At 59.4% G+C, this 139,850-nt stretch overlaps 3 protein-coding genes across 3 annotated transcripts in view; 1 reads left to right on the forward strand and 2 right to left on the reverse strand.

Annotated features, from left to right (window-relative positions):
- The first annotated feature begins 7,092 nt into the window (after positions 1-7,092).
- LOC149853139 (uncharacterized) lies at positions 7,093-13,330 on the forward strand. Its single transcript, XM_090027292.1, has 3 exons — positions 7,093-8,141; positions 10,057-10,273; positions 11,612-13,330. Exons 1-3 carry the CDS (start codon positions 8,076-8,078, stop codon positions 11,734-11,736), a joined length of 408 nt encoding a protein of 135 aa, XP_089883418.1. The 5' UTR covers positions 7,093-8,075; the 3' UTR covers positions 11,737-13,330.
- Positions 13,331-13,485: 155 nt separating this feature from the next.
- On the reverse strand, positions 13,486-106,546 carry EFNA2 (ephrin A2). Its single transcript, XM_090027290.1, has 4 exons — positions 105,893-106,546; positions 33,519-33,811; positions 20,794-20,859; positions 13,486-16,649 (listed from the first exon to the last, which is right to left on the reverse strand). Exons 1-4 carry the CDS (start codon positions 106,012-106,014, stop codon positions 16,528-16,530), a joined length of 603 nt encoding a protein of 200 aa, XP_089883416.1. The 5' UTR covers positions 106,015-106,546; the 3' UTR covers positions 13,486-16,527.
- Positions 106,547-137,873: 31,327 nt separating this feature from the next.
- The window catches only part of FAM174C (family with sequence similarity 174 member C), a 7,111-nt gene continuing 5,134 nt past the window's right edge, over positions 137,874-139,850 (reverse strand). The window contains exon 3 of the mRNA XM_090027641.1: positions 137,874-139,850. This exon is cut by the window's right edge and continues 443 nt beyond it. The gene's annotated coding sequence lies outside the window, so the exon portion shown is untranslated.

Raw genomic sequence — 139,850 nt, forward strand, 5'->3', positions numbered from 1 at the left:
GGACACAGGCTGGTTCAGTGCAGGGCATGGGCCCTGCTCACTGCCTTTGCGCACAGACCATGTCTCCCGGGCGAGAAGGGAGCATGCACTGCAAGCAACAGCAGAGGAGCTGATCCAGGTTACCGTATGGGAATGCGGATAAATAGATATGCGCGAGGATGGATGGATAGCTGATAAAGGAAGTCAACGCCTAGGCAGTGCCATGTTCTTCGGAGGGGCTTGCAGCAACACGCCGGCGGTGCCAAGCTGCTGCCAGGCCAGGTGCCGTGCAGCAAGGAGGTCGGGCAGCAGATCCTCGCCACTCTGCACCCCCCCGACACACCGGCATAGCAAGTGGGTTTCAAAGCGCAGGAGCATCAGGATTTCCAGCAGCCTGGATAAAAAGGTTATTTTTAGCATGGACCAAACCCGGCAGGTTCTTAGGTGAGCTCCCGCCCAGATCCAGACACAAATCCGGGCTGCTCCCTTTCGGGGCTGTTGCATAAGGAGCTGAGTGGCCCGTCAGGGGGGAATATAGGTCTGGAGGGGCTTCCCCGTGGCAAGCATTGGTTTCAGTGGGTGCTTGGCTCTGCAGCTCAGTGGAGGCCGTCTTTAAAGACCAGCTGGAAAGGGAAACCCGAGGCTCAGCAGCAGCTAAGGGCAAAGGGCTGGGAGCCAGGTGTGTCCTGGCTTCTGCTCCCAGCTGTGGCAGAGGGTAGAGGTGTCTAGTGGATAGAGCAGAGGATACTGGGAGTCTGGGCAGCTGTGCTCTGGCCATCAGGCCATGATAGGAGTGGGAGCGGATGGCTACAGAGAGGAGGCGGAGAAGCCGGACCCCTGGGATCTGTCTCCACCTTTGCTGCTGGGGAGATGCTCCAGCTCCCCTCTGCTCTGGGAGGAAGGGGGAAGCCGGTGTTTGCAAAGCCACCGCACGAGGGTGAGCCGGCCTTTGCATGTGCTGCAGAGCTGGGAGCGTGTCTGCTACACAACTCACCGGGCCTTGGCCACCCTGCTTGTGGCTGCAACGTGACCCCAAGTCGTATCCTCGCTATCTCAGCATGGAAACCACACGGATGTGTCTCATTTTCTTTATGAGGACGAGCATCGTTTAAAGCAGCAGCTGGGGCAAAGGGGTTAACATAGCTGCCGAAAGCGCCGAGGAGGAGAACAGGCACGGCGTGGCGCGGCGCGGGGCAGAACCTGTTCCCATCCTCCCCCGGGCACGCACCCCAGCTAACACGGCTGCAGCCAATGACACAGCAGCCTCCGAAACACGCTCAGGATCCGGCTCCACGGGCTGTGCGCCGCTATAATTCAAACACACCTTCCTGGCATGCCAGGCAGGATCTTCCCCAGGCCAGTGGAGCACAATGTGCTTAGTGCCTTCAAGGGATTAGACGGGGGCGAAAAATGAACTCCGCGATGCTCCGTGCGGCTCAGGCAGCGTGCAATGGGCTTTGTGGCGTTATCAATTAATTAATGCATCGTTAAAAGTGACGGATGGTGATTATTTATGTAACAATAGTGCCTACCAACCCCGACTAGCATCACGGGCCCACGGCTGTAGCCGCCGCGCCACCCCCAAGACTTCGCAGTCTAGACAGACGGGCAAGCAGGGGGGTGCAGAGCCAAGGTGTGACCCGGGAAAGGACGGGGGATGGGATACTGCTGTCCAGTCTTCCAAGTCAGGACTCTAACCACTGTCCCCTGCTCCCTCCCCCCTGCCAAAGCTGTCCTCAACTATCTTTGAGGTAGCTAGTCCAGTTTGTGCCAGCTGAATTGCGTCACTGGTGTGTGTTTGGGGGTGGATTTGCACACATGCACCTGCATGTGGGTATACCTGGGCGGGCACATGCTGTAAGAGGCATGCAGAGGTACGTGTGTGCAGTACAAGAACGGCATTTCCTTGGCATCAACGTGCAGCCTCCTTACGGGTGGAAAACAGCAGCTTAGGTCAAGAGGGAGAAGTGACCACGGTCAGATCCCCAGCAGGGAAGAAGGAGCAGAGCTCTGCCGGCTGCATCGGCGTTGGCGTGTCCGCCGCGCTCTCAGCCCGCAGCCCTCGGGCACTGCCTGCCTGGGGTGGCTGCGATCCCATGCTGAAATATGTGCTGCTGTCCCTGGCAGTTTCCAGCCGTGGCTAATAGGCCTGGCTGACTGCGGCGCAGCAGCCAGACTTACGGCTCACATGGGAAGGGCCGTCAATTAGAGCAAGACAGAGAGCCTGGCGGCTGTGGGACACCCCAGGCATGGGGGAGAGCCAGGGCGGGTTCGCTGCAGGGGAGAGGGTCCCTGTTGCCTGTTGGAGGAGGATTTATGGGGCACGGAGGGAGCAGAGGTCTCGGGGTCTCCACCGGCGCTGTTTCCAGAAGCCCGAGAGACTTGGGTCTCGTTCCACCCGGGACCTGAACATCTGGAAGCACAGCAGCGGGCGTGCGGGTCACGTACGGCCTCGCAAGTGAGCCCAGCCGCCCGGCATGATTAACTGGCGCGGCCGCGCTCCCGGCGTAAATCAGCCTTTCTGGCGGCCGGAGGAAATGAGGGCCACATCTCCATCAACCTTGAGATCTGCCCCGGGTGGCCCACGGGGGGCTGTAAAGCTGCACGGCTGAGGCTGCCAGCGCAGCTGGAAGATCGTGGCACAGGTTTGTCCAGCAAGCAGAGCCGGGCAGGTTCTGCTTTTGGCACCGGGCGTATTTCCCACCGTCGCTGCAGAGCAGATTAATGGGCAGGGGTCCCCAGGGGCCCAGCAGCCTGGCAGAGACACAAGGAAGGGAAGGGAGATGTCGAGCTCAGTAGCAATCCCTGAAGCTAGTCTGTGCTTGGACTGTAGAGCTGGAAAGAGTCTTTCAAGGGAGAGCGGATGCCCCTTGGTTAGAAAAGCTAGTCCTCCCCTGGAAATAAAGCCCATCCAATGCAGCCCCCTCTCTGATGCAGGCCAGTGCAGCCGGCGCTGGCTGCAGGGCTTTCATTGCAGCGCCGGGGTCCTCCCGTGGCCTCGCTCTGCACCTTTGCACGAGTTGCTCCCCTCGGCTGGGCCTCACCTGCGAGGCAGGGATGAACAATGCTGCCCTGTGTGCGACGGGCCGTGAGCACCGGAGAAGGCGGCACACATCTGCCGGGAGCTTCCCCGGGGCTCCTGCTGCCCTTCAGCGCAGCGTGGGGCTGCCGGCTCCCAGCGAGGGGTGCAAGCGGGCCTGGCTTTGAGGGGTCAGAGGCCGAGGGCAAAACGGCACGCAGGCCTGGCGTCCCCTGCGGCTCACCAGCAAGCGGCGGTCAAATGGCACAGCCCCATGTTCCCGAGCCGGGTTCAAACCGCTGCCCCCCTCGCTCGCTCCTGCGTGCACCGCTCGGGTCTGAGCTCTGTCTGTTTGGTGGCTCTCGGCACCCGGGCCAGGTCTCATCCACACTCCTGAGACTCCCAGCCCATGCTTCTCTTCCCGCTGCCGCTCTGTAGAAGGAGGTGCTCCCAGCCCCACTGTCCAGATGGGGAAACTGAGGCACGGGTTAGCTCGGTGCTGTGCCCAGTCACATAGGGCCTGTGGCAGAGGGAACTGAACCCAGGTGTCCCGGTCTGCTAAGCACTGGATTCAGCCAGGCACGCTGCACTGTCCTTTAGAGCAAGCGGGAGAGAGCGCTCTTGGGCCCAGCCAACCCGATCCACCTCCACGGGCCGCTCACTCCCCTTCCCCTTCCCCTTCCCCCCACCAAAGGGCCAAAGTCTCAGCCTTCGCCCCATGGTCCCAGAGCCCGGACCTGAGGGGCTGAAGAGACCCACTACGTTGGATCACCAGGAATGAAGCTCCCCCAAGCACCGGTAGATCCCAGACCCCTCCACCCCCAGGATCTACCCATGGCCTCTTGCTTGGTGAGCGAAAGCCTCCAGGCAGGATCTCGGCCCAGCTGGTGCAAATCAACTGAGCAGAGAGAGTTTTTATTGAAAGAGGCACGGACCTTCGGGGCAGACAGGACCATGTGATCATCCCGTCTGCCCCGCTCCATAATGCCCCCGCCACCAGCCGGATAACTCGTGCGCCAGGAGCTGGGGGCTCGCAAAGCCAGCGCCAGCCTCTCCTTGCAGGCAGGGCCTGGGGATGACCTTAGCTCTGGCCGTGGCGGGCGGTCTCGGCTAACGCACAGCTCCCCCCGCAAGCAGGAAACAACTTTCTTCTTCTCTTCAAGACTCTTCTCTAAATTGTACAAAAGAGCAACGTGATAAATAAAGAACTAATTAAAGGGGAAAGTTTCTTCTCTTCTTCCCCCTCCCCACCCGGTCTCCCCAGCAGTATTTAATCACAACTTCAAAGTTTCATTGCACTTTTCATCCGTCCCAGCAGAAAATATCTGTAATAAGATCAGACAGGTCCAAAGATTCATTGTTTTTTAGGGCCCCCCCCCCCTTTTTTTCTCCCCCCTCTTTCTCTCTCGGCATGTCCTTGCGGGGAGGCTGCCCTCACATCTGGAAGTCGTTACGAAGAGAGAAGCAAAGTTGACGTCTCCCTGCCGCTGGTCGTTAGCATTCAAGCAGGGGTCCCCCCAGGACCACCCCCGGCACCCCTGCCTTCCCCCTTTCTCATTCCCCCCACCCGCTTTTTTTCTCCTGCCCCTGACTGACAGGCCTGACCACCGCCGCTGGAATACAAGCCGGATCGCGTCCCGTGGTAATGATGTCCAGGGGGTCCTTTTGATCCCGCGGCTGGGGTTGAACATCCGCTGAGAAACACTGGATGAAAGCTCGTAATGGCATTGAAAGGGCTGTCGGAGGCGTTTCGGATCAGACATGCCTCAACAGAAGCTGTCGCCCCCTGTTAACCCAGGATTGGGGTTGGGTTTTTTCGGTTTTTAAGGGGGAAGTTGGGTAATTTCCCCCCCCCCGCCGCCCTTTTAAAATCATTGTAATTCCTGAATTCCTCTTCTCCGAGGAGCAGATCTGTGTCTGCGTGTGCGTGCATGTGTGTGCGCGTGCAAGCGTGTGCGCGGTAGAGAGCGAGAGAGAGACGGAGGGAGAGCGAGCACAAGTACTTTCATAGCTACCGGCGCTTTGCTAGACACAGCTCCTGTCTGCCCCGTTAATAGCTTACAAGCCAGCTTCTGCCCTAGGTTATGCAGATGCAAATCCTTGTTAAGTCACTGGGTCAAATCCACTTGCTCCTGTCAGGTAAAGCTGTCATTCAAGTCGAGAGCTGGGGGCTCTTATTGTTATCATACGCCACGGGCCTCACTCCATTTGTACTCTGAAGGCAAAGCTCTCCCCGGGGAGCCGTCCTCCCAGGAGCGGGTGAGCGGCTCCTCCGGCGATGGCTTGCTGGCTGGCAGACGGACGGCTGTGTGACCCAGGGCTGGGTTTTGCTGCTGCTGGGAGCACATCGCTGATGCTGTCTTGCACCCCAGCTTAGCGCCTGGTTGTGACATCGCACAGGAGCTTTGTCCCTTTGCATCGGCCCACCTCGTGGGAAGGGTGCCCAGTGGCACCTCCACCCAAGCCGGGGTGACTGCAGCCATGGGGAAGGGGACCCTCCGCTCTGCGGGGCCCATCGTTTCAATGCAGCCCCCTGCACCTCAGAAACGTGCATTCAGAAAAAGAAAAAAGAGAGTCCTGGGTCAGGGTATCCTCAAGCACATGCTTATCTTTGAGTACCGGGCTGGAGAGGAACAGGATTACTCATGTGCTTGAGGGAAAGTACCCCCTCAAGTGCTCTCCTGAATCAAGGCTCGCCGAACACAGAGCTGAAGAGCTGGGCCCCGCTCCTAAGAGAAGAAAGAAATTTAAGATGTGTTTCATTTCTCCGGGTCACGCTGGAGAGGAACGCTTTGTTTCCCAAGCAGCGCCAGCCCCGCCGGAGCGAGGGAGGGGAGACATGAAAAGAGGGCCTCTTTCTCCAGCGTCCGTCTGCTTCGGCTGTTTATTCCCCGCCTGGAGCCCTAACAACCCCGCGCTTCGTCCGGCAGCGATCGCTGTCCCGGTGAGGCGGGGGGAGTCCCGGGGCAAATGCTCCACACGCCGAACGAGAGGCGCTTGTACACGTGACGAAAGGCCAGCTTTCCCCTTAGCGCCCGCGGGCAGATCCAGGGACGAGACTCGACTCCGCGTGGTTTTGTAAGGGCTGGATTCTGCCCACAGACTTGTGTGACTCGGGAGCGACTCCGGATCATTCATGTACACCCAGAAAAAGCGGTGCCACTTCCTGGTGCCCGAGGAACGAGGAGCACTCGCTTCTGGGCCTGGTCCCGGGAAGGTCAATGGGGAGGATGTGGGGAAGGGGCTACTCGGGGTAGAGTCCGGCCCTTGGGTTTTGGCCATCAGATGCCCAAGGGGCCCAAGCCTGGGCTCTGCTCCAAGAGTTGCCCCCCATTTCCACTTTCCTCCCTTGCAAACCATTGCCTCATCGAGGCCTGCATCCGCCCGGAGTCAGGGCAGGCAGGTGGCACCAAAACAGCACCCGCCGTGCTCGGGAGCGCCCCAGAGGGTGCTGCCCAGACACCACGGCAATGGGCACCTTGGAAGCACCTGGGATGAACCCCGAACCACTCCTGTGACACCATCAGGGAGAGCCGGAGGGACCAGAGGACCTAGCATGGAGCCCAAGCTCCACGCCCCGAGCAGTGGTGCTCGTCTCTGCGCCCCCGTGCAACGGCCCCCAACGCCCCAGGGCTAAGGAAGGCCTCGGCGGTGGGACTGAGGCCGTGCCAAAGGCCCCAGCAAAGCCAGGACGCTTCAGGCGTCCTAGGGCCCAGGAGAGGCTAAAAGCCACAGGCTCAGAGCCCTGCACCTCGGAGAAGGTTCCCGTTGTGAGCCCGAAATGCCGCCTGCCCCCGGGATGCCTTCTCCCCCTGCCCCCCCCGGAGCCGCTCAGCCAGGCGCCGGGCGCTGCAGGCTCGAAGCCGCCTTCGCCGCCACACCTGCAGCTGTGACCTCCGTCTTCACAACATCACAGGTACGGCGCGTTGCCTTGGCAATGGCTGGGAACCGGCTGGGGATAAACAACAGGAGCCGGCGAGCTCTTTCCAGACAAGCAGCCTGGTGCCGCAGGCAGGAAGGCGGTGGGGGGGCAGCTGCCCCCTGCACACGGGGGGAAGGACACGGGCAGATGCCCAAAGGGGGATCTTGTCCTAGATGAGGCCGAAAGGGGAAATCCCTCCGCCCCGGTGCCCTTGGCTGCTGCCAGCGGTGGAGGCTGGAGGATGGGGCCTCTCCATGCACACTGCCATGGGCTGGGGGGAGATGAGGGTCTAAGTCTGGCTCTGCCACTGATCTCCTGCATGACCTTGGCCACATCCCTTCTCCACCTCTCCTGGGGTTTCTCCTGGTCCTGCCGTCTGTCCCCACTGAGACCAGCCCAGCTCCATCCTCTTTGCAGCCCCCCTGCAGGGAGGTGAAGGCTGCTATCAAATCCCTCTCCCTCTTCTCTTCTCCAGACTAAACATGAGCAGTTCCAGCACCCAGGCATTTTTGTTGCCCTCAGATGGACTCTCTCCAATGTGTCCACATCCTTTCTGTAGCGGGGGCCACAGCTGGACACAGGATCCAGATGTGGCCTTACCATTGCCAAATAGAGAGAAATAATTACTTCCCTCCATCTGCCAGCAACGCTGCTACCAATGCAGTGCAGGATGCCAGTAGCCTTCTTGGCACCAAGGGCACATGGCTGGCTCCTGTCCAGCTTCTTGTCCACGGTCACCCCCAGGTCTTTTCTGCAGAGCTGCTGCCCAGCCTGCCCCGGAGCAGAGGGTTGCTCCATCCGAAGTGCAGGACTTTGCGCTTGTCCTTGTTGAACCTCATGGCTCCCAGCTCTCGCCTTGCTCCTGAGAGCAACCGAGTCTGGATCCTGGCCCGCAGCAGCGACCTGCATCTCCCTAAGACCCTTCCTGAGCCTGTCTCTAGCACCCTCAAGCCCACATTGCAAGCGCCGCCTTTGTCCCTCTCCTGCTGACACTGGGGACTCGGTGCAAAGCAGGTGCGTCAGGGCCTCTGCTTCGGGTCGCCGGATCTCCAACCGATGAGGAACGGCAGTGCAAGAGGGAAGATAACACGCCGTGGGGAGCTAGGAGCACCAGCGAAGCCCCTGGCCCGCAGCCAGCCTCCACACGCGTGCTAAATGGAGCGCCTGCCTTCCCGGAGAGGAAAATCCGTGACGCCTAAATGTTGTGGCCCTCGCCGTGAGGTAAGCCGCCTCGGAAATGCGGCACTGCAAGGGATGCGCAATTTTCTCCTCCTGTTCCACTCTCGGCCAATGCAAAACAGCTCCAAACCCTGTCGGGGCGGCACCCCCTCCGCCCCCTAAGCACCCGCAGGTCAGCCAGCACCCCGGGGTGAGGTCGCTCTAAGCCTCCCCGTTGCGTACGGGAAGCTGGTTGCAGTCAAGGGGCAGTTTGCTGCTGCCTTGAGGGCACCGGCAGCCAGGCCAAAGGGGCAATCCATGTTTCCACGGGCCAGCCAAAGCCACCGAGGGCGGGCAGCGGCCCTGAATGCCACTCAGCCGCCTTCGCCGTGCCCGTTCCTCCCCGCCGCAGCTGCTCTGCCAGCGCGCGCCAGCCCGGGAGCCGCGGCGGGAGTGCGGGAGGCTGCAGATGGTGCCGGCCCGGCCGGTAATTGAATGCTTCAGCTCATCAAAGAGCAGATCAGGCGGGCTGTTGTTGCGACAGCAGCGCGCCGTCAGCCAGGGCAGCGAGAGTTAAACGGTTCAAAAGAATTCCCCCCTCTGCTGAAAGAGCCGCTTTTAATTAAACATTTATCAGCTTAATTTTTCATCAACATGACAAGAGCTGATTATTCACCTACAACACCCCCCCCACAATCACCATCACCACCTCCACGCCGCCCCGTGGCTCTCCCTGCCACTCACAGCCCATTGCGGGTTGCTTTCCTCAAGGCCTTGCTCCATCCCCCCGCCTGGGTGCCGAAAGCCCTCGGACGTCGCGGGGTGGCTGAGTTACTGGGGTGGTGAAAGGCTGTGTTTCTGGTCGAGGGGTAGTTTTTTGGAGGGAGAAGCAGCCGGGCAGCGAAGCAGGACGCCTGGGTTGCCCCATCTGATCTGGGAGGGAGCGCAGCCTGATGGTTAGAGCAGGGACACGCTGGGCAGCCAGGACTCCTGGGTCTTATTGCCGGCATCAGACAGAGCCTGGTCTGGAGGGGAGAGCGGGCCAACCTGGACGAGAGGACGAAACACTTGGCAAAGCCCCTGGGGCCCACCTGCATCTCCCACCCCGAGCGGCTCCGCAGCGGGCGTTCGCAGGGCGGACGCGGACCCCCCCTCCAGCCCTGGCACTTTGTGCCGCCTCCGCTGGCTTGACGAGCTGTCCCCGGCGCAGTTAAACCCCCAGCGGCCTAATCCCGCCTTTGTTTGCCCACTAATCCCGAGCGTTTGGAAAGCGATCCCGGCCCCCGCGGCACCTCCGCCAGCGGAAGCAGATTTGCCAGGTGCCGGCTCTGCGGGACCCCCCGATTGTCTCCAGGACGAGCCTTTCAGGCCGACTCCGTGGCCGGAGCAATGCCTCAGCCCGGGGTCACCTGCGCATCTCTCTCCCAGGCCAGGAGCTGCGCTGGCCAAAAGGCATTTCCAGCCTCTCCGTCCCGTAGCGGCCCCCAGACCCAGCCCAGCGCCCAGCGGAAACCACGTGGCTGGGCCAGGCCCTGCCACGGGTGTAGAAGCGGGGCCGGCTACCTCAATCTGGTGCAAAGGACCCACTGCCCGGGGTCCCAGCACGTCCAGGCCGGGTCTGACTTGTTGCTGCCCCGGGCGGGTGCCAGCCTGTGTCCGGGGGGCCGGCTAGAAGGGGCATGTCCAGCCGCTGGGCGGCTCTGGTGTGGCCAGATGCAGAGAGGTGCAAGGAAGGAGCTTGAGGGTTAGGGTGAGGGCGAGGGGGTCAAACAAGTGGGGCTGAGAGGAAGGTGGAGCGGAGGCTTGATGTGGGGCAGGAGCTGCATTTATGCCCCAATGGCGTCTATGCTAGAGGCACAGCCTGGCCCCAAGCAAGGGGGCTCGGGATTCAGGACTCCCGGGTCCCCTTCTCAACTGGGGGGAGCATTGCGGGTTCGTGGGGGCCCGCACCAGGAGACTCTGCCCCTCTTTCCCACAGGCGGCCTTGCCTAGCGGTTGCAGAAGGTGCCTGGCCGGCAGGATGCTGCAGTTTTGTGGGCTGGCGACCCCCCGCCATGCACGGCATCGCCGACAGACGCGGCACAAGGGAGAGGGGTGCACAGGACGTTGGGGGCGGGGGTCTCCATCTCGAATCCAGGGCTTGCAGAACGCCCCGGGCGGACGCCAGGCTCCGCAGCGCCGGGCTCTGCAGAGAGGTGAGTGGCGATGGCGGCACCGGCCCCTCCTCGGGCCTTTGGGATCTATGGCTTCATGAATTAATGAACAACACCCATCCGTCTCTGTCCCACTCCCTGTCACCCGCCTATTTTTAGCCCCCTATTTCCAACCCCGAGTATTAAAAGAAACATGAGTCAGGCCGGGAACGGGCACCGAGCTCGGCCGGTCTTATTTTAAAGAGCCGAGGTCGTGCGGGGCTCTCTGCGCTGCCCGCCAGTCGTGGCCCCAAGCTCGTCTCAGTAACCTGGGACTCCGGGAGCTGAGGCCTTGCAGGAAAGCGGCAGGTATCGTGAGGGTTGGGGCACATCAGGGAGTCAATCACATGCGTGACCCATGGCAGAGCAGGGCAGGACCCGGGAACACAGCAGCAGATAGGGCAGGGAGCAGGAAACAGAGCAGGGATCGGGCAGGGAGCAAAAAGCAGAGCAGCAGATTGGGCACGGGAAAGGGACTGGAGATGGGACTATTGGCCCCATTTCACAGCGGGCATGCGGTGCCATCTCAGCCCTAGCACGACCCTGGCAGCCAAATCTGGGCATAAAGGGGAGTAAGGACTCCAAGGAGGGCAGAAAGGGAGCTCGGCTTTCGGGCAGAGCAGCCGGAAGGAGAACGGCCAAGCCGCAGTGCCCGCCGCGCGGGGGGGCTGCGGTGGCTTCCCGACCTCGCTCCTCCAGGTATTGCTGCTATGACTCCCCACTCGCGGCACACAGATGGCCCTCATTAAAAAGCAAAATTAGTCTTTCCCCCTCTTGTGGCAAACTTCAGAGCCACGGATCAGCTGTATTAGGCTGAATTAATTAACAGCGGATTGTTCCTATTCTGCTAATTATGCTGAAATATGCATTAAATGCTGGAAATGAATAGGGCCCGCGCAGAAAAAAAAATGATGTAGCGCTTTAAAGTGGAGCCCGTTCCCCTGCCCGCTTCGGCAGGAGGGAATTGGCTGCGACGTGGGTCCCGGCACGAAGCCTGTCACAGCCGGTGACTGCTCCCGACAGCCCCTGGCCCCAGCTCCCCCGCGCCGCGCCGCACCGCGCCGCGCCCTGGCAGGCTTCCTCTGCGGCTCTTGAATTCCTCCAGACAGAAATGGGGGGAAAGCAGTGTTTTGTTAAATAACAGAGCAACATGAGCAGGGTTTTCCCCCCCTCCATTGGGTTCGTGTCATCTCCCAGGCCCTGGCACGTGCACATATCTGCAGCCAGCGTCAACCCACGAGGGCCTGGCCCTTGCGCGAAGATTTGCACGTGTGCAAGGGGCTGTGGAGCAGTGGGGCGAGTTGGTGCCTCAGTTTCTCCCCCTTTGCCTCATCTCTCCAGGGCCTTCTCTGCATTTCCCCCATCTGCTGCCCCCCGCGCCCGTGCGCCCTGCACCCATGACGCCAGCGGGTGACGGGGTCACTGCCGAAGCGGCTGCTGGTGCCCTGTGCCCGGCTCAGCTCTGACGGCTCACGGCTGCAAGGGGGTCACCAGGACCTGACTGCCGACTCCCCGCGGACCATCCCGAGGGATGCAAGGGCAAGCGGGCGACCCCGCTCCATAAGGCTGTGGGGAACGGTAACGAGCCCCTTCGACCCCGCTGGGGCCGGTCACCCAGCAGCCAGGACAGCCCAGAGCTCCCGACTCCCAGGCGGCACACGGCCCGCCAGGCCACACCGCCTCCATCATGAAACCCGGTCAATAATCCTATTCCAGCAACGCGGCCAAGCCTTAAATCGATGGCAACGAATCCTCTAGTCCGATAATAATGAAGTCCAGGCAACAATTACAAGTGTTGCCCTGCAGCAGGGTGGGCCACGGCTCTGCACCCGGGGTGGACGCGTGACCCCTGGCATGGGGTGACGATGGCTGGTGTGCATGGAGCTTGCCCAGCCCGCACCCGGTGACTCCAGGTAATGAGGGGACACGGAGACACCCCTGCGGGGATCGCACCCCCCTCAGTCCACCGCTGCCCTTCGGATGTGGTGCTGGGGGCAGGTGCCCGGGCAGAGGCGTGCAAGCACCTTTGGGAGAACAACCTCCTCTCCAGCCCCTGAGGATTTGAGCCGGGTCACTGGGAAAATCCAGAGGGCTCTGGCCCCCGAGCTGCTGGGTGCAGGGGCTGGCGGGGCGCGAAACATTTCACCACGTAACAAGCACGCGCGGTGCATTTCTTGGAGGCTTCTTCCAGGGCCTGATGGAGCCGGATAGTGCCAATGACAGCAATGACTTCTGCAGGGCTACTGCTGATTGACCCCAGCTGGGGTGATTTACACCGGCTGCAGCAGCGAACCCCTTCGCCACCCCCCAGCGAGCGTCTCGGGACCCCGATGGGGTGCGGCGGCAGGCGGCGAGGGAAGGGCAGGGGCCGCGTTCTGCCTTTGTGAAAAGCCTGCCGAGTGTGTATCATTTAATTAGGCCTAATCAGCGCGGAATGCAGGTTAATGAAGCGTCATCGACTAGGAAATGCGGGGAAGTGACGGGCAGCGGTGGGAGGAGGGGACGGCGCGCACCCTACGCCCGCGGGAGCGGAGCCAGGGGCCTGGGCTCCCTGTCCATGGGCCCCGCCGCGCAGCCGGGCTCCCGAGGGATGGGGAGAAGGAAACCTCCCCCCCCAGGAACTGGAGATGCCGGCTCTGAAACAGGGGCTCGCGATTGCTGTCGGTGCTCTGTGCGACGCCACGGCCCCGCGTGCCTGGAGCATGCCAGCCTAGGCGGGAGCATGATCCCAGGACCCGGTGGAGAGGCCATTTTAGCAGCCGGGAAGCCTGTCCCCGGAGCAGCTTTCTGCTCTGTGGATCAGCGATGCTCACTGCATCACCCCGGGCAGGGGCCTTGAGACCCTTTTGGGGTGACGTGGGCAACAAGATAGACCGGATAAACCCCGGGATGTCAAATAGGAATCCAGATGTTAAAAGCACTTGACCCTGCTGCAGTCTGAGCTCTTCCACCAGAATTGCTCGTTTTTTTATTTGTGGCCCCAAAACAACTCCAAGCAAAGAGCCTGGCATCTAACGGGGGATGTCTTGATTGCTAAAAAGTGGAGAACCGCTGCCCTACAGGGGGGAAAAGGCCGTTGCTGGTACCCACGAGCAAACTCCGCTGAGGTCTTGGGGCCAGTGAGTCCCAAGCGGGGAAGAAACACTCCTCGTGGTATCATCAAAGCAGGCGAATCGGCCCTGAAGCGAAGGCAGGAGCTCTCCAAAACACCGGACTCGCACGACATTGATTTTTATTTTATTATAAAAAAATACAGAATCCAAATGGGGCGGGGGCCGGGCACCATCGGCACGACGCGGAGAACGAAAGCTGCATGTCTACAGACCAAGCTAGGCGGAGTCGAGACCAACAAGCAGAGACAGTTCCCGGGGCGGGGCAGGGGGCGGGGGGCTGACCCCCGAAGGTCAACCCCACCAAATAAAAGGATTAAAAAAAAGAACAACCCCCCAAACCCAAAGACCCAATCCCAAACCCTGTTGTGTTTAATTATAGCTTCGTTTGAACATTGCTTCCTCGGTTGCTTTTGTCTTTTAATTCTCTCACAATCGCTGTACACAATATATATATTTATATATATATAATATATATATATAAAACACAGACTGGAAGCCAGGTTTTGCCACCGTCCCCAGGGTGCGTGCGCCCAGGACAGGCGGCACCCGTGGGTGGTCCAGGCCTGACAGCCGGCTCTGCGTGGGCTCGAGCATCCGTCCGCCGAGGAGCAGGACGGATGCAGGCAGTATTATGGCCCCAGAGGTGCAAGCTGGGGCTTTTAAAGGTGCAACCATGAGCCGAGGACATTTGGGAAGCCCTGGCAGACTCGGCCAGAGGCTTCAGCAGGCGCCTTGCACGACTGGCTCCCCTGACCTCCGGGGTGACCCGGGGGCTTCGTGCCAGGCGTGTGCGGAAGCAGCTCGCTGCCCAAGCCCCTTGCCCAAAGTCACATCCAGAGCCAGAGTCGGGGCCAGGGCCCCTTCGCCATGAACTGGCTGCGAGCAAGGGTGGCAAAATCTGGCTTCCCATGGAAGGGGGGGGGAAGGGGAGAAAGATGGCATCTGTCGAAATGGGGGGGTCCCGTGCCCCGGTCTGGGACGTAGGGCGCGGCAGGGGCGGGAGAGGGGATGAGAGGGGCCGAGATGAACTTATTGCGCGGCTTCGAGCTTCCTAGTCTAAAAAATCAAAAGCGAAATCAACCCTTTCCAGAAAATCCATTCTCAACAATACATTAAAAAAAAACATATGACAAAGGCTCACAGTCCAACGCCTGCCGGCTGTATGTACAAGGCCGAAAGGGGCAGGGGGCTCGGTTAGCATCGCCGGCCTTTCACGGGTTTCCGCTTCCCCGGTGCTGGCGGGATGTGCTGGGCGCTCGGGGCATCCCTGGATCGTACCCTCCTCCCCCCAGCCTGAGACCCGCCAGGCTCCAACCTCCCTTCCCCGCCTCTTGCTCCTGGGCTCCTCTCCCACGGGACATGCCGAGACCCCGATAGCCCCTTGCCCCTCTCCCTCGCCGCCGTGGCTTGTCCCCTCCTTCTTTAACTTCAGGCCCTGAAATGCAGCTTGTCCCAGCAGAAGGGGCAGAGAGGAGGGAGCGGGGCATGCGTGGGTAGCTTGGGGCCAGTTTAACAGCAAAGAAATGGGGAGGAAAAAAAGCGGAGCCAGCTGCTTTTCCCCGGGGCAGCACAGCGGTGGGGGGCAGGATTGAAAGCCGCTGGTGAGAGGGAAGGCGAAGGGCGTGGATGGCTCCAGAGACCCACGCCGCGGCCCGATGAGCAGCTCGCTCGTGGGTCCAACGGGGCTGGGGACCACCCGGGCGCTGGTCGGATGCTGACGCCTCTCCCAGTCCCTCGGAGGGGGAAAGCAGCAGCCCCAGCGTGAAGCGAAGGGGTCTCGCGAATGGGGGTGGTGCGAGGGAAAGGCCTGCAGCCAGATCCCCGGGGCGGCGAGCCGAAGGGACTTAGCCGAGCTGCACCCATTGCCCGCCCAGCAGCGGGACTCTCCCCACCCTGGCACAGCTCAATCGATGGCACAGAGGAGCCTGGCATCACGGCTCCCCTCAAAGACCCCTCAGCATCCTTGGCCCCCTTGATTGCTCTCACCATCCCCAGAGCCCTTCTCACTTCCAGGCCTGCCCCTGGCCTCTTGCTGCAGACGCTTTCCAACAAGCCGGCTCCGCTGCCCACCTCTGGCTGCCCCTTCCCCCACGTGGATTTGGGAGCCCGCTCCTGCCGAAACCCCTGGCTTCACCTGCCCCTTCCCCTCCCGCAGCTGGCCCATGAACCCTTTGCAGGCACGACCCATTGCTGCTCCGAAGACGTCCGCCTGCTGCTGGGCCGGCTGCACGTGGCCACTCAGCCCTCCCCTTGCAAACCCCGATGGCAACACCACATTACACAGGTCCGTGCACAAGCCAGAGTCATCCTGCCAGGTCCCGGCCCTGCCTGGCTGGCTCCGAAGGTCCTGGATTGCCTGTTTCCATCGGGCCCCTCTGTGGAGACCCCTCCGCAGGGAGCCCCGGGGTCCTGGCACCGCTCCGTCCGGGCGAAAGCGAACCTGGCTGCAGAAGGACCGTGGCAAAAGCCCAGGCTGGCCTGGGAAGGGCTCCGTCGGCTGTGGGCACCACTATGTCCCAGAGCCGTGTCCGCTTCCCGACGGCTGCCCCGGGCCAGGGATCGGGTCCGTCCGAGCGCCGGGGGAACCGAGAGAGGGGAAATCCTCCGGCCTTCCTGCGGCACCTGGGAAAGGAGCGTGGCTGCGGTGCGGGGGGGCGGGCAGGGCTCTCGGGTTGCACGGGGAACAGGGCTGAAGCCCCCAGGCCCCGGGAATGACATAAAAAACCCAAAAGGACTTGAATATTTGGTCTAGAAATTTAAAAAGCAAACGCCTGTGGGGGAGGCCGAGCCGCGGGTCCGTCCAGAGCCAGTGCTGCGTCCGCCCTGCCGCAGTCCCGCCTGGGGTTAGCGGCTCCCAAAGAGGGACGCCAGGGCAGGGGGGATCTTGGCAGTCTTCTCCCCAAATCAGTCCCGGCCAGGGGCAGGGGTCCCCTCTTCCCCCAGCATCCGAGCAGCTGGAGCCCCTGGTCCAAGGTCACTGCCAAAGGAAAACTTGGAAAGCAAAAGCCAAAGGCTGGACTGAGAGGGACCTTGCCCCCCAGCCCCGGCCCCAGCACGTCGCCTCTTCCCCATGTCCGTCCGTCTCCTCCTTTCCCGGCTGTGCTGCGAGGCTGCTCCCCTCCCTCGGTTTGGCTCCGCGTGGGGCTAGGAGGTGAGGATAGTCCAGAACACCGGCACCACCACCAGGATGGCGTGCGGGACCCTGAGGCTGCAGCAGGAGTTATTGCTTGTGAAGATGGGCTCCGGGGACTCGTACAGGGAATCGTCTGCAAAGGGAGAGGAGAAGAGACCCACGTCAGAGCCAAGCTACCGGCCACCGGGCCCCGCTCAGCTCCCCGCTGCGGTGCGCCATGAGGGGCGTCTGCAGGGACCCTCCTCTACCCCCGCCGCCCCGAGCCGGACCATGCCTCACCCCCCAAAAACTGCAGGAAATTGCAAGCTCTTTAACTGCACGCCGGGTGCTTTTCTAAGGCTGTCTGGGCTGCTGCTGTCGAGGAGGTCAGGGTCCCAAACCACGGCCCCCCGGCCCCGGCGTGGCGAGGGAGGCTGAGGTTCCTGCATCGTCCCCTGGCTCCGGCGCGGGCTGTAAGGGCCGCCGCAGGGACGACTGCATGAGCGCAGCGCCACGTGCAAGCTCCCTGGGGCTGAGCGCGGCGGAGTCAAAGCATCACTTGTCTGACGAGCAGCATCAAACCTGGGGTCCGCCCTCGCGCCCGTCTCCTCTGTCCCCTCCACCCCCCGCTGACGGTCTCGTCCTGGCCTCCGGTGCCGGCTCAAGCCCCTTCCAGCCTGCTTCCTGCTGCTCGTGATGATAAAAGGGCACGAGAGAACCCAAGAACAAGTTAGTCTCCAAGGTGCGGCACCGCCTGACTTCAATCTACCTCTCCGGCTGCCCATGTTTGCGGGGCCGGCCAGCTGCAGCACGCTCTAGCTCCTGCTACTTCCCTCCCTGGGAACTTCAAAATACACTTTCTTTCCCAACCAATTTTGCTGCATTCAAGGCATCCAGAGAACCAGCCTCCTGGCTCCCATCCAAGCTGGAAAGCCACATTAACTGTTAAAAGGAGGAGAGAACAGGCAACCACTTAAGAGCTGCCTAAAAACTTTGATACTTTCTTCCCTCCTGCCTCCCCCACTCCCGGCTTTCATTTCCAATGGAGCCGCATTCAGCTGCCACTTTCTGCTGATTTCCTTTGTTATCTTGTTATTGCTCTTTCTTTCGCTCGATTCATTATATTCGGAGAAATACACACAAAAGGGAGCGGGAACGTGCAAGCAGCATGGGGGGAGCGATTATGCTGGCGATCAACAGGCTGCCAAAAGCCGGCACGCAGAAATCTCACAACTACCTTCAAGTCTTGGGATTTCAATAGCGGGAACGATGGCCGTTCTGTCATTTGCCTTCGGCAGCCGCCGGAGCTAGGAAGCGACATGGCTCCTAGGATTTTTAATCATGGAAGTGGAGACGATGCCTTACACGGGTGGGCCCAGGCGCTGGGGCGCGCTGAGCATTACAGGGGCTGGGGTCAGGTCTGGCAAGCTCCATCAGTGAATTATAGAAAATGAGGGTTGAAGGGAGCTCAGGAGGTTGCAGCTAGTGCAACCCCCTCCTCCAAGCAGGACCAGCCCAACTACATCATCCCGGCCGAGGCTTTGTCTAGCTGGGCCTTAAACACCTCCAAGGATGGAGACGCCACCACCCCTCTGGGTGACCTGTTCCAGTGCTTCACCGCCCTCCGCGTGAGACAGCTTTTCCTAATATCCAACTTCAGCCTCCCTTGCTGCAGACAGAAAGGCAACTCCACAGCTGGAGCAAGGGCCACACAAGACAGGCTGCACCTGCTGCTTCAAGCAATGCAGGTATTCGTGCCCGTGAAAGGGAAGAAATACGGCTCGTAGAGACTGGAAATCCAGAGCATGATGGCCAACCGCTGGCAAATGCTTGAGCACACGAGTAAAGCAGAGAGGCAGCTCTCCATCCATGCAGGAAAAGCCCCATCCCAGGGCCGACCGTGACTGGGAGCTGCCAAGCCGAACTGCCGGAGGAAAGGGGGGAAACTGAGGCTGGCAGCTGATGGCACGTAGCAGCTAAGACCGAGGACTGGGGTGAGCAATGCAAGATGAAAAGCCGGCTGGGTGAGCCCCCGGTTTCCTGGTGGAGGTGAAGGAGGGTCTTCGTGAAGCGGGCTTGTTGGGACGGGGGCGGCCAGGGGCAGCCGGCCGCGCTTCGGCATCTCAGTCCGGTGCCTTGAGAAAAAGCCACGGAGCTGAGCAAAACCAACCTGTCTCCCTATCACGACGTGTAATTGAGTCACCGCACGCGCTGTCACAAATCAGTGATCTGGGGCCCTCGAAATGCAGCCACACAAACACAAGATTGCAAAGCAGCGACCTTGAAAAATGTCACCCCCCCGGCAGCCGCGAGAAGACTCGGAGGGAGGACAGGAGCGCGCTCAGCCGCTGCCGCGGTGCAGACTACAAACAACAACTGGAACGATGCCCAGAGGCGACTCGGGAACTTTGCCGGGTCTTTCGAGGGACGAGGGGAGGGAGGAACGCGCGTGTCCGGAGCGACCCATCTCCGGGGCACTGGGCCGTCCCTCTCTGTCCCTGCCTGCCTCCCGTGGGTTGCATTTTAGGTGCAAACAGAAGCTGGAACAACCGGAAATCAGGAGCAAAGTCCTGAGGGCCGAAGCCCGGGACACTCCCGCGCTTGTCCCTCATTCCCGGCTGCCGAGTGCGGCGGGAGGGGTGCTGGGAGCTGCCCCCGCGGGAAGGTGGCTGCCCTTTAAATGGGATTAGGAGCATTTCCTCATGCTCCCGGCCTAAGCCCCTGGCTGACAGTATGCCAAGCACGAGGGTGGTATTGTGTGAGATGCACAGGAGCCGACGGCTGCTGCCGGCTCCCGAGGAGCCTGGGGAAGTCCCGGGCCTGCAGATCTGGCCAGAGCTGGAGTCGGACCAACCTCCTGGCGGTCAAAGAGCAATTGCTTAATAACAATCCAATAATCCAGCAGCCGAAGCCCTAATCAGGTAGCAAAGCAAAGTGCATTCAAGGGAACAAGTTAAATTATAACTAAAGCTGTTAACGCAGCCCCTGAGCTCCGGTCCCTCTTGTTTATTACTGGATTAAGGATTGTAAGAGACCCGAAGCCAGGAAAAGCACAGCCTCCACCAGCCTGCCCATGCCACTCATTTTCTCTCCCTCCTCACTCTCCTCTTCTCGTTCCTCTCGCCTCCTTGTCTTCCTCTCCTCCAGTTTCCCACCAGCCCCTTTTAACAGATGATTGTTCAGGTGACAATCCATCCCCGTGCACACTGGGGGCATTGCTGTATGGTCGGGGCGGCCCCTGCCTTGGGCTGAACTGTGGGCATCTGGACGTGGCAGAGGTGCCCAACGGGGAAGATACCGAGACATCTCCTACTGCAGGCCAGCTCATTTTGAGGGTGCCCAAACCTGTGTGGCTGGCAAAACACCCCAGTGCCACCTGACTCGAGCTCGGGTTGCTCAGCACCGAGTGTTTCCGAGGCCTCCGTGTCATGCAATCCCAAGACTGGTCAAAACACCAAAAACAGTGGAGATTTCTTTCCACCAAGCAAAAGAGTTGCTAATGACATGGACTTCCTTGCTGATCATTTCATTCTCTGGACTTTCATTTTAAAGCCACACAAACCAACCCCCCCGACCCGATCAACGCCGTCCATTTAAACAGTGACATTTTGCAGCCCCTCGCTCCCTTCCCCTGGGACAGCAGCTGCCATGCACTAATTACACGTTAATGGGAGAAGAAAATAATTAATTGGCTGCTTTCTGTGGCCAAGGTAGTTGACTGCAGAGTTGCTGCTGGGTGGGGACAAGGATTTTTCTCTCCTCTTTCCAATGCAGCAGCAAGGGTGAAGAGGCTGGCAGGGAGGCTGGTACCTCGCCAGCTCCCAGGGGCCTTGGCTGGGTGGGACGGCATCATGCACAGGAGACCTGGCATGAGAAGCATCAGAGCACCCTCAAGGCCAGCACGGGAAGGATCCTAGCTGGCTTCTGCCCATGCAAGCGACTCACGGGCATGACACCGGGGATCTGTGGCTGGCTCTGGAGATGGTTCGATGTCCACCTGCCTCTAGCATGTTTTGTCAAAGCGTCTCTCCTGAAAATCCACCACCCCTGGGCTCTGTGCTGGACCAGTGACGAAGACCCGGGACTGGCAGATCCCCGCTGGCCTCACATCGTGCTGCGCATCGTGGATAAGCTCACAGCAGTGCGGACGGGCCCTCTGCCCCTGGGGTGAAAGGGGATGCTCGGAGGGTGCCATGTCTGGCTCCGGATCGGGGAGCCTGAGGGCCTAAGCCACATATCAGCGTGCCCTCCCCTCCCACGCACGGAGCCCGTCGCCGGCTCGGAAGTGGGCTACTTACTTGTCGGTCGAACATAAACCTTCAGCTTTAAGCAGGGCCTGTCAACCAGGTTAGGGGGGGTGGCAGCTGGAAGAGATACAAGGGAGAAAGAGAGAAATGCAGTGGGTTAGCAAAGGAGCAGGACACCCCGGTGTGCGTACCACCATGCGTCGGCAAAGGCGGTGCTGTGCTAAATGCAAAGCCACCGCCGCCCCCGGCACCAGGGTCTTCCCCCCCTTCGGGATCGCTGTAACTGGCCACGGTCTGGCTCGTGAGCTTGGAAACTATCACAGCTCAAGGGGAAGCCCCTGCAAATCAGCCTGATGCCAGGCGAGGCCAGAGGGGACATAACTGGCTGCCCTCCCCTTCCTGCTGCGTGTCCGGGGGGGTTCAGCCTCCTGCAGAGGGTGCTGGCTGCAGCCCAGGCTGGGGATGGTGCTGGGCTGTGCCAGTGCTCCTGCTGGGACTTCAAGCCAGAGGGGTCTTGCCCTAAGGGGTCTTGCCCCTCCACTTAGGGTCGGACCAATGCTGTATTTGGGGTCAGGAAGGATTTTTACCCCACGGGGGGGGCTGCCCTCTACCTGGGATCTCATAACCTTTTACAGAAGCCGGACGCTGGCTGCTGGGCCCCCCTCCTTTCCCTGCGGCAGGTCCGAGTGTGATGTCCGGTGCTGTGTCAGGGTTGATTCATGAAGAGCTTAGGTTATGGATTTGTATCGCATGGTTTGGACAGGGCTGATCCTGTCTCAGGACTAGATGCGAGATCTGGAGCTCCCTGCCAGCCCTGCTTCTCTGTGATTCTCCATGATCCTAAGTCCCTTGGGCATCCCTGCGCCCAGCTGGGCCTGGCACCAACACTCCCAAGGGCTCACGCGCTACGCAGGGCAGGGTGTGAGCCAGAGGGAAGCAGACAAACCAACACCATCATCGATGGGGGAGTATCTGTCCTTTGCAAATACGATTATAATGTGCAAAAGAGGTGCCGCCTCCACCCCACAAGCTCCTGTTAGTGGGTTGATTTCTTCAAGGTGGGTCTGCAAAACCATGCCGTGCTGCTCCTGGATGCCCCCTCTGCCCCGAGATTTACCCCAGTTTCTGCCGTCAACCTGGCCCAGCCTGCCTCGGCAGGCCACAGACATCTGACACCAACGGCACGCACGTTCAAGCCGGGCCTCGGCGCCAAGGAGCCAAGCGCGCCGCTCTGGGGCAGGCTCGAGCACTGAGCATTATGCCGAGACCTGCCCAAACTCATGTCACTCAAGGCACTGGGCAGGCGGCCTGTGGACCAGGCTTGAGCCCTAGACCAGCCGAGAGCCCCCCCGCGAGACCCTCTCCCAGGCAGAGGGCAGACACCGGTCCTTCCCTTCCCAGACTCTCTCTCCGTGGGCGCCGACTCTTCCCCTCTAGTTGCCTGGCACCCGATCTCACTTGGGTCATCCCTGCAGCATCCGAAACAGCGGCTACCACCGGGGACACGACCAGACGACAGAGCCGCCGGAGCCCCGATCCCAGCATCAAATCCCCCTCCCGATGTCCTTAACTTTCCAGATCAATGACCCCGAAGCAGACGGCCGCAAGGACCCCTGCCCTGCTCCTCCTCTGCAACCCACGTGCAGCGGCAGGCGTGTGAAACGCCTTTCCCTGGGTCAAGCCCCTTCCCATCAGCAAAGGAGTGGGCCCAGGATGTAACCCCCAGAAAGGGGAAGATTTGGTGTGTATTGTCCATGCCGTCATCGGCCAGTGGGACTCACGGCCACAGGACGGGGCTGGCACAACCCCCACTGCAAGGTGACAAACACCCACCCTTATTTTGGGCATTGCCAAGCCCGGGTTCAAGCACTGAGGTCAGAAGAGAAGTCCTGCAGGGGCTGGTTATCCCGGGATGGGATCTCTTGCCCCTTGTTCGGAGCCACCCATCCTAGGCAGGATAAAGGGCCCGAGGGGAGCGATGCAGGCAATCCCGCGGCCCCGGTACACACGGCTACCTCTGCGCGACCTTCTGCCTCGACCCCTTTCAGCCACGGGGACATCACAGCCGCGACCCCGGGAAGGGTTGCATCGACCACCCCAGGGGCCAAGTCCAGCAACGAGTGGCTCAGAGAAGGGGACCAGCGACTCAGCCCCCATGCGGGGTAGCATCGGTGGCCACCAAAAGCCAGGCGGGTCCGGGAGAGCGAACATCCCCCCCCGCATGACTGCCCCTTGACCTCCAGCTGTTCCCGGCTCCTGTTAAGGAGCTTAAAAGTTTGAAGCATCCCTTGCATGATTGAGGTGACTCCTGCCACAAACGGCAGCTTTGATCAACGCTTAGCCAGTGTCAAAAGTTGCCCGACCCCGGGCTGCGCCTCTCCGCCGGATTGTCCCTGGATACATGTTCTGGGGGCTAAAAAATGTCTGCCAAGCCAGATTTCATGCTTATTAGAGGCTCCCTCCAGACCAAGGCAGGGAAAGGAGGACAGGGGCCAGGCATGAAACGCCGAGAGAGAATTACAGACACGGCGAATGCAGGGGGTGCCCCGGAGGGGCGCTGGAGTCGAGCGGCTATTGAAGGGGAACAGTTTGCAATTAAAACAGTGCGATGTGCAAAGTGAGAAAGGGAGGAGATGGGACTGAATAAGCTGGCGCGGGGGGGAGCGGGGAGGCCTCAGGAGCGTGCATGCCGGACGGAGCCGGACAAGGTGAGGTGGGTTTTAATTCGCCCTGAGGCTGATCGGCTCTGACAGCCCCGGCCCCAAGCTGTGTGGGGGACATCCGGTGCGGAGAAAAGCCTGGTGTTTTCTGCCTTTTCGGGGTCATCTCGAATAAGTGTTAAAGCAGCTTGAAACGCTGATTGTTCGGCTGTTTCGCCGGGGAGGTGGGGCCGGGGATGGTAGCCAGGTCCCCATGCCGGGCGAGCCAGGGAGACAGTCGCTTACGCCGCGTTAGGAACCGGGCGGCCGCGGAGGGGGACAGACAGCGCTGGCACCGGATCAAGGGGAGGACAAAGGCCCAGCAGACGCATCCGAGCTGGGAATGACATGGTTTCCTGCTGTTCGAGGCCCTGGAGCAGCCTTCCCAGAGGAGCAGGAAGGGCCAGGAACGCGCGGCTGCTACAGCTGGATGCGTTTATGAGCAGGAGGACATGACCGGACACCTGGCAATAGCAGGGGTGGAGCTGGGGCCCCTCTCCCTTCATACGAAGGGAAGCCAAGGCGGTCTGGCCCAGGTGGAGTGACATGGCCAAGGCCGCATGGGGAGTTGGTGGCAGAGGCTGGTGCCTGACTGCCCATGTCCCAACCCCATGTCCAGCAACCTCACACCTAACTCACTGCCCACTCCCCCCTCACGTGTTGCTGACTCCCTGTGTCTCGTCCCTGGATGTGTTTTCCCAGCTCCATCAACAGCCTAGCTCCCCCATTTTGCTCCTGATCTCTCCACATCCCTTGGGCATGTCCCTGTCCTGGGGTTTCCCAGTGGGGCTGGCTGCTCCCCTCCCTGAGGTCCCGAATGGGGAAGTATGAGAGAGCCAGTGCCACAAGGCCAGGCACCGAGACCCGCACGGCTCCTCCCCTGAGCAGCCCCCAGCAAAGGGGAAGGGCTTTGCAATGCTGCTGCCATCGGCTTGCAATACTGACGGCCCCCGCAGCCTGCACCCAGAGGGCTCGCAGGCTGCAAGTGCCCTGTACAAGCCGGCTGTCATCTGAGGCTCTCCCCTTTGGCCTTGGGGCAATGCAGGAAAAGTCCCAGGTACTCTCCGGCTGGAGGCAAGAGATCAGGTTGAAGAGACCCTGAGAGCTGACAGAAGCCAGGCCCCGGGATCCATTGCTAATCCTGGCGTAAGTCCTGCACCCACATCGTGCCTCAGTTTCCCCTTTGGCCCTCCTTCTATGAGGAGCCGTGCAGCAACCGGAGATGTACAGCAAGGGATGGGACACCACAGCTCCTGGCGCGACCACTCATTGCTTCCACCCAGCCCAGACGTGAACAGGGACAGGAGCCTCTGTGCATGCCCAGCCCGCAACCATCCTGGCCTGAAGCAAAGGGGCTCACAGCAGTGCAAGGTCCCCCCCCCATCTCAGCCCTGAGTCGGGGAGCTCCAGCGAGCTGGGCTAGAGAGAGCGAGCGTGTATGTGTACACGTGTGTGCAAAGTGCTCCCATAAGGATATACAGGGGGCGGGGGGATAATTAACGTGCCCAGAAGCAAGAAGGAAATCAAACATTTGCCAGCCCATTTGCTCAGCCTGCAAGCCCCATCCAGCCAGCTGCGCAGGGTCAGGCAGGCCACCCCTTCCTCCTGCCTCCCAAACTGCTGTGCTTTCAGCTTCATCTTGCCCGGCTCCGGCACACCATCGACTCCACAGAGCTCCCGCCACTGGGACAGCATTGAGCAGGGACTGCCCAGTCCCCCCGGCCCAACCAAAAGTACTCAGGTAGCAAACAGCTACTAGGAGCCCCCCCCCACCCCAAACACAAGGGAGGGGAAGCACTGCAGGCAGCTGCCCCTACCCACCCTGGGGTGCACGAAAGACATCCACCCCCTAAGCCTGGTGCCAGCTAATCCAGCTGTGAGCACAGCTGCTGCTAGCAAGGTGCACAGAGGTGCTCAGGCACCCGACTGCTCCCTGCTTATCCTTGCCTGACATGCAGCCAGGCCTACGCTTTGCTAGGTGTTGTTACCAGGCCCAGAGACCCCCGGCAGCCATCTCCATAGGGCCGGGGGCCCCCAAGAAAGCTCCATTATCACCGGAAAGAGCGCCTGCTCTCCCCCAGCCCATAGAAAGACCAGTCAGAAGTGTATGCCTTTTTTAATATAGATAGTCTGAAGTGCATGTGGTATGCCTAGCAAATCATCCCAGCCATGCCCATGCCGGGGACCATCCCAAACTCTCATTTATGTAGGAGGAAGTAAGGGGTGGCGTCATCCTCCAGGCAACACCCACTCCTAGGGCCAAGCTATAAAAGGCTGGATCCAGCTGAGTCTCCTCCCTGCTAAGTGCAGGCTGCTGGGTTGGGTTGCAATGATGGAGAAGCTGGAGAGGGAAGGAGGGTGCTTTTTTTTTTTTTTTTGCTGTAGCTCAAAGGAGGCTGAGCTGAAAGTGGCTGGCTAATTAACGCCTGGGGGATTTCAAGGGTGGGCTGTTCCCACAAACATGCAAGTGCTAATAGCCTGGAAGGGAACCCAGTGGTGTGCGCAGCTGGAGGACAGCTGGGTCTGCGGTTGGGGCACTGCAAGGAAGCTTCGGAGATCAGGGCTCAGGGCCTGACTCCCTGCGCCCCCGTGACCGTGCAGGTGAACCGCTTGCCCCCAGGCCAGCTGCTCCTTTGGGCAGGCACTGCTTGCACGTGTAGGACAGGAGCCCGCTTCCTTTCGGGACCGGCTGATATCATGATACCCAGCAGCTCGTGACTTGGCTGCCCTGGTAAGCAGCAGCCAAAACTGGCTCCGTGTCAGCCTAATCTACTTGAGCCCAATAAATGGCTGGGATTATAGGATGGCGCCAGTGGGATATGGTGTCTCGTGAGCCCTCCCCTGTGTGATGTTTTCCTTCAAATCCCCAGGTGCAAGAGGCTGTGGCTGGGGTGATGCATGTGGCACTGACAGGTTCAAATGCAGGGAGGCATCGGGTCTCCCCCGCACAGAAGCGGCATAGAGCAGTGGTTACATCTGGCTGCTGATCTCACTTACTCCAGTGCAAATCCCCCGCGTGGCTCTGCAGACTCCCCTGGGATCTCTCTGACCTTGATGGAGCCAGAACCTGGCTCCTGGGGCCCCAACTCCAGCTCTGCCACTGATGCACTCTGGAGCCTTTGGTAAGTCACTTAATACCCCCCTCCCCCCCAGCTTGCCCTTTCCTGCTGCAAACAGGCAGACGTTACTTCTCCACGGGAGCCTTTGCTTTCTCCCACATCGAGGCGGGGGGCGAGCGTTCCTCCATCCTGAGCACGAGGCACTTTGAAGCTGCGGTAATGGGCACTGCGTAAGTGCCTAGACAGAGCACTGAAATAGCAGGGGCGCTGCCAGTTGGGATCGAAGCAAATTAGGCCTGGAGATAGTTGCTCTGGGCTGGCGGTAGTCTCTCACAATCTGTCCTGGCACCAGCAAAAGCCTAAACCTGCCTTTAACCAAAAACAAAGCGAGGGACTAAATCAGCCTGTGGCTTCCTCCCCTCTCCCTAATGCACTGGCTCCATCACAGCCCCTTGTTGTGGCCACACAACTTGTGTGGGTTTTTTATCTTTTGTTTTAATTTTGCATCTTGGGCCAAATCTGTTCCAAATCCTATTGACTCAGCAGAGCTCAGTTGTTCACGTCGGTGCGGCACGTCTCCTCCCTCCCAGGCTCTTCAGTCTGGAGCTTCAGATACTCCCAGATCCATGGCAGATGGGCAGGCATCCCTCATGCCTTGGAGTTCAGCTGCCCCGTGGTCCTGCTTGTCCCTACCCGAAAGGCTGAAGGAGCAAGCTAGAGGAGAGCCCGAGAGCAAGCTCACCCCGCCACAAATCGTGTAGCCAAGATCCTCCCAATGGGAGGCTCCTCGGAGACTCTTGCAGGGGTGCAGGGCAAGGCACAGGTCTCCACCCTCGACCACACCAAGGCATTCGAGGCTGGGAAGAATGGGGAGCTCCCTTCCCACGTATGTAAAATGACCTGGACTAAAACCATCATCGTGGTGTTTGCCTGCACAAATACAACCTGTCTTTGTGCCGGTTTCTCTCTGGAGCAGGCGTATGATGTGCAGGCCTATACTGATACGGCCTTTGGATCCAGAGTAGCTTTAGCCTAGGGTGAAAACCCAGGGGACAAATACACCCATGTAAATGTCGTGCGTCTGCAGCACATCTCGGGGCAGGCATTTGCTCCATGTTTACCCCTTGCTCCTCCCGCATCTACCAGCATGGCTTTGCGATAGCACTGGCTACCAGCAGCTCCCCTGGGATATCTGCTCTGCACGCCAGTGTAAGGCTGCCACGCAGATCTGATGTACATCCCGCCGGTGTGACCGGGCTGTGTGTCCAGGCACTGCTACTGCAGGGCTTCTACGTGCCCAGCGTGGGGGTGCTGCTATAGCGAGGCTTTCCCACAGCTGTGAATCCCATGCACGCAGGCCTGGTTTGCCACCCCTACGGGGATCACACCCCATGACGGCATCTGCTGCAACCTCCCCGCAGCCCAGATGAGCTGCAGCTTTGCACGGAGCGAGAAGCAGGGTCTCCGTCACGGTGCGGACCGTGGTGGCCGGCGGCGAGGAAGCCCCTGGCTGGAAAGCTTCATCAAAGCGGGATTTGTGCAAAGCCCCCAGCTCATGGCTGAGCATGCGCCAGGCTGGGGCAACGGCTCCCAGTGCCCCATTGTGTGACATGACCGGAGCCAGCTGTTGCTGATGCCTTTCAATATTGCTTGACAGCCCTTGCTGTGACATTGATAATCGACAATGATGCTCATTAACAATAAGAGGGGGCCCTCTTTCCACTGCCGCCTCGGCTCTTCAGCTGCCCCCCAGCAGTGGGCGGGGGGGGGGGGGGCGCTGCCCTGCGGGAGGTGGGTGATCACACGGTTCTGGGTGGCTTTTATCCCGTGGCCTGTTTCACGTGTGTGTGAATACACGCATTCACACACATGCCTACATGCATTTCCCCCTGAACACAGGAAATGGGAGAGAGAGGCACGTAATAAAAAATAATCCTCATTGGGAGAGATAAAAGGAGTAATTGCAATAATTATCTTGGCAAAAGGCCCCTCTCCAAATGGAGAATGTAATTTATGGGTATATGTATTTTAAAGGAACTTCATTTTCTTTCTCTCTGCCTTTTTTTTTTTAATTCAAAAAAAAAAAAAAAAAGGAAGGATGGAAATGATTCTCAATAAAGTTTAATTTGAAATGGAAGGAGGGGCCTGGGGGAGTGTCTGTCACATTAATGGGACTCTGACCCTCCCCTTGCCCCATCCCCTCGGGCACATACAGGGTCCTGGCACACGGGTGAAATCCTCCTCCCCTCTAGACTGACACACACACATGTCACTTGGTTTATAAGATGGGCTGTGCACCTTTTTGCATGCTCCTGCTCAGGCAGGGGCAGTAATAGCCGCAAAAACCCTGCGGGCTGAGCAGGGAGCGGGCAGGGCAGTGGGTCCTGGCCTGGCAGAAGCAGAAACGCTGTGCTGGGAAGGGACTGGTCTGGAAAGCACTGGCACATCCCAGAAGCCACAGACCCCCCACAAATGCAGAAGCCCCCCGGCCGCGTGCACGACTAGCCTGTTGGCTGCCCTTAGCTCTAACCCAGCCCCTGCGCTGACATCGTGGGAGTGGACGTGGTCCTTATTCCCCCCGTGCGTGCACCAGGGCAAAGCGGGGCTTGATCTGTCTGCACAAGGGACTTGGCTGTGGCTGTGACACAGGTCCTGCCCCGGCAACTGCCTCCTGGCAAAGCCTGTCGTGCCCATGACAGCCCGTGCACATGCCGTGTTCCCCGCCAGCTCAGAGGAGGTGCTGGGAGCTCCTGGCCCCGGCCACGCTCAGCTGTAACACACCTGCCGGCGTGGCCGACCCCCTTCGCCGCTCGACAGCGGGATCCGGCCGGTTCGTGTCATCCGTTTAGCCGGATCAAATACGCTGGCCTTGCAGCTGCCAGGCGACCGTGTCTGGCGGTGCCATGCTGAGACCAGGACACCTGGGTTCCCACCTGGCCAGGGTGACCTCGTGCAGCGTGCGGCCCCTCTCCGGGCCTCTGCTTCCCCTCCCTCGATCTCCTGGGGACTCTCTCCCTGGGGCTCTGGGTAGCTCCCGGTGACCCAGGGCTGGGATCGAAGGCACCTCCGCGAGCACGACAGCCCCGTGTACCTGCACGCAGCTCTTGGAGCCGAGTGGCTTGGCAGATCCCCCCGCCAGCCAGCCCTGGGCAGCTACCTGCCAGCCTGCCTCCATCTGTCGGGAACAGCAGATCTGCACAGCGCGCCCTCTCCATCCCTTCCTCTCAGTTTAACAACCCAGTTGCTCCACCCGCGTCCCCGTCTCCAACTGGGCGCGCTGGGACAGCCTCAGAGGCTCTCCCTATTCCCAGGAATTGGTTTTTGTTTTACAGTACATGCAATAACAGTTATCCTAAATTGAAACGACTGGGGGGCGGGGAGGGAGGGTTACGATCCTGGTGCAGCTGATTTCTGCTCTAAGCACCCATCTCTGATGCCTTGCATCATGTTTTTTTTGGGGGGGAGTTCAAAGGGTGGGGTAACCACTGCACCCCATCAGGTTAGCAGCGCACCTCAACCGGGGAAGGGGCACGCACTCCCCAGCCGGTGCGTCAGCACCTGGCAGCAAAGCCGAATCCGGCAGCAACAGGCAACGTGGGTCCCCCCAACTGCTGGATGTTCCCGGTGCCAGCTCTTAACCTTGACCCAGAACTGGGAGCACAAACCGGCGTCTCGATGCCTGCGAGGTTAATGAAATTCCAATTTGCGAGCTCTAGAAGGAGGTAATTTCTTTTCTTTCATGTCTGCTAAATACGGTTCCTCAAAGAGGCATAATTTCTAATGTTCCGCATGACATGAATTCTAACCGGTTTAGCAATGATCAGTCTCACCATTTACTCTTGTGTAATCTCTCCCTAACGACATTAAAAATAAAAAAAAAAAATATACAGGGGGGAAAAAAAAAACAGAATGAAAAAAAAAAGCACGAGAGAGTCGTAGCCGCAGTTATTTCACGAGTGACATTTTACGGGGAGAGGGAGGAGAGGGGGGGAAATGGTAATTTAATATAGATAAAAGGAACAAATTAAGTAGGCTGAATACAGATGCTTTAGAGAAGGAAGGGGAAATAATGAGAGAGAGAACCGTGCGGGCTGTTCCTATGCTGACGGAAGAAGGGTCCCGGCTCCCCGTGACACCACTAAGTGCTTTAGGGTCGCGGCTTTTTTCCTTGCCCTCCCCTCTCCCCCCACTTTTCTGACTGCAAACTGGCCGTGCCCAAGTGCAAGCCCCCTCTGGATTTTTCCAGCAGCTCCAGCCAACCGGGCCGTTATTCTCTATTGATTTCTGACCCCAACGTCCCCTCCGTTCTACAAGCCAAAAATAATAATGGGCCCAATTCTGCCCCCTTCGTGCCTGATCCTCTCACTGCCTGTCTGGCTCATTCAGAAGAGCATTAGACCTGGTGCAAAGGGCTTCGACGTGTGCCCAGAGCGTGGTGGCGTGGGGCTACGGATGCAGCCGCTCTGGTTGGGGGCACAGGGTTTGCTGGCTGCCATCTCCCCAGCGAAGATGCCAGGGTTGCGCTGCTGCTGCTGAAGACAGCAGGAGGCATGCAAGGTGGTGTTTTAGTAGGCCCTGCATAAATAGCCAGCCTGCTCCGTGATGAGTTTTTCTCAGTGCCTGCGAGTTTGGCAGGTGCTTGCAGCCAGAGGAAGGTGCAGGGTGGTGGCCGCACGTGGTGCCGCTGGTTCTTGTTTGGCAATGGGCAAAGACCACCGACCTGGTCCAGAAGGAACCATCCCTCAGGTGCCAGCAATCCTTAACACCGTGCCCACGACCCTCTGCCCCGTGGGAGGGACAGGAAGGTGAGAGCTTAGTGCCATCTCCTACCTGTCCTTAAGGATGGGCCTTGAGGACCCGCGCAGCCCCTTGCTGCATCCTTCAGTGCAGGGTCCAGGGGCAGCCTCACCTTGCTTCTCCATCCCCTGAGGCCCTACCTATGTCTCCTGACTTGGGGGCTCAGAGGAGAGGGGCCGAGAGCCCCGTGGACATCCCAATGAGAGACCGACAGCGGGGAACTGGTCTCACTGGGAATGCTCCACTCACCCACCGCCCACTGGAGCAGATGGATTAGGTGCGGTCAGATCCAATGGAGTTCAAGCAGCTAAGCCAAGGATGCTCCCGAGTCACTGCAGCCCCTTCCCCTGCCCACGCGCCACTGGTGTGGAGGGCCAAACGCCCAGCAGGTCCCCAGATGGCAGCGCCTTTGGGCTGTCCCTTGCCTCGCCGCTGTCCCCAAGATAAAAGCCCCGCTTCCAATCAAGATAAATGTAGCTCTGCTACTGATGAGAGCTGGAAACCAGGCTCCCTAATGGGTGGCTGAAGGAGCGATCGCAGCCCCTTATTTTTGCTTGCTCGGAGCGGGGGGCACCCCCTGGGCAGCCTGGCGGGGCATGCAGGGCTGCCCGAGAGCCGCTCTCTGTGGTGTCTGGGCTGGGCTCATTATTTCTCCAGCACCCCCTTGGCCGACGAACCCGTGGCCCGGGCTTCAACTGCAGGCTCTGCTCACACCAGCTCCGGCGTCCCGTGTTCCAGCCGGAGCAACAGGGATTAAACAAAGCTGCTGCTGGAAACTAAAATACCTCCTGACCTGGCTGCGCGCAGCGTGGCACGGTGCCCTGGTGCCCGGCCAGGACCTGGCGAGGCGTGGCTGCTAGTCCCAGCCCCACTGCTCGCCTGCTGGGAAACCCTGGGGAAGCCCCAGCTCTGCACCTTGGCTCTGGGCAAGGTCGATGGCTCCAAGCCCCTTTGATGGCTGATGAACAGAGGGGGTGGGGGGAATCCCTCTTAGCCATGGGAGACCCTTTCCACTGCCCTGTCTGAGGCTACTTGGCTCCAGGGCCCAGCCCCAAGCTCCAGCCCAGAGGTAAGAAACCAGGGGTAGTTGCTGCCTTATCTCCATCTCTCTGCATGCCCAGGCAGGCACTGGGTTGCACGTGCCCACCTCCCTGCGACCCCAGGAAGGTGACAACAGTGACCCTGGAGCAGCACAGTGAACCCTGGGATTCACCAGGAGCAAGACAGCAGCAAGCCCCTGGGGAAGTCCTGGGGAGCTGCAGAACCAGCCGGGCAGGGGCTCATCTCCACCTGTCCTGCCCCAACGCACCATGCACACATACACAAAGAAGAACCAAGTCCCAAGCCCTCGCCAAGCGTCCAGTGCAGTCAGCTGGCATTAACACTGGATCCACCCCCAGAAGTGTCACCCAGCCCAGCTACTACTCCAATAGTTTTAGGCGCGGGAGTGGAGGAGCTGCGAGCTCCACGGATTACAACCCTGGCCTCTGACCCTAGCTATGATGGCAGGCAAGCTGCTTCCTCCCCTGTGCCTGCCCATCACCGTTGCACCCCCCTCCAGGGTGCCTGGAAGGCGAGGGCAGATTTGCTGGCATGCTCCAGGTCGCCTGCGCCTCTCCGGCCAGGCAGCACTGGCGCCGGCCCAATCCTGAAGGACCGAACACGATGCTGCCAGCCTTGCTTCAGTGCTGCTCCCTCCCCCCCACAAAATTAGGAACTGTGGAGCCTTCTCCTCCCAACAGCAAACAAGCTCCCTTTCCCCCACGCCACCGAAATGCCCCCGGGTTTCTCGCAGGGTGGCTGGGCTAAGTCACAGCCTCCCGGAGGACCCCAAATGAAGGAACCACAGAAGAAGGAGAGGAGGAGATTGCTCCTCTGCACAGCAGGCCACATGTGTCAGCAGCAGCACCAGAATTTGCCCTCCGTGCCCGGAGAGCTAGAGGAGAGTCTCCCAGAGCTGCTAGCAGTACGGGGCACCTGACACAGAACCGAACCGCTGCATCTAGCGAGAGACCAGTGACACACACACCTGCCTCTCCCAGGGCCTTTATGCTGCCACTAGCACAGCTGACCTGAGTTGTGCTAACCCATCGCTGTGCAAATCTGCATGGTGCCCACTAGGCTTGAAAGCCGCCTTACTCGAGACTGGGAGGTGTCACTCACAGCCGTGGCGCCGTGGCTGGGGGGTGGGTACCCGGGGGGGACGGGGCACGGTACTCACAGATGTAGTAGTACTCATGCCCCGGCCGAAACTCGAAGCCCAGGGAGAAGGGCGTGAAGAGCTGGAACTTCTCGGAGAACTTCAGGGGCCCGTTGGGTGAGTCGGGCCGGTTGCACTCCCAGCGCTTGAAGCCCTTCTGCCGGTGGTCGCAGGAGGCGTGGCCCTCGTAGTTGACCATGTACAGGATGTACCGCTCCATCTTGTCCGTCGGGAAGGGGTCCTCATAGTGAGGGCAGTAGATATCCAGGTAGTCGTTGATGCTCACTTCCACCGTGTAGTCCCCTCGATGAAACCTGCAGCCAAGAGAACCAGGAGGCAGGGGTGAGCAGGGCCAGGCAGACTCAGCGCAATCAAAGCCCGAGACCCCCAGCGCCGGAGGAGCCCGGCGGGAGCTCCGGGGGTCTCGGGGACCGTGCAATTCAGATGCCCGAAGCATCTCCATTCTCCACCCGCTGTGCTGCCCACCCCTGCTGCAAACCCAGGGGTCCTGGCTGCCAACAACTCCCTGCCCACGCTGGGGGCCGGGGGTGGTGCAGGGCCAGGCACCATGGGATACTCCGGGCCATGATGGGGAAGGGTTTCAAAAGCAATGCGTGGCTCGGGGTGCCTGCACTGAGCCACCCATGGAAGGACACCCACACGCTGTAACCCAGGTCCTGGGGAAGCAAGCCCCGCCACCCCGGTCCTGGTGTCCCTTTAACCCGCGTTTCCCATTCCCCTCGTTGCTGCAGCGAATCCCCCAGCCCCCCGCAGAATCGGAGCTGCCTGCTTACAAGTAATCACGTGCCAAATTCCTCTGCTGCTTCTCACCCCCACTCTCAATAGGCTTTGCCACTGTTAATTAATTAATTAATCCTAATGACCCCCCCTGCGTCGATTCACCCTGTTTGCAGATGAATAAAACCGAGGCCCGGAAACATCCAATACTTCGACTGCAGCAACTGAGGGACAAAGAGAAGCCGGGAGAGCTGGCTCTTCGTACCCCGACCCCTGCTCCCCCCGAACCCCTTTCCCTCCCGCAGAGAGGGAGAAAACCCAGGCGTCCCGGCTCACAGCGCCGCAGCTCTAACCACTAGGCCCAGCGCGCTCTCTTCACATTAACCTTACAAGATTAAATTTAGTACCTCATTGTTTTAAGATTAATAAACCGGCAACACTTGGTAATAAGTAGCAAAAAATCATTATGCCTTGCGATACCATCAGCCCCTTTTGGTATTAATGCAGATGTGCACTGCAATCCTATTGTAATTTACGTTTTTGGTGCTGATTATCTAAGAGATTAAGGGATTAGCGGAGCTGGAAAATGACTCCAGAGTCTATAGGCAATTCCCATCTTAGACAGCGATGTGCCACGGTCCCTTAAAAACAGCCAGCTCCATCGGCTGCTCCCGGGGCCCCAAAACCTGCCCCCTGAAATGGAAAATAACTTGCTCATCTGCTTCGGCTGGCCCCCGAGTTTGCCAGGAGCTCCCTGGTCTGGGCTGCCAGCCGTCCTGGGGTGCTCCTCTCTCCCTACCTCGAGTGGGTTTTCTCAGCTAATTAATTTGCGGTTCCTACAGCGGCGCTTTCCCTCATATAGAAAGTCTCTTGCCGGAGTCAGCAATGCTGGGGCAGGTGCGTGAGATTGATTCCCTTCCAAGATGCTGAGAGAGCACACAACACCTGGAATAAAGACGCAGGCTGAGGCGTGTGTGTCTGTACACATATGTATGTGTGCGTGCGTGTGTGCATGCCTGCCCGTGGGCATCTGGAGGATACTTCTAACCACCCCCTTTCCCTCTTGTGTTCTGCTACTGCCACGTCCCGGTGCTTTCCGTCGCTCTGTGCAGGGATACGCTGCATCCCATCCGTGCCCTTGGAAAACAGCACTTAGAGGGGCAATGGGAACACCCTAACGAAAGCAAGAGTCAGACCCGATGGTGGGAAGGCGGCCGCGGCCTAGGGCACAGGGTCTCTATAGGGTCTGCACCCAATCGGGTGCGGCACGGGGGCTTGGGTGCCGACTATGGCACGCGCAGCCGGCCCGTCACATGCTGGGCGAGGGGACCAAGGGCAGCGGGGACAAACGGCCTGCACGGATGGACCAGCCCTCAGCTGCTGCCTGGTGGGGGGCACAGTATGCAAGCCTGACCCTGAGCGTCCTTCAGGGGCGCCCGTCCTCCCGGCAGCCCCCCACCCCCCAAACTCCTGCCTCTCTGCCCCTAGGAAGCCTCCGCCTCCTAGACCCCTTTGTGTCCCCTCGGGCTCCCTCCGCCCCCGGCGCGGGCGAGATTGACAGCGGTACATGCAAACCCTGTTGCCGGACGGAGCAGGGAGGTGGGGGGCCGGGGGGCACGGGGGCACGCCGGGAAGCCTTGTCAGCTGTCAGTCTCTCTTTAAAACGCTCCAGACAAAAAAAGCCGGCAGACACCCCTCTGCGAAGGCAGCAGGCAGGTCACTGACACGCCGAGGAATTATTCATGAGCCCTGGTGCGGCGCGGGGGCCGGGGGGGCCTCAAAAGACAAGACGCTGAAGTTTGTGCTTGGTGGCGGGGGCCAAGGCCAGGGGCACAGAGGGGACACTGCAGCCCAGGTCCTGGCTCCACGTGGCCAGGAGGTGGAAGATGGCCGGGGCCAGCCCCAGCAGGATCCCCAGGTAGTGGGGTAGGCACGTGGGCACCCCCGTGCAACTGGGCCACGGAGCTGCCACGTGCGCTTGCCAAGAGGGAGCCACGCTGGGGACACGCCCAGCCCCTCTGCCAGGGCATCCCGGGGGAGCCTCACAATGCAGGATGGAGGGGTGCCAGAGCCTGGATCTTGCAGCCGGCTCCAAGCTTTCAAACAGCCCCAAACTAGGCTCCCGCATCCTTCGGGCACACGGGACGCGTGTCTGTCCAGGTCCGGCCGTCCCGTGCTCACCCTTACAGGCTCCGTGCCCAGTTGTGGGCTTCAACCTTCCCGATTTCTACTCCTGGAGGACCTGTCCCCGGGGGCTGCGCCAGGCTACGTGCAAGGGCAGCGGGGGCACAGAGACGGCTCTGCCGGTTCAGAGGCTCCTCCGGAGAACACAATTCCTGCTCCTCGCTCCCGGGGAGGAGGAGGCGGCAGCCGCATCTCCATTTAAATGGAGCTGGCCCCCGCAGCACAGAGCCCCACTGGGTCTCTAAGTGGCAATTCAGCGCAGTGGGCTGGGCTGCCGGGAGAGACACGCGCGCTGCTGCATGTGTAATGCCGTGGAGCAAGGAGGCTGCGGTGAGGCGTGGCACTGGGCACCCGCTGGCAGGCACTTTAAAGAGCCCAGCCTGGCAAGAGGGGCTGGGGCTGCCCAAGCCGGCCCTGCCCTGTGCCCACTTGCCTGTGCAACGTGCATCGGAAACCCGGGCAGCGCGGCGCGGGGCGATGGAGAGACGCAGCTCAAGTGCGGACACGCGCTCAGGGCACGCTCACATTTGTGGTTCTGCTTCTGGCCACACGCACGGGCACACGCAGACTCCCTGTCACTCTGACTGGCTCAGACCCAGGCGTGTGCACAGACTCGCCCACTCTCTGACATGTATGCAGGCACACACACATGTGGGCACACACGAGCCACCCCTGCCCCGTAGAGCGCACGCCCACTGGATGCTTGCGCACTTGGACACATACAACCTTGTCCCTCTCAAGTGTACACACGTGCACACACTTTCCTTCTGTCTCATGCTCACCGTGCAAACAAAGACAGCAGCAGGCCTGGCTGTGGCATGGGCTCGCAGCTCCAGTCCGACATCCCCTGCCTGCAAACACACCCTCACCCCCAGCATCAACTGTGGCCCCACCCCCTGCCCCCCAGCCAGCCACGGTCCTGCTCTGCGCCTCAGTTTGCCCATCTGGAAACAGCGCTTTGAGATCTCCCAGTAAAAGGCCTGGTGTAAGAGCTCGGCATCCTCATTACCGACTCACTCTTTGCTAGCTGAGGCACCAGGCCGCTCCAGGGCTTGGCGAGGGCTTAGTCATGCCCAGATCTCCCTTGAACTCAGCACCAAATCATTAGACGCAGGGGTTGCTGTGGATGTAGTCTTTCTGGACTTCCGGAAGGCTTTCGACACTGTCTCTCACCCTGTCCTCATCAAAAAGCTGGGAGACTGTGGTGTCGATGCCCACACGGTCAAATGGGTCGCCAACTGGCTGGAGGGCCGCACCCAGAGGGTGGTAGTGGATGGGTTCTTCTCGACCTGGAAGGACGTGGGCAGTGGGGTCCCCCGGGGCTCGGTCCTCGGGCCCGCGCTGTTCAACATCTTCATCAGTGACTTGGATGAGGGGGTAGAAAGCACCCTGTTCAAGTTTGCTGATGACACTAAGATGTGGGGGGATGTGGGTGCACTAGAAGGGTGCAATAGGCTACAAGCTGACCTTGACAGGTTGCAACGGTGGGCGGATGAGAATAGGATGGGGTTTAACACTGGTAAGTGCAAGGTGTTGCACATGGGGAGGAAGAACCGGCACCACGCTTACAGGTTGGGGAACTCCCCTCTTGCCAGCACGGAGACGGAAAAGGATCTTGGAGTCGTCATTGACTCCACGATGAACATGGGCCGGCAGTGTGGGGAGGCAGTCAAGAAGGCCAGCCGTACCCTGTCATGCATCCACAGATGCATCTCGAGCAGGTCCAGGGAGGTGATCCTCCCCCTCTATGCGGCACTGGTCAGGCCGCAGCTGGAGTACTGCGTCCAGTTCTGGGCGCCACACTTCAAGAGGGACGTGGACGATATGGAGAGAGTCCGGAGGAGGGCCACTCGTATGATCAGGGGTCAGCAGGGCAGGCCCTACGAGGAGAGGCTACGGGACCTGAACCTGTTTAGCCTCCACAAGAGAAGGTTAAGGGGGGACCTTGTGGCCTGCTACAAACTGGTCAGGGGGGATCAGCAGGTATTGGGGGAGTCCCTGTTCCCCCGTGCGCTGCCAGGAGTGACCAGGAATAACGGTCACAAGCTGGCGGAGGGTAAGTTTAGATTAGATATTAGGAGGCGCTACTTCACAGTCAGGGCGGCTAGGGCCTGGAACCGGCTTCCAGGGGAAGTGGTGCAGGCTCCTAGCCTGGGGATTTTTAAAAGGAAGTTAGATGAGCACCTTGCCGGGGTCATCTGACCCCAGTGCTCTTTCCTGCCAAGGCAGGGGGTCGGACTAGATGATCTACCTAGGTCCCTTCCGACTCTAGCTACTATGAAACTATGAAACTATAACCCAGGGCAGGAAGTCCATTGCCGCTACCCCAGCACTGCCCAGCCCTAGCAGCTGAAGATGGGAGCCAGCCTCTTCCTGGGATGTGCTGGGAAATCACGGGATCCTAAACGTACACTGCGTCTGGGGTTGTGGTCCACATCTGCACTGTTGCAGAGTCTGGGGGTCAGCAATGCCCCCACACCTTCCCTGTGCCAGGTGCTGTACAAGCACAGCACAGGGCCTCTGCTCCTGGGGGTCTCAGCCCTTAGGAGTGACGGCGAGAAACATCAGGTGAGAGCTTCAAGGTAATCAAAGCTATTTCAAAGCTGAGACCTTAAGAGGAGTCCCAAATCTTGGAAGCCTGACAGCAAGAGAGTCAGCAACGCCCAGGCTCTCCCAGCCTTTGCAGCCTCCATACACGGGACATTTGCCAGGCATAATGGGTTGCATTAGTAGAAGCACTGCCTGGAGATCAAGGGCAGTGATTCTTCTCCTCTATTCGGCACTGGGGAGGCCACATCTGGAGTCCTGTGTCCAGCTGTGGGCCCCCCACTACAGAAGGGATGTGGACATGTTGGAGAGAGTCCAGCTGAGCGCAGCAAAAATTGTTGAGGGGCTGGGGGACGTGACTGGAGAGGAGAGGCTGGGGGAACTGGGCTTATTTAGTCAGGAGAAGAGATGACCAAGGGGGACTGAACAGCAGCCTTCACCTCCCTGCCGGGGGTTGCAAAGAGGATGGAGCTGGGCAGGTCTCAGTGGGGGCAGACGACAGGACAAGGAGCAATGGGCTCCAGTTGCAACAAGTTGGATATTAGGAAAAACTCACCAGGAGGGTAGTAAAGCACTGGAACAGGTTACCCAGAGAGGTAACAAAGCCCTGGCTGGGACGATGGAGTTGGGGCTGGTCCTGCTTGGAGCAGCGGGTTGGACGAGTTGTCACCTCCCGAGGTCCTTTCCACCCTCGTCGTCCGTGATTCTGTGCAGGGAGGATGGGGCCGGCATGCACGTGTATGTTTGCACACGCATGCATATCCATATGTCCACGTGTGTGCACACAGCATAAGAAATTAAACCACTGAGCCTAATTAACCTCAGCTGGAAACACAGCGGGCGATACAGGGGGTGGCCTGTAACCACCCAGGTAAGAAGGGACAGGAAAAAAGGAGAGAAGTGAGCCTGGCCGGAAAGGAAGAAGACGGCCGGCTGGAGCACGTGTCTCACTGAAGGAGCGCTCCTCAAGTCTCTGCGCAGCTCTCCCCCTCATTACCTGTTCATAAGCACTCTGATCACATAGGGAAAGCCACTAATTAAGGAGAAGGGGGCTTTTCTCTTTCTCTCGCGCTCTCCTTTGCCGCGTCGGCTGTGCCAACCCTGCCCCTGGCAAGGTAAAATTTGAAAACGTAACATTCATACAAAGGGGCCGCGATTTACTGGGAAACAATTTTCAAACGCACACAAAATAAAGAAGACGGGGAAAAAAAACCCAACCCTCTTCCCGCTCCCTTTATTTCGGGGGGGGAGAGAAAAAAGAAAAAAATTATTTATTTTAATGATTGTTATTAAAGCCCAGCAAAGAGGATTTAAAAAAACAAGGAGCACGATTAGCAGGGGAATAATAATCATCATTATATTTTTTGAAAAATACCCAGCTCCCTCCCAGGGCCTGCGCTGGACTGACAAATTGCCGAATTAAAGCTGATTAGATGTGATAAATGGCACGGACTGACGGGAGGATTTGGTGGGGGCGGTGGGGGGGAGGGGAAAGGTTTATCCTTCAGCTTGGACAGCAGAGGTGAGGAAACTGCAAAGCAGGACCCCCGAGCTTGCAGCTGGCTCTGGGGAGCGGGCCGCCCGCAGAGAGCTGGAAGGTCTGTGTGGGCAGAGGGGAGTTGCTGGCAGGACCGGGCCCCCCCACCAAGAAGGGTTGGCAAGGGCACAGGGCTCAGACACTGGGGTCGGCACCAACACACGGCGCGGAGATCCGGGATCATGGCAAGGCCCTGAAAGCCACGTGGCGGGGAAGAAAAAGCAGCAGCTTGGGAACACGGTGCCCACGGCCCAGCGTGCAAACCCCGGCTCGAAGCCGGCAGGGGCAGCTCGAGTCGCTCTCTTCTGGGCTCATGCCAGCCTGCCCGTATCTTTCTTCACATGTGGGGGCCTCAAACTGGATGCCAAGCTCCAGGGGAAGCCTCCGCAGCACTGGACAGAGTAGCAGATCCCTTCCTTGATTTGCAAGTGATCCTCTTTTAGCACAGCCTTTTCCTCCGACCTCTGGGTGCTGCCCCAAGGCCCCATGCCTGGCACAGGACCGTCCAAATGGCAGGATGCTGCCTCAGCCTGGCACTCGGGGAGCCCAAAACCAGTTCTCTGCTCTGCCTGTGCCCCACTGGGTGACCTCAGACACGTCACTTCTGTGCCTTGGTGTCCCCATCTGTGAAATGGGGGCAATACAGACCCTCCTCAGCACCGCACTGGCTGGGTAAGAGCCAGCTGCTGCAGCCGTTCAGCAATAAAACATACTGCTTCTCCAGCACCCCCAGGACCCTACCCATTTAACCTCGCTGCCTTCCACTACCCAATTTGACAGCGATATATTAGGTGCATTACGGGAGCGCCAAAGAGAAGGACCCCACTGCACCAGGGGCTGCACAAAAGAGTTGGCCCGTGCCCTGACGAGCCCACAGCCTGGACAAACCAAGGGGGAAACTGAGGCCCAGAGGCATCAAGTGACTGCCCGCGGTTATGGGGGCAGGAGCCCAGCTCTCCTGAGCGCCCACCAGAGCCTTGAACTTAAAAGGGACGGCGCTGCACACCAGCAGGACAGGCTCTCAGGCACTCCAAAGTGTCCTGCATCCCACCTCGGCCTTGCCCCCGCCGCTCCTCCTCCCCGCCGTGCCCTGGGAAAGACGCGCGGTGCATCGCTGACATTTCCCATGGCTCTGCCCGCGCGGCCCCTTCCTCGCTCTGCCGCTATTCATGTGTCCAGCGACATCCCCGGCTCGGCTTGGGTTTCCGCACAGCCGGCAGATAGCCGCCGATAACATTCTTCTCCGGCTTGTCGAGCCTGTATCTGGCAGCCGGGATCTGAGCCTGGGTCCGCGCGGACAACAGACGGGCCATTGTCTGCCTCGGCGCGAGAGCGGGGCAGGGCCGGGCCACCGGGTCCCCCCCTCGCATTCAGATTTCAGGGCAAGGCCCCGCTTAGGGCTAGGAGCCGCAGGTGAGCCCAGGGCCCTGGGAAACTCAGGGAGGGGAGCGGCACGGGGGGAGCCGGCCGAGGCTGGGGCTACCTGTGGGCTCGAAGACGTGTGGCTCTCGGCGGGGTGGAGCAGTCGTTTGTGCCAGGCCCTTCCAGTGCCCCGCGTCCCTGCCAGCCGGGCGAGGCCAGCACCACGATGTGGAGACAAGACTCCCTACTGCAACACCCCCGAGCCCAGCCATCCCAATCCTGGCGCGTCCAGGAGGGCTTCACGGGCTACGGTTCTCCTAGCCTTTGCCTTCCAAACAGCACGGTGTGCGGGACCAGGACTCCTGGGGTCTCTTCCTGGCCCTGGCGGGTGCTTTGGGCAGGAGAAAAGGGACTCAGCTCCCCAAATTCAGCCTTCGCCACCCTCCAGGACATCACCCTCGCTACCGCGAGCTCCTGACCCCCTCCCTACACCAACACAAGCCCACCGCTTGCCCCGCCAGGGACACGTGCCATGCGCCAAGCATGCGGAGGGCTTGCGGCAGCTGGCGCTCGCTTGGGCCTGGGTGCTGGACCCGCGTGATGGATTAAGGCTTTCTCTGGCCGGAAAGGAGTGGAGGCACCACCTCCTTGCAGTTTGCAAGGCAGCGGTAAGAAAGAAGCCCCCCCCACACACACGAATTGCCTGGTGCGCCCTGAGCCCTGCAGCACATACCCCTCAAATTTGCCCCCCCAGACTGCACCTCTTACCCCTCTGCAGCCCTGGGTGGGAGCAGCCAGTGACCAGGCGACTAGCCCGGGTGCAGGGCATGCTGCCATGGCCACGCTGCCCCAGGCAGGCTGGCATGAGCTGCAGCCACGTAGCGAGGGACCCCCGGGGCAGCCCAGAGCAGGACAGCTTTGGGCCCTCCTGGCCTCAGCACCAGTACCGATGTCAAGTCCAGCCCTTACCAGTCCACCCCAGTCTGTCCCCTGTGATGCCACCCACCGCGGTGTCCCTTGACCGGGGGCTGACAAGTGGCATCGACCTGCCGTGCAGGGCTCGGAGGAGCAGATGGCGGCCAGGTGGCTTTGAATTGATTAGTATTGGTTTGGGAGGCTGTGCCATGCTAATTGGCCTCCCGGGACCTCACAATAAAGTGCAGGAGAGAAAATTGATTAAGCTTCCCAGCAAATTGCACCTCTGCCACCTCGGAGACGCCCTGCCCTGCTGCAGACAAACTCCTGGCTCCAGGACCCGGAGAGGGAAGCAGGCAAGCAAGCAGCGTGCACCCGGCTCCCCTGGGCACAGCGGGGCGTAGAAAGGCCCTTGCTCTCAGCCGCGCACCCCCTGGCTGGGGAGTCCAGGCACCACCAGACATTGCCGTGGGGCATCTCTGCTGCTTCAGGCTGCCTCCCAGGGCCACGCGCGTGAGCTCCAAGGCTGCGGCCCAACCTCGTCTCGCCACGGCGCTCCTGTGCCAGCGAATCTTTATTTATGTCCTTTCCCCCTGCTGCTTCCCCCCCCACCATAAATATTCCATTTCTGCCTGATCAGATATTCCCTCCCCACGGCTTTGCTGAACGCTGCCATAAGCACATTCCAGAGGCCCGACTGCTTTCTAAAGCAGTTGCTCTCTTGCTGCGTGCACGTGCCCCGAGCTCAGTGGCTTCCCGCTCGCCGTGATCGTGGGCGCTCCACCTGGGGCTGCAGCCACGCTTCTCTCTACCCCAGCGCTAAAGTGACGAGGCTGAAGGGTCCTGGAGACGCATCGGCACTCGCCATTACTTTGCAATGTCTGTCCTACAAGAGATGACTGTTTCGCCTGGCTGGAGTGCGTGGGGTGATAAACTAAAACTCCACGGTCCTTGGGCATTGAGACTTAACTGGCAGGGGAAAGACCAGGGCCACCAAGGTGGTTTTCCTACTAGCAGGGGGTCGTACCTGACCCAGGTAGTGCATAATTAGCCTTCTGCTTTAACTTCCAGGGGCCAGATCTCTGCTATACGCCGACTTTACAGAAACGGGACACTCCTGCCTTGCTTGCTCCTGCGGCCGTACAGCTGAGGGCAAGCAAAACTCGGGGGCATCTGACCCCCAAGCCTCCGGGCTTGCACATAGGATGCCCACCAAAGGATTCGGAAGTATCTAAAGCCCCAGGCAGGGGTGGAGGATGCTTGCTGGTAGCAGGGCCACACGTGGTTCTTGAATGACTCATGAATCTGGAACTGATTTGGCCGATTTGACTTGGGACACGAAAACTTTTCCTTTAAAAAAATAAATAATAATGAAGCGCCTATAGGTGAAAACCCCGGACCATCCCCATGTTCCGTGTTCCCCTGTCACGAAGCACGTACGCCTGGAGTACATCTGGAGATGCAGTAAGACCCCCTAGTACTCTCTAGTGAAGCAGTCACGCTGGAGTATACCAGAGAGCACGTGAATGCTCCACATCACGCTCACGACCAATGACTTCATTTGGGTGGAACGAGATCTGTTAAAACTCCCTGGGGCTCGGGTACTCTCAGCTGGGGTCTCCTGGGTCATCCCCGGTCTCAACAGCAAGTTCAGGGCTGGACGTGCCGTGGGTGGGCAGCAGGGGCCCTGCCAGCAGCCCCCTGTGCTGTCTCCGGGTCAGGTGGGGGCCTAAGATCGGCACACAGGAAAGGGAGCATGGCTCAGCCCTTGCAAGAGCGGCCACCATGCAGGGACCCGGACACTTCAGCAAAAAGGGAACAGCAAGTGGGCTGCATGTCCTGGGGACCGGCGTGCAAGTAGATGTAGTAATATGCATGCATGTGCGCAGAAACACGCGTGAAGACAAACCCCAGGAACAGCATGCACACCCGCGTGCAGGCAGGAATAAACCCAGAGAAGACGCGCACGCAGATATAGCCGCGCACCAAGCCATAGACATGTGCAAAAGGACACGCACACACCCAGAGGCTTGCAAGGAGGCAGACAGACAGACGTGCCCCCCCCACACCACCCCATGCACTCGCATACATGCACGGGCACCCAGGCACACACCCGCACGCAGAGCCATGTACGGACCAGCGCACCCGCATGCACGTACGCATGGAGCTGCACGCACACCCACGGAGCCGGTGGTTAATTTGTTATCATTTAAATCGCTCAGTTCGCCAAATGTCAACAGCAGCCTAAAGAGCCGGCACCTGGCAGGCGCCCCGCCGCCCGGGGTAATACCCACAGCAGGGCTGCCAGGCTGCAATAATTAAGATGAGCTGCCTCAATAGGGCCTGGTGCTCTCGCAGCTGCAACGCTCCACCTTGAGGCAGGACGACGGTGCGGGGCCGAGAGCAGCACTGCGAAGGGGGTTCCCCCGGCTCTGATTCTGGAGCACTCCCACAGAAATACGTGGTAAGAGCCACTTGCCAACAGCCTCCACCTAGAAGCACAGTCCTGGCGTGCAAGGTGCTGTACTTTATAGCAAGAGACAGCAATTTTGGAAACCAGTGGGGCTAGCCCCATTTTACAGGTGAGAAAACCGAGGCACGAGACAGCCCCCCCCCACCTCAGCACCCGTTCACAGCTAGGCTTCCCAGGTACCTCCCCATCCAGCATAGCAAGGGGCCGAAGGCCTGGCCAGGCATCCTGGGAGCAGCATCTGACCTCCTCAATCCCTCGTTCTCACCTGAAAGCCCATCTCAGTCCTGCACGCAGACTCCCCGACTCCTGGGTCCCAGCGCCATGAGCTCTAGCATGGACACCAGCTGCGCAATAAAGCACCGTCTGCCTTCCCTGGTGCCTGGAACCCCTGGCTCTTAACGAGCGTTCATTAACGACGCTGTATGGCAGGGCTAGGGCCGGAGGGGGCTGTAGGGCACGAGGCCCGGTGCAGCAGAATGGGGCTCGGGCTGGCCCCGAAATCGCTCAGCTCTGAGGCTTATTTCCTCTTATGCAGACGGAGGAGACAGGCACGCTCTCCCCGTGCATAGTGTCACGCCTGGGGTGCACACGCGCGGGTAACTAACATGTTCGCGCCCATCCATACAAATACGCACATCCATGCCTGTGCAAACAGGCACGCCCACGCCTGCCTCTACACATACGCACGTGCCCACGTGTGCCTGAAAGCACTCATGTTGGCATATGTGTGCAACACGCCACGTACCTTTGCCTCCACCCCCACGTACGCACAGCTCTGCACACACCTTCCTGCACAAGCTGGCTCACACGCACACAAATATACCTCCCCTCCTGAACCCCCACAGCACAGAGGCATCAGCCCACATGCACACGGTCATCAAGGGCACCCAAGATGACTGATAACACTGCTCTGATTGCTGCAGCCCTTTCTCAAATGGCCCCTTTATTATCCGCTATTGGGGCCAGGTTAGCCGGGGCACCCGCTCTGAGCTGCATTTTATCAAGCCGCCGAGATGCGTCCTCCTCATCCGAAGAGGAGAGCTACAACCTGTGATTAGAGAGCACTTTGGAGGGAGGGAGAGAGTCCCCCTGTCTCGCCTTCATAAATCTCACACCATTTAACCGCCTCGGCGAGGAGACAGGCCGCGGCGGGAAGCAGCCGGCTCTGCCTCCCGGACAGTGATGGGGACCGGCTCCTCTGACGCCTCCCTGACACCGCGGCAGCAAACTTTTCCTGCCCCCTTCTCCACCTAACAATTTCATCCTCATTCTTCATTTGTTTCCCTCGGCTGGATCCTCAGCTCCCTCCGGTGCCATGAGATCTGGGGGGGTCTGTGCAGGGTAAGGGTGGTCCGGCACCCTGTGTCCCCCCCAAGTCGAGCAGCTTGTGGGACCCCCTCCCCTTGCTGAAACCTCAGTTGCAAACCCACTCCCTGCTTCTTGGGGAAAAATCCTGGCTATCTTGAGGGGCGTCCCTGGAACCTGAACCCCCCGCCCGAGCTCCATAGCATGGACTAGGCATCCATGTGCCTCCGTGCAAGGGTCACCCAGGCACGTACCCAGCCCCGGTGTGAACCCGAGCACCTCACAGCCAGTTGTGCCTGGGCTACAAACGCAGCCGAGCACCGCCTTGTCCCCATCTCCACACCCCCCGCCGTGCAGGTCTGCACGTGCAACTGCTGTGTGCACAATCAGATGCACACGCGCTCACCCAGGCACACACCCACACATCCCCACGAGCCTGTGCAAGAATGCACAGAGCAATGCATCAAAGTACCATCCACTCAGACGCTCGGGACCCAAGGGTGGGGGTGCTGGAAGGGGGGGCCATGACCTCTGTGTGGGGTTTCCCCACGTGAGGCAGGTGCTGCGCGAGTGCAAATGCGGAGGTGCCAGCTGGGAGGGCCGCGGCCGGCCCCGAGTCAGCCCCCAGCCGACGGCTGTTTAATGACTCTTTTATGCAGGTCGGGCACAGGGAGAGGGCCACCAGGGCACTTGCACACCTGCATGCAGATGTGCAGACAGACCTCGCTGTGTCACACGTGCCCCCATGGCACATACGCAGCCTGCCTCTGCGCACTCCCCGCCACTTCTCTCTGTCTCACCCCCCCCCCCCCAAACACCTTTGCTTTCACACATCCACACGCTCACCGTCTCACACGTACGAACTCGCCTTCCCCGGCTCTCAGAGGCTCACACCCAACCCCCTTCTTTCCACTCTCCTGCCCGATGCCCCAGACTACTCCATAATGCTCTTCCTGCGGCACGGTGTGCTTTCTCTCCGGGGAGAGGAACATGCGCGTGCGTGTGCATGCGCGTGTGCCTGCCCTTCAGCATCGTGGTTCTGCCAAAAGCCTTTTCCCCATCCTCCACGGAGACAAAAGCCTTTAATTTTTAATAGCAATTAATGTAACCACGGGGGGGCAGAGGGAGATTGCAATGAACAGCGGTGTCGGGGGGCTGATCTCACCTGCTGCCCCAGAGGAAAGCAACACACACACACACATCACTTTGTGCCCGATCACGCTCAGGGTCTCGGCCCCCAGCCAAAAGTGGCGCCTGCCCCGTTACTGCTGTTCTCAGCCTCGCTGCTCCGGCGGGACCGTGCGGAGGCCAGGGCTGGCGTGATGGATTCTCCAGCCTCCGCTCAGAGCCAGGAGGCAGCCAGAAAAGTCATTTAATGGGACAGGAAAAACAAAAGCAGCAGAGGAGCCCGGTCAGAGCTCCACACGGCCCAGGACAGCATGCCCAGCCGGTCTGGGGAGTCTGCTGGCCCCCGACATGCTCTTCCACCGAGGGCTTAGCTCTGAAATGGGTATTTTTGGGCTCGGGGAAGGAGGGGAAGGCTCCTCGCCTGGTTTCTAGCAAGGATGGGGTTAAATCCAGGCTCACTCCCTATGCCCAGTGCGGTCAGATGGGTGGCAAGCCCCCACCCCCAGAACAGCCCTTGCTCCTAGCACAGCCTCGACCATCTACCCAGCCTGCCATCTCAGGCTGCTCATCTCCCCAGCGACCCTGAGGGTCCCCCTGGGAGCTGCCCCAGGGACCCGGGAGCAAGTCTGTCCCCCAAAGAGCTTCCAATTTAGAGGCAAGACAGGTTTCTGGGGCTGCCAGCCAAGAGCTGAGCACTCCCAGGGGTAACGACCAAGCGCCCAGAGCAAGAACAGCCTTGCCACCACGCCGGCTCCAAAGATCAGGACCTGCTGCCGCAAACCGACACGGCTCCACTGCGCAGGGCCAGGTCCCCTGGTAGCACACAGCAGCCCTGCTCTACAGAAGAGCTGTGCTGATTTACACCTGGCCCCACACCTCCAGGACAGCAAGGTCTCTGCTCTGCTCCACTGCTGCCACCTCTGCCCAAGCCGTTTGCATGCATAGCTGCCCCCGAGCCCCGTCCTCCCCAGCACGTCCAGCTAAACCCACACCCCGTGCCCTTGGGGGCAGGAGTTGGTGCAACAGTGAAGGCCAGAGCAGCGCGGACCCAAGGGAGCCTCCAGTGTCGAGGCAGCAGGACCTGCTGCAGGTCTCCCAGGACGCCTGGGGTCCAAGCCTGGCTCTGCTACTGACTCGCCGGGCACACCGCGGGCACATCACTGCCCATTGTTACATCTCTGTTTCCTTGTCCGTGTAATGAGTGCGAGAATATTTGCTAGCCCCCCGGCGAGGGGTACGAACACTTCTCCCACTAACAGTGATGAAGGGCTCGGAGGTCTTCATGGAAGAGCAGAACGGTCCAGAGACAAAGGGAGCCAAACTGCAGCCATTGCTCTGATGCATCCCGGGGCCGCCTTTGAGTGGCAGCAGACAGACCCGCCGCTCCTGAATCAGGGGCACCTGCTGCTCCAGCGAACGGGGAACCTCCCCAAGCCCAGCAAAAGGAGAACCTGCCCCCCAGCTGTCAACTGTATAGGGCATATGACACAGAATAAGGTAGCTCTGAATCTGCCCAGACACACACCAGTTAATGGAGATATATTTTTATGGACGGGATGCTGAGAACACCACTCCCAGGACGGTGGTGTTGCTTTCCTCGTGCGACGGGGTTGCACGGGGATGTGGTGACAAAACAAGGGTTTGCAGCTAAAAATGCCACGTCTCACTACAGGATCAGTGTTCACAACAGCAGCCCAACCCAGATGCTGAGTTTCGCATGGCCCGGGTCTTAGCCCCAAGGCTTTGCATGGTTTTCAGGATGACATGGACACCAAAGCCCCCCACCGGGTCCTGACGTAGAGGATCTGCACATGACATGGCTGGAAAAGGTCCCGCTCCTGCCTACGTTCCAAAGACCATTCTCCCCACCTTGTACAAATAAAGTCAGAGGCTTCGGGGGGTAACGGGTTTTCCATATCTGCAGCCCAGGCCGGGTGGAGCTGCAGGAGCACTGGAGAGGCTGCAGGAAGCGCTCTGGCTGCACCTCCGCCCAGGGTCCCACGCATGCCGGAGCGATGAAAAGAAACCTGAGCGTATTCTGGGCAGGTTCACAGCCCCCCCAGCATCGCGGGAGCCGGGGGCGTTCAGAGACGAGGCAGGCGCGCGCTGTGTGCGGTTCTCTTCTCGACCTTGCCCTGTGGCAAAGTCGTTCGCAAGCTTGGTGCGAAGGGGGCACAGGACTGATGCAAACAGCTCCCCACCCTGCCAGAGAGCACAGCCCCAAGGCTGCTTTGCCCTGCCCTCGAGCAGGGGTGCAGCAGGGACAGCTGCAGCTCAAGGTGGAGCATGATGGAGCATGTGGCCCCAAAAAGAACCTGAGCCAGGCTGGGGTGGCTCTCCCTGTGCCCCTGTGGCTGGACGGTGGCGGTCCCCAGGTCTGGTCACAGGGTGCAAGGCCTGGCTACCGGGATCTATGGGAGGCTTCCTGCTCCTGGCTCTATGTAGGGCATTGCAGGGACGCTCACCCCAGCCATGGGATCAGCACAGGGGACCCTGACCCAGCATGGCCGCAGCCCCACAGACTCACCCCAGAGGACGGGACTGATGGGAGCAGCAGGTCCTGTAGTGAGAGCGCTGGTCCCTGGATCCCCAAGCACCGTGGGGTGGCCAGGTGGCTCAGACTCAGCCTGGGCAGCCTCTTTTCCCCAGGCCAGAGTGGTTAGAGCAGGCACATAGCAGCCAGTACACCGGGGTCCCTGCTCCCGACCTCAGCACGGCTGTGGTGACCCTGGGACCGCTCTGACACGGCAGCGCGCAGGCAGCCGCGGCGGCAGCAGCACACGGGTGGGGAGGCTGCACCGAGAAGCCTCGGCTGCGCCCTCCGGCAGAGCCTGGCACCGCCAAAGGGGTTAACATTGCAGGCTCAGTTTTTCCCTGACAGAGATGAATGGAGCAGGCTCCACATTTCACTCCAATGGGATGTTACGCTTGACAATTGACTACTCGCAGCTTTCAGCTCTGTCAGCTACCATTAAGGCTGGGATCCCGGCTAATTGGGTTCTTCATTAGGGGCATTCTTTACTGTTAGCGCCGCCTGACAACCCGGCCTGCTCCCTCCCCAGCACGGCGCAGACGGGGCCCAGCGCCCAACACCTTCCCGTCCCCTCCCTTCAGGGCCTGAAGTGGCATCTCCCCATGGAGGGGTGGGGACCCCGAGCTGCAATGCCAAGGACCTGGCCCGTGCCCCTGGCTTCGGCCGATGCATTGCAATCTTGGCAGGTGCCGGCTGGACGCCGCTGGGCAAGATGCCCTGCTGAATTTGAACAGGGCTGTGCTTGCCTTTCAGACCTGAGCTGCGGGGTGAGTCACTATCAGCAGGAAGCGATGGCTCTGCCCAGGGGGGCTCCTGAACCCAAGCTGGTGCAGGTTTCTCTAGGACAAAAGCCAAGGATGCTCTGCTGATAGCCAGGTGCTGGTGACAGGACGGGGGCAAAATGAAGGATCAGAGAAATCCACAGGCCGGAGGGAACTGCCCAGCCTCCCCGGCCCCGGGAACGCCGTTCTGCCTCTCAATGTCACTCCATGAGTCTGGGGCAAAGGCTGAGCAGCAACACGCCTGGCTGCGAGGGACACGGAGAGCTGCTCTGAGTTTGACGGCAGCTCCCCTTGGAGGGTTTCAGGCCAGTGATGCAGTGGGGAAACTGAGTCGCAGACTGTCCAGAACAGGGACTACAGCTCAGGCATCCCAGTGCCCAGCTCTACCCACCAACAACAGAGCAGCTATAAGCACTGGCCTCCTCCAGCTCTCAACACCAAGGCCTTTCTCCTGCTGGTGTTAAGGGAAAAGCCCTGGCAGCGGCAGGCAGCGTAGGGCTTATGACACACGGTGGAGCATTTCTCACAATATCCAGCAGGCGATGGTGATGCCTACAGCTCCGAGGCACCGTGCAGACAGAAGACCAGGTTGCATCGGAGGGAGACAGCAGCAGGTCTCCAGGCCTGGGACTGATGCGGTCTCTCGGCTCTGACGGCCTCCGCAGTCCTGTGCAACTCTGCAGGGTGCTGGGTACCGGCTGGGAGCCTCCCCGGAGTCAGAGCAGCAGGGATCTGCCCTCAGAGCTCATGCAAAGGATGCACAGAAACTGCCTTGTGTTGCACGGGCCCTCAGGACACAACCAGCCCCCTCTCCCCCAGCTGCACCGCTGTCCCGCGCACACCCCTGGAATCAGCCCACTCCCTCCAGACCCCAAAACACCCCTGCACACCCCACTGGGCAGCCCAGCCCAACCCTGCTCCCGTTCCCCACCGTGCGCCGGACAAAGCCGGCCCCCCACCCCGAACTTGCTGCGCCCAGCCCTCCAGCTCCCTGCAAAGTTGCCCCATCCCTTCCCCCCGGGCTGTTTTCCCATCCGTGATTTCCTAATTGATGACTTTCCCTGCGCGGGCCCCGCCGTCACGTGGCCGCCCCCTTTTTTGCATGACAAGAGCGGAAACCTATTGGAGTGAAATTGCCTGGAATAAAATATTAGAACTAATGAACCAGCGTGGTTGTCCTTCCCTCCTCCCGCCGCACACCCGGCTACACACAACCTCCGACTGTTGCTTCTTTATATGCCAGCCTTGTGTTAAACTCGGGGCCGAAAATTAACGCCTCTTCAGGGATTGCTTTGTGAGCTTTTGAACTTCCAAAGTTGGCGACTCTCAGATATCCACCGCACACACAAAGTCTTCTAAGAATATTTCCTATTATGCTTGCCCCTCGTGGGAGATTTCACTTAAACCACCTCTCAACACGGTTTTGGTGGGGGGGTGGGGGTTTCCAGGTTTTTATTTATTTATTTATTTATTTTAATGCCCCCCAAGAAAATAAATATCCCATCTATTTCCAATTTGTCTGAAACATCATGCTAAAGAGCCCTCCAGTCGCAGCGGTGGTTCACATTAATTCTACCAGGAGTCTGATAGTGTCTGACTTTTCCTCCATCATAATAATGGTTTCTCTGATTCGGCAACCATAATCAAGCTGCTAGGAGAGCTACCCTGGCAACTTTGAAAAGGAAGATGCTAACGAGACCTGCCCCCTCCATATGCACATGCGCCGCGGACCCGATCCTGGGGCATGGATGCGAGTTGGGCCTGCGGGCTCCTAGCGTCATCAACTAGAACGGGGCCATATAGGAGATGGACTGGATTAGATGACCTCTGCAGGCCCCTTCCAGCCCTACTTTCCTATGATTTTTATGGCATCTGGGCAACAGGCTTTCCCATCTTTTCAGTGAGAATAGCATCATGTCACCAATGCAACTTCCAGTGGTTTTTTTTGTTTTTTTTTAAGTCAAGCCCCAGCTCCAGGAGTCTTGTGATGATATAAGAGTTCAAATGTGATGATATGACAAGGGCTCCAAAGCCAACCTGCTGCTCACCAAGCCCTTTGCAATTTTGATCACGCTGTTTTTAAGGTAATATCATGATTTCAGGGGGACCGGCCATGGGATCTCTCAATGTCTGGGTTTGGAGAACAAAGTTCGCCCTGCTTTTTTGTATGTGCTGTGAATACCAGGCCACCCCCTTAGAGAAGCCATCTTCCAGCTCATGTTTGCTATGTCATGGCTGGGATTCCCACTGAAGCAGAGGACGGCTTACACCCTTTGGCCCCTATTAGTCTAAAAGTTCTCTCCAGGCAACCTAAATGTTGAACCTCCGACGACTCTCAGGGCAGGACGAGCTCCCGGTGAACACCCCCCGCCTGGGGCATACTGGGTCCACGCCAGAGCAGAAGCACTGGGGCCAGAGGAGAGGGGGAAAACCCCACTCGTCCGGTTGAAACACAGCATCGTCCTCACTGAGGAAGCAATCCCACAGGACACCAAGGAGATCTGAGCTCCCAGGATGATCCCGCTCGTCCTTCCTGGCTGCAGCTCGCCTCGGGGCAGAGCCAGCACACGGTCCAGCGAGGATGCGCAGGCTCTTCTCAGCTCTCCACTGGGCTGGCGGGGGATGGAGCAAACGGGGGTGAGCTGGTCATGAGCACGCCCGAACTGGGAGCTAGGAGTGAGGTCGGGAGCCGCTCCCAACGGGAAGAGAGGGGGCCCGAGACAGCCACCTGTGAGAGCAGGGGCCAGGGACCCCGGCAGTCCTCCCGCACGGGTCCCCGAGACCCTCCAAACCGCCCGGGCGCTTCCCCACCTTCCAATAACTTGCCGCTGGATCAGGCGTTGGGAGGCTGTTGCTAAGGCGAACGAAACAAAACTAACCCCCCACACCCTAGCTATCACTTAAACCTAACCCGATGCAAATGCATAGGCAAGATGCTCCCCCCCAGCCCTGAAAATATGCAAATTCCCCCTCTTATTTCCTCGGTGGGGCTCGGAGGGAATTACCCCGCAGGAGGAGGGGAGCAGGCGATTTCTTTCAGTCATATTAAGGCTCTTTTCTCCATTAATCCCGTTGCTCCGTCGGCTCCTGGCATGTCCACAGCTCGCAATGGACTTCATGCCGGGAACATTTAAGCAAGTTTTCCCATCTGTTTCTTTTCCTCCTTGGATGGTCTGTATTAAACTGCCTTGGACTGGAGCATTGTCCTGTGTGAAGCTAAATAGTGTGTCTGTGGGCAATGCTAATGACGGTGCCTGAACGACGGGGGCTGGACGGAGCCCATTACGGCGGCTTGGAAGCTTTTATGTCCCCCACCACCACCACCACCTTTAATTTTCACTCTGTATTTATTGAAATACCCTGGAAGCAGATTAATTTTCTTTGCTCAATCGTTAATATTGTTTGGCAAGGAAAGGGAGGGGAGTGTGGGCTGACGTTGAGAATGCAGGCCGGGTACCAGGACGCCTGGGATCTTTTCCCAGCGCTGGAGGAGAGGTGCGGACGGGGTCCAGGGTTTCACCAGGAATCCAGGGACGCAAGCTCACGCCCAGCTTCGGATGTGGCTGAAGGTCAGGCCGGCTGCGAGCAAGTCCTCCCTGTTGGGCCGGGAAGCTGAAGCGATGCTGGTCACGTCCCCCCTCCGCGTGCTGCTGGGTAGGGAGACTGGCTAGTCCTTCCCGCGCCCTCCCAAGGAGCCAGCAAAGATCCAGCAGACCCTGGGCCCTGCTGATCCCCCACCATCTGGCTCGGAGCAGCGGCCCAGGAGCCAGGATCCTGCATCTTGGGGTATAAATCATGGTTAGAGCCGAGTCTGGCAAGTCATCTTCTGATCCCTGATCAGCCTCAGGGCCCTGCGGGAGACGCTTCCCCTCACTGTGCCTCAGTTTCCCCATCTCCCCAGCGAGCAGCAGCCAGGAGGGCCCTACTGAGCAGGAGCGCGGTTGCTGCAAGCCCGCGGGCAGAATGCGGCGAGTGGCCTGAGCGAAGCGCGCGGCACGTAGGGGCGGCTTGTTATTATTCCTCCTACCGGGGAAGGTTTCTCTTGTTTCGCTGCGGGTCCCGTAACTGCCTCCCAGTCTCCCGCTGAAATGCTATTTTGCAGCTGCCGGCAGCAATGTGCTTCAGTGAATTACCACAGCGATTCCTACGCCTCCTACAGCAACAATGCAGCAAGGTGGAGGGGTGGGGGGGCAGAGGGGACCCAGGGGACCGTTTCCCTGCTTTCTCCGGCACACGGGTGCAGAAGGAGGCTACTGCTGCTTGCTCGCAGGCCGAGAGCGCTCCGGCCTGATAACGAACCGGAGCGGGGCCGATGTGCCCGAGAAAGTCACCGCAAAGGAGGCTGGATGCAAAGCCTGGCAGCGGACACGTCCCGCTCAGCGTCAGGGTTTGCTGGACTGCGTGATGGTCACAGCCCTGCAAAGCCGGCGCTCGGGAACGGCCCCTCGCTTGGCCCTGGTGCAAGGGGAGGCAAAACTGGGCCTGGCTGGAAGCATCGGGGGTGCAGGACCCGTGCGGGGAGAAGCGGGGCCAAGACCCGGGCTGCCGCTAGCCAGGACCGTCTGCGGGAGGGTGAGTGGGTCGAGACGGCACAGAACAAGAGGGGCCGCGATGAAGGCGCCGAGAAGCGCTCGGTCCAGCGGGCGACTGGGACACGTGGGAAGGATGAAAGGCGCTGGCTTCCCGCGGGCTGAGCTAGCCGGGGGTGGGGTCGCCAGGTCCCTTGTGATGCTGGGGGTGACAGGACCACCCGCAGCACCACATCCACGGCCTGCCCAAGACACAGCACGGGCGTGCGTGCGCACCCCCCCTCTTATTCCCTCCTGGGATTTGGAGCCAAGATGAAGCCACTGGACTGGTCTGATCTCAGCTTAAGTGGTGTCAATCCGGAGCCCTGCGGAAGGAGTCCTAGAAGCGACTCCCAGTTGACATCGATCCATGCAAGATCATCGAGCCTTTGTGGGTTAAAGCAGCCCCAGCCCCACCGTGCGGGTGTTCAGGGAGAGTTCAGGACCGAACGCGTTTTAATGGGCAGACGGGCTGCGAGATCGAAGTGCTGGCTGCGAGTGCAGCAGATGAAGGGGCAACACTCAGCTCTGCCACTGCAGCCTCATATAGCCTTGGTCATGTCCCCTCCGCTCTCTGCATTCCCCTCACCTCCTGAGACCACAAGCCCTTCTCTTGTACAGCCCCTAGCACAAAGCAGCTGCAATCACATGGCGCTGCCATGACACAAGCAATGGCAATCACGCCGCCAAAGCCACGAGACGAAGGCAGCCCACGTCTCTAGGCTGAGAATGGGACAAGCGCAGGAATTTCCCAGCATGCTGCTGAGCTCCTGGCAATCGGCTGGAGGGATTGGCCAGGCAGCTCATCCATCAGATCAACGCGCCGCCATTTCCTTCGCCCCTTCCCGGAGGCAGCCATGGGGCGGGGGACGTGGCCAGGGGGGCAGAGGGGGCTCCGTGGCGGGCGCTCGTAGGAAGTCTGTAATGTGGTCCGCAGGGACCCGCCGTACACACACCATGTAAATTATTTAATTTCTCCAAACGGCTGCACCTTTATAAATCATTAAAAGCTCCTTTTGATCTGTGTTAATGAGGGTTCCTGAGCGCGGTGGCTGGGAGAGGGGCTGAGCAAGAGATAGCGAATCAGCTAATTAAAAAAATAAAGAACGAGAGAGAGAGAGAGAAAGAGGGGGAGAGAGAAGCAAGGGAACAGGTGTTTGGCTGGGTAAATGAAGTCAATGGAGCAGGGCAGAAAGCCACACGTGGTGGCTCCTCCTTTTGCCAAACCAAGGCTCAGAGGAGGCGCCGTGTTGCGGCGTCACACGCGAGTGCGCACACGCGTGTCCACGCACAGGCTGACCCAGGTGGGAGGCGACGTGGGGAAGTTCGAGAGACGCCGCTCAGCTCATCTCACGATTCTTCTCCTCGGGCGGCCAAATGTACCCTGGAAATCCCCGAGCCGCTTCAAATGGGCTGGGGAATGAAGGCGTCTAGCAAGGGATGGCAAGAAAAGCAGTGCCGGGAGAAATGCAGGGGAAGCCAGCAGCATATCCGACCGCTGCTGTTCCTGGAAGGACAGAACAACCTCATCCCAAACCCGCGGACAGAGACCTGGCTCACAGCCCCACTTTCTTCCAACTCAGCCCCCAAGCCTTCAACCACGGAGAGCCAGGCCCCCTCGAATCACTGGGCTGGCTTACAGAGCTGGAGCTCGGCTGATCCATCTCAGCTCACTTGAGTCCTCTCCTGGTTTCGAAGCCTCGTAGGTGCGGCCAGATCCCAGTGCCGTGGTTGTTCTCGGCAGCCCTGCAAGCTGGGGCCGCGCTTATTCTGCAACGAAATCCCTCAATTCCCGCAGCTGGTGCTTGAAGATACACGAGACGCGCAGGACAGGAGCAGAGCAGCAGCTCCTGCCTCCGTGGAGAAAGGGCGGCTTGTGCAGCCGCGCCACGTGCTCGGGCCTGGGCATCATCCCTTTAAATCTGAACGGGTCCTCTGCTCCAGGAGAGCTGCATCCCCATTTTATGCACGGCACAGCGCAGATTGCTGAAGACGAGAGATAAACACGGTGCTCTCACTTTCCCAGAGCCTTTGTTTGCTTTCTGTCTGGTTCACCCGGTCCCTCCGAGCCCGGCAGAATTGATGAGAGCCTCTGGATCGGCTGTTTGCTCCCGGTGCCTGGAGCTGCACGCCAACCGTGCCACCCAAATGGCGTCGGACCGTCGGCGGGACTGGCCTTGGGGCGCGGGGCAGGAAGCCCATCGGCTCAGCTGCTGGGGGGCGCACGGGGAGAGATGAGGGCTGCCGCGGGAGAAGGGACGTGGCCCGTTCTCTGCAGCCGGACCGGGGGCAGCGGGCGTCACTCAGAGCCGTGCCCTGGAGGAAGCTGACAGGCAGGGTCAAGCGATTAGACGGCGGCAGAGCCCGTGGCAGGCGTCACTTTGCCAGCCCTGACAGCTTTAATATCAATATTTATCTCAACTACAAAACTCTGATTCCAGCTACATATTCAGCAGCTCGATTACAGTTATCTGGAATGATGGTGACGGCTTCTGCGGCGGGGAGGCGAGCTCAGGCTTAATGCGGGTTGACAGCGCTGCCCGGGCCGCGGCCGGGAGCTCGGCTCGGCACGGCCGTGCCAGACAGCGCGCGGGGCAGGGAGCCAAATAAATCAACCGGGATGCGGGGTGGCCGGGGGCAGAAGGATGCCAGGAAGCCAGTTTGGGACTGGTCTCCTTGCTGCAGACCTGAGAGCCAGGCCTGGCTGCTGGAATGACCCGCTAGGCATAGAGGCCTTAACAGGGGAGGAAAGGGCCAAAGAGCCCCCCAAGGATGCTCCATGCACAGGGGACTCCCTGGAAGGAAGGATGCGCCCACCCCCAGGGATGGGATGGGAGGGTCTCCAGGGTGCTCGGCTGCTCCCTGCTTCCCCTCGCCCGGACAAAGCGCAAGGCGCAGCAGCCCCCAGGCTCCTCCAGCTGATGCCAGCTCAGCCCTGGCACGCAGGGCACACCCCACGTGCCCCCGCAACCTCTCCCCGAGCCCGAATGACAGGGCCGAGCCCAAACCTTCAGCAACGCCCTGGGACCCCTGAGAGTGAAAGAAGAACCAGGAGTCCTGTGCCCACCTTGCATGGGCACTAGCTAAAGCTCCTGAAAGGATGCAATGGGTGCCCACGTGAAGGGAGAAATCCCGAACGGGATTTCCAAAGCTGCTCGAGCTTTGGGAAACAAGAGCAGTAGCCTCTGGGGCACGGGGCTGTTATCTATTTCCTGCCCAGGGGGGTGTCCTGAAACCGATGGGGTCATGCTACCAAGAAGTGAGTCAGTGCCCTCTGCACAGGCGAGTCCAGGAAGGCGATGGCATGACGGAGGAGTGGTATCATTGCCAGGAACCGTCCTGTTCCTGGCACTGGGTTTGCCACGGGCCAAAGCCCAAGGTCTGGGCTCCGTTTCCTGTGTGCGCACGGCTCCTCCTGGAACGTCGCCTATCTCGGCTCCAACCCTGCGCACACATGGGCCGCGAGGATGACTCACGGCCCGGAAAGCACACGAGGCTGACGAAACCCGGCAGGGTTCGCTCCGGGGCGAGCAGGTGGAAAGGGGACCGAGGCCCAGCGTGCAGGTCCCGACACGGCGCGGAGGCGGCCAGGCCCCCCGAGGGCTCCTGGATCAGCATGCAGAGGTCTCCCCAGGGCCAGGCCTGGGCTCCGAACTCAGGATCAGTCCAACTGATCCGCCCCGTTTGCACCAGCCCCAGAGCAGCTGGCAGAGGAAAGCAGGAAGAAAAGAAGAAAAAAAAAAAAAATCAAACCAAAAGATTTGAAACACCCAGGCCTTGCCCGTGCACACAGGCATCTATGCCAGGCAAAGGTCTGTTGAGTCAAAAAACAGCCATTCTGCTGGGGGCCTGTGTTCAACCAGGTCCCTCCGTGATGAGCCGCTGGCTCCCCACCCCCTGGCCGCTGTTTTTCCATCAAGGCTGGATGCATTTTTGAAGATAGGATCCCATCCCAGGTAGTCACCGGGTGACACCACCCTGCCCGGGGTTTCGGGTCAGCCGCAGAGAACCACGACGGGGCCTTGAGGCTTTAGGATCCCGCAGCATTGCATTGCCCGTCTTCCTGGGAGCTTGGCCAGCCCTTTGGGTCATCTCCCCGTCCTCCCACTCTCTGGTCCACTTGTTCTCAAGCCACGATCCCTGGCTCCCTGCTCTTCATCTCCGCTCCAGTGACAGCCTTGGCTCGGGGCCGTGCGAATGCCTTGCCCCGACCCTGCCTGCTCCGACACGCTCCGGGCCTGGTCTCTTGTTCGTGCCGCCTCGTCTTCCCAACACGCGCTGGTCTCATTAGTCACCGGGGTCGCCCGGGTATGCCCCGGCTCAGCCTCCGAGCCTCCTTCCTCCCTCCGTGACTCACTCCCTGGCCTGCCCCCCGCCCCCGGCCTCAGTACATCATTAATGGACTCATCATTAGCATGTTTTTCCATCCTGCATCCGAGGGGAAAAATCAGCTGCTTGTTGCCAACTCCAGCCTGCCCCATGCAGCCCCACAGCAGTGGCTCCATCAGCCCCGAGCAGCACGACCCCCTGCCAGAGCTGGGGGCAAATCCAAGTGTCCTGACCTCCATCTTCCACCCACGATGCCCCATAGCCCTCCCAGGGCTGGCAGGAGCACCCTGATGCCCAGTCCCCCCTCTGCCACACACACCTTCCCCTTCTTGACCCATCCTGCATCCCAGATCCGTCTGCCTGCGATTTCAGCCCCTGGGCTACCTCCTCCTGGTGCACAGAGACATCCATTAGGGACCGGAGGCAAGTCGGGGACTTCTGCCCCATGCACGTGGAGCCTGGTACCCAGGCTGGGGGCCGCCGGACTAGCTGGAGACCTGCCCTGTGGCACGTGCCCCTCATCCCCTCCCACACATGCTTGCAGCGGTCCCCAGGGAGCACAGCCTCATGGCCAGGTAGCCCCCGGCTGCTGCTTGGGGTCTCAGAGGGGGCCAACACTGGCAAAGACTCAGCATCTAGGACCAAGCTGCTTCCTTCCTTTCTTGCAAGGGGCAGCAGATGGCACGTCCCCCCGGGGGGGACCCGCGCGCCCCGGTATCCAAGGGGAAAGCCACGGCTCGCTTCCTCCGTTCACCTGGGTACCGGGAAGACGTAAACAGCCACCGGGTGCTGGTAAGGAGGCGCGAGCCCTGCTGGCTCATTAATCTAATTAAAAACAGAGGTTGCAAAGTGCCCTGGACAGAGCGGGCCCGTGCCAGGCAGGACCCTGGGCACAGCGCGTGCTCCTCTGGTCACTGACACGGTGCCAGAGTCGCAGCTGCCCCAGCCCCGCCGTGCAGCTGCCCAAGGGCTCTCCAGTCACCCCGGGCGGTGGAGGACTCATCCAAACCACAGGGCCGGTTTGTGCACGAAGCAGAAGCATCGGGAGACTGAGCAAAACAGACAGGAGTCGGGACTCTCCGCGGTCGCCCCTGCCCTCGCGCCCACCGCAGCAACGCGGGGACTGCCACCCGCTCCCTGCCTCCGGCCGGCGCCACAACCGATGCGGCAGACAAGAGCAGCAAAGGCCCTTCCAGCTCCCACGGGCCACCGGGAAAGCCACGACCCCACAGGAGGGCAAGGAGGGAACTCCTCCCTGACCCCCTCCGGCCACAGTCGTGCCTGGGAGCACAAGATTGCAACGGTCCTCATAAGCTTTATGTTAGGAGCTGCAAGTCCTAGGTGACTTCGTGACATAAAGGCAGTGCTGTCACCCCCGCAGGACACGGCCCCCACCGGCGGAGGGTGCAGCAGCTCTCAGAGTCACCCGCGGGTGAAGGACACGGGCCAAGGAGGGGCTTGAACCTCTGTTTCCAGCCTTTGGAGCACGTGCTAGGCACCAAGCGCCCCTCCGGCTGGCTCACCCGCTCGCTCTTCCAAAAAGCCTGGGAGTTTCTGCAGCGTCGGACCCTGAGGCTACAGCAGCTCCGTGCACCGAGGGTCTCGGTGAGCCCTGTAGCACCCACCCCTGGAAGATGGCACCGAGTCTGGGGCAGAGGCAGGACTCGAACGCAGCCCCGCCAACCCAAGCGAGGTCCCTGCGTCTGCACTACCCCATCCAGACTCCTGGGGCAGCCTGGGGCCTAAATCTCGTGCCTCGCTCCCCACCTCCTCGCCCGCACCCCCGTGTCGCAGCCGCAGCAGGGGACAGTCGGGCCCCTCCCCGCCGCCCAAATTTACTCTTGAAGAAACTGCTTTTGTAAAAACTTTGCGGCGGGTGCCGCGAATGCCATCAGCTCTCCGGCGCTGACACAATGAGGTTACGGCGAGCCCGAGAAGGGGAAAGGAAAAAAAAAAAAGAAAGAAAAACAGCACACGCACACACTTTCAAAGCAAAATTGGAAGGGGCAGAGCATTGTGGGTAATGGTATGCAAATTATCATGCAGAACTGACACTCGGCGGCTGGTGATTACTTCCCCGAGCTGAAGGTAAATGGCTTCCAGCCTGCCGTGCACGACGCGCGAGGGCCTCCGGACCCCGCTGACGCCCGGGGACCCAGGAGCAAGGAGGATGGGGCAGGACACGGAGTCGCGGGGTGATGGGTGGCCCCCCAACCCAACCCAACGGGGCCCCGGAGCATGGCGCGGCTAGGACCCAGAGACGTGGCCTAGCCCCACCGGGTCCAGCCAAGTCTTCCCCAAGACTGGAAGTTTCCCAGGAGCAATCCCAGGTGGATCCCTCTGCCTCTCTCCCACCTCCCCAAGCATCCCACGCTCCGCCGAACCCTGCCGATTCCAGGCTGGTTCAACCGTGCCCCCTAGAGGCCTTTCCATTTGGACGTCAGGACTTTTCCCTGTTTTCCGCTCCAAATGGTGGGGAGGGAAAAGCAAGGCAAAGGTTGGCGAGGAAAAGGCAGGGAGAACCTCCCTCAGGCTCTGCCCGTGGTCCTAGGAGAGCCAGCGGCTCCTGCTGCAACGAGCACCCATGGAAAAATGCAAGTTGGCCTCGCGGTTGCCATCATTACGCTCCAGAGCCAACGCCGGAGCCAGCTCACGCTCCGCTGTCCTCCGGCTTCCCCTGACATCCCCTGCTCACAGCCATCGAACGCGCGGATGCTCATCTTGCTGGGGTGGATCCGGCCCCAGCTGACTCCCTGCCCTTTGGGCTGGGGGCTGGACCTGATGATCTTGCAAGGTCCCGGCTGCCCCTAACGTCTATGACATCTATAGTCTGGACCCAGACTTGGCGGCGGGACCCCAAAGGCAGACGTTGTGATCCCGCCGGCCCCGCTCTCCCCATGGCAAAGCGGGGCGCCATCAGATGCCCTAGCAAACCCACGCCGGGGGCCTGTCCTTGAAGCCAAGCACGGCGCTCTGCGGCGCTCAGCCCCCTAATCCGCCGAGCCAGCCGACAGCTCTTGCTTCTCTTGAAGGTGTCACAGGTCACTGCTTCTCTTGCAACAGCAGCAAACAGCCCACAGGCCTCCTTACACAAAAACAACCCCGAGGCAATCTGCGGTGATTGATAATGAGGCAGCATCTAAATGGTTCCAGGCGCGGCCTATCGCAGTTTGGGCTCGTTCGCCTGGAGAAGCACTCAGCCGTTCTCACATCTCAAACGCTCTCAGGACGACTCACTTATCTGATAAGATGTGCCCTCAACCGTACATATTAATTTGGAGCCAGGCTCAGGCAGCCCAGCTCTGGATGCATGAGACAAGTGACAGAGGGACTCAGATGAAGCAGCTCTCCTAATGGGCTTTCGCACGCATGCTATTCCTCCTTGCACGCCGGCCGCGGGAGTCCAGGCGGCATCCACGGAGCCGGCACCTGGAGTGCCGATCTGGAAATAAACCCAGTTGTGACCCAGGCGTTTTCTTCCCCCGATGAGCGCATTGGTAGGCCAATGGAGGGTAGGGATTATTCCTGGGGAGGACACATCTGGAGTCCCGTGTCCAGTTTTGGGGCCCCCACTATAGAAAGGAGGTGGACAAATTGGAGAGAGTCCAGTGGAGGGCAATGAAAATGGTTGTGGGGCTGGGGAATAGGACTGGTGAGGAGAGGTAGAGGGAATTGGGCTGATTTAGTCTGGAGAAGAGAAGGCCAAGGGGGATTGCACAGCAGCCTTCGCCTCCCTGCAGGGGGGTTGCAAAGAGGATGGAGCTGGACTGGTCTCAGATGACAGGACAAGGAGCAGTGGGCTCCATTTCCAGCAAGGGAGGTTGAGGTTGAGGTTGGATATTGGGAAAAACTTTCTTATAAGGAGGGTGGTGAAGCACGGGGACAGGGTAGGAGGTGGTGCAGTCTCCATCCTTGGAGGTTTTTAAGCCCCAGCTAGACCAAGCCTTGGCTGGGAGGATGGAGTTGGGGCTGGTCCTGCTTGGAGCACACGGCTGCACTAGATGAGACTTCCTGAGGTCCCCTCCACCCTCATTTCTATGATTCAATCCTAAGCAGGAGACAGCACGGGTCAGTTCTCAGAGTCGGGACTCCTGGGTTGCAACCTAAGCTGGAGGGATGGGATTTAGGGGGGTAGAGGGTGGACATGGCAGCGGTCCCCAACCTCTGACGGATTGCGCACCACCAGTTTAAAATGATACAGCCTTAAGTACCACCAGCAAACTTTTCGGGTCAACCTTAAGTACCACCTGCAAGCTGTCGTCACATAAAGTAATTATAATAAATCTGTTCGTCCGTACCGCGGACAGGTTGTCTGCGTGGCGCTGGTGGTACCCATCCCACAGGTTGGGAACCGCTGTCCCAGCATGGAGGAGGGGCTGCGGGGTCATGGTGACCGCACAGGATGGGGAGATAGGACTCCTGAGTCCAATTCCCAGCAGGTTCAAGGAAGTGGGATCTACAGACTGCATCTGGGACTAGGAGTCAGGACTGGTCAGCTCAAGGCCCAGAAAGGGACCCAGGCTTGAGTGTGGTTTCTAAACAGCATTCTTCATCAGCACTAGACTCTCACGTTCCCCGTGTCCTCCCAGAGCAGCATAAGGGGCTAAAACCCCCCACCCCCAGCCCTTATTGCCTCCCCTGCCCCTTTGAAGCGTCCCAAAGCGGCAGCCTCGGCCCTCCTGCTAGCTTCAAACGTCCTCCCCCTTTGGACAAGCCCCAGTGCAGATGAGTCACAGAGATCCCTTTCTCCATCCTTGTTTCAAAGCGCAGGGAACTTTGCAAAGTTACGGAGTGGAAGACGGAATAAATTGGCAGGGGAGAGGGGAGCACAATGCAAAAGCGGGTGGAAGAAAGCGAAGCCAGACCTCCCTCGTTCGGCTGCGTTGCGGGGAGGGGGGCCAGGAGGGAATAAAGGATAAAAAGGGGCATGAATGGGGAGAACAGCAAAAGAGAGCAGCAGAGATTTCAGGGATATGGTGGAGCTTTGGATTCAAAGGAAGAAACAAAAACACAAACAGGCAAAGGCCCCAAAGATTTGGGCTCTGACAACAGAAGTGCTTTCTGTGCCAAGCAAGGGTGAGAAAATACGTCTTAACCAGTCCTGGCGCAGACAGTCAGGCCTACCACGCGCTTTGCTGCATCAGCTCCCCCCGCCTGGGAAATGCAACGCGATGCATGGATGCCTCCGATCATGCCCACGTCGCTACAGCTCTGCCCATCCCACCGGACTCTGCCTCCAGGACGTGCTTATTGCTAGGATTGCTCATCCCCCTGTGGTAAATCAGGATGGAAAGGAAGCCCGTGCACAGGATTGGGGCCAAGCAGATCCAGGGTGGGGGTACTCATAAGCTGTTGCTCCATCTACTAGGCCATGCTATCTCCTTCTCTGCCATGGCCCCCCTGTGCTGCACCACTAGATACAGCCAGCCCCCGACTTCAATCACGTCCTGGGTCTCCGGCAGTGGCATCTTGCTGCAATACTTCAGCTGCCTGCTCTTCCAGGGAAGGTTTCTCTGGTTTCGCCCTAGTGCTTTCTGAACCACCCCGTCCCCTGGAACCAAAGCCCGGGGGACGTTTCTGGTGCTTCAAAGTTATACAAAGTCACAGAGAAGCAGGGCTGGAAGTCATCCGGTCCAGCCCCCTGCCCGAGGCAGAGCATCTCCCCGTATAATCCATAATCTACAAATTCATAAACATTTTTTTTTTTTAAATTAAAACAGGCTCTGGGGAGCACATTTGATTCAAGAGCCCCAGAACTGCAACCCGTTATTACGGGACGGCACCATAAACACCGAGGTCAGCAGCGAGATGGGCAGGAAGATGGAGATGGGCGCTGGTGGGTCGGTAGGCAGGTAGAGATGGATGGATTTAATCAAATAATAGTCATGCCTACAATACAGAGAAGCTAATGCAATGCCTGAACCTCCTTCCCCCGTGTCCCGAGGCTGCGGGCTCGAGTCCCAAACCCCCCCGGATCAGATGCATGCGTGCCACACACTTCTCTCCGAGTCCCAGACACGACCAGGCTCTTTTTCACCATGTAGTGGCTCTTCCGCCACTCCCCTCCGCCTCCCAGCCGCTTCCCTCCGCCGCTGTTTTCCTCTCCAGCAGGTACAAAATCTATCGGAGCCGCACAGATATGGTAATTGAACCTGCAGCCCCTTTCCGAGGCGAGCTATCATTAGCCCCCATAATCAAAGCTCCCTGGAATTGTACCAGCTGCTGCAATTCACACCACTCACCCCTCATTAACATGGATGCTCGTTAGCCGAGCACTGAGACTAATCAATACTGCCATTAACGAACTATCCTGAATTAATGCGTTTTAACCTGGCAGGCTTTAGGATCTTGGTCATTTTTCTACCCAACTTGGCATGAAAAAGGTTGTTGGGTTTTTCCCCCCCTCTTTCAAACCTATTTTGTTCTGCTGCGTGGCTGGAAATCTTTTAGCCAGCGTGGGGCCGGCCTGCTCGGCGGCCCATGTGCCCATCTTGCTTCCCCGGTCTCCGCTCGACGACTGCCCTACCCTATGTCCTGATACAGGCTGCCACCTTCAACCAGTGCTTTTCTCTCCCCAAGTTCTCCATGGCGGAAAGGAGTAATGCTGCTTTTCTACCGTTCTTGTCCCATTGCAGCCACCTCTGGGGTGGAGCGTGGCAGTGCTCCACGCATCCCCAAAATCTAAGATGCTTTCAACTGTCTGACTCCACAGACAACTCTCTAGACCCCCTGGTCATCTGCAGGCCACGAGACCAACATGGAGATGCTACGACCATTCACGCAACAGGGATTTTTCACTGAAAAATGGCTTTTTCAAAAGCTCCACGGAGCGCTCGCCCCCTGTTAAACTGCGGGGTGTTTTCATCCGGAGCATTTTGAACACAGCTGAGCTGTTTCCAAGAAGCAAACTCAAGCTGCAGGCAGGGGAAAGTTTCAAGAATGATTTAGAGGGAAATGTGGAAGGGAAACGTCCCAGGAAAAGTTATGGGAAATGGAGAAATGCGAATGCTGCCAAACCAGGACGGCTGGGAGATTTGGACTATTTCTTAATGCGAAGACGGCAAGCTTTCCTGGGGCTGGACACCACCTAGCACATTGGGAGCCTAGTCTGAGACAGGGGCCCCTCGGCACTGCTGTAAAACTATGCAGAGGAGGGGGAAGGATGGACGGAGGTGGCTAACGAAGGCGACGAAGCGCCTCAGGTGCTGGGACCTGAAGTCCAAGCTGAACGGGCTGCATGGTCAGAGCTGGGCCTGATCCACGAACAGGCCTCACCTCCGGTCTGAGCTCCGGACTAGCCGATGCATGCCAGGCGCTGCCACCCAGGCCACGTCCCCGTGTCCCACGCACCCAGCCCAGCCGGCCAGAGAAGTGCTGGAGACTCAACAAGCACCTGGGGCGTGCGCTCCCCGCTGGGCGCCAGTCACCGGACCGTGATTGCTGCATTGCACGGGCAGCGAGCTGGCGAGTGACTTGGCAGCCTCCACCTGAGCCATGGCACTGCTGCCCGGCCCCCGCCGCCAGGCCACCTGGCCGCCCCGCGGGAGGCACCGGCAGGCAGCAGGGGCCAGTGACATCGTGTCGACCCGCTCCTCGCTGGCGAGTTGTGACCTCCAAGAGGGGCGGGGGGCCGGGCCGGGAGCCCTGTCGTGGCTGACAGCAGGCTGCCCGTGCGGGCACGGATCCGAGCTTGTCAGCGGCCACAGACAAAGCGGGAGAGGCGGGAGGTCGAGCGGCAAGGTCACCGCGCCAGGAATCGAGGAGCCTCTCCCGCGAACAGGAGGGGCATGGACCCCCCCCACCCAGCAGTGCTCCCATTCTCCCCGAAAGGTCTCACCCCTGCTGCCGGGCGGGATGGATTTGGGGGGGGGGGGTCTCAGCCCCGGGGGCAGTGCCGACGCTCGCTCCACTTGCAAAGTTTTCGGCTGCGTGTTTCAAGTGGAGCTGAAAAGAGCCCTGCTCCCCCAGGGCCACCTCTGAAAGCAGCTCCGGCCTTTGATCGCCAGCTGCTCCGTACCGCAGGGCATCCTCTGACCCGCACGCACCAAGAGCCATCAAAAGCCAGGACCTTGCTTCAGTAGCCCAGATGGGGGTGGAGTGGGGGGGCCGCGTCCCTCCGGACCCGGCTCTGCTTTGTGGGCCTCGCTGCCCATCTCGAGCCTCGCGCTGCAGAGCTGGGCGTCCCGGGTTCGGATCCCGCGGCGGCTGCAACCGCCCCGGGAGACTTGCCCCCACCACCAGGCTTCCTCCCAAATGCCTCCCATTACACAGGACCCCTGATCCCCAGCTGTCCCCCGACCCCCGGGCACTCCTGACCTGCCCTGGTGCCCCCCACAGATCGGACCCCCGCGCCCCCTCTCCCCTCCATTTGTCAATCCATTAGGGGACCCAAGGCAATGAGCAAAGAGTCAAATCTCCTCACCCTACCACCGCCCTCCCTTCCCGTTCCCCTGGCTGCCTCTTACTGCCTCTGGCTAAACAGAGATCAGAAATGTTAGATCTTTCTTAACATCTCCTGCCAGTGCTGTCAGTGGCCCTCTCCAGAGTACCAGGGCCCTCTGTTATGTAAACACAGCACATTCTCTGTCAAAGATTAAAAAAAAAAGGCTCATTTGCACATAAAAGCAGCCCCTGCACTAGTTACGGGCACTGTGGCATGTAAGGAAGACGGTAGGTTAAACTCAATAATAAAGCAGGGCGGTAGAGAAATCCCCCTCCCGCCTCCCTCCCCCTCTCCCCACCTAATCCCATCTATAAATATTGCTCGACGCTCTGGCCCTTACGTGCTAGGTGCGGTCCGCAGGAGGGGGATGACCCGCGGGCACGGACCGCGGACGGGGTTGATGCCAGCGCTCTCTGCCCTGGAGCTGAGCCGCTCCTGGGGTGGCAGGAGCCGGGGTAAGGCAAGGCAGGGGGATCCCCGTGGGCCAGCGAGACCCCTCTCGAACGGTCCTGGTTTGTCCTATGCTCTGCGGATGCCCCTTGATCCCAACTTACAGCCCCCTGCCAGCTCCCGGGGCGGCCCCAGCTGCACCCCAGACCCCTCAGAGCCAGCAAGCTGCACATCCTACCCCAGCCCCAGGCTCTGCCAAGACCCTGGCTCGGCGATAAGGGCCGCCAGCCCCTTCTCTCCCGGTCTCTACGTCCCCGCGGCACCCCCTTCCTTTGCCTCCTGCCATTCCCAGGTTCGAACCCGAGACCCCCTCCAAATCCTTTCATCTGCTCGGGGCCGCGGCCAGGTACTTCTGAGCGCCCCCCCCTTGCCGACACGCTCCGGATCGTTATGTTTGATTACAAGCCGCCAGCTGACACCAGACCTCTGGCGCTGCTCGGCACGGCTGCCAGCAGGCGAGGCTGGGCAGCTCTGCCCGTACAGCTGGCCAAACCCATCCCGCTCCTGCCCGGCGCCACCTTGCAATAACGCCCGGCTAATTACTCACGGGGCCCAAGCAGGCCTCATGGCGAATGCAAGGGGCTCCAAGAGGGAGCTCCCCCCTTTCTCCTCTCTGCGGGCTGAGGGGCTCGTGGACGCCCCTACCCCTCTTGGACTGCCCATGCTGCGATGGCTCCTGGCTTCTTCCCCCGGCAGGGGACACGGGGCTGGAGCCTACCCCAGAGACCCAGGCCAGCATCAGGCATTTGTATATCAAGTTGGGATCTCTGCAAATTGAATCAGATCTGAAATTCATCGTCAGGAGCCCGTTGCAGTAACTGTGTTAGCATGGTCAGCTGTTTCCTCACCTCTCTCCCTGCCGGCCCAGGGAAAGGGCAAGGTCTCGGGCTGAGCGTGCAGACCGGGGAGCAGGGGCTGCCGAGCCGGCGGGTGGGTGCCGCGTGGCACGGCCTGCAGAGGTGGGTGCATGGGCAGCGTGGAAGCGTGGCCAGGGCCAGGGAGGGCGCGGGCAGCACTGCGCAAGCAGGTGGCCAGATGGCTCAGGAGAGGGCAGGGCCAAGGCAGCAGAAGGTGTTTACAGCGGCAGCTGACTGCAAGGGTAGTGGGGAGAGCAGGGCACGGGAGCGGAGCGGGAGGGCAAGGCCCCCGCCTTGCTTCGGTGCGCACACACTTATGCACTCACCTACTGCACATGCACACACGCAGGTGACACAGACACTCGCGTGTACGCACAAGTATGCATGCGGGCACACATCCAAGCATGCAGGTTCATACGGACCCACGCCCAGCCCCCTCGGGCTGCGTGCCCTAATTAACACGTCTGGCGAGCACAGGCATCGTGGACGGCTGGCAGGGGACGGGAGCTGTTGGGGTTCATGTAGCGGAGGCAGGAGGGGGACCCTGGCCCCATCGCAGGGGTGGTGCATCAGGAAGCCATCGGGCAAGCGAGATAAAGAGAAACAGGTAAGCAGCCCCATGGCTCCCCAGAGAAGGAGCCCTGGCAGGGGCAGTCTCAGGGCACGGGTACCCGTGGTCAGGCAAGCTGCCCAGGAGGAGGGGAGAGGAAAGCGGAGGGGAGGTTTGACCCTTGCTGGCCCTATAGAGGAGGGCAAGGCGGAGAGAGGCAGCCCCTTGGAGCTGCCCCCCAGCAGGCTGGCCGAGCGTGGCGCCTGCTGGAGCCCTGCCCGACGCCGCGGCATTTTGCCGAATGCTGCACGGGCCCCAGGCCAGAGATATGGGCACAGCCCCGGCACGGGCAGGGGGTGGTAGCAGGGACAGGAGGGCACAGGACCCAAACCCCGTGCCAGGGAACTGTGGGGGCAGGGGATGCAGAGGCAACCCTGCAGACCTGAGGGAGGGGCTGAGCCATGCATGTAGGGGCACGCGGACCCCAAAGGACCCAGTGAGGCCTGTGGCGCTGCACCACAGACGGAGCAGGTTCAAGGGTAGATGGACGGACCAAGACCCCGGGGGCAGGCGCGGGGGCAGGCGCAGACGCACGCAACCCCTGGCCGTGACGCTGAGCAAGAAAAAAGAGAGAAGCCAGGAGGGGAAGGTCGGCGCCTAAAATCACTGTGCTGGGAGATGCACGTACGAGTAACGTAGACGCAAGCACCCAGGGACATCACAGACTGGCAGTGCCAGAGGCCCCCAGGCCCTGCCTAGGACAAGGCCACAGCTTGCACCAGCGCCAACGTGGCACCCGGAGAGCGGGACAGGCAGGACCCCAGGGAGCCGGAGGCCCAGGGCTGCCACTCGGACCTTGCACTCTGCAAGATTCGCCCCAACCTTGCTCGGGGTCACTGCACCGTGGGAAGGGTCCCATCCCCTTTGCTCCCACCCTCCACGGGCTCCCTCCCAGGCCTCCACAGCAGCACCGTGGCTCAGTGGTTAGTGCAGAGCCGCTCGCACCTGCTCCAGCAGCCCCAACGGCCACCGTGGATGCCCCGGAGCTGAGCTCCTCTCCCCGATCCCCGCGCCGTGAAGGAAGTGACGCGAGCTGGCATGGCCCCCCGATCCAAAGGACGACGCAGGACTTTTCTTCACAGCCCTGATGTTGACGGACTGCGCAGCCGAAGGAGCCATAATTTATCACACTGGCCCTGACAGCTCCCTTTGACGGGATCCCTGGGGGGCTGAGCAATGCCTTTTGTCTGCCCGACAATTAATTATTTCCTGGCTAATGATGAACTCTGACTTGCAAAGCAGGTAGCAGCTCTGTGAAGGAAGCAGGCCGGGTTTCTTTGCCTCTCCCCCCACCTTCCCTCTCCCCCACTTGGCTTGGGAAAGCAGAGGAGCGGTCCCCAGTACTGGTGACTGACGCCAGCAGATGCTGGGAGGAGGAGGGCGCTGAGTTCGTGGCTGGGGAGAGAGGGGAAGCCGAGGCCTGGATGCCAGCGGCGCCGTATTTGCCCCTACACCTCCATCCCACTAAGTCCGAAGCAAACGGCCCAAAAGGAGGAAGAGCAGCTGCCCGCTCTGGGCCCACCGTCCACGTCTCCCAGCCGCAGCACTTCAGGATTCACCCAGCATCAGCCGCTCAGCCTAGGAGAGGAGCTGGCCTGAAATCAAATGAGCCGAGAGGAACAGGGCACACTACGTGCATCCGTGGGCCTGCACCCACGTACCCCCTGCACGAAGATGAGGATGCATGCAGCCATGTGTGTCCATAAGAGGGTCAGGGGGCGTGGGGATCAGGACTGGCATGTCCATGCTCTCGTGCATGCTTGTGTGAGAACAGAAGCACACTTAGGAACATGCTGGTATATGTGAGTGTGGGTACGCATGTGCAGGAGGGGGCACGGGGCGCACATACCTGCTTGAGAACGCACGTGCACGTGAGAATACAGCTGCACACAAGTCACTGCAGTGTGCATCCCATGAGGAGAACATGCAGGCGGATGCACGCAGCAAAGAAAACGAACGTGTGTACCTGGCCGAGAACACGGGCATACGTATGCTCCGTAAGAACGTGGGTCCCCATGTCCTTAACGGGTATACATAGGTCTGTGTTCTCATGATTTCAAGCCACACCTCTCCCAGGCACGCACACACGTACACAGCTGAGAACACGGGCACACCCGTCGCCACCGAGAACACGGGCACACATGGACGCAGCCGGGAACACGGGTTTGCGTGCAGTTAGCGAGAACACAGGGGCACACGTACACCGGCCTGCGGGCAGACGCCGTGTCTCAGCGACAGTTGTTTGCTGTTCCAGCACTGGGTACTTTAAGGCCCAGCCATGCCGACCGCAGCCCTGGAGCACTCTGCGCCAAGGAGCTGATAACTGGATGATAGGTCTGTGTTAATGGAGAAAATCCATTTAGGTTCACTCGATCCTCTCCCACAGGCTTTCATTACCCCTCAGGGGGCCGTGGTGCATTGTCCCTGGAGACGGGCAAGCTGTGCAATCCCGATCCCATCGCCGCCGTTTATCTGCCTCTGCAGAGGCGCGGGAGGGAGCGGACCCTGCGTGTTGTGGCTGAAGTGGTGTTTTAGCTCCGAGCTCGCGGCTGCGGGAGGCAAAAGCAACATTGATATCCCGCCGGGGCTCCAAGCGCCGCTCGAGGACAGAGCCCGAGGGCTGCTCCACTGCTCTGGGGCATGCTAGGGATTGCCAGGGCCTGTAGCAGGGTGGGAAATAAACCCACCTCCCCAAAAGCTGCAAAGGACACCTGGCCTTATAGAGGAGGGGCTGCAGCCATCACTTATACAAGGGACTGGATAACAGGGTAGACAAGGCCAAGAGCAGGCCGTAATCCTGGGTCCAGTCCCCACCCCAAGCTTCAGAGGAGCCTGGCTCCAGACCTGAGCTGACCAGTGCTTAATTTATCCCGATACCCTGGCCAGGCGCGTTGTGGGGGCTCTTTTGCAAAGGCACCAGGTAAAGATTAGGTGACTGGCACCACGCACCTGTGAGGTCAGCTGCATGAAGCCACTTTGCACGCTCACAGACATGGGACGTGCAAGAGCCAGGCAACCACACGGCTGCCTCCACGCGGCCTGGCCTTCCAGCAAGACAAGTCGGTGGCCTGGCACCTGCCCACCTACCCCAGCATCAGGCGCCAACAGCAGAGTGAGGAATGGGCATGAGAGGAGAGCTGGGCAGGAGAGTCTCGAACCCAGACCAGGGAGGCACTGAAAGGAGCTCAGCCCAGGGGCAAGGAGCAACACAGGGACTTGGCGCCCATCAGGAACAAGCTCCCTGCAGCTGCAGGCATGGGACCAAGCTGGGGGGCGTAAGGGAGGGGCTCGCCAAGCCCTGGTGCATGCCTGCAGGAGCAGGAGGAGCCACGCGAAGAGGAGGGGCGGGCGGGAATCCCATCTGCACGCCACCGTGGAGGCAGAGGGGCTGCCGTGCCCCTGTGGGCACGCGTGAGCGAGAGGAGCGGGGTTTGCAGGGACAGGCCTGGCCCTCCCCGGCAAAGGAACCGGCTGAGGAGCCTTAAACAAAAATCAAACCCGTCTGGCGGGCTGGCAGCTCGCACATCCCACCCCCTCTCCCCGGTCCGTCCTGTTTAAGGCTAGTTAATAGCTAGTGTTCTCTGGTTAGGCCTGAATGACATTTGCAGAGTTATAATAACTGAGCTATTACTTGCTGTATTGATGCATTCCCCCTGCCGGCAGCCTGCTCATCCCAGCTCAGCGCCCGGCAGCCGGTTAAAGCTCCTTTAGTCAATACCAGTTCTATTTTTCATTACTCTCTGGAAATGTGGCTCTTGGAAGCTCATCCGTCATTCAATTACGCCCTGGTTCAGTCCTATCATACACGTGTCATAAAGTTCCTCAGATCTGAACTGCTGTTAATTTTCTGCGCTATCCCAAGGGGATGCCCGGTACGTGCTTGGAAAGTAACCGGCGAGCCAGGGCATGCCGGGTACGGGGGCGGCTGGGGGAAAGGGAGGCAGCTCCAAGCGGAGATGCCAGGCGGTGGGCTGCGGGGTGGGGCACGGAGCGGGGCAGGGGTTAAGGGCACCGGTGTCTTTTTGGCGAGCGAGCACGGGGGCCGAAGCGGCAGGGCGAGCCTGGCGCCTGCTCCCTTGCTCCGCCGCCGAGCCCCCGCCGTGCTCGTGACCTTGGCACCGCAGGCAATTTATCCCTCCGGCTGGTTTATTCTTTTATCAGGTGTTGGTTTAACAGGGCAGGAGCCCCCCTCCACCCCCCCGTCCCTGCTAATCCTATCGGCATCTGTGTTCGGCACGTCCGTGCGCAGGATAATCACCTGCCTGGCAGAGTTGTCACTTCCCCAGATGTAATCGGGGAACGGCAGGGTTGGGGGTGTTGGTTTTTTTTCCTTCTCCTTTTACAAAACCTCCTGATTTTCTGTTTCTTGGAGGCTGCGGCTCACGGCTCCAGCTCCAGCCTTGCAGGGCACTGGCAGGCAGGGCAGGTTTTGAACCCGCTCCCCTGCCGGCTCGGTGACTCTGCGTGCAAGAAGGTTCGCCATTTCTCTGCTTTCCCCAGCACGTTCGTGTCCATGTGCTCCACTTCCCAGCACCCAAAAAACATACTCGGCTACCCAAGCCCTCCGTCCGGCTTCACCGAGGGGTGAAACCGAGCCCTGGAAAGGAGCAGTGCCACTGCATGGGGGACAGAGACCCCCTCTCCAGGTCCAGACCTGCCTGCCTCCCCTTTCCCCATGTTAATCCCTTCCCTGGGAGCCGTCCAGGCTGCAGGTGGGCACGGCGTTTCTTCGTTTGCCTCTGTCGTCCTGCGGTGCCAACCCACTGACCCCAACCGTGCCGGGCGCTGCGCAAACACAGGCCCCGCAGCGCTTCCAACGCGACCACAGCGCAAGGGGCAGCACATGGATACAGACTGTGTTTGTACAGCGCCTCGTGCAGAGAGCTCCTGGCCCACGCCTGGGGCCACGACTGTGCAAAGAAAGATGGTACCTCTCTGAACACGTCCGTCTATAAAGGTGCCACAGGGCCGTGCCTCTTACAGGGAGGCGTGCTAGCCCCATTTCATAGACAGGCAACTGAGGCACACAAGTCATGCGACTCCACGGCGGTCACGCAGGGAGTCTGCGGCAGGGCCTGGAAAGCGTGGCCTCCTCACCGGCGTTTACTGCACCCAGGGCAAAACCCACCATGTGACACCCAGGGGGGATTTATTTCCCCCTCTACTCCAGAACCCGACCCGGCACCTGGGCTCGTGCCCTGCAGGGAGCACCGTGGCACCGCGACAGGGGGCTGCCCTGCCCCCCGAGCACAGCCCACGCCATTGATACACCTCCTCTCTCAGCCTGGGGCGTGAGCGCCACTGCCCCCTGCGCAGACGTGCCCGTGGCTAACCACGTCCTCCCCGCCACGTGGCCCTGCTTCCTCTGGCCGGGAGATGCCCATACAACACCTCTCGCCAGCGCCAGCGGGGAGCTCCGGGACAAGGACTCGGCCGCCACAATGCCCTCCCCCTGCCGCCCGCCTGCCCGGCCATCGTGCGGCTTCAACTTTTTTTTGGTCTCTTTAAAAACACAACCGAGGCTCCTGGTTCCACGTTTGGACATGGCTAATGACCGGCCTAATTGATCTCCGCCGAGCCTCCTCTCCTCTCCCCCAGTGATCGATGCTGGAACGGGTTCAAGGCTTTTCGAAAAGTCATTGCTCCCTCCCTCCCTACCCCAGCCCCGAGGAGAGGCTCATTGATCAGGGGCAGGATCGATACCATAGAAAATAATTAAAAAGAGAGGGTGGCAACTCCTGCAGGATGCAGGCAGCAGGGATGCTCCAGCTGCCCTCCAGTGCCGAGCCCGGGGCGGCGGGGTGAAGACACGTCGCTGGGACAGGAAGCCCCCCGAGCTCCCCACGGCGGGACGAGGCCACAGCCGCTCAGCAGCTCAAAAGACAAAGGTTTGGGCTCCAGACTAGAAGTCCAAGGCCTGCCTGGGCGTCCACCCTCTGGACTGGTGGGGTTCGGGCCCATCGACCTCCACCCTCACCTGAACCATGGCGGCTTAACACCCGCAATGCACCTGAACCATCGAACCTAGCACCTGCAACACACCTGGGCCAGAGCCCACCGCCCCCCCACCCCCGCCACACACGCACAAAATACACCTGGGACTGCGGACCCCACACCCGCAGTACACCTGAACTCCTGAAACTGGAGCGATGGCCTCCCAGCTCCTCCAGCCCCTGCCCAAGGCGAGAGGAGCTGGTGAGAGGGCAGGGCAACTCTGCCGGCTCGGTGCTGGGTTCACCAGCACTGGGGTGCTGCAGCCCGCCTGGGGACAGCAGACGCCTGCGGAGGTGGCAGGACCGCGCCGCCAGCCCCCCCGAAGGCAGATGCTTGCCTCGTGCAGGAAGCTCGAGCAGCAGGGCAGGGTGCAGCAGAAGTTGCCCCAGGAGCAGTTTGGGGCCTCCATCAGCCTGAAGCCCCGGCTTTGATCAAGGCACAAACACCACCCCACTTCGGCTGACTTGTAAAACCAAGCGGTTTGCCCAAGCCCAGGTCACACATGGGGGCCCCACTGGTCTTTAAAATCTCCGCCCGACCCCAGGACACCCCTCAGGGCAACTCTCCTTATGTACAGATGGGGAACATGAGGCACACACCCGTCTCTGGGCTGGGACAGGGGTCCTCCTGAACGCGGGGAAGGAAGCCGGGAGTCCGGAGCCTGCTCCCCGGCCCTAGCCGCTCGCTCCTCCCAGCTCGACCTATGCCCATAATCGCAGGTTCACAAGCAACCCGGAGCCAGGCTCGGCGCCCCCGTCTTGCACCCACGGCTCCGACCCCGAAGCCCGGTCTGGTACCTGCCGACGAGCCGTGCCCCACTGGCCTCCCCAGGCGCAGGATGGGGCCTGACAGTGCCATCGCTCCCTCCAGCCCTGCCCAGGGGATGAGGGAACCCCACTCTCACCCCAATCAATTAAGGAGCCCGGGGCACGAAGGGCAGCGTCTGCCCTCTGAAGCCGGGGCAAGCACTGACTGCAGCAGCGGAGGCGGCTGGCAAAGCCGGTTAAGGAAGGCAGAGCGAGCCCAGCGTCTCCCCCCGCCCCGGCGCAGGAGACGCCCATGTCTGGGCTTGCCTTCCTGAGCTGGCTTGCAGCCATCAGGGCTCCTGCCGGGGCAGGTCAGCAAGGCCAATAAAAGGACACCGGCTTTTTTCCCCCCACCCCCCATTATTAGTATTATTCCTTCCCCTCGTGTCCCTCCAGCCAAGTTGGATCTAATTTGCCATGGGGTACCGGGTTCTCCACTTCGACGGGCACAAAGGCCCCGGCCCCCTCCCCGCTCCTTTCGCTGCAGTCGGAGTCTTTTCGCTTTCTCCGCTGGCTCAACGGCTAATCAGATTAAAGCCTTTCCAAAAGGTGCTCACTCTCGCCACCCGCCTTCCTCCGCCCTTCCAGTTTTGGCAGCCGGAGCCGCTCCGAGGTGCAACTCCATCCTTCCTCCCGCCGAGGACAGCACGCTTGGCACCAGCTCTGGACCAGAGCAGGACCCGGCTCGAGGGGGCAATGGGACGGGTGGGAGGGAAGAGCCATCCGGGGTGTGGAAGTGGGCATGGCGGGGAAAGGGCCAATGCCAATGAGATGCCCTGGGAGGGCACCTGTGATGGAAAGGAGGGAGGAAAGAGGCTGAGCCAAAGCTGTGCTCTGGGCAAAGCCTCTCCCATCCCATGCCACCAATTCCCCAGCAGGAAAGAAATCACCTGGCGGAGGGGAGATCCTGGCTCCTGCTCCCAGGTGCGATGGTGTCTGGCCTCTCACCCATTCTGCTCCCTCCCGCCAGCCCCAAAACGGGGCTCGGGGGACGTCTCACGGTGAAGCAGTGGGCTTGGGTCCAGACGGGATGAACAGCTCCACTCAGTTGGATGCCGCCTGGGTCTCAGTCCCGGTCCCCTACGACTCGAAGGCTGCAAGGGGCAGACAGCAGGCTGCACAGGCTACAAGTGCCCAGGGTCTCCTCTCACCCGCCTGGGAGATGCTCCTAGGGGAGACGTGCATGCCCCAGCCTTTGGGTGGGGGCGGTCAGGCCTACTTTTCTAGACCCTCCCTACAACGCATGCACTGAAGTGCTGCGCCCACTCAGCAGCTCCTGGGTCCCCAGGTGAACACAAATCAGGCCAGTTTCTCCCACTGATTTCCCTGGAACGTGACCAAAAATTATCCTGGGAGTGGGAGAACACCAGACAACTCCTCCATTCAATCCCACCCCTGCCAAACCCCTCTCCTTTGGTTTTAACCCCCCTTTGCCCACATCCCTGCCCAAGAACCACACCCCCCCCATGTACAAAAATCGATTGAAATTCAATTGGGACGAGCCGCGCACACAAATGCATTCGACACGGGCACTCTCCCCCGGCCGGGATTGTATGCAAAGGCAGTTAGGGGCCAATGAATAATTCATCCTCCGCTGTCTTTCAGAATTATACTGTGGAAAAATAAATCTGAGACTATATAAAAAAAAAAAAAAGTGGGGGGAGAAATAAAAGAGAATGGAGGTGGGGGGTGGGGAGCGGGGAAGGATCGGGGGGCTCAGGCCCCCCCAGCCAAACTTGCGAAAGGATAAAAGAGTCCGGGAGACTTCTTCCATTGAGCGGTTTGACATTCAGGTCTGTGCGGAAACCACCTTAAATCCTTCCTGTGCTTTGTTCTGGTCGCCTTTTCACTGAAGTCTTAAGGAGGTGGGGGGCGGGGGGCGCGGGGAGCGAGTCCTTTAAGGGGGGCCCTTTGAAGAAACCCACTCATCCGATCGGATGGCTGAGTTCAAGGAGCTGCCACGCTAAGGCGGCCGTGGGGAGGAGGCGGCGGCTTCGCTCCAAGCCCCCCAGCCCCGCGGGGGGTTCTCGCCTGCGCCCCCCGCGGCCCCGGGGCAGGGAGGAGTCCGCCTGTCTGAGCCGCCCGTCACCGCCCTAAGCCTCATGCCGCCGGACAGCCGTGGCCGTGGCCAGAGAGGCGCAGCGTGGGCTCTTCCTCCAGGTGAGCTGGGACCATCCAGTGGGGCCCGCGCCGGCAGCCCCCCGAGACACGGAAGATATTGAATTTTGCCGTTTGAAACAACACCTCTGGGCACAGCCGGCATTCAGATCAGCCAGCCAGGCTCTTCTTTCCTAGCATCCCGGACTTCGCCCCCCTCAGCACCCGCCCGTTGGCATGCGGGGACCCTCCATCCCAGCCCATTGCCAACCCCACCGTGGCCATGCCAGAAACACCTGCCTGCCCCCAGAGCGCTGTACTCCTTATGCCCTTGATGCCAAGATGCCCCTTCTGCGAAGTTTTGGTATCTGATGGGCAGCAAGGTCTCCCCCACCCCCCACCTGATGTGACCCACCCAAGGTCACCCACAGCATCAGTGGCGGGGCTGGTTCTCCACTGGGTTTCACAGCTTGCCCAGGGGGTCCCCCATACCCAGCCCTTGTCCCAGGACACAGTGGCCACCCATGGGTCCCGTGGGGCTGCCTGCTCCACGCGCGGCACGCTAGCAGGGGGGAGGAGAAGCGGGCACCACTTTAATTTGGCCATTTAAAAGTAAAGAAATAACACGGGCTTTGAAAGCCTGGAGGGCTCCCAGTGGAGACCATCCCCCCCTTCAAAGCTTGTCTTGGCTTTCTTCCGCCCGTTAGCGGCACACAAAGGTGCGCGAGCACTTTCGTCTCTGCGGAAAGACCTTTTTAATTGGTTCCAGGCAGAAGGTTAAAATCTCTCCCCTTCCCAGCGCACTTATGTGAGGGAAGGTGGGAGGGAGCAGGGGGCCGGGGTTTAATGAGAGAAGGCAGAGCCCGAGGCCCGGAGAGCAGCTGCAGGTCCCAGCTGGCCCCCGAGGGTGGCAGGAGCTGGCCTGGGGCACTTGGCCCACACGCCGTGGGCAGAGAGGGGGCTGCAGGAGGGCTGGTTTTCCCCGGGAGTGTGAGCATGGCATGGCCTGTGGCACTGGGGCGCCGTGCCCCCCACCGCAGAGGCTCACCACCCCCCAGACCCACGCACTCGCCTCCCTGAGGTCCAAGAGCGCGGGCTCTTGCTGAGCCGGAGAGGCCGGGGTTGCACAGAGCAGGGGCAGCCCCGCACCTTACTTAACATGTGGGGAAACTGAGGCACCGGCTGAGTGAGGCAGGGCAAAGCCCCGGAGTCCCGAATCCCGGTGCCAGGGGGCGGGTGGGAGCGGGAGCCCCGGGGCAGCATTCAGGGCCTCCTTGAAGTGCCCTCCACCCAAAGGCACGCACCAGCGTTAGGACACACACGTGTGCCAGGCGTGCTAGGGGAGCACGGGCCCCATAGCCCAGGGGCTGTGGCAGCTCTCCACAGGCCCCCAGTGCAGCACGGCTGTGCCAGCCTGCTCTGCACCCTTCCCCCAGCCCGGGACTCACTTCGGTTTCCTTTCACGGACGGGGGAGCGGAGAAAGCGCATCCATTATTGAGCAGGGGCGACGCTCGCCCGACGCTTCCCCCCTGCTAATGGCGCTCAGGTAGGCCGCTGCAGCCAGGCGCCTCCCCCGCGGCTTCTCCGGCGAGCCAGAGTCAAGGTCGATCTCACCCAGGCTGGGGACACGGGGCGGCTCCGCTCCCCTCCTGCCCACCGCTTGCGGGGCAGCCATGCCCAGGGGTGGCATGCAGACTGGCCTGGCCTGGGACAGCGGGAGAGCATCTGTGCATGGAGGGAGTGATGGGGCATATGGGGAGAGGGCTGCCGGGCCCCCAAAGCATCCCAGGGGGGTGCTGGCCTGGAGGGAAGCGGGCCCCAATCCATCGCACATGCCTCCCGGGTTGCGCGGAGGAGGGGGCCACGGCCCCATCCCCCACTCCTGCACACGGAGCCGGCGATTGGATCCAGATGTTTCCCCGCTCCATCGGAAACCGCCCCCCACTCGCCGACCCTACGCGGAAATTGTTAAACAGCTGCCGCAGAGACCCTGGCCAAAGCCCTTTTACCAGCCCGAATGGCGACCAGACAGCATGGGGAGGACACAGGGGGCAGAAGGGCAGGTGACCCTCTCCAAGCTGGGGATCACGGGGGTCCCAGCCACGTGCCACCCCAGGTGGCATGGGGCAACTCGCCAGGCTCCCCTGGCCTCCCTTGGAGGATGACACCAAGCAGGGCAGGGAGGCTCCAAGCTCTGCAGCAGAAACACCCTTTCTGCTAGGGGCCTGCGTGGCCGGGATGATCTGTGCAGCGCCCCCCGAACCCCCGGGCACTGCAATGCCCCCCCACACCTCCACTCAGACCCTCCTCCAAGTCCCATGCTCCACGAGGCAGGTTTTACAGCCCCAGCAGGCTCCTCAGCCAACACAGCATTAGTCCGCACATCGCTGGGTGCAGGATACCGGCACCAGCCCCCGCGGACAGGCTGCGGCACCCCAGACCCCTCCGGGCCGCTGTCATAATGAGGGGGAGCCCTCAGTTCGGAGGTCCCCGCTTGCACCAAGGGCTCCACCTTCCCTGGCTGTCAGTAGTCCCACAGACGGCCCCGAGGGAGGCAAGGCTCAGCCGCCCCTTTGCAACGAGCCAGGAGCCTGGCCTGCGTCAGCCCCAGCCAGGGTCGCGCTCGGCTCTGGCAAAACCACAAGGTTGCTTGGGGCTCACCTCAGGCTCGCACGCGGTCCTGGCTGGCTTCATGCAAGCTCCCTCCGCCCCGCGGACAGCGTGCTCTCCGCGGCGCCACGAAAGCAGGGGTCGGGAAGGGGCGCGTGGCCCCTGGCGGGGTCCCAGGCTGCCCCAACCCGCTGTAGCGAGGGACGTGCCAGCCCGTGTCCGGGGCACAGGGGCAGCTGGCAACGAAGGGCCCCCGAGCAGACACACCGGAGGCCAGCCCAGGCCATGGCAGAGGGGACGGCTCTCAGCTCTCAAGCCAAAGCAGCCCCCAATCGTCCGTTCGTGGACGTGACCCTCACCCCAGCGCCAATGCAAGCAAGGATCTCGACGCTGCCCCACGCCAGCCCCAGACCGCTGTCCAAGCTGGGTGCATCTGCGGCTTTGCATCAGCCCCGAGACCTGCAGCCAGCCATGACGTCCCCCACCAGCATCGCAGAGCAACTTTGAAGCCTCTGAAAGCCCCTCATCAAAGAGGGCTTCTTCCCTCGGTCGGCTCACCCGTTCAGGCCCACGGAGCCCCCCCGCCGCCCCTCCGAGAGGGGCTGCTATTGTCCAGCGACAAAAGCCGGAGCGGGTGGGGGGGCCACGATGGATCCAGACAAGCAGATCCCACCAAAGAGCCGCCGCCACCTTCACCTTGGGACGCTGCCCCTCGAGACGAGGGCCCACCGCCGACCCCTCCGTGGGGCATTTGGGAGCCCCTCACCTCGCCGAGGTAGCAGAGCTGCAGGGGCAAGGAGATGGGGACCCAGCCAGCGCGGGGACCCCATCCCGGACGAGCGACCTTTTGCCGTCTCCAAGTTCACAACCAGGATGTGCAGCGCTCTGAGGGCAGATGAGCCGCTTGCTCTCAGGGCCCGGGCCCGGTGCTCCTCGACGCACTCCCGGCCCCAGGGGCGACACCAGCGCCGCGTGCTGGGAGGGCCCGCCGCACGTCCGTGCGCACCAGCACAGGGTCCCCAACACATCAGGTGGTGCCATCCCCACCCCAAGGCCTCCAGCCAGGGGAGGCTGGAGCCGAGCCCAGGGAGACGGCTACGCCCAACGCCCGCCCGCTAGTTCATGCAAAACAGGGGGAAGGATGCAGACGCCTCTGCAGTAGGCAGGAGTCCATATTCCCATTCCCACGAACCATCCTGCCCTCTTCTCCCCGCCTGCCTGGGCTCCCTCCATGCCCCACTCCTCTCAGGGGCCAGAGGGAACCCCCTGAGCCTCCCCCCATGGAAACCCTGCCCGGGGTCCTGACCGCAGGGCCTGGGCATGGCCCATCCATGGGGCGCAGGGCGCCGAGGGCAGCGATGTGCCCGCCTTTCTCTGTCACCTTGCCTGCCTCTGCTTTCTGCCTCCGCCAGGCCTGGCCGCTTTGCAATGGAAATTGCGATTAGCTCGCCTCGCCGCAACCCGCGCGGCCGTGCGCCCCCGCCAGCTGTTCCACTTCATTTGCTGTTCATCTGCTTCACTTCCACGGGACCCCCATCTCCTGCGCGCTGAAGGCCGGGAGCCGGCGGGGGGGAGCAATCCACCAGCATGCAGCGGAGGGGCAAAGTCACCCTCCAAGCACGTGCCTTGGCCCCAGAGGCGAGAGACTGGCAGGCAGGACACCTGGGCTCTCGCTCCGGGATGCGGCGTGCGGAGGAGAGGCTGATGGAGACTGGCAGCCAGGACGCCTGGGTTCTGGTCCCAGGTCCAAGAGGACGCGCCGAGGGTCAGCGCAGAGGAGGGGGCTTCTGGGCAGCCGGCTCTGCCACCGAGTCCGCGCGACCTGGGCCAAGTCACTTCTCCCTGCAGCTAGTGCATCCCTGCAAGGGTTAATTAACCGTGGGTCATTAAGCGCTGGACGTGAAGCTGTTTGTCATTGCAGGGCACTGCCTCCCTGCAGCTCCAACCCAGAGATGTGGACACGGGTCACGGCTGGTCTCTGCTCATGTGCCTCCCCTGAAACACCTACCCAAGGGTCCCCTGGCCAGCCAGAGCCACTGCCCCTTGAAGGGAAGGACTGCAAGAAAAGCTGCCGCCTCCAACCCTGCAACTGTGCCAGCCCTGTGCATGCTGGCACGGGAAAGCTGGGACCATGAAGCCTTCGGGGCACTGCCCTAGGCCAGTATGAACGTGGACCAGGCCATGCACCCCCCTGCACCAGCTGGGCTGCAGGACACCGGCTCCAGGGGCTCCACGACCCTGCAGGCCAGGACGTGCTGCTTTGCCAACGCCCTAGTGCCCGGGAGGAACCGCGTGGCGCAGCGGGGCTGGAGGGAGCGGGCAACGGCCCGCCCAGCACCTCCAGAAGCCCCACGCGTGCGGAAGGGGACCACAGCATTCGACCCCAGACCTGGCAAACTCATTTCACGCAGGCTGCCACCACATCCTAGGCTGGATTCAAAGCCGCATGCAAGACGACAGAGATGGGGGCACACCGGGGCCTCGCACTCACAGGAGCCAGCTCCAGCACCTCTGCGTCAAGGCCAGCTGGTCCCAAGCTGGGATCAGGACACGTGGGATCCTCGCTTTCCGCGGCCTACCTCCAGAAAAGCTGGGGTAATGACGGCGCCATCACAGGGGGTGACATGCTCGGTCATCTTTCGAGGGGGCCACGGACATGATTATGAACCGAGGTCAGGGGCAGCAGCTGCTTCTCGGGCGCTCAGAGCCTGGCGCGCAGGACCCGAGTTGCGATCCCGCACCGCTCCACGCCCCGGCAGCGGGGATCCACCCTTTCCCTGGGACGCCCGGGTCCCTGCCACCCGGCGGGCAGCCGCCTCGAAGCCCAGGCCGGCCCGTGCGGCCCCCCCGCCCGGCGCAGACGCGCAGGCAGAGGAGAGAGCGCTGCAGGAGCGGCTGTGAAATCATCTCAGAGGAAACAAAACTTGCCAGTCAGCGATCTGACTAATAGCATACGGGAATGAAGATACCAGCAAACCGCCTCGTCCCTGCCAACGGCGGCGCGGGCAGGTGTGTTTGCAACAACTTGTTTTCTCCAGGCAGGAGGATTCGTGTCTGTGCAGCTCGGAGGAGGGAGCGTGGGCCGGGTTTCCCTTCCTAGTAGCGCGCTCAGATCTACAGGCAGCCTCCTCCCAGGGTCCCCAGACCCCGGCGTTTCCACTGGAAGTGGCCGCAGGGCAGAGGGAAGGGGCGTCCCGGTCGCCTGCACGCGCTGCAGAGTCCACGCCGGGCCGGCCCCGGCACGGTGCTCCCAGCCCCGAAGCGCCAACGTGCAGAACAAGACGGGGCAGCACCGGGGCCCTGATCCTGGTTCAGGAGCTCTTTTAAAACAGCAGGAGAAACCCTGGCCGGGAAGGACAAGACTCCTGGGATCCAGGAGGAAGCATACACCTGCATGTGCAAGGACAGGGCTCCTCCGGGCAGCACCGTAGGAGCCCACGGGCCACACGTGTCCTCTGCGTGGCTTCCCAGGAGCCAGGCTCTGCCCCACGCCAGGGACTCGGACGGGCAAGGGGGGCTTTGCAGAGCCAAGTGCTTGTGGGCTGCAGTATGGGGTCGCAAAGCACGTCACTGCATTTTACCATAAAAAAAACCCCCCTGAGTCCCAACTCCCAACCCCCCTTCTATTTATTAACCCCCCCGAGCAAGGAGAAGCACGAGGCTGCAACACAGAGCTCTAGGGACGGAGATACGGCAGAGAGAGGACTGAACATTTCGGCACTGAGCGCGATGGACAGCATGACGCCGTCGGGCACTGGGGCACCCAGCGGCTTTTTGCAGACCCTCCTCACTTAACCCACGCGAAGCGGGGAGGCCCATGTTGGGATCCCCGTCTCGCGGTTGGGAAACCGAGTCCCAGCAACGGCAGTGATTACCCAAGGACACACCCCGAACCACGCACAGAGGTGAGGCAAGAGCCCAGGCATCCGGCCTCCCAGCTCCTTGATCAACTCCCTCGAGGACGGGGGACGAAACCCAGGCATCCGGGCTCTCCATCCCCTGCTCTGGTGACGACAGTACATCGGGGGGCAGCTCCCCGCTTCACAGAGGGCTCGGAAAATTCATCCCCACCCCCGCCTCAAATGCACGGGGTGGGGGGAGCTTTGCTCACAGCAGTGGTGCTTGGCACGTGTCCGAGTTGTTATCAGATTGGCACCAGCGCCCAGAGACCTTTGCTCCATGCTTTGATTGAGTCATAGTGGCCTCCCAGGCGGGGTCAGGGCTGCAAGGCCCGGGATGCACCCCTCCTCCTCCCATAGCAAACAAGTGAGTCATGGAGAGGGTAGGCAGGGCAGCAGTGACCCCCCCAGGCCCACACACACCTCCCTCCATCTACACACCCTACACCCAACCAAGCCGCTAGCTCCCCGCTTGCTCCTCCAAACAGAGCAGTCCGCACGCCAACACCCCCCATACGTGCGCACACAGACATGCACACACCTCCAGCAACCCGCCGGTTGCAGGACAGACGCTCCTCCCGGCAGCCAGCGGGGTCGGGAGCAGAGATGGTGGAAGGGCCCATGGGACCGGAGAGTTAAAGAGAGAAAATGCTGAGGGCTTTTAGCGCGAGTGCAAATGACCCCGCGCGGTTTCGCAGCGATGCGGGGCCCGGCCGGATTAGCAACCGGTGTCTCCATCAGGCCGCATCGATCCAGATAATAGCAGGCAATTGCTCAGCTACAATATCATAAAGTCCCTTTAACTACAGCCATAAAGCTCCCCACTGCAGCGGTCCCAGGCTCCCCCACTCGCCAGCTCTGCCGGAGGCAGCCGGGACCGGGCAGGCCTCGGGGGCTGCGGCAGTGACCCCCGTGCCCACTGGCCCCATCTCGCACGTGTCCACCGGCCAGCACAAAGGATGCAGCAAAGCCTCAGCACGCGCTTCCCTTGACGCACCGATGCCCAGGCCCTGCACCGCGCGGGGGAGGCTTCCTCTGCTCGGAGATGGGCCTTGCCCACGCGGGGCAGACCAGGACCTGCAGGGACCGTTCAGCAGGTCTAGAGAAGATGCAAACACCAGGCCTCCCTGCCCTGCCCTGGCCTCCGAGCTTGAGCTCGAAGCTCCCTATCCCCCCGAATCCCAGCTGCCCGGCACCGCTGCGCCCCTCTCCAGGTGGTGCTGGGAACCCGGCCCTTGCACTCGGGGGTCGGCGCGCACTGTCCTGCTTCCACCCCACGCTCAGTGGTCAGCCCTTTTCCACCCCCCATGTGGTCTCAGGGTAGAGTGCAAGAAACCCCGACACCCACTGCCCGGGAAGTGCCTGTACTACGTTAAACGGCGCAACGTAACGAGCGCACAATGTTACAATCTCACCAATTATTTGGTTCGTTTGTGTGGCTGCAGGAGCTGGGGAAAACCCCTCCGCACCTATCCCTGCCCTGCAGGAGTCCGTCCCGGGCCAGCTCGTTTGGGGAAAGCACCGCAATCCCAGTCGTCCAGTCACCTGCACCCGTCCATCCACGGCCCCGTGACTCCTGGCACCGTCCAAACCTGGAAGGTCCCAGCCCAAGTTTGCTACAGCAGATAGCCCGATTCCTCGGGGACGTGACCAGGGTTCGTCCGACTGACTCTCGCCAGCTGAGATACCTTTTTACCGGCTGAACAGGGTAAAAACTGCAGGCACGGCTCTGCCGCTCTCGAGGCAAGGCTGAACACTGAGCCAGCGTCAAACCGCGGTGCATTTAGACCTGTGGCTCTCAGCCTTCTCAGACGCCCTCGTTCAAGCCAAGACCCCCCCTCAGAAAACGTCAGCTCTTAGCTTTCACTCGTTTACCGGGGTCAGCAAAACCCAGGAGCAGACTTCCAGCTGCAAAGGGCAGAGCGGCTGGGACGCCGGAGCCCTTTCAGAAATCTCAGGGTTGATCTTGTGAATCACACGTAGGTGTTTCCACGCCTGACGGCACTCGTGTTGCAACATCCTCGAGAGGCTCTCACAGCACCCTGGTTGAGGATCACCCATCTGACTCCGCTGCTCCGGCAGGCGGCACTCCCTGCGCGGGCTACGATGCCCCGCTGATCTGTGCCACGTGCGGGCCACGCTGGCACCGTGCGCGCGTCCCCTGTGCCCGGATCAGGGTCCGCGAATCGCCCACCCTTGTTCTCGCGCCGCCCCGACTGACCCCGCTGGCGTTCGCCGCGTCCCGGCTAACGAACCGGGCCGGGTGGAGAACGGGAAGCGCCGTGGGAACAGGCTCTGCCCGTCCGATGGGGCTGCGCCCTGCCAGGGTGGGTCTGAGCAGCGCCCCGACTTTGATGTTGACTCACCCCCGGGGCTGGCGGCAGCAAAGAGACGGAGAGAGCGAGCTCAGGCCTGCGAACCGCCCCAAAAACATCCCGCCGAGCCCGCTGCAGGTACCACGCGACCCAACCCAGAGCCGCAAAACTTCCCCTGGCCCGAGCTGCGGGCCCGATCCCCGCCTGCGCCGATTTACGTCGGACGGGGCTGGGGCCCGAGGTCCGGCACCCAGTCGGCCCCAGCAGCGGGAAGACGCGTTTGGGAGGAACCCGCCGGCCTCACGCCGGGCCTGGGCGTCAGTTGTGCGAGCGGTTCCAGCGCCGAGTAGAAAAGCAGACAGCTGCCGGATCGCCGTCCACAGGGCCCGTCTCTCCCCGCGAATCCGATTCCTGTTCCTCCCGCACGTCCCCTGGCCGGCGGCGGTGCCTGGCGGGGGGAGGATTTACGGCTGGGAGAGACCTCTCACTTAGCCAAAATTGCTCTTGCGATACCATCATTATAAAAACATTAAAACCGGCCGGTCCCCGGCACCCGAGTTCATCTCACTGCACTTACACCTGGACTCATAAATCCTCCTTTACAAGCCAGCCCAGGCAGGATGATTTATAAGGTGAAGCAAATATGAAAACGTTAAAATACAAAATATGGAAGCGATCAGACGGGGGCTCCCCTCCACTCCCTCCAGCCCCAGCGCCCTTCCTCTCTCTGGGGATGGGGGAACCTCAGGGCAACGGTCCCCATTCGGTACCTCTCTCCACCAACGAGACACCCGCGTTGTCCCCTCCCGGGCCTGCAAAGGCCCCACGGAGCCAGGGCTTGGGGAGAGGGGTCACGGAGAGGACCCTGATACTCCAGCCACATCCCCAAGCTGTGTTCTGCCCAAAAACGCAGCCTGGGAGATGCCGGCGAAGCCTGGCTGGGTCCCAGCTGCAGCAACTGGTGCCTCAAGCCCCTTGGAAGCTGTCCCAGGTTGTAAGTGGACCCCGGGGACGTCGTTTTTGTGGTGGAGAAGGGAAGCTGATACTGTGGGAGCCTAAGGGAGGTATCGTTTGCTGAGCACTTTCCTCGGCGCGTCGGCTGCAATTTGGGACAACCGGGATCCTCCGAGCTGCAGGTGGGATCCCCAGCCTGGGGCTTCTGGCCGATCTGACGGAAATCGTCCCTGCACAAGACCCCAAAGGCCAAGGGGGGCCAGGTCATAGCTACGCAGTGAGCCGACGGGGACACAGGACCGTCAGGACCTAAATCTCTCAGTGGCTTTAGGAAGTGCTTACCCACCCAATGTCTGCAATGGACACCAGCTAGCGCTCGTGCCAAGGTGAATCGCTTGATTGAGCCTGGGCAGATTTCCATTGCTGCTGGGGAGGTGTGGGGGGAAACCGAGGCATGGAGAGAAGGGGCAAGACATCCAAGCTGGTGCAGCGAGCTGGGAAGACGCTCCAGGAGCCCGGCTCCATGTTGCAACTGCCCAGACCTCTCTCCTCCTCAGCCAAGCACCTCGCTTCCCATTTCACCAAGGGCTTCACACCTCCTCCTCCTCCGCAATTCACTTCCTCCAGTCCAGGAAAAGGGCCAGGCTGTCAGAAGGTGTAACCCAGCGTCAGCCCACTCCACCAGGAATCGGGCCCAGCGGGTGCGTTTACCCAACATGCTGGTTCTCAGACAAAAAGGGTGGGGGTCCAAGCAGGGCCGGGTCCTGCATCCCAATTCCCAAGAGGGGCGAGGGCTGGACCCCCACGGTGAGCTCACCCCTGCCGGGCACAGGCAGCAGGACACAGGGCCTCAGGGGAGCGGGGGATCAGAGCCCCGAGCAGGGTTAGAAGTGGTCTGCAAACGTAACGGAGAATTTCCCGAGTCTGTCAGCTGCGTGGGCATGGGGAACTGTAAAAACAGACGGACGGGCAGACGGATTTGCAAAGAGCAGACTGCAAAGCTGCAATGTCTATAGACCGCCCTCTTTTATACGTCTCCCCAAAACCGCCGGCCACTCTGCACGGACCCGTCCTCTGTATCCCACCATTTTACCACGAAACACCAAGGGTTCATCTCGCCCTCCGCGCAGAGCCCGGACTCTCGTGCAGGGAGACGGGCCCAGATGGGGGTTAACCCCAGGCTCAGCCAAGCTCTCCCACGGCTGGCACAGCTCAGAGGTGCTGCGCTGGGGCGCGGACACAGCCAGCTCACTCGGAGAACGGGGAGCCCCTAGTTTTAAGTGGTCCAGATGCCAATAGGCTGCATCCGGCACTAGCAAAACCTGAGCGGGGTCTGTCCTGGAAATACCAGCCCCAGAGCTACCCCCATCAAGGGGAGGGGGTAGGGCACTGGGCTCAGACCCTTCCAGAGCCAAGAGCCATTTTCCAGGTCTGGATTTTGCTCCCCGGCTCCTAATAAAATTCAAGCTGGGGCTGGCATCAGGAACTGGGGTTTCCACCTCAACTCGCCTGTGCGAGGAACAGTTTCAGGGGGTGCTGTTTGAAGCGGCTCCGTGGGCCTTTGCATTGCACCGTCCTGCAACCTCGCTGCTCGGCCCGAGGGGTTCAGGCTTTCGGCGCAGGAGGGGCCGCGGCAGAGACGGGGAGCGCAGGTGGAGGCTTTTACAGCCCCTGCTCTGAACGGCCAACGTCTGGACCCGCCGGTGCCTCCTGCAGCTGGGAAACACAACAATGGAGAGACCGGCAGAGCGCGCGGGAGGCAGCGTCTGGAAAGGGGCCGAGCGAGGCGTTCGCAGCTCCACGGAGCTGCAGAGACTCGCACGCCTCTGGGGACCGGGGCTGGGGAAGTCGAGCGGCCGCCGCACTCAGACACTGCAGCAGCGAAGCCGTCAGTGCAGACGGACAGAGGTCAGACACCCCCGTTACATGCAGTGTGCGGCACCCGGGGGGTCCCGGGGAACTTGGGAGGGTGGGAAGGAGCCTGAGCATTTCCATGCTCCCGAACACAAGGTCACTGCGGAGATAACCGAACCTGCCGAGGCTGGAAGGAGACTCCCTTCCTTAATAAAAAAACCTCAGAAAAAAGCCCTCTTAGGAGTCTGCTTGCCATGAAGAGCCTGGCACAGCCCGGAGTGCAGAGACGGAGACTTCCAGCCCTCCGTGAGCCCAGGCCCCAGCTGAGGGCTGTCGGCACCCCCCTGCTTGATGGACAATGCCGTCAAGTTCAGCCCATCGCCTGCTCGCCCTCCGTAACGCTCGTCACCCATGCCCGGAGGGGAACGGGGATCCAGCCCCGATCTCTAGAGGATCACAGGAGCTGGTGGGTGGAGGGGGCACTGCCAGGCTGGAGACCTGGGATTAGCAAGGAGGGGAGCTGCTACTGGCAGAGGCACCCAGGGATGGAGGCTGGGCCCAGCGGGCTGGGGGCAAGAGAGATAAAAGGGTACAAAAAGAAAGAAAAAACAAATGAAAAAAAAGAGAGGAAAAATGCAACTTGAAGGGAAGAAAAATCCCGTGGGGGTTCACAAAGGCAGGACACGGCGCTGGGGGAGACCGGGGGGAGAGCTGGGGCACGGCGGGACTGAAGAGATGGCCGGCCCAGAGCCCGGGACGCAGCCGGGGAGCCCAGCCACTTCTCCCAGCGGCAAAAGCCGCAGGCCAAACTTCGTGAGCCCTGGAGTCTGTGGGACGCAGCCCGCACGGGGCCTATGAGAGCAAGTGGCCTGGGCTGGCCCTCTCCACTGCCGGCCCAGGGCGTTCCTCGGGAACAACCGCGTGCCAAAAAGGGGGAGCGAGAGACCCTGACTTGCCACGTCCCGCGTGAGTTGGCCCAGCCTCAGGGCGCACGGAGAAGCCCACTGAGTGCCCCGACGCCCTGGAGCCCGCGCCCGGGTCTGTGGATGCCCCTACTCCAAACCCAACCCCCCGATTAGGTCTCAGGGCTGCAGACACAGGCGTGCCCCCGCGGGGCAGCAGCCAGGGTCCAGGACAGACCCGGGCTACAATCCACACGCTTGAGCACCCGGGCACGGACACTACAAACTCACACGAGAGGCAAGACGTGCGCTCCGCGTCCGAACCCTTTGCTCAGGAAGGGGTCCCACAGGCCTGCTGCCCTGCCAGGATCAGGATCGGGCCCATCGGGGACCCACTGCTCTCGGCCTCGGCGCTAGCGGGTCGCTCCTACGCGCGGAGCTGCTTGCAATCCTGCCCGGGCCCAGCAGCACCGGACACCCTGCAGCAGGTCGTGCCCCCTACATGCCCCGTGCCTGGCTCGGGACAGCGTTAACGTGGCGCCGGCCGATCCAGCCGGGAACCTCCTGCCTCATTGTGCCGGCTGAGTGTGCCACGAACTCCTCGCGCGCTGCAATTGCAGCTGGAGGTGCGAGGAAGCGTCTGAGGGCCGGATCCCAACCAGTGCAAGGCAACGGGCCAGAGCCCAGCAGGGGTAATGCAGCGTTGGCACCAACGGCTGTGGCGGTAGGTAATCTTACGCCAAGAATCGGGCCCTTCCTGCACAACTGGAGGAGGCGGGGGCGGCCAAGTCAGGCGGATCCACGTGGCCCGAGCGGGTCGGGACCCTCGCCAAACAAAGGAGACGGCTCCGGGCGATGGCGCCGTGTCGTCCTGCACAGCCCGAGTCCTGGCTGGGTCATGGACTGAACCCCTGGAGCTAAGGGGCAGAAGGGACGGACGCCCACGTCCACGAAAACCCAATCGTGAGATGCGGCCGGGAAGGGGCACGTGGGGTGAAGCTGCCCGGGGATGGAAGAGCTGAGGCCAGTCTCCGTGAACCCAGGGGGACGCCGGCGACAGAGAGGACGAGGCAGGGAAGCGAGCCAGCAGCTCGGGGTTTCTCCGACCATCCCATAGGGAGGGAGAAACAGCAGAAACTTTTATGCTAATTTTTTTTTTTTTTTTTTTAATCTTGCTTTTAATTTCTCATCTTTAAGAACGATCTGAAACCAAGCGGTCCCCCCAACCCCATCCCCAGGCGGCTGAGACCTTCCAGTCCGCAACGCCGGGCATGGATGCATTGCTCGCCGCCCCCGATGCCCACCCCTCTCTGCGCAGACACGGGCGCTGGAAACCCACCCTGACCTGTGCCCGTAGGCTGGTGCGAATGCAGGCACGTGCACAACACCGGGCCCGATGCTTGGATGCCCGGCTGGCAGCTGGGACCCCTTACGCCCAGCCCGCGCTGGGCAGTGGAGGATCGGGCCCACGCAATAGCGCGGCACGCAGGCACGCACGCAGATCCATTTTAAAGCCTTTTTCCTCCCACTCCATCACTGGATCGGCATCAATTGTCACTTCAAAAGAGGCCGGGCAGCAGCCCCCAATTCAAACACCCCGCTCCCCCCACCCCCGCCAGCCTCTTCGCCGCATACTCCCGAATACCAAGCATTCCTGTGGGGCACTGCCCCGGTTTTTTCCACTCAATTTCCTTCCTGAATCTGCGAGAGATAAATCGGCTGCGAGCCCTGTGCCGAGGCAGGCGGCCGGAACGGCAAATCCAGCGGTGCCAAGTTTAATAAGAATCCTGATCTAGAAACCAGATAATAATTGGGATTATCGAGCCGGCTGGGAAACAGCTTCCCCTGCTCCTGCTATCTCCCTGGTTTTTGGCAGCTGCTTAGTCGTGCGGCTCTGACTTTTCCATGCCGGCCCCGGCTGCGGGCTCCGGGGGAAGAGGTGACCCTCTGGCACGCAGGGCGGCCGGCTTTGCACAGCACAACCCCAAGGGCCCGCGATCTGCCTCCCCCCAGCACCCCAATGGCCGGATGCTTCACGAGCCCCAAAGCGCACGCACGCAGGCAGGAGAAGGGGGGACGGTCACGTACAGAGCAAGGCTGGATCCGGCACCGACGTCCTCCAGCCTTTCCAACACCAGGCTGGGGAAAGGGTGCGGAGAGGCCGAATGCAGCCACCCCCCCACCCCCACCGGCTCGGCTTCTGCGCCACTTCCTTTAGAAAGCACGGGCAAGGGGAGGTCTGGGGGCAAAGAGACAGGGATATGGGGGGGGAGGGACTCCTGCTCCCACCTGCAGAAACAGCTGTACCCTGGGGGCAGACAGCGGCCTGCTACCCGGGGGACTTCCTTCCCTCCCCCGTGCCCCGTCTCACTCCACTCAGCGTTAGGTGCAATGGGTACATCATGGCGTGCTTGGTCCGTAGCCCAGACCTTCCTGGGGCTGCCTCTCCCATGCCCAACCCACCCCGCCACGAATCTTACCACCAGCTCAGCACGATGGGGCACAGATCCCAACCCCCCCCCCATGTTCCCCAAATATCCTTGTGCCCCTCACTGCTCAGACCACCGCCTGCAACGCATCCCCCCTCTTCCCCTCCCAACAACCCAATTGCTCGGACTCCAGAAATTTCCGGCGCTGCAATAATCCTGTTGCGGCGCGATTCGGCGCGGGGCGCGAGGGCCGGGAGCTTTTTTCGCAGCCGAGACGGGATTGGAAAGAGGAAGAATTGGGATTTTCCAAGTTCTCTACAGGGTCAGGCTTGGGCGATTTTATTTTATTGAAAATATAAATAGGGCATTAAAAAGGAGAAAAACATTTACAAAAACAGCCCGAGTAAAACCCCTCTCGAATACGTGATACGAGATGCCGCGGGAAGACGGGAGAAATAGCTGGAGCTGGGCAGACTGCTCAGGAATATTTCTATTTGTTGCCTCTAAACACTTTTGTCTGGCTCCTGGCACGTGGGAGAGCTCTGCTCCCCATATATTGTCGAAGAGAAAATAAGCGGATAGAAATATCCCCCCCCAAAACACTTCTGCAAAAATTCTCCGAAACGTGGTTCCAGACACATTGGGCAGAGAATGACTATTTACACGGACAGAAGGAGGAATGACACGCTCATAAAGACCACGTCGGAGATGACTGCGCTGCATCGGGAGGGAGAGAGACTGGACCATCTAATAGGTCTTTTCCATCGCTGATTGCTCCGAAGCCACTCGGTAATTTCTTTGCCTTTCAACGGAGGCAGCAGTAACGGAGGCAGCCGGCGTCGGACCCCCAGGAGATTTGAAGAGGGATCGAGAGGCCATTAAAGGGATCAGAAATTCTTTTTTTTTTTTTTTTAAGAGGAGTTTCATTGATGGGGAGACTGCGGGCGAGGCAGGGCTGCCAGCGGGGGGTCAGGCGCAAGGGACGGGGGCCCGAATCCCTGCAGCTTCTGCCAGCACCACCGCACGCAGGGGAGGAGGTGGGGCGGGGACGTGGGCTCCCGCGGCCGTTAGGTGTTGGCCGTGCCTTTGGCAAAAGAAGAGTGGACTCATTAACACAAGCAGAAGTCCCGGCAGCCCACAAGAGCCTTTGGGCAGCCCTTCCGCCCTTTCCCCGCACGTGCGCACACGCACAGACACACGTGAGCGTGCACACGCACACATCAGCACTGCAGAAAAACTCCATGCAAAGCCGGGGCCAGAAAAGCAGCGAGAGAAGGGCAGAAATGGGAAGAGCCGATGCACGGCAAGGGACCGGGGCTGGCTCGGAGCCCACTGAGGCAGGGACGTCTCTAACCCTGGTCCCGGAGGACACGACGGGCAAGGATGGGAATGGACCCCGTGATCTCGAATCAGGGTCTTGCCTTCGTCTCACCCACTGCAGTGCCCGGGAGGGCGGTGGGGCCGGAAGGCCATTAACGAGGAGGGAAGGAAGAAATAAAAGCCTCCCTCTCCATCCGCCCAGCGCATCCTCCCTGCCTCCATTAAGGACCCAAAGGGCAGCACCAAGGTGGGGCTGAGCGGGAGCTCTGCTCGCGCCGGCAGCTGTCGATCGCTTTGCTTTGTGGCATTTAAATCACTCCGGGGATCAATACGGTCAACGGAGCCGAGGGCCCCGCTTCCTGGCATCGACAGCCGCTTGTTATCGCGCGGGTGGGGGTGCCCCGCCGTCAAAGGGATTTTTGGACAGTGCCGGGCAACCCCAAGGCGCGGTGGGTCCTGCAGACTCCAGCGCCGGCAGCCCGGGGTCCCGGTGAGCTGCCGGCTCTGCCTGGCCCCTGCGCCCCAGCCCCTTGGGTCGAGTTCATTAGCATGAGGCAAAGGGTATGCCCCGCTTTCCCCCCCGCATCCTGCAAGCCAGGGCAGGCTCCCCATCCACCCCAGCCCCTGAGGGGACCGCACACCCCTTCCTCATGCTGCCCCGGGGCGGCTTCCCATGCCTGCCCCATATTCTTGCCCACCAAAGGTACGTGGGCAGCTGGCACGACCCCATCCCACCAGCGCTCCCTCCTCCCTTTGGCTGAAGCCTCCATCACTCTCGACATGGATGGGGCTCTGCCGACGGGCACAGGACCCTTCTTCCCACCAGGCCTGCTGGGCACCCACCCTGCCGTCGATGGGCACGGGGGCCGCCGCAACCAGGCCTGGGCTTGGTGCCCACCCCGGCACCCCACCCACCGGGGCGAGGTGGGGGCAGAGGCGCCCGCTGGGCAGGGCATGCCACGTGGATACACCCCAGCTTCGCTCTTCCATACCTGGCAAGCACGGTGGGCTGAGGGAAGGGAGCTCCTTCAAGGCATCCAGGCCTCTTGGCCAAGCCCTGGCTGGAAGCCAGCCCTCTCCGCTCCCCCCTTTGCAAGCGACAGAGGCCTTCTGCAGGGGCGAGAAGAAGGGGCTGCCCCCTTTGCCAACCCCTTGGACGGGGGCTCACAGCACCCTCGCTGTCGGGGGACTGGGCAGCGCCAGCCCCAACCTCGCACCCAGGCTCTTTGGAGCCCGAGGCCACCATCCTCCCCCCAGCATCAACGGGACACCTCCTGCAGGACTCACGGGCTGAGGTTTATCAAAGAGGATGGCGGGATGAACCAGTACAGTGCACTGGGCAGCAGGAGCCCTGCAAGGGACAGGGAAGGCGAGTGCTAAAACCCCAGCTCGTTTGCCTGCTAGCATCGGCCGCACACCTCCCCGCCAACACCGGGCTCACCCGTGCACCCGCGCCAAGACCCTGCAGGGGTCGAAGGGTGACAACGGGTCCATGCCCCCCCGTTACCCCCTCTCCTCCGCAGCGCCCCCAGAGCCATAGCTGCGAGGCCGGCGGGGGGCGTCAGGCAGATGTGGATGAGTAGAGCGTGGCAGGACCCAGCCTACCACGTGCCGGCAGGTGAGGATGGTGTTGATGTCAACGGGCACAATCAGGACAGACACCACCTTCAGTGTGACCCAGCCCCAGAGCCCCCCATTCACCTCTCTGCAGCCCACCCAGCACCTTGGCGCATGGCTCTGCCTTGCCCCTGCGCCTGGGGAAAAAAAAAAAAAAAAAAAAAAAAAAAAAAAGGCAACGCTCTCCCCCCCACTCCTCTCCGGCTTTGAGTAAGGAGGCTCATTAAGAGGTAATTAGCTCTCCAACAATGGGAAGCTATTTAGCAGCCCAGCCGCACAGCATCAACAACCAAAGGGGGGAAGAAAGAAATAAAAACACTTCTAACACCTAGTAATAAATGCTGATTAACCGTCTGGGTGGACAGGGCCGGCTCTGGCCCAGCAGGCAGGCCAGGGGCTGCCAGTCCTAGTCTCTCACCTCCCTTGCTTTTCAGCCTCCTTTCTCTCCCAGCCGAGGCTCAAGCTTTTTCCTTAAGCTTCCCTAGCACTGCTAGCAGCCGACCGCTGTCCTGTCTACACTACTTCGCCTGGTGTCGCACAAGTGACAGCGGGACTCGGTGGGGTAATTTTAAGAGGCAACAGAGAGCCACGGGGGCTGGAAAAGCAGCGCTCTCTGAACCACCTGCAAACAGGCAGGTGGGGAGCTCGGGCTCCCTCCCCGTGCCCCGGTCCCCGCCAGTGACACACAAGCCCTGCGTGGAGAATGTCACTGATTTCCAAGACGCTTCCCAAATTCATCTCCTAAATACCAATGTGTCACTCGCCGCAGGAGAACGCTGCCCGCCCGCGCTCCCCTTCCCCAGGTGGATGCAGCGGGGCCGCGCATCTGCGTCGCTCCAGGCAGCACCCGAGCAGCGAACAGCAGGTCGGCTCAGCCCGACCCGCGATGGAGCCAGTCTGCCAAGAGCCCCGTTTCCCTTCCTCGCCCAGGCAGGCAAAAAGCGTGCTCTTCGCTCTGTCATTTAGACACGCACAGGGCCTGCAAGGACGCCGGACCCTGGGGTGAGGGATGCAGCCCGCTCTAGGGTGGGATGGGCCGAGCCAAAAACCTGCAAAGTACATATCCATATCGGCATGGAGGGGAACAACGCCCAGATGACAGCACCTTGCTGAGCAGGCTGGGGAGCAGCTGGCAAGGTGAGGACAGCAGGGCAAAAACCAAGCTCTTGACCCGCCTCTGTAGCAAATGGAATAGGACTAAAATGTTCCGCCTTAGAGAGAAAGGCTCTTTTACACTACATGGTATTCCCATTTGCACATGCACATTTGAGTGTGTGCACACTCATCTGCCTACTTACACACAAGCAGATGGATTCCTTGGAATACACCGATACAGGCAGATGTGTTAGGGAGACATATATGTACCTATGCGATACAGATAAACAGAGATACAGCCGTGTATGCACCTACAGACAAAACCAGGTGCATTTTACACAGATAAAAATAAGTGTGCAATTATATATAAATCTACATGCATGCCTATAGATGAATATAAATACACAGGTATGTAAATAAAAAAAGAGAGAGATTACATGTATGTTGTATAGAGATGGAAATGCATTTCTGTGTGGATATCTATATAGCATATAATTTTAGATGACCTCGAGGTCCCTCCCAGCCCTACTACTTTATGATTTATTGTATGCAACTATATCTATATCTTTATAAATAAATATTAAATGTAATGGGTTTCTGTTAATATATGTTATAGATGTGCTATATATGTGAAATGTATGTATGTATGTATGTGCACACGCACAGTTATATTTCAGAGTAGTTTTAAACCCACCCTGTTGCAATTCAAAGTGCTCCCACCCCTGCCCCACACCCTGGCCCCATCCCTTTATTCCTGTGATCAGACAGGTGAACGGCACCGAGGATTTAAAGCAGGGAGCACCCAGGTGAGTGGCAAACCTGCAGCTGGTCCCGCTCCACCCCAAGGCCCACAGCTCCATCCTTATATTAGGATTCTGTGCATAGCCAGCATCTGGATACCAAATGTGCAACCGGTGGGGAACGTAATTGCAATCCCTAGAAAGAAGGAAAGAGAGAGAGAGAGAGAGACAGGTAGAGACAGAGAAAATCTTGTCAGAGCCATTGGACCTGTTTGTATCTGCTGTTTATTAACTGTGCTTGCTACAGACCTTGGCTAGTGAAGAATCACTAACAGGGCTTAACGGTCTGGAAAGGAGAGAGATGAGGGGGTGGGGGGAGGGCTGCAAATGTTCTTTGTATAAAGGGAAAGGAAAATGAGCGAAAGCCACTGAGAGCTAATTGAGCGGAGGGTGGCATGCACGAGGGACAGCAGGGACAAGGGGGTCCCGACGCCCCGAAGCAGCATGCCCAGGTCTCTCCGCATCTCCCCACCCCCTTCGCCACCAAAACAGGGCAGCCTGCCATAGCACCCTCACCCTATGCATAGGGGCGTGAATCTGGGTGCAGAAATTAGCTAGGCGCCAAAGTCTAGCTCCAACATGATCTGAGGCTGGCTCTTTTTTTTTTTTTTCTTTTTTTTTTTGTGGAGGGGTTAGCTCAAAAACTTCAGGAAACTGCTGCCAAAACCTTGGGATGGGGCAAAATGGGGAGCAGGCAGCCAGGGTCCAAAGACCCCGTCTCCTGCTCTGGGCGCCTGCGGGAAGCAGAGGTCTGGAAGCACAGACCAGCTGGACAGCTGGCACCAGACCTTTCTGACGTGATGGACATGTGCGCATATTTGCCCCAAGGGTGCCAGGCACCCCGCACAGCCCCCCATGCACCCCGCTTGACACCAACCTCTCCCTGGGCCCTTCCCCTTGCTCCCGCATTTGAAACTGCGGCAGCGTAATGAGGCCCCAATCCTTTGGGTTGTAGCACCAATGAAGACAGCAGTCAAACTGGCCAGGGAAGCTAACCAGCCTTCATCTGCACTGAGCAGAGCCTTCCCAACCCTAAAATACTGCATTTCTGGTGCTTTTTCACCAGTGCATCCAATGGGTCACTAAAGGACAGTCTGTCTCTGGATGCTGGGAGCCCTTCTGAGGTGCTTTGAACCATAGCAACTCAGCTGGGAGATCCCCTGTTTTGCAATAAAGCAGAAGACACGGTGTGCAAAACCCCGCCGCTTGGGGTCCTTCCCTACCCTACAGTGCAAGGGAGCACGGCTCAGACTTCAACTGTGCCCAGCGTGGGAGGAAGGGAACCCCTCCTGCTCACATCCAAGTGGCAGGAAGGACTCCGATGCCCCACCAGCTGGGCCACATGGCCCTCAAACCCATTCCTCACAAGCATCAGTGTGGGGAGGGACCCCCAAAAGTGATGCCCTTCCCATCACGAATGTCTCCAAGCACTGCCATGGGGCTGGTCACCTGCCCAGCGCTCCAACTCCCCACCCCACGCCTCTAAAGAGCAAGGTAAAACCCCTGGATGGAGACCCCCCACCCCGGACCTCCACAAAACGACGGAGCGCCGAGGAGAAATCCCAGATGTGCTAACAAAACAAAAATCAGAAAATAAACCTTCCATGCAAAGAAATGACTGCAGTTAAATATAGGCCATGGGTAAAATCGAGATCGTTTATGGCGCTCGTAACCAGACTGCAAATAGAGAAGGAAAATACCTAACACTTTGCACATTTCCCCTTCTCTACAGATATATAAATATACAGCTGCATGTTCAGGAATTGCATCTGGCTACAGGGAAACTGTCATTCTGGAATTACTATAACCTGCCTATTACAGAGTAGGGAATGAAAGCAAGTCTCAAATCCCTGGTCCTGCCTCTGCTTTGCAAAGGTTTTCAATCGCACTCCAGGGTTCGGGGGGTTTGCGGGGAGATGGCATCGTGGCACCCATGCAGGGTGAGGTCATTCCTTCCCAAAGACCAGAGGCAGGGGTCCCGCCGACGCCGCAGGTTTTCCAGCACGCAATAGAGATTTCCACCCGAATTCGTGGTCTGGAGGAGCCCCTACAACCGAGTTCGACAGAATTGAGGCCCCGTTAGGCATCATAACCTGACCCCTGCTCGGCCAGAGGACGGATTTGGGTACAGTTCTGATAGAGGTGGTCAATGGTAGTGGGAGAAACATGTACACGGTGTGCAAGAAACCAGCCCAGCCTCCCCTGCCTCTCGCTGCATTTTAATTTGGCCCCTAATTCTTTCCAAGGGCTCTATGGACCCAAAAAGGTGTTCGATTTCTATACCAGGACCGGAGAAAAACCCCACTGCAGCAAACCATCCTGCCCATGCCGAGCAATGGGCTGGGGACTTACGGGAGCATTGCCATCACTCCAGTCTGACGTTCAAAGTGGCGTGCAAGACATTGCACGCTGACTTATGTGGGGCCCGATGTGAAAGTGGCCCTGTTTACACGACTCCACGCGTGTCACATGTTATGTCATGCATGCTTGGAGAGGGATCTGCGGAGAGGAAGCGCAAATGCCCATTTCGCATGGGCAGGCTGGGGTCTTCACCGTGTCAAGGGAGCAACCAGCACTTCCATCCATTAAGCGCAAGCAAACACATTACTGTGCGCATCTACGCGTGCAAGTATATCCCCGTCATATACATTATATAATCTCCTCTTCGAGTATTTCCATGCTAGCCTGCGAGATCCATTTAATACAACGCATTTAACATTTTCCAAATGCCCACTTACAATACCAATATAAATCTCTCTCTCTCTCTCAGTCTATTGTGACTACTTATATTAACAATATAGAGAGAATGGGCAGACCGCAGCCCATCTCAATTTGCAGCTGATTTTTAATTTGGACACAATTATCAAACCTGGGCAAATGATAGAGACCACTGATGTCTACAAAGAATAGGTTATAATCATCATCAAAAAAGGGGGAAAAAAATGCATCTTGCCAAACTAGGTGTGTGGGTTTTCAAGATTATATGGGGCGGGAGGTGCAGGGGGTTGCCATTTTCTTTTCTTTTTTTTTTTTAATAATTTTCTAATTTCTCCATTATTAAGCATGAAGGGAAAAGAAAAGAAAATTGGGACAGAAACCAAGAGACAAAAGATTTTTTTTTTTTTTTTTAAAGGCTCAACCAAACCTCTGCCCTATCAAGAGAGAAATAAATAAAAATGTCGCTTGTGCTTCCCCCCCCCTCAGTGAGCAGAAAGCTCAACAGGAATTCCTGGGTTTGCTCCACCTAACAAACTGCCCTGAATTTCCACCATCCCAAAACCCAGGACACGCACAATCGGCGATGCACAATGCAGGACACTACCGCGCTGGAAGAATTCGGACCTTATCCCAGATCCAAATGTCACTAATACGACTAGTGAAAACCCACCAGCTCTCTCCATTGTTCGCTCTTTTACCTACCCTTATATATAATATGTTGGGGTTTGGGGGTTTTTTGTTTGGTTTTTTTTTTTTTTTTTTTTTTTTACTTCCTCCTCCATATTTTTTCTTGGTCGATACTGTCTTTGTCAACGCTGGATTTTTAAAACACTATTTTCCAGGGACATTGCCTGCCTGTGCAATGCCATCGTGGGGGCTTACACAGAGGCGCTGGGGCAAAAAAGGGCCGTGATAAGGGGGTTTCGTGAAGCTGGGAGCAAGGGAGCGTGAGCCTTATAACAGACGGCGAGTGGTTTTGCAGAGCTCCTTATAACAACGGGGTCAAACGCCAACCGCTCAATCTTGGCTTGCGAGCCCACTGCAACGTTCGCGTCGCCCAACCGCCCCGCAGTGCCCAGCAGTCACGTCCCCAGTCCCAATGCTCTTGACCCCGAAGTTTGAGCGGTTGTATAACACACGTTGAAGTCCTATCTTTTCCGTGTGCGAGAGCCCTAGCACATGTTTGGCACTGAACAGAACAAAAGAAAAGAGCCCAGGCTGTAGAAGCTGGGAAGGAATCGAAGCTGTAACCAAAAACTTAGCGAGGGGGAAAAAAAAAAAAAAAAAAAAGAAAAAGAAAAAGAAAATCTCTCTCTTCCAACCCCCCACAAAAATGTGGGAGAGATAATAAAATCCATATGCGACGCAACCAGCCGGTAAAGATGCCGCGCAGGGATGCACGCACAATAGGACCGAGGTCCCTGAACTTTAGGGTAACCGAGAGCTGGGCACAGCAGAAGGGACACTGCAGGAAACGGTACATTTGCAAATCCCGTTTATGCCTCCGAGGGAATATTTGATGGCTGGATAAATCCAGCTGGTGGGGAGACTCCGAGCAGCCTCTCAATCCCGTGTGCATCTCACGGTCTTATAGGTGCCTATAGATACATCGCCTAAGTGACACGCTCGTGAGACAGAGCGGCTCAGACCGCAGATCCATGCCCAAGTTGTCTCAGCAGCCCCCACGCCACATACATCACGCTCCGCTCGCCTGGACAGAGATCCTCATTGAAATACAGTTGGGAACTTGAATAAAATGTAAAAATTTCACTGGAGATCATCTCCAGAATGAAGAGTCCATTCATACTGTCAGGAAGCGGACTGGAAAATAAAAAGTTCTCTATTAACGGTTCCCCTCTGAGCTTTCCCACAGCAAGAGGGGGAAAATCTCTCCAGCGCTGCAAATGCAAAAGGACCCCCTCCTTGTCAGCGGCAACATTTTCTGGTCTATTTTGCTACCCATTTGTCTGCTTCGCTCTCTACTGCACAGGGGCGCAGGGCTCGCTCTCCATAAGCCCAGCCAGGGTCCATACCTGCATGGATTTCTCCTCTGTAGGCACCGACGATGAGCGAAAAAATATGGATGCGACCCCGCCGGAAACGCCAAGATCTAATGAATTACACCCGCAAAACGCCTGTGCCTCCAAACGCAGCCATCAGTTCCTTCAGCTCTGTACAGAGATTTTACAGATGGCCTCAACTTTTTTTTTTTTTTTTTTTAGCAGTGGAAAGTAGGATTTCCACCGAACTGCCCATGAATTTGCCCCTTTCAAACAGCTGGGGGAGGGGGGGAGGATGAATTCCCTGCAGTCTTAGTCACCTGTGCCAAGAGTGAGAGGAAGAGCCCTGCTTCATTTCAAACTCGCTATTTTCCTTCCCCCAAAATTAGACTGAAAAAGGAAATACAGCAAACTTTGTTTCGGTTTGTTTTTCAAATGAACCCTCGAAAGGAGGGAATGAATTGCAGAGAAAGAGAAATTACACCAAAATGATCAAATAGCATTTTTTTCTCCCCAAAGAAAATAAATACCTTCAAAAAAAATTAATAAACCTTCTTCCTTCCCACCCCTCCCACCCTTTACAGCAATTGGGAATTGCTGCTTCTCAACCCTGAGCCCTCCACACCCCTGCGAGCCCTGCTTTGTGGTCTATTAGACACTGGTAGACTGAATAATATTTCACAAAAGCCATTATGAGCCTCTGAGCACAGATAACCCGTTTTCGAGTCTCGCCACCGAACCAGCCGTGGAAGCATATTTTAAATAATCCTGTGGCAATAAGTGGCAGCACAAGATGCCCTTTGTTATAGCGGCTGGGTCCTTGCAGGGCACTTTCATGGCTCCCCAGTATACGTTTCCCACAGTCCTGATGTCTTTTCACGTGAACTGGGAAGAGCCATGCTACCGCAACAGTGCCTGTAACAAAATACTGCCAACTCAGGGCTTTACATGGAAAGGAAAACTTGAACTTCCCCAAAGTTGACTGCCAAACGGGATTGCACTAAATAGCAGAAATGGAGCAAATCGAAGAGCACGACGCCAGCACCAGTAGCCCCCCAGGACGGTGCACGGAGCATCACTCCGACGCAGGGGGTGAGCATCCAGCGGCAGAGGCAACGCGGCCACTTTGGGATCCGGATTTAAATATTCCCTACTGAAAAATACACCCAGCTGCACATGGGGAAGGACTAGGCTCTCTCCATGTCCCTGGGCAGCCTTGCTGGGCTTCCTGAGCCTTTTGGAAACTTTAAAAAAAGGCACCTGAGGAAAAGACGCCGGTCGGAGCCAGGCTTCCCTGCCTCCAGCCCACCTGCACCAGCAGGTAGAGATCAGAGCGGGATCGGCAGCACCCTGGCACCGGAGGGACAGGCTGAATTCAAGCAGGAGAGAGCTCCTGAGTGACGTGTCATTGATTTTACAGTCCGCAACGGTTCTGAAAACTGCTCTGGTTTGTTCACCTTGGCTAAGCAGACTCACAACTTCCCAGAACTGACTTCTGGGGGGGAAGGGAGACTTGGTGCCAGAAGCACATCTGCCAAGAAAAACAGAATCGTAAAATCTAATGCCTGTATCTATTGGGTTGACACCCGCTCTTAGCTCCAAGCAGGGCTTCAAAATTGAACCCTCCACCCCCCCCCAAAAAAACACTGCCTGCAAAAAATTAAATAAAGAGCCACTGCTATCTTTCCCCCCTTTTCAATATAAGGCTCCTTGGTAGCTGCAGTTGCCTTATTCTTCTTTTTTTTTTTTTAAAAGAAATTAGGATTTGTTGCAAAATGATATCACCCAAAATTGAGTCTTTTTTTTCCCCCCCCGCAGCGGTTTCTTCGCCTAATAAAAGCACCCATTTCCTGCCATGGACTCACTGCAAGTGAAGCACGCTGGCAGGGCTCACCCAATAATTAGTCCTAATAAGCACCCAGCCTGTGCAGTCCTCTACACCCCTATGCCGGGTGCACCCACACTGCCGCTGCCGCTCCCCGGTTTACAAGGGGATGAGCTAATTGACACCATTCATTAGGGAGGAATGTTTCCTTTGCAACAAGTCGGCGAGGGAAGAGAGAGAAAAAGGAGCCCCCCCACCAAGAGAGGCTGGGGCTGCCTGGTGTTTGCCCGGCTGAAAAGTTGCTGGGAACTTTTCCCCTAAAATCATCCCCCCGTGGGCTGGTGGGCCCGCGAGAGGGGCCGGGGGATCCCGGGGGAAGGGGCCACGCGCCGGCTTACCTGGGGTTGCTCTTGTTCCAGTACACGGCGTAGCGATCCGAGATAACTTTCCCCGTCTCGTCCGTCCAGACGCAAACCCCGACCAGGGCGACCAGCAGCGCGGCCACCTCCAAATGCACCATCGTACTCGCCCGCCCGGCCGGCGCCCGCCCCCCCCTCACGGGCTCCCGCTGCTCCGGAGCAAACCCGGCTTCATCGTGGCGCGGCGGCGGCGGCGGGCGCGTCCTCCTCCTCCGCCCCCGCCCCGCCCCGCCCCGCGCCCGCCCCGCGCGAAGTCTGCCGCGAGCGGGCGGCGGGGTCGCGCCGGGATCAGCGCCGGGCCGGGCGCGGGGCACGCTCCGCTCCGCTCCGCTCGGCGCCGGCGGGCGGGGGCGGGGGCGAGGGCGACGGCGCGGCCGCCCCCCGGGGCATGCCCCGCCCGGCAAACTTCGCGCGCGTCCGTGCGGGGGCTGCCCCCCGCCCCACCCTGCCAAACCGGGGGGCCGCGGCGGGCCCCCCCGCGGGCTGGGGGCTCTGCCTAGGCCCGAGGCCCCGCTGCGGGGCTGCCCATGCGCCCGGGCTGCCGAGCCCTGCGCGGCGGCGGCGGCGGCGGCCCGTAGGAGCGGCTCCTAGGGCAGCGCGCACGCTGTTGCCGCCCGCCCGGCGCGGCCCATTCACGGAGGCGGGGCGGGCGCAGGCGTGGTTGGCCCGAGCGCCGGCCCCGCCCCTGCCCGCCCACGGGGGCGGGGCCACCTGCTCCGCGCCTGGCCGGGCCGGGCCCGGGGGCGCTGGGGGCCGCGGCGACTGGCGTTGGTTGCGGAGGGGGGGAGCCCGGGGCAGGGCCGGGGGGTCGGGCATGGCTGACGGGGGAGCCCCTCCAGTGGACCCCAGCACCAACCCCCCCCCCCCCCCAAACTGTGCGCATTTACCTCTGGCTCCTGTGCAGACCAGCGGCGCCGGGCCCTCGCAGGCTTCCTTCACGCCGGGACCCGGGCGCCAGGGGCTGCGGAGGAAACGGCCGGCTTTGGGACCAGAGCAGCCCGAGAGGGTTTATTTCCGGGCAGAGAAGTGGCGCAAAGGCAGGGCAGGGGAACCAGAGCAAACCCAGGGGGATCTTTGCAGTCCAAGCTGGCAGGCAGGATTGTTTTGTTTCATTTCTTGTCTCGAGCCAGTTTGGCTCCCCGCTACGTGGGCTGAGCGGAGCTCCATCGCGCGCGCCCGCGGGGCGCTGCCGGCGGCACGCATCCTGCCGCCCCAGGTACTCGCACGGCAGCGAGGTTGCCGAGGGGCTCATCTGAAAGACCCGGGTACGGGACAGGATCCAGCCGGCTCCGGCAGCGACCCCCAAACCTTGCCGGGCCTTTGAGGGGGAGCGGCCGCTCCCTTCCAGGCCCAGACCCCGGTGCCAGGGCGAGCCGGGCTCGAACCTGCCTCCCCGGGCTCTGCCAGCGCTGCAAAGCCGCCCCTGCGCTGCTGCTAAGAAGCCAGGCCGAACAAAGGGATTTAGACACTAATGACATGGACACGCGACCTCGTGGCATTTTCAAAAGCACCTGGGCACCCACTGAAATCAATGGGAATTAGCAGCCCGGGCGCTTCGGTGAATGTCCCTGCGTGTCTGTCCTCACGTTGCAGCTTCTAACTACCTTTGTGAAGCCGGCTCTTAATCTCCTCCGCTCCTCGTGCGGCGGGGGGTTGGTTTCCCCGTAGAGCCGCACTGGAAAGCACCCTGGATGTGGTGTGTGCATGGGTGGATCGCGGTGGTTATTGACTTAGCAAATCTGTTTGCAAACCAGGGTGACCGCCAGGTGTGTCATCCCCCCCCCAAAAAAACCCAAAGCAAGGATTTTTTTGATTTTTTTTCGTGCTCCTGTCAGCAGCCTCCTCCTCACGCTCTGTCATCAAGGTTATACATCTCTTTATGTGACTCCCATCGAGATATTTCTCTATCAAGCCACCGTCAACCAATCTTTCTTCCTGTCAACATGAAGCTATCATAAAGCTGTCCACCTGTCCGTCAAGTTTATTTGTTTTCGTTTATCAAGTCCAGCCACTAAAAGCCTTTCCCGCCGCCCGCCCGCCCGCCCGCACAGCTCGCCCGCGGTCCCAGCGTGAGATCGCGGCCACGGCAGCGCGCCAGCGACGGAGTCTGGGCTCCTGGGTTGTGTGAGTGCCTCCCTGGGTACAGCTGCAGTGTCGAGGGCGGGGGAAACCCAAACCAAACCTTCGCTCAATCCAAGGCTGAAGTCCCATGCGTTCAGGCTGGCTGCAGCGTGGGCATCTCTTGGGCCCTGAACCCCCCCGGGGTACATGCGCTGCCCGAGGCTGCAGCCCAGCAGAGGATTGCACACTGGCTCCCAGAGCGTAATTGCAGGAGAAGTGACGGACCTGCCTGCTGGGTACGAGTGCGCAGAGCCTCGGGGCTCCACCAGAAGCAGGGTCCCGCGGTGTGAGCCACCGGGCCAGCCCCCACCCGCAGGCTGCTGAGGCGTGAATGGATTTGCTTGGGCAAGGCAGACTGGCAGAGCCCCATCCAGTGCTGCCACCATGACGCCGGGGGCCTCTGTACAAGTTACACCTGCCTGCACCGAGGCACAACCAGGTCCCTCTTGGCAAGGCTGGATGCAGACTGCCCCGACCCGTCTGCGGGGCCAGTGGCAGCGCAACAGAGATCGAGGTTTGGGTCAGCCCTGGGGGAAGTAGGAGCCTTGTGCCCTTTGAGGAAGCCCCTCTGGTCAGAGCAGAGCCGGGATTTCCTGCCACGCGGTATCCGAGAGGGAAAAGGCCCCTTCCAGCCCATCCTTGCCCTAGCACAAAAGCTGCTTGGGAACTGATTCCCGCTCCCTGATGCAGGGCTGGCAACCATGTTAGTCCCCAGCAGGATGGTGGCTGCTGGCAGGAGGCTCGCAAATGCCAATTAAGATCAAAACCACTAAACTTCAAACACAACTGGGAGCTGGAACAGGGAGAGGAGCGTGTCCCCCCTGGGAGCTCTCAGAACAATGCACGTGTTCTTTTAAATTCACGGCTGTCTCCCGGCCAGGCTACCCCTAAAATAAGAGTGATACGACCCTTCACTTTCCACGGAGCTCCTCGTCTCGATGGACCCCAAAGTGCAAGGAACGCTCTGCCCAGCCTGGAGACTCAGCCAGCTCTGGGGTGGAACAGCCTCTGGTTTTAACTCGGATCATGCGACACGGCATGCACCTGCTGCAAGGTGGCGGGGTGAGGGTGACCCCACGTAACTCAGATGGCCGGGAGGACTCAAAAGAGGCAGAGACCAGCCATGAAATTCAGTCCAAATACCACGTTAATGCTGCTCTGAAGACTAAAGCACAAGCGTCAAGGGACTGGCTACCATCCCACTAACGGGCTCCCTGTGGGACAGCTTATCTGCTCCCTGCCCCAGTGGACTGGGAGGGACGGGGGTAACACCCATGAGCCTGGGGGCAGCCGGGCACTCAGCTCTGGGACCATCAGCCGCGGCTGGTGGGGAGGATCTCTGCTCCACATTTCTTCCAGCAGTAGGGCAGGAGTGTCGTCAGAGCGAGAAGCAAGGGGATTTTTGGTGATTCTTTTACTGGACCAACTGTACAGCTGGGAGAGGTATCAGCCCAGCTTTTGGGTACAAGGTACTGGAAGAAGGGACACTTTGTGCCCGAGAGCTTGTCTGCCATCCCTTCCAACCCTTCAGCTGGTCCAATAAAAGATATCACCCAACCCCTTGTGTCTCAGCTGCTCAGGCAGACATATAGGCCCAGCCCAGTCCTTAGAGCTACGAGTGGCATCTTCTGAACCACCATGCTGAATCGCGGGAGAGCTAATGGTTTTGCATCCAGCTAGACACCCAGCATGATGCTGCTCAGCTTCCTGGCACGCCGGTCAGCATGCACGAGGCATGACAATGCCAGCCAAGGAGAGGGCTCCCACTGCCGCGCTGCAAACGCCATGATGCCCAGTGGGAGAAGCAGGTGGGATTGTGCCCCTCCAGGGACTGGTCCCTGCAAGGAGCAATGCCTTTTTCTGCCACCAATGCTCTGAAACCCAGAGCAGGCTCCACCACATGCCAAGTACGGACCACAGCTATGCAACTGGGCATGAGGAGCGGGTGGAGCACCATTCTCCCTGCCCGGGGCCGCGGGGAGCCTGCACTGCAGCCAGAGGTGCGAGGGCAGCACCCGGCTGCTGCCGATACACCCCTAAAGCACCTGGCCTAGAGAGACGGGTCCAGCACAGCTGGGGGGGTCCGTGGAGAGCCGTCCGGGGAGTTGCTTCGCTCTTCCCACCCGCCGGGCTGCTGCCCAGCCCCACAGGCCCGAGGCTCTGCGAGCCAGGAGTGCCAGCGTCCTTCCCGGCACTGCGCTGAGATGGTGCAGGGGGAAGATAACAGGGGCATGGCAAAGTAGGCTAAATGGCTCTCGCGGCGCAGCAGCTGAAGGACGCGCTTCCCTGCTGTCTGCCGTCCGTGGCCACAAATCTAGGCCTCCCCGTGTGTCCTGTCACACGTGCCAGGCAGCGCTGCACTGGGGGTGGGGGAGGCAGGCAGGCAGGGCCTTGCATAGGCACCGAGGACAAGTGGCGTGCTCCGGCAGGTTTCCATTTCCCAGGTGCTTCCTGTGGGTTTGCAAGACAGCCGCAATCGTGAACAGTCCAGGGTCTTTCCCTAGCACCTCTTCGCCTCCTCCCCATGCTCCCTGACTGGGCTCAGGCCGCGGTACCCGGTGGATCCAGGTTCCAGCCCCCCCACACCAAGCTTGGGGCCCTGAGATGCAGAAGTCGGACTAACCCCAGAGCCCTATCTGCATGCACGCCGAGCAGGACCTGGGACTGGAGTCCCACCGGCGGGTGCAGGGAGAGCCGGGGATTTCAGACCCCGGCCTGGTTTGAATATGGCAGGTCTCCCCGCGAGGAGGGGAAGCCAGGCGCCGCTCCATCTCCCCTGCACCACGCATGCCGTGTCTATGGCACTCCGAAACCAGCATCGAGGGAACACCACAGCCCGCCACGGACAGAGCAACTCATTCCGCCCCCCACCAGGTTTCCTCTGGCCCCGGTCCCTAGCGGTCAGAGCAGCTCCCAAGTATCAGTCAGGCTGTTGTTACACCACTCCCTGAGATGGGAGGGCTCTCTCCCCTGTGCACAGAAAGGAAATTGGGCTGGTGCTCACAACCAGCTACCAGTTTTGGTGCCCAAGCCTGAGCCCAAAAGCTTTGCCCTATGCAGCTCAGTGTGTGCTCAGCGCCCAGGCCGGCCCTGCTGCCCCCACGTGCAGCCAGGAGCGCTCAGTGCTCCTGCACGCGAGACCCAGCGTCTCAGATCAGGCCACTAATGACCGACCAGGATTGGCCCCTGACAGAGGCAGGGCTGCAACCCCGTTCTCCAGCACAGCATCCAGATGCCTTGACCATGACGCCAGCTTTCTCTTGAATGCACCCCCCACCTTGTTCCTATGCACCCCTCCGCTTCTGCAGCAAATGGGACAGTGGTCTGCTGCCCTGCACGGCCCTGCTTGCTCCCCGGAGCAGGTCCTGCACATGCCCAGGGCAAGGCAGGGACCCTCTGGCAAGTGCAGCCTGCCAGCACAGAGCAAAAGCCTGTGACCCCGGGTGCCCGTTCCCGCCTGACGTCCCAGCCCCTCACCTCCTTCCCCCTACCCAGGCTCCCGGCCCAGCTCCCTGCAGGCTCCCCGCCGCCCGCCGGGAGCCCCCGCTGCGGGGCAGGCTGCAGCACGCCCAGCACGGATATAATCTTCGGGGAATGCAGCTGCTAAGGTCTAGAGCCCCTACCAAGCATAGGCAAACTCCGGTTATCCAGATGCATAAAACTTGGCCAAATCTGGGTAGATTTTCCCCACAAAAGCAGAAAGCCCAGGGGAGACACAGAGCCCACTCTTTGCCAGATATCAGGTCCCTTCTCCGAGCTGCTGGAACAGGAGAGCTTTTTAAAGAAAAGGCCACTGGAATATTTTAGCACGGGCTGGGGGAGGCTCAGCCAATCTGGCTGCAATTAAAAAACAAGCAAAGACAAAACCCCGAGGCCGACGCTGAGGGTAGAAAATTTCAGCCCTGCTATAAACAATGGAAAACAGGGCCTAACAATGGGGAACCGTCAGGCAACCTTATGCATAGGCAAGATTGCCGGCCCTCCCTATGGTACCTCAAACTCAGCCACACCAACACGTCTACTGGACCCGCTGCAACGGTCCCTTCCCTGGAGCACCACGAGGCCCAGCTGAGCAAAGTGGCAGCAAGCACTTGGTGCTCCCTGGATCACGGGCGCTAGCAGAGGACACAACATCCTTCTTATTCCCCACATTCAGCTTGTGAACGGAGCCACCTCCGCTGCCTCCATCCTCCAAGCCCAGAAAGGAAAGGAAAGGCCTGATGCCGTAGAGCAGCACAAAGGGATGCTGCAGGGTGGGTCCTGAGCTCCTGGAGGCACTGTTACCTCCAAACCTGGAGAACTGCAGACTAGTTGGGGTGCAGGGCTCAAGCACCACCAGGGTCAGTGCAAACCCGCCTAGCAGATCCAGATGCCTCGAGCTAGCCGCGATACCCAGGTCCCTTCTAAGAGCAAGGGTGCGTCTTGCCTTTCCTTGTAGCAGGTAGGGTGCTCTGCCTTGCTGTGGGGTGGGGTGGGGGCTGGTGGCACCATTAACGATGTGAAAAGGTGTCTGAATGCACACCCCCATCCCTTGCACAGGGAACTCTCAGCTCCGTGCTTTTGCTCCTTTCCTGTTCCTTAGCAGGGGAGAGATTAATCTAAATACAACTCTCAGCCCCTCTCCCCATAGCAAGTAGCCTGGCATAGGGGGCACACATGGAAAAGCTGTTCCCTGTAGTCTCCAAGGTGGAAAGCAATGGCAGCCAAGGACGATGCTGCATGGAGGGAAGGCTGGGCTCCATTCCTGGCTTTGCCTCTGAAGTGCTGCCCAGCCCTGGGCAAGTCCTCCTTGCTCGAGCGGTACAGGCTGCCTCTGGACTGCAGGCATGCCAGTGCACGGACGCCCCCTCCACCTCAGTCTGTACAGCGCCGAGTGCAATGGGAGCCCTGAGCTTGAGGCCAGTAAGCAAGAAACAGGGGGGAAGCAGAAGCAAGAGCACCTCTATTGCCGTTTCCTTCTGTCCTTTCGGGTGCTTCCCTTCGTTTTGAAAGCACAGCAGGGCAGGCAGCTCTGGGGGTGGAAGCTGGGCTGACGAGGACCAGAGTTTCTGGTGGTGGCCCATAATTTTGGATGCCCAGCTTGAACTCCCCCACCCCCGAGCCTCTTTCCCAAGGGGACCAGCCCTGGCAGCCCTGCCTGCGGTCAGGGAGGGTTGTAGGTGCATGGGAGAGGGGCTGCCAGTCCGCCCCCAGGTGAATCAAGTGCAGGGCCCTCACTCCAGCAAACACCCGTTGATGGCACACTTCACTGGGAGATGCACCGAAAGCCCCAGGCCTGGGCCCCTGGAGAGTAACCTGGCTGCACACGGTCACCATAGAGCAGCTCACACTGTCTGATCTCTGGGCAATTTCCAGACATCAAATAGAATAAAATAATACTGCTCAGTGCTTCCACAGCCCTCTGCCCTGCTCCGAGTAGGGAGCCCCCACTCCTGCAGCCGATGGCACCCCAGCTGGTGGGGGAGCTGCCTTACCCCCTTGTACAGACGGGGAAACAGATGCAGGGAGCAGGTGTGAGACTTGCCTGAGGTTGCAGAGTGAGTCTGTGGCAGAGCAGGGACTAGGACCTGCAGGAGTCCAGATTCCTGCTAAACTACTGGAAAATGCTGCCTACCCCCCAAGGCCCAAAATTAGATTTACATCCCCCCCCAATCACTGCCAGGGTCCTGGTCAGAGAGCCCCATAAAGGCAGGAGGGGTTAGCAGGAGGAAGAGCGGAGCCCTTGGCACCTGGGCACCATGAGAAGCCAGTTGCACGTCGCTCTGGTATTGAGATGCTAATAGGATGCAGAGGAGAAGGGTCGAGTGCTTTGCAAGCAGATGGATGAGGAGCGGTGGATCCACAGCTCACAGCTTGCGAAGGAACCTAATACCCAAGGCCGACGTGCTGGGGGAGAGGGGCGCTTGGGGCCCGAGTGCCAGCCATTCTCCACCAGACGTCCGGACAAGGAAGCTGAGTGCCCGCAGAAGGAGGGGGTAGAGGCCTGGCACCCTCTATAGCCCTCATAGACCAGGTGCTGCTCATCCCAGACTCATCCGGCAGAGGCCTGGATTGCAGACAGCAGCAATTTCTGCTGGCAGATTCCCCTGGGGGGGGCTTTGCAGAAGAAAAGGAGGGTGCAGGGAGTCTCTGAGGCTGGTGCTCGGGGTTGGGGGCGAAGGGGGCTGCTGCACTGCGATGACTTGATGCCTCGTGCCTGGGCAGGTCTGGGGAGAGGAAGCCAATGCCCCTGGCACACAGTGCTGCAGCAGGGTCTGCCGGGGCAGGCTCTGGATCAGGCCCGCACAGACAGGGAAAAGTAAAAATAATAACTGCTGAATTAATTAAACCTCCCGACATCCCTGGAGACAAAGCCATTTCCCAGCCGCTTGGTGCAAGGGGAAAGAGAAGGAAGCAGGGGGCTGGATGCCTGTTTTCAACGCCAGCTGCTCCCTCCCGGTGCCCCCATTTCTGGGTGCCTGGCTAAGACCCTCCCCCCCCCCCCCGCACGTAATTCAGGCATTTGCAATTAGGGGCCAGGGTTGGAAATGTGAGGGCAAAGCAAGTTGCCCAAGATCATGAGGGAAGTCAGCGGCAGAGGTAGGAATAGAGCCCAGGCATCCTCCCGCCTCGGCCCCTTGCTCCAGCCTGTGGCCTGGCCTCCTTCCCAGACCACGGGACAAAATCCAGGCGTCTGCTGTAACCACTGGAGACCACTCCATTCCTGGAGCTGGGCACAGAAACCCCGCGCCCTGGCTCCCAGCCACCCCCTGCTCTCACCATTAGACCTCACTTCCTCCCGGGCCTGCGTGTGGGACCCGGGAGTCCTGAGGACACAAGAGCTGCCCTGTCCCGCAGCCCAGTCTCCCGGCACAGGACGGCAGAGTGGCCCGGGTCAGACCAGGGTCTTGCCCCCCCTCGCTTGCGGCCCCCAGGGTTGGAGTCCCGCGACCCCCTTCGCACCTGCTCGGGGACCCCGCCGCCCCCCGCGCCGCGGCAGCCGGGTTCTCCGACTCCGCCGAGGGGCTCGGGAAAGCCACGAATCAAATTTACTGGAAAATGGCTTGTAAGAGGAGAAGCGCCGGGAACACGAGAAAATAGCGCCGTTAATCTTTCCTCCGCTTCCCTGCGCCTTGTTAGCAATCTCCCCCGACAGAGACGTGTGTTTACTTTCCGGCGAGGCTCAGTTTTACTTTCTCCGTGTCTCTCCGCCGCCCCGGCTTCTCGCAGAACGATTCCTCTCTCCGCTCCGCCGTAATTGGGAGGGAACCGTTTTGCAGGACGTGCCTGACTGGCTTTGTAACCATGCTGGGGGGTTTCTCCCCCGCCTCCCCCCAGCAAGCAGACCAACCGTTTGCCTTCACGATGCCTGATGCTCAGACCTCCGGCCCCCTTCTCAGAGGGGGCCCAGGCTGGGCGCGGAGGAGGCGTCGTTTATGCCCTTCTGCTTTAGCGGCAATTGGGTGGCGGCAGCCAGTGCTGGTGGGGAGGGGGGGAAAGAAAGAGGTTTCTTGTTCAAAGGGCAGACGTGAACAATGAGAAACCTAGGAGGACACGAAGCCTCGTGGTAGCGGCAGACGTGGTGCAGAAATGGATCCGTCTCCTGTAACATCCGTGGTTATTGCCGCCGCGGTGAACGGGGGCCTGGGGGGTGACTGCGAGATGCCAAGAGGGGGGCAGGACCCCCGCCTCCCCGAGGCTTTGCAACCACTGGCAGATGCTCCAGCAAGCGAGGGGGTAAAATTCTCCGCCCAACCAGGAGGGGCGAACAGGGCTCCCCCAAAATACAGCACAGAGGTAAACGCAGGGGGTGCCTGCCTGGGTCCAGGGAGCAAAGGCAGTCCGGGGCCAACAGCTCTGCCAGTGTCCCACCCTGCAGGGAGACACCACACATGCATGAACACGCATGTCCATGCACACACACGTGTAAGCTCTGCCCAGCAGGGAAGCCCAGGGGACCATGGATTCTCTTGCCCACCCCCACCACACAATGTGGCTGGCACACCTAGGCCACACCTGGAAGCAATTGTGCAGCCTCTCCTGCCGCTCGCTCGTGAAAGCGCTAGTCGCTAGGCTCCAGCTGCACGTAAAACCTTGCTCGGCCTCTGAGCAATCCCAGGCCAGAGCCTCTGCGGGCGCGGAAGAGGGCGGCTCTCGCCGTCTTCAGCCAAGCGGTGCCGAACGCTCCCCGCGGAGGAAATCCCCCCAGCTGAGGGGCTCTCGGAGGCGGAGGGAAACTTCCAGGCAGCTTTGGCCCAAGCCCCGACACAGGGACTCGCTCTGCAGCTGCCTGATGCCATGCTCGGGTCCCACCGGGACCCCTCGCCAGAAGAGCGGTGCTGGGCAGCAATGCTCAGAGCTGTCTGCAACCGGTACGACACGCACCTCATCCCCATCACGGGTGTGGGGGCACGCAGGCGACTATCTAAACAATTGACACCCTGCGTGTGCAAATTGATAGGCAAAGCCGTCATGACAGAGGGGGGAAACTGAGGCACGGGGGGATGGGCTCGCCAGAGTCAGATGCAGAAGTCCTGGCTCTCAGCCCCACGGCACTCAAAGCACTGATCACACGCTCCCTTTCCAGAGCTGAAAACAGACCCCACGAAGAAAACCCTGCCCATTACGTGTCTGTACAGCGCCTTGCACCCTGGCGCGAACATGCCAGCTGGGGCCTCTACAGGCTCCTGTAATTCAAATCAGTAGCAGCAATAAGAGCCATCCGACCCCGCTGACGGTAGCACATATGCACCAGAGACGCTACATGTGAGGGACATGCAAACCCTGGCAATATGAGGAGGGCTGCACAGCTCCTCCCATGCCGTGCTGGCTCCTAATCCAAAGGTTTCCTGCCAGGAGAAGTTTATAGCAGCCTGAGCTCTATTTTCCCAGGACATAAAATAATGCATTATGAATAAGGTGGACTGTAAAAGGTATTTTATTGCACACAGAGTAACTCTGCTCCACACAGCACTGTACTTCCATAAAACCTAGGAGAGGGTTTGGGGCTCTCGCCCCCCCTTTTGCTCAGGGCTTTTATAAAAAAGTTCTATAAAAAGGATTATAAAATGTTCAGCCTCCGCCTTTTTATGGGGAGAGGATGGAAGCGAACGTACGGGCCACAGGTCGTAAAGGCAGCACAAAGGAGCCTTCAAGGTGTGGGGAGGGGCCTGCGGTGACCGCCCTGCCTCTGGGAACGGGGGTCGAACCCGGCTCCCCTTGCCGGTCAGGCTATTGCCAGAGCGTCTGCCCATGTGGCTGCAGCACCCGGTGCCCAGGCTGGGCTGGCAGGCGAGGCTGAGAGGCAGCAGCATGACCTGGAGGGGGGCCCTGAGACTGGAGGGGGTCCAGCTGGGCTGCTATAAGCCCGGCACAAGGCTCCAAGTCCCTGTGCTGCAGGGATGATGATCTCAGCTGCTAAAGCGCAGGTGGAGACTGCGAGCTCTTCAGCTACGTCCCCTCACCTGGGTGGTGCCTTGTACCTGCCACCGGCTCTCTCTGCTGCGAGGAAGGGCACGAGGTGGGAGTGGGCATAGAGGAAGCCCAGGTCCCGGCCTCACGTGTGCAAAAGAGCACAGGGCTGCTGGCTCTGGGGTGCGGTTGCAAACACCCTGCTCCCTGCCTTAATCTCTAACCAGAGGCCATGCCTGATGCACCCCTGCAGCCTGGGAACTTGCCCGAGTGCCGTTTGTGACCACCGCAGTGCCAGGATAGTAGGAAGAAAACGAGTTATGCCAAGAAAATACCCTGACTCCACCTCTCATATTTCTCCCTCTCTAGGCCACAGAGCTGAGAGGCCAGAAAACTGCCCCTCGGGGCACAGGGGCTACATTGTAATGGACTGGAAACCATGCTGTAGCCCGATGACAAAGGGGTGAGCTTCCCCCATCGTGCCTTGGACAGGGGGAGAAGTGAGATGTGCAGGCAGGCCGTGGCGGTGGATGTCTCCAGCCTCACCTGGGGCAATCCAGAGTGCTCCAAAGGCGCTGGAAACCCTCTCTCCCTCCGGCGTCACAGCTCTAAGATCTGTACGCGGATGTGCACCAGAGCAGCCTGGCATAGCTTTGGTTCTTGCCCCGCTCCCAGGCTCAAGATTTCAGGGGCCCAGAAGGTGCAGATCCACTTTGCAGGCTCCAGAGCTGTTGGGAGAAATCCCTTAGCCAGGCAACGCGGCTCGTCAACCAGGAGGCTGCTTTCACGGCCTGGGAGGGGGCGGCCGATGCTTCCTCTTCCCCGGCTGCGGCGTCCCTGCTCCGCAGCTCGCAGGAGCTTGACGGGCGAGACCTCAGCCCTTCCAGCCTCACCCATTGACGGAGCCCCTCCGAGCCCGGGGGCGGGGAGAGCCATAAATCCTGGGCAAAGTGGAGATTTTATGAGCATTTTACTACAAATATCCATGGAAGAAGAAACCCAATTAATTTTAACGACAGCAGGGCCTTTCCTCCCTGCCGGGCAGAGGTGGCCCATGGCTATCCTCACCACTTAGCTGGCATCACTCAGCCTGGCCACACGTGTGCCAGCAAAGGAGGGTCCGGGACGATTACTCTCACCTCCCCTGCACGCGCGGGCATTGCTCTGGATCGATGCAGCCCACACTGGCGCTGCAGAGGGGGCAAGGGGCAGTTAATCACGTCTACGGGGGCAAATCGGAGCTGCTGGCGACAGTGGGAGGAAGGCAAGCCAGCGGTGGCCTGACAGAGCCCATAGTGGAAAGGCTGGATTACATCTGGCCTGAAGTTTGGGGTGGGGGGGTTCGTTTTGGGGGGAGCAGGAGGCAGAGCATCCTTGCCGTTCAGCAGAGGCTGGCGAGCGCGGCCATAGCTTAGACAACACCGCCCCTTAGTGGCAGCCCCGCATTACGTGCCCGCCCCAGAAGGTGGGAGACGAGGGGCCGACCTTCCCGCGGCTCTGCCACGCGGGCCTCGTCCACGGCGACCGACCGCTGCACGTGGGCACGCGCCAGCCCCTCTGCCTCGACGGGCGTGAACTAGCCTGAGCTCGCCCACGGTGCAAACATCTCCTGGATGCTCTCAGTTAGCGGAGGAAGCGGTGGCGGGCGGGAACCGATGTTTCACAGCTGTTTAGTAGTCAGTGGGTTGCAACATCTGGGCCGGGACGGTGGGGTTTCACCGTGGGTTATCGCTGTCTGGGTGACGACCTGTCCTACCAGCGAGGAATCGGTCCACGTGCCTGGCCGGGCTCGTCGTCACCCAGCGTCCACGGAGGGCGATGGGCAGGCCTTTCCCGCAAGCCCACAGCGTCCTGGTATTGCCAGGCAACGGGCCAGTCCGTAGCTGTTGCTGCAGCACTGGCGGGGGGCAGGCTGTCCTAGCGATGGAGCAGAAGGCAAGGAGCCAGGACACCTGGGTCCCATTCCCAGCCTTGCCGGGAGTCCTCGAACACGCGACTTCCCCGCTGGACCCCTCCGGTGTGAGCGGGGATAGCTCCCATGCAGGGCGTCGTCACAATGACGGCGGGCAACGAACTCGCAGAGATGCCAGAGCAGAGCAGGGCGCGTTTTCATCCAGGTTACATGGGTCACTGCTCGACGTTGTGCCTAGGCCAATTCTCTATGGACTCTCACCCTGGGATCCTCGCTGGAGCATCTGAGCAGCTGCCACTGCTCCCCCTGACTGCCAGCAAAACCTGTGCCTTGTTCAGGTCCGGTTTCAAGCAGGGTCTCTACCACGCCAGCCCTGCTGGGATATAGCCTCCACTGCCAGGCAAGCCAGGAGGGGTGGGCATCCTGCCATCCTCGTTCCCCATCCTCTCGGCTCCTGTCATTTGCCACGATGGGCCACCCAACAGGCTGAGTGGCAAACTGAGCCTCTCAGCTATTGCACTGATGGGGACCTGGAGGCACCCACACCCATGCACCCCTCCAGGCAATGCCTGGCCTGGGTAGCTCCGGGAACACCCTGTCGAGGGTAGACTAGGAACAGGGGTGGGTAATGGGTGCAAAGGATCTGCCCTGACCATCTGCAGAGGGTCTATATCGCTGGTGGAGGTGGCAAACCTGTTGGCACGTATCAGAAGGGAGGGGGCACAGCAAGCCATGGTGAATTCTCTCACCGAATTTTTGGGGTCCGAGGACTTCGGGGGGTACAAAGGGCCCGAGCAAGCTGAAGCCAGGCTGCCAGGCACAAATCTCCCCTCGCCATCCTGCCTTTGCTCCTTGGCATGGCTGCTGCGAGGGGAGAATCTGTCCTACAGGTTTCTCTCCCCCTGAAGCTTCGAAGCCCTTTGAATATGGAGAAAGCCACGTTCGGCCATAACCCACCCAAGTGGGATCGGACGGGCGGGGGGGGGAAGCAGCCCGAAGAGTTAATCCACTTTGAATTGCAACGCGGTCTCAGCCCGACGCGGGGCCTGACAGCTTGACAGAGATGGAGTGGCAGCTCCCGAGGTGAGGCAGTCGGGCCCGCAGTCAAGAGCATCTTGACGGGGCAGGTTCACCCACTCGTTTCTGTGCCGGAAAATAATAAATCAACAAAAAGGGAGAGAGGGGGAAGGAAAGTGCAGAGAGATGGAACGAGCCCAGATGGGGCAAGGTGCGGTGGGGCTCGCCAGCCCCCGAACCTGCTCCGTGACCCCGAAGAGGATGAAGGGGCTGCTGTCAGGCCCGCTGAAGCTAACACAGGTCCCTGCGTACAGGGATGGATGCGTTTTCTTGTGGCGACTGGGGTCCAAGTGGGACACGAACGTACCCGGCACCGGACAGGAAAAAGTCCCACTCGCACATCAGCCACCATTTGCTTCAGCAGAAGGTGCAAAGGCAAGTCCCGTGCCCAGTGCTTTCACCACCAGCAAAAGGTAGGCTGGCAGGGGAGGGTTTGCAGCCCATTTGCAGCCCCTGCCCTGCTCTTTTAAGCCCCACGGACAACTCCCAGCATCCCTGTTACTGCAGAAACATCCGGCCCTGACACACCAACACCTTTGCAGCGTCTGATGCCTCGCTGGCCCCTTTCAGGCAGCTTTGCCCAGGATAAAAAGGCCCTAGTAAGCCACAGATGTTCTAGATCAAACCTGGGGATGCTGGGGAGGAAGTGTCCTCCCCAGAGCAATGGGGCAGGGCCCTCCCCTCCACCACCTGGGGCGGGGGCTTCTGTCTCCACACTCACGCTGACCACGTGAAATGGAGTGGGAGCCCCCACATCCTAGGATTTCAAAGCACTTCACAGGCACGCACAGAGCCAGCCTGGTGGCGCTTCCAGGAAACGGCGTCTCCTCTCCCCATTTCACAGATGCGGAAACTGAGGCGGGGAGAGAGGAAGTGGCCCATGCTTCTGGGGAAACCAAGACCGTGCTCCCTGTCTCCCACCCTTCCTCTGCCTGGTCACTGGGCCTGCCGGCTCCTCAGGGCAGTCTGCCCTGCAAGTCTGTGCGCTGCCCAGGCCCTCCAGGCCTTGATCCCAATTGACTGCTGCTGCAATACAATAAATAATGAACTTACAGCTGATTGTGCTACTTAGCAGTGCTGCGGCTCTCTTGGGGAGGGGAGATTTTGCCTGAACAACCACTGGGGGCTGTTTTCGGAGCTGGGCAGCACAGGTGTCAGTGGCAGCTGGAAAACGTAGCACCTACTAGATGGCTAGAGCCCGGGGAAGGGATACATAAAATAGAAGGAGAAAGCAAATATAAAATAGAAGGAGATAGCAAGCTGGATAGTCCAAGCCCTGCCTCCCTGCTCCCACTAAGCTGCTTGCAGCCGCCTGCCTGTCAGCAGAAAGAATCACTGATGTACGACGGCTGTCTCTGAGGGAGGGTAGGGCAGTGACCCTAATATTTTCTGCAAGAAGTGTTCCTGTAAGCTACCTTTGTGCTAGGATGATCAGAATTCATCACAGCCCCCTCCCCACGGGGTGATTCCCCCGGGAGGAAGCTGCAGGCTCTCTCAGATCCTACCGGGGGATCAGATTATCTTCTTGGCACCGAGCGGGGAGCTCGGGAGGGCTGGGGCATGCAGCTCTCACCTCTGGGAGGTGCTCACTGGACTCCATGGTGCTGTGCTCCCGTGCACCGCAGCCTACCGAGCACCCGTGGCACGTGAAAACAGCCAGGGCCAGGGAGCCCTTGGGTGTAAGTATTTGCTGTCGGCTCACCCACTGCCAAGCTGCTCCCAGCCCAGGCCCCTGCAGTCCCTGCTGAGCTCCCGGGGTGGAAGAGGAGGATTGAAATGTCCTGGACCCAATGCTAACTGCAATTGCCACTTCCATCCCTTGGCCAGAATCAAAGCGGCCGCCTGGCACTTAAAGACACCATTCACAGTCCCCACCAGGCAGGCAGTGCCCTCGCACCCAAGAGCCTGCTGCAGTGCACACGTAACCCTCGCTGACCCAGGCCACCTCTGTCCTTAGTCTGCGGACAGGGCGGCAGAGATCTGCTGCAGCCCCTGAGCTCTGGGCCCTGGGTCATAGTATCATAGTATCATAGTAGCTAGAGTCGGAAGGGACCTAGGTAGATCATCTAGTCCGACCCCCTGCCTTGGCAGGAAAGAGCACCGGGGTCAGATGACCCCGGCAAGGTGCTTATCTAACTTCCTTTTAAAAATCCCCAGGCTAGGAGCCTGCACCACTTCCCCTGGAAGCCGGTTCCAGGCCCTAGCCGCCCTGACTGTGAAGTAGCGTCTCCTAATATCTAATCTAAACTTACCCTCCGCCAGCTTGTGACCGTTATTCCTGGTCACTCCTGGCAGCGCACGGGGGAACAGGGACTCCCCCAATACCCGCTGATCCCCCCTGACCAGTTTGTAGCAGGCCACAAGGTCCCCCCTTAACCTTCTCTTGTGGAGGCTAAACAGGTTCAGGTCCCGTAGCCTCTCCTCATAAGGCCTGCCCTGCTGACCCTTGATCATACGAGTGGCCCTCCTCTTTCCATATCGTCCACGTCCCTCTTGAAGTGTGGCGCCCAGAACTGGACGCAGTACTCCAGCTGCGGCCTGACCAGTGCTGCATAGAGGGGGAGGATCACCTCCCTGGACCTGCTCGAGATGCATCTGTGGATGCATGACAGGGTACGGTTGGCCTTCTTGACTGCCTCCCCACACTGCCGGCCCATGTTCATCGTGGAGTCAATGACGACTCCAAGATCCTTTTCCGTCTCCGTGCTGGCAAGAGGGGAGTTCCCCAACCTGTAAGTGTGGTGCCAGTTCTTCCTCCCCGTGTGCAACACCTTGCACTTATCAGTGTTAAACCCCATCCTATTCTCATCCGCCCACCGTTGCAACCTGTCAAGGTCAGCTTGTAGCCTATTGCACCCTTCTAGTGCACCCACATCCCCCCACATCTTAGTGTCATCAGCAAACTTGAACAGGGTGCTTTCTACCCCCTCATCCAAGTCACTGATGAAGATGTTGAACAGCGCGGGCCCGAGGACCGAGCCCCGGGGGACCCCACTGCCCACGTCCTTCCAGGTCCTTCAGCTGCAGCTCATGCTCGTGCACTGGGGCTCCAGTCCCCGACGCCAGCCCAGCCATCGCCACCCCACAGCCTACCCATCACTGCGGTGCCCCCACATCCCGACCCGCCGATTCCTCTAGGAAAGAGCCCAACCAAGATGCATCCGGAGCCTGTTCGCCCCAAGAACGAGGCGGCTCCAACCTCGCAGCGCAAGTCACGCAGAGCTCGATGGAGGAGGGCACCGGTCTGGTTCTCACCCCTGCAGCTGACTGCACGTGTGACCTGGGGCAGGTCACTCACTGGGACCAGGGGGGCATTCACACCCCGACTGGCTGATAGGAGGTAAAGCCCTGGCACAGACAGACCCTTTGACTTGAGTTAGCTGGGCCAGGCAGCACCTGGGAGGTACCCAGACTGCCCACGACTGCCTCGCATCAGCATCAGCTACCTCGGGATGAGAACGCACCTGCCCACCAACGAAGACATGCCCTTGGTGCCCCAGTGCCTCGGACACGGCCCGGATGGGTTTTGGGCAGGGCCTCCTGCTGTGTCTACGCAGCCCCGAGCCACGCTGCTGCTCCCTGCCCACGCCTGGGGGGTCCTGAACACCCTCAATTCCACCCCCAGGAGTCTGGATGCTCAAGGTCAGGCCCCCAGAGCACTCCTCAGGTGTAACCGTCTACCGGCAAGCCAGCTGGCGGGGTCGCCTGGAAGTACGGCAGCGTTCGCCGCCGTCTCCCCCTCTCCCCGCGCCTGCCGGGTTCTCTCTCCATCACGTCAAACAAATCTGGAGAAAAACATGTTTGACTGCATCAAAGTTCAAGCCTCCACCTGGCTGTGTCCCACAGCGCCGGGCCTTTACTGCTGCAAAGATGTAATCTCCCCCAGGTCTTCATTATGTCTTACAGGCCCGACATTATATCAGATTATGGAATCATTAAACAAAAAATTGTTCTCCTCTTTGTCCGGAGGGGCCCCTCGTTACCTTGTCTAAATATAACAGCATCATTTTTAACCGAGGAGCTGGCGCGGTCCCCGGAGCCTTCATTAGATTGCACGGGTCTGGGCTGGAATAGCCCCGTTCGCTCGCGCGCTTGAGGACTCATTTTGCCTCGCTGTCAAAGCCAAACCTGCTGCCCGCGCACGAGCACGCACGGGCCGCGGGCCACAGGGCACTGTCTCGCACGCTCGCCCAGCGGGAAAGCGAGTCGCACCTGGTTGGGACGGCAAATGGGGGCGGGGGGATTGGTGAGCGGTGCATTGCCAAGTCGCAGGAAAGCATGAGAAAAAGCAAAGGGAAAGAGAAGACAGGGGGAGGGGAAAACCAGGCCTAGGTGTGCGCCCAATTATTTTAATTGCATGTAGGTGCCGTTCAGAGCTTAGCAATGCATGGCACATCATTGTTTACCGCTCGGAGCAGAACCAATTATGTCGAACACAGAGGGGCCAAGAGACAGCAAATAAACAAGCAGGCGCGAGGTGGGATTCACTGTATGCAAGTTTGCACCCATCTGTCAGAGAGCAGTCAGCCGTGGATCCGGGAGCGGGGGCGCTGCGCGGAGCAGAAGCCCGGGTCCTCCTCCTCGCTGCCCCAGCGTTGGGTTTTATCAGGCGTGATTGGAGACGGGACGGACCCCGGAGGCCCTGCTCACCTGTCAAAGGGGACAAGACAAAGAGAAGGGGGGGAATACCCAACTGCTTGGAAAAAGAGAGGGGTGGGGGAAAAAAACTCTCTGCAATGTCTGGTGGGATTTTGACACGCGATGTCAGGGCCGGCGGTGCGTGCGTGCCTGTCTTTACAGTAAATAACTGTCAGCAATTAGAAGGGGAACGTGCCTAGCAAGGGGAGGCAGCGTCGCCCGACTGTCAGTCACGGGGAGGAGGAGGTAGCGAGCGCGGGGCTGAGCGGGCTTTGCTTCTCCGGCGCCCGCCAGGGCCGGGTCTGTGATCCCAGGGCACAAACCGCAGCAGAGCGAGCGGCGCAGGCCATCGAGGAGAGGCTGCTCGCCACTGGTGTCCGGGCGAGCGTTTCTGTCGCACCGTGGCCCGACTGGGATCTGCGCTGGGTGCTGTACAAGCAAACGGCTGTCGTCACACCTCAGGGCCTCAGCTAAGCCGAGGGTCCAAGCCCCGCAAGCCCGGGGTGATGCAGGAAATAGAGAGGAAGCCGGGACACCTGGGCTCTGCTTGACCTGCCACCCCGCCTCGGCCCCTCACTCCCAGCGGGGGCAGCTGCCACCCAGCAGAAGAGGGGTTCAAAGGCAGCCTGGAGAGCCGGATGCCAAACCCCCCCTTGACTTCACGGGGCATTGGGTGCCCGGCTTCCTCCAGCGCCCCTGAAGGTCCCAGGCGTGGCAGAAGCCGGCCCACCCCATCCACGCCAACGACTTTACAGGAGGGCGACCCGCCAGCCCTCGAGCCCCGCACCCTGCTACGGCCTGCGATGCCACCAGCACCTTCCCCTGGCCTTGAAATAATTGGCGAGCAGGGAGCGGCGGGGGCAGGCTGGCACGGCGCTCGCCCCCCTCCATGCTAAGGAGGAGATAACAGCAGTTTAGCCTCTCCATCTGCAAGTGCTTTGACACGAATAACCTTTGCCTTTGTGCCGCGCGGCTCAGAAGCAGAGGCTCCCTTTCAGGTTGGCAGCCGCCGAGCGCGGCGCGCGCGGGCCTGCGGGGCCTTGTAGCCGGGCCTTTATCAGCTAAACTTCACACGCTCATTACAGCACAGCCTCCGGAGCTGGGTCACAGGAGACCCGGGCACCGGGGCGCTGGAGACTCCGGTTCCTATGGCGACCGCTAGGTTGCTGATGTCGCCGCCTCCGGCGGTACTTTTGGTACTTACAGATCAAACAGCCGGGGCAAGTGGTGCCGGAGCCGGAGAGGAATACACAAAGTGCAGGAAACTTAATGACTGAATTAACAACACCCGAGCGGGCAGGTCCCCTCCGCGCGGGCGGGGGCACAAACTTGGCTTCCTTAGGTTAAAACTTTGCATCTCGCCTTCTTTGCCCCCGCCACTTTTAACCTCAGCACACTATGGGCGCACCCACCAAACACCCCTGCCTGGGCATGAGCTCTCCAGCGCCTGCCCTGCCGGGACGGACGTGGCAGCACGCGAGGGCATGCTCCGGGGACTGTCTGGCAGGGCTCAGCGGGGATGTCGGCGCAGTCACGTGCGGGCAGAGACCAAGGCCTGGCCTGGGGAAGTCAGGCATGGACCCCAGGTGTCCTGACGCCCCAGCCCTCCCTCCCATTGCCGATGCTCATGGCACAACCCAGGCGCCACTCTCTTGTCCCCGTCCCTGGGACGCGGGTCACAACCTTCCTCCCTTTCTTCAGCACAGACAGGAGGAGCATCCCCGAATGCTCTTCTCCTCCCACACGGAAAAGGCTGGAGTGGATCTCTCCTCTTCCCGAACCCAGGAGCCCTGACCCCCAGTCGGCCACAAACCAAAGCGGTTTATTTTTCCGCGGGATGGGAAAGGAAGCCCCTCCTCGCCTTTGTCTTGCCTCAGCTCCTCCTTCCTCCTCTCCCTGCCTACTGCTCTCCTTTCTTCTCAGTCCTGCTTTCCTTGCTGGCTCTTTCTGCTCTACTGCATCTGGTGCTTTACTGGAGTATTAGAGGCAGCTTCTCAAACTGGGCCTGAAAACACACAGACTATAGCACTGAACATCTTAGAAAAACAGCCAACCACCCCATCCCGCACTATACAAGAGCCTTCTGCCCCCAGCCCATCAGCACTTCCCTCCCCACGTCCACACTGGCCATCAGATGTTTAATTAATGACTCCTAGGGCAGATCCCCCCACATTCCCATGGACAGGCTGCCCCCGAGGCTTGGAGCCATTAGCCAAAGCAGCTGCCATCTGCTAAGACCCAGTCCCCACTTTCGATCTCCTCTCGGGTGATCCCCAGCTGTGTTTTTAAATCCTCCCAGTTTGACTACCCAGAGAGGAATTGATTTCTGACCTCGGCCTCCCCCGCAAGAGATGAGCCTCAAACGTCTCAAGCCCTGAGCAGGAAATCTTCCCTCCTCGCCTCCACTCATTGATTCTACATGTTCTGGCTTGAAATCCAGAAGAAATATGACTCGCCGGGGGCCAGGAGGGCACCATCCCTCTTTTTATTGCTTTAAACATGAACGTGCCACGCTCTGAGCACGGCCTTAAATCTATCATCAGCTCCCAAGCAGCTGGAGTTGTCAGCTCCGGACTTCACATTGCAAACTCATCAATGCCAGAGCACAGGGCAATGGCTTTCTTTGCCGGCCAGAGAGGAGAGGGCCTGGGGAAGGGGTCTGGCTCCAATTAGGACACTGTGGTAACACACAGAAAGACCTCTCCCGTGCAGGTTACTAAGCAAGCTGCATCACGGAAAGTATCGCTGGGGGATTAGCATCTGCAGGACTCATTTGCTGTGCTCGTAAATCTTGTTCCTGTTGACTTGGTCCGAGAATCACTGTGAACCCCACGGCCCCGCCACTTCTCCTGCACAGTCAAACCTGCCTTCCCTTGAGCAGCTCTTGGCTTTGCATTGTTCAGAGGCCTGCCCCCATTTAACGGATGGGGAAACTGAGGCACAGTGAGGTTAAGTGGGCCCAGCAAATTGGAAGCAGACGTGCCAAGAGGACTCAGGAGGTCTTGGCTCTTCCTGTGAGACACCGTTCCCCTCCCAGCACTAAGTGCTGTGACTCCCAGCCCCTGGCTTTCACCACTACACCCCGCCATGTGAACGGCAGGGCTTTATGGGCTGGATCTGGCCCTGTTGCAGAGCGAGCGGGTTCTGCAGAAGCCAGTGCCCAATTCCTCCCTCTATCGTTCAGAGCAGGGCGAGGGGTTCCCAGAGCCTGCCTATCCAGTCTCCCATGCAAGTAACCCTTCAGTAAGTCACAGGAACGTCCCCAGTAAAACGTCAGCTCCTAATAAACGCGCTCAAGACCAAAATGGAGATGTACCCTAGCAGGCTGCGAGGAGCTGACAGAAAGCTTCCTGCGGGATCTTGGCAGCCAGCCCAGGCTTAGGTACGTTGAACAGGGCTGGACGGGGAAGGTGCGGGCTCCCACCAGTCCAGCCGGAGGTGCACTGGCAGAGCCGTGCCCCGGGAGCCCGGGTCTGGAGTGGCACAGCTGGGCTCCAAGCCAGGACTGGGGTTTGCTGGCAAGGCTGTCTGCACCAAACAACCGTGCCCGGTCTGCTCCAAACCCATCCCTACCTTCACTTGCCCATTTCAGAGCAGTAAGACAGGGTTCTCGCTCTGTCTGGGGCTCGTCTCTGTCCCCTCTCCCTCCTGACTCTGGATTTGCATCTCTCTTTTGGGCAGCTCCAGTTTCCAGCACAGAAAGGGCTCTCTGTTCAGGTCCCTTTTTTCCTTTTCCCAGCGATTGTTATGTTAAAATCCCCAGGACATGTATCTGCGAAGAATTAAAAGAGGGTGAGGAAGAGATTGTTTTCGCTGGTGTCTCACTAAGTCTCTGACCTTGAGCGTGAATAGAAAACAAGAAAAAAGGGACTTTATGCTAATATCACTCGCTAAGCACAAGGGGGAAAAATAATAACGGCAAACGAAGATTATGAATGCAAATCAACTTAATAAAGCGATAGGGGCTGGGCGGGAGCCTTGTTGTGCTTGGTTACAAAAACTGCTTGCATTGTCTGGCTCTGCTGCACCCTAACTCTGATTACAAATTATAGCCAGGGAGCTTTAAAGAGGAACCAAGGTTTCACTTTCTTTAATGCCGGCACTATCTCTTTCTGTCCTTCTCAGGCATAGTGGGGGCCACTGGGTAGAGCCCAGGATGAGGAGTCTGGAGACTGGGTCCTACTCCCTATTCCAGAGATTTATTAGGTGAAACACTGCCCTGACTCTCCGCAGGGCAAGGTTTTGCCCGCTGACATTCAGACAGTTGTGATCCCTGAGCCGCACCTGCAAAACTCAGCCCAGAGATGGTCTTAGATGACCAGGTCGTCGCACAGGGTCATCAGGGCATAGAAAACGAGGGTTGGAAAGGACCTCAGGAGGTCACGTCTAGTCCAACCCCCTGCAAAAAGCAGGACCAGGCCCAGCTATATCGTCCCAGCCAGGGCTTTGTCTAACCAGGTCTTGAAAACCTCCAAGGATGCAGACTCCACCACCGCTCTGGGTACTCAGTTCCAGCACTTCACTACCCTCCTCATGAAAAAAAATTTCCTGATATCCAACCTAAACTTCCCTTACTGCAATTTGAGCACTTTGCTCCCTTTTTTTGTCGCCTGCCACCACTGAGAACAGTCCAGCCCCAGGGACTCTGTCCTTCACATTGCATTTATGCAGCACCTAGCACCAGTGGGTTCTGGCCAGGGTTTGGGACGCTGAGGCATGAATGTCATCCACGTCACAGTAGTGTCTCACCATGCACCTCCTGCACTGAGCCTGCAACTTCTAGAGAAGCTGCAGCACCTCTTCTGGAAAAACCTAGTCCCCAATTATATTACTTTGGTGCACACGCACTGGTCTAAAGTCAGGGAAGCCACAATGAAACGGCAGCCTGGAGCTTCGGGGCCAGGCTCTGCTACAGTCTCGCTCTCAAACCCACCCACCCCACAGCTAAAACACTCCCAGGGAAGCTGCATTTTCTCGGGTGGGATTTCTCGCTCATCTTAACGCTGGTATCTCAGGAGGGGGGACACCTCAAGCCGTGCTCAGCTCTCCAGGCTGCCCGAGGTCCGCGTGCTGATGCCAGACCTCCGCTGAAACCCAGGTGCAGCAGGAAAAGGTGCTGGGGGCTCTGTACCGGGTGCTGTGACCTCCAAGTCCCTGGAGCGGAGAGCTCAGGGCAGACATGGTGCTACTGGAGGCTGGGAACAACCCTCCTCCGCCTGATGCAGCCATGGATCAAGCTCCACTCCAGGTCTATCTATGGCATTAAAATGACACAGAAGAGGAATCAGGCCCGCTTAAGCTCATAGCTGAGGCCCTGCTCACTTAGACTCCCCTGCCAGGTGGGTAAGTACCCACAGATAAAGCACATAACCCGGGGCCCCCGGCAAACCCTTTGCGACTGCCAACATGCCACGGCTTTAGCCCTCTGCATGGAGCCGGCATGCCTCGCAGCTACAATAGATCAGGGTAGTCCTCACTGTTGCTCCAGGCTGCCTGCAGACTCAGGCAGGCCTCGGCACGAGTCAGGCGATGCTTTGCACCCCTGAGATCTAACAAAACGGAGACCCTGAAATGACCCCTGCCATGGGGCCAGGGAGCCTTGGTGCAGCCCTAGATCCAATACCCCCTACCCCACGCCCCCCGGCCCCACTGTCAAGCCCATCGAGTGGCTTCACACGGCACAAACCGAAGCTCGTGCTCTCCGCCCTCCCCCCCTCAAACAACATACACAAGAGAGTGCAGCTCTTTAATCTCCAGCAAGCCTTTGACAACCTGTCTCATCCTGGCTTTTAGCTGCGTGAGAGCTGCTCACTAATGGAGCATTAACCTTGGAGAGCTTCTGCAATTACTCCAACACTAATTCTGACAGTTTTTGGTGTATCTGTTTGTTCTTTTGACAGGCAAAAGGAATTTCTCTTTAAAAGCTGTTTGATACATTTGAGACCTTCTGTCCACAGTTTCTTTTTCTGCCAGAGCGCTGGAGCAGGGGGCGGCGGGGGGGAAGGAGCCGAGACGCAGAGAGACCATCTTCCCGCAGATATTGCTGTACGGGCAGAAGTCAAGACAGTCCCCTGCTTCCCAGCCCACCCCCCACTTTTTAAGTGACAGAAGCGTTTGGTCTCTCCTGACCTCATTAGGGTAATTAGCAAACCTTTTGAAGCTGGGAGAATGGCTTTGAGCTGTGGGGAAACAAGGAGAGCAGAGTGCCTTTAAAAACCGCGTTGGGGGAAGAAGGTGAAATAACCAGCGTCGGGCACGCTAAAGGTGACCAGGGACAGGGAAGTGGGGGAGGGGACCGGGAACTGCTCAGGCTTTTTGGTCCCTTCTCGCTTTGGGGCCAATGATGCTGGAAAGGACAAATTCCTGCTGGGTCTGGACTGAGAAGGGAAGTGGATTTATTCGCTGCAAGCAAAACCATCTTCACTGACTCAGACTCGGTCAAGGATGCAGCATGCCAAAAGGGTCCCCATGCACCTTTCTGAGTCAACTATGATGCACCCCCCCCCATGATTAATGGGAAGATGGGACTTGACAATCCCTGGGTGCTCCATGGTGGGGGGGGACCCCTCAAATCTGCCACCCTTCAGGCTTTTCCTCGCACACCACGACGACGGGCATGAACCCAACCCCAGTCCCCTGCGGAAGAAACCCTGAGCGCTCAGAAGAAAAGGGAATTGCATGGGACAGATCCCCAATCCTGCTGCAACTCTGAGGTGCTGATAAATCGTTAGGCTACGAGGCCACCAAGGCCCACCGTGCCTCCCAAACGCCAGCTCACTGGAGTTCCTGTGCTGCCTTTAAGGCTTTGGAGGCAACAATCGTGGGCCTGATTTTCTGCCTGTATCCAAGGATCGCCGGCAAAGTCATGCAAACAGATGCGTTCCAGATCAGACCCTCCATCACTCCCCGCTTGCCCAGTGTTCACCACAATGGGGTACTGGTATTAATAAGGGTAAAAATAGGTCATCTGCGCCGTTCAGAGCAGGAAGCATTCGTTCTCAAGAAGCACCGCAGTCAGCAGGCCCTTAACGTGGCCGTGCGGAGTACTTCAGTCACCTCCAAAAATTGTTTCATGACAACCTTCCTGCAGCCTCGGAGCCGAGGGAGAGATTTGGAGGCGAGAACCCTGCCGTGGCTTTGAATGCAAGCAAAAGATTTAAATGTGACATGCGCCAAAGGGAAGTGCTTAACTAGAGCCCGGGGTTGGTTTTAAAGGGCTGTATTTGTGCTACATGGAGCTAGGTGATGAGACTAGCAGTGCTTCTGCTGGCAGCAGGTGTGTGCTGAGACGGATTTAAGCAAGTGCCTTGGAGACCCCCCAACAACAAGAACGCTGCCCGCTCCAGACAGGCCAAATGTCTGCACAACCGCCTGCAAGGGGAGATTTGCGTGTGCAAACATCTTGCTTCGCTGGGGGGGAAGAGCATCACATCCTCCAAGATATCCTTGGAGGAGTCATGGCTTTGAAAGACAGGCAAGTGAAACAGCAGCTTAGGCTCTACCTGGGGTTCAGACAAGATCAGCTCTCACCGCAGCACCCGGACACCTTCCACGCAAACAAAAGTCCCCAGTTCCTGACCTGCATCAGTGATGCCAGGGCATATGATAACAGATACCCAGAGTCTAGAGATGCTCTTTTGCCCTGTACTGTCTGTGTGAAAGCCATGGAGCATTTTGGATGGCTTCAGCTAGGCACGTGTCTGACTGTGGGGCACTCATGACCGAGGTGTACAGAGGGACGTGGTGACTTCTCCGCCGGATGGAGGATCCAAGTCAAAACAAGCAGATCTTTCTAAAAGACATCTTTTAGTTTAACTGCAAATTTGGGGGCTCAGAACAGATTGCTTCCTGGCCTGTTTTGTAGGAGGTCAGACTAGCAAATAGGAATGGTCCCTTCCAGCCTCACAAATCTACAGTTTTATTTCCTGGCTTGCACTAGCAGGTTACAATGCTTTGGGAGCAAAGACCAGTGTCAATGACCAAACAGCTACCGGGTTAGAACTGGCCGACGCAGCATGTCCAGCCCAGGGTTCTGCATTCATTTTGTTACCTCAATTTACAGACCGATTTCAGTGAAAGCTTTGTGTGTGAACCCAGCCCTGCAGCTGTGGGGCTGGCCCGAGCCTGGACACAGCCCTCAAGCAGCAAACAGGGTCCAGACAGGCACAGCTGCCTGCCCGCAGGCACGACCTTGCAGAAACGTGGCCCGATTCTTTCATTGCCAGAGCCAACACAAAGTCCCTGTGGCTTAAACCAGGCTTCTGGTTCCAGTTTGCTACTGGCTTTCACCTTCTGGGTGCACTGAAGGTTTATTCTCTCAACAGGCATCTCGGACGTGGGCTTCAGCTCGTGCCTTTGATCTGGCAATGTAAGAAACAAAATACTAAAGTGTAACATCTGAGGCCTTCATCTCCAGTTTAATTTTCGGGACACCTTCTCCCTCCTGCACACACGCACGCACACATTAGCATGCATCAAAAGTGCCGTGTCCCCTTTAATGTTTACTCATCCTGAGATTGCAAAAATTGTTGTGTGAATTCTTTCTTTAATTAGTTCTGGCACTCAAAAAAATATTGTTCGGTTGCCTGTACAGTTATGATCATTTCTCGCCTTTATACCTTTATTCCCTAGTGTGACTTGAAAAGAAAAAAAGCTTCCCCATTCTCCCTCGCAAAACCCCTGGCTTTAGAATTTTTTTAAAACAAAAACAACCACTATTTCTAAAGGAAGGTCCTTTGTGGATGAAGTGCCACTTCCATTCACCTTTCCAGCTTGTAAGGAAGAAAACAAAGATCAGAAGGAGGATTTAGACAAAAAAACCCCAACTAAGTAAAGCTAATTTTTTATACAGAGAAGTCTTGCTAGGTATAGAGAGGGGCTTTGTTGAGCGGTACAGAAGAGACATCAGAGGAGAATCTACAGCAGGCTTTAAAATACTTCCAGCTAGCCTCGCGCTGGAGAGGAATGCGCAGTCTGTGTTGCAAAGTAAATACAGAGCTAAAATTTCAGAGTAGTTTCCATACCCAGAGTTCATTGCAGAAGCAAATCCGCCGCCTTGTTTGCAGCTGCACGCTGGGCGCACAGAACTACCCCAAACGCCGCAGTACACACGTTAGCATGTAGCCCCCTGCGTGTGGGGCCTGACACAGCGGAAAACCGTCCAGGAGCAAAACGGTGGGCACAAACATACACATTGCGTGCGAAACCAGTCTGTCCTCACTATGCCTCTGGTGCTTCCCTTCCCCAGAGTCAAACCAGGCTTCGGTCTGCTGCGGGACAACACTAGGACTGCAATGGATAGGGCAGCTGGATTGCAAGCTGGCAGACTTGGGCTTTATTACTGCCCCTCACCTGACCCAGGATGGCTCTTGGCTTCACCTTTTATAGCATAAGAAAGATGTTAACCTCCCCGATAAAGAACTTCGACGTTGAGGAAGGAAAAGGCCTTTGTAACGCTGTTGTTGCTGTAGGCATTTACTGCTAGAACCCAGGGGCAAATGCAGCGTTCACCTGTGCATTGAAGGGCAGTGCTCTCAGTCCTTTCCCTTCGAAGCCCAGCACTCGGTACATCACCACAGCGGTGGGCAATATTACCGTATCTCTCTGCTCTGGGTGAAAGACCAGCAGTTGGCCTGTAGCCCTGTTTGTCACAATGGCTATTTTGTGAATCTCATAGCATTGTCAGAAGTTACCCCGACCCTTGCAGCAGTGGACAGACCAGGGGAAAGCTGGGAGAATTCGCCAGGCAGCGAATGGCCCTCGAGTCCTACCTGGAGCAGAGAAATTTGCCTTCAGAGCTTAACACGTGTTAAAATGAATCCTGGGCAGACACCCACTGGCTTGTGTCCGAGCAGACTCCCCAGCCAGAGCAGCTCAGACAGCACCACCCTGCCACTCGTCGCAGCCAGGAAGATAGCTCAGGCTTTTGGTGTCTCTAAGGGTTTGGGGGGGGGGGGGGGGGGGCATTCTCTTTTTCCTTGCTTCTTAAGGCTGGGCTGATCATGGCACGTTACAGGAGTGATGGCTTTTCTGGGACTCCAGCAGTGGGACAGGGTTGCACACAGGTGCCGAAAGACTGGAACGGGATTAAAAATATGCAATGTTGATACTTCCATTTGGGTTACTATCCCACCCTCCCTACTGCTGTACCAAGAGCCTTTCATCCGTGCACAAACCCACAACTGTCTCCATCACACTCAGTTCTTCCTGACCCCAGGGGAGAACTGTGCGGACAAAGTGTTGGTTATGTACAACTGCGCTGGAAGAAGCCAGACAGAGAAATGCACCTGGCATTGAGAGCAGCAGATAGAGGCATGGGCTGGCTTAGTTCCTGCTAAAACTTCAGCCACCAGACTCAGGTTGGCCCCAAGAAAGCCATCTGCACAGACGCACCACCCCTGTGAGCTTGCAGGCAGGGCATGCTAAAGATTCAGCACAACCAATTTAGCACATTAAAGCTATGGTACCTGCAGCACCTCCCACCGTGGGCAAGGCTGCCTCCAACAAGCACAAAGCACTCCCCAATCAAGACCTACAAGTCAGCATCAGTCTCTTCCCCCCAAGGACCAAGGGAGACTTTGCAGATGTCAGCACCCAAGCTCACCTGGGTCTAATTTATCCAACACTGTTTGGGACATTTTGCACTGTGCCAGAATGCATGCATTCTCCGTCCCCAGGGTGTAGCACTCAGAGAGCATCCAGCAAACGGGCCCACAGTGCAACACTGCCACTTAGTGGATTATTCAGCTCGGAGACCCACGGCAATGTCAACTCAGGGAGGTGGGGAGGATGCTTTATTTGGGCTGTAACTGCTACGGCTTTGACTTGTTCAGCCAATGCTACGCAGCATGGGAGCAATAAGAGCAGCACCCATTTAAGAGGCACAAGAGCAACATGGCAGAACACGGAGTAAGGAGGAAGGGAACAAAGAAACTTGCCCTCCTCCATCCGGGCTCGAGGAAAAGGATACCACAGCAAGAGCCAAGAGCGAGAAGGGGAAAGGGCTTCGTACCATAGGAAAGGAGAAGTGAGACGGCCAGGAAATTGCACTGGTGGAGACCAGGAGCCAGAGGGTGGGAGAGTGGTAGGCTTGACCCAAGTGTCCCCAAGAGAGAGGCAGGCCTTGGACTGGAGCTGGGCTTGGAGAGCACAGCTGGAGAATAGGAAGACGTGCAGTAACACCGTTGCAAGCAGTAGGTATCTCAGCACCTAGGTGGGCTGGACTGCTGGGGATGAGTGGCCATCAGGCAGCTCCCAGCACAACCCAGCATTCCCCATCACCGCTACAAAGGAGGAACCTACTGAGAGGGAACGTTTCACTTTATTGGTTGGAAGATGCAATGGAGGGAGAGGAAGAAAAACAGTCAGCGAAAAGAAAAACAAAGCAGATCAATACAGGCCTGGCTGCTGGTTAAAAATAAATCAACACACCGCGGGGCCAGGAAGAGAAGCCTGGCCCTGCGTCTCTAAAAGCACCATCAGACAGGAACGCAATGCACTTGAGTGCTGCTTTATTGACTTCTTGGTGAGCCGGGCAGACCACCGGCCCCTCTCCCCGCACTCTCCTGCTGCCAATCCCCCTTGCACCACGCATGCAAACAGACTGAAACCAGAAGTGAGCATTAGCAGCGAGCGCTGCCATCGGCAGCGCACACAATCGATGCCATTAACCCCAGCAGGAGCCCCGGTCGATTGGCCTCACAGTTCAGCGGCCAGTCGCTTGATGCAAACCCCATGAAGATCACAGGGGCCTGCATATAAACATTGCTAATCGGGCTCGGTCTTAAACAACGGCACTTGTTTCAAGCAGACTAGACAGCAGTGCTGCACGATGTGCTCGCTGCGTAGCATTACAGAAGGTCACCACCACCCCCAATTCCCCCTGGCTCCAAAGGTTGGTGGGTATCCTGATGCTCAGGCCTCTAGATGACCATCCAGTCAGGATCAGAAGTGCTCAAGGGGCTGGAAGGAGTGGACTGTGGGCACGGAGAAATATAGGCACCCCCAGTTGTTTTTGGAAGCGCTCTAGGAAGTTACGCTCGAGGCGGGTTGTATGAAGGTACCAATGTGGAAGAAAACTCACTTTCAGAGCCATTCAGACAACGCCGACAGGAGTCTCCTGGGCCGACTCTTCTACCGCTGGGATCAGGACCATAAAAAGCCACCCCCCTGCAAGGGCTACCCTGGCCTTATTCCAACCGCCCACCAGAAAGGCGGCTCCACCCGCCCCAGGAGCGGTTCTCGACACTGTGCTGATGCACGCTCTTCTTCTGGGAAGGCAGGAGGGCACGGGAAGCTGCAGGGAGGGAAGGGGCCTGACATCTGGGTTGTCAGCATTCTTCATTTATTTCTCCCACAAGATGCATTAACAATGATTTAAAGCAACCAAACGTCTGAGAGAGCAGGAATGGCAGAGGATAATCTTAGCCAGCTGGGAGCAAACCCAGGTTGAGAAACCATCTCCAAAGAGGCAGAATGTAAAATGAGCTCCTATGATTAAAGGGGAGGGAAGAAGAGGGAATAGCTTCCACCGTGGAGCAGCAAAAGGTCAGAACCTTCTCCGCCCGAAGCATGGTCAGATTAAAAGCAATGAAGAGGCTTTTCTCCTGGTCTCTTTGGCACCCCTAGAAACACCCCTGTGCAGAGGGTGCAAGCAGTATTCAGGTATCGGGTGCCCCCCTACACTGGGGAAGCACAAGGGCTCTTCTTTAATTAATTCAGCCTACCACGCACCATTAAACTGGTCCCTTGCAGGTGGCATTCATTGTAGGTGCAAGCCCTCCACCCCAACTGCATATCCCAAACACAACAAACACCCCAAACTGCTGCCAGAATGGACGCTTCTGTCTGGTATTGGAATCATTACAAACACATACTTAAAAAAAAAAAAAAAAAAAAATAGGTCCCCTTTACTTCCAGCAGAATCATTAAATCATCCACATGTTAAAATACACAATCATTAATTTTCTTGGAATCATCCATTCCAACAAACCCAGGAAAATCAAAGCTTGCCGACTCCCTTGGTCCAACCAGGAACAAGAGCTTAAAGGATAAAAAAAAAAAAAAAAAAGCCTCGCTTTCAGCTAATGGAAGTCCGATGAGCATGACGGCAAAAATGCTGAGCCACACAGGTTAACTAAGAGGATTGAAGTAAACTGTCTGACTTCAGGGCTCTGCAAATCAAGCTTTAGGGGAAATTAGGTTTGTGCTGGGGGCTGAAGAGTTAAGGGAAATGTCAGCTCCTGTTACAGAGCGCAGAGGTAATGCAGCTGATGAATCAAAATCAACTAGCTGAGGGCATGACCTGCAGGGCAGGAGGGACTTGGACCATGGCAGCTGACCGTAATGCAGCAAATCGGCAAGGAAAAAGTGCTTAAACTGAGCATTAAAGGATAAAAAGGAGCTGAGGTTGGGGCAGGCCGAGGCGCTGGCATGTCTCCCTGGGAAGGCATTTCCACAAATACTTTTGCTGCTAAACCCAAAGTGTGTCTGTGCCTCCCCAAGGTGTGCAGGGTGGGATGGAGAGGGGTGCCTTGCCTTGGTGGCGAGATACTAGGCCTTGTGCAGATGAACCCCAAGAGCATGGTGCTCCCAGGACAACAGCTCTCCACTGCTGCGTGGCTGGTACAAAGCCACGCAACACTGCAGAAGGAGGAAGAGCTCCTTTCCTAATTGCCAGTTTCTCCCTTTTCAACAAGGAGAAATCGTTGCCGGCTAGAAGCTAACATCCTGTTTCCAGGGCTTCCCTTCCCACAGATGCTTAATGGACACACCTAACACTGCAGTCTGGCCTCACAGCTGCACCTCCCCAGCCAGGGAACTCCTGCCGGCAGGATGACTCCCCTTGGCTTCCTGTAACAAAGGCACTCCTCCTTCACAAGCGAGGGAGCATGTTAAGGCTTGCAAGACTGTCCTGCCCTCCATTGCCCAAGACCAGTGTCACCCCACTGGCTGCCCACGCAGGGGCGGAAGCCATGTGCTAAGAAAGCGTGCTGTAAGCAGGATCATTCCAGCCTAGTTCCCACCGTGCTGGCAGAGAGGTGTGCTGCACGTTTGTAATACATTCAAATACTCCCCACCCACCATCACCACAGGACCCACAACAACTCTCAGTGGTACAAATGATTCCCCTGCAGTCCGCTGGGCAGATGGCCTGGTGCAATCCAGAGTCCTAACACCACCAGGGCTACGGCCCTCCCTCAAGGAGGGGTTCCTGTTGAAGCAGAGCTGCCACAGGTTAAGATCGATAGTGCACAGGGATCCGGCATCAGCTCCTCCTCAGGGTTATTCCTCCTCTTTGAACATGTCACAACCGCACAGGGAACAAGACCTTCTGGCTTGGAGCACAGTCCTCGGCTAATCCTTCCACGCATGATCAAAGCCCTCCGAGTCCAGCAGCTGGGCAACTATTGAACATTTCTGTGGTGCAGGTGATGCTTGCAGGTCCTTTGGTTTGCTGCTGTTCCCTGACACTTCGCTGATCTTGCAGCAAGCACGCACTAGTCACTGCTGGTGCTTCAGAGAAACGCTCTCCTAGTCAAGTGCCATCTTTCCTTCTCCAAAAGGGGTACCAACCTGTATTGCCATGGCACAATTTCCACCTCCGAGCTGCTGCATGAGCGCTAATAGCAACAGCCAGAACACCGCTGCCCCAGATGCATTGGTCCCTGAGCTATCCTCCCAGCTGCCCACGCTAACTGAACATAGCACCCACCCCTCAGCAAGCAAGAGGATCCCTCCTGACTGATCGCACTGGACACAGCCAGGTACATAGTCTATTAATAAAGAAGTGACCATATA

The sequence above is a fragment of the Crocodylus siamensis genome, chromosome 14, assembly GCF_052110815.1.
Source record: "Crocodylus siamensis isolate JL-2025a chromosome 14, ASM5211081v1, whole genome shotgun sequence".
Taxonomy (NCBI): Eukaryota; Metazoa; Chordata; order Crocodylia; family Crocodylidae; genus Crocodylus; species Crocodylus siamensis.

Coding starts and splice junctions, on each gene's coding strand:
- LOC149853139 (XM_090027292.1), top strand. CDS start 8,076: ATGGAGCGCCTGCCTTCCCGGAGAGGAAAATCCGTGACGCCTAAATGT. Junction 8,142..10,056: donor GTTGTGGCCCTCGCCGTGAG/GTAAGCCGCCTC, acceptor TCTTTCCCACAG/GCGGCCTTGCCTAGCGGTTG. Junction 10,274..11,611: donor GCGCCGGGCTCTGCAGAGAG/GTGAGTGGCGAT, acceptor TCATCTCTCCAG/GGCCTTCTCTGCATTTCCCC.
- EFNA2 (XM_090027290.1), bottom strand. CDS start 106,014: ATGGTGCATTTGGAGGTGGCCGCGCTGCTGGTCGCCCTGGTCGGGGTT. Junction 33,812..105,892: donor TGGAACAAGAGCAACCCCAG/GTAAGCCGGCGC, acceptor TCTTGGCTGCAG/GTTTCATCGAGGGGACTACA. Junction 16,650..20,793: donor GGTTTATGTTCGACCGACAA/GTAAGTAGCCCA, acceptor CTCCCTTTGCAG/ACGATTCCCTGTACGAGTCC.